This window comes from Balaenoptera borealis, assembly GCF_965194805.1.
Source record: "Balaenoptera borealis genome assembly, chromosome: 10".
Lineage (NCBI taxonomy): Eukaryota > Metazoa > Chordata > Mammalia > Artiodactyla > Balaenopteridae > Balaenoptera > Balaenoptera borealis.
This window is the reverse complement of record NC_138874.1, coordinates 84,181,321-84,309,041: the sequence shown is the minus strand read 5'-3', so window position 1 is coordinate 84,309,041 and position 127,721 is coordinate 84,181,321. Positions and strand designations below refer to the sequence as shown.

Here is a 127,721-nt window from a genome sequence, read left to right as displayed (position 1 = left end):
CTAGATATCCTAGTTTCTTTTTTTTTAATTAATTAATTAATTTTATTTTTGGCTGCGTTGGGTCTTCGTTGCTGCGTGCGGGTTTTCTCTGGTTGCGGCGAGCGGGGGCTACTATTCGTTGTGGTGCGCGGGCTTCTCATTGAAGTGGCTTCTCTTGTTGCGGAGCACGGGTTCTAGGTGCGTGGGCTTGAGTAGTTGTGACGTGCGGACTCAGTAGTTGTGGCGCATGGGCTTAGTTGCTCTGTGGCATGTGGGATCTTCCCAGACCAGGGCTGGAACCCGTGTCCCCTGCATTGGCAGGCGGATTCTTAACCACTGTGCCACCAGGGAAGTCCCAAGATACGTTGTAGTTTCTTAAGTGACAGCCAGGTGGGGTGGAAAGCTCTCAGGCCCCTTTAAGTGTTCCTCTGCTTATTAACCTCCTACATTCCCCCAAGGAAACATCTACATCTACAGCTTAGATGGATGGTCCTCTCCATCCTGCATAGCCAGGTGCCTACTGATATCGCCTCTTAGATGGCTCACCAGCATCTCACAATGGACCTGTCCAAAACAGAACTCTTTACCCCCCTTACCGCCACCCTCATCTTTCTCATTTAGACACGTGGTGCTAACCAGACCTTTGATTCCTTTCTTCTCCCTGTCCAGTGCAGTCCTGTTGCTTTTATCACCTCTGTCCTCCACTCTATTCCAAGTCTCTTTTATCTCTTCCCTGAATAACTGTCCTTAACAACCTCCTTAACAGGTCTCGCCACTTCTGCTCTTTTCCATTCCCACTGCATCCATTCAGCAAAAGGAAGGCTATTTTTAAAAACGAACAGATTATGCCCTTCATGTACTTTATAACCTTACATTAGCTTCTCATTGTATGCCTAGAATAAAATCCAAACTCTTTACCATGTTCTGTAAAGCCCTTGTCAGGAAGGGAAAAATTTCTCCCTTTACCCATGCTGAGTTCTTGTTGCTGGACTAATAATGAAATTGACACAAGACAGATTAACAGGCAGAAAAAACTAATTTTAATTGGAGCACAAGGAGGTCTCATAGAAATGGGACCTAGGAAGTGGCCAAAGCAGGCAGCTTGTAAGTTTTAGACAAAGAAACGATAAATTTATGAAAAATTGACAGGACAGAGAAACTTAGTTTGGGGTGCTCAATTAGTGAATAATCTAAACAGAGTTTAGGCTTGGGGTAGCAAATTAAAGAAGTAACAAGATCTGTTTATATAGGCTTCTTGCCTGAATTCCCTGTCTCTGGCGATAAGGGTGTCCTTTTACCTCTAGATGCAGGTAGTGCACCTTTCACATGAGAGGTTTATTTCCTGCTCGCAGGGAGACAGAAGGGTCAACGTGTCCCTGTGGCAGTGACCCTTTCTTAAGTAACTTTAATTCCAAATCATCCATATGCCACTGAGGTACATTTTTGGGGCAGCCTATCATGGGCCCCAACACCCTCATGGTCTGGCCTTGGCCAATACAAACAACTCCAGCCTCTATCCACACAGCTTACTACCATGCTCCAGAACTTCTAAGCTCTTTCCTGCAGCCAGACCTTTGTATTTGCTGTACCATCTCCCTACAGCTCTCTCGTTTGGCTCCTTGCATGGCTTACCCATTCTCATCCTTCAGATCTCAACTCAACTTTCTCTTTAAAAACGCCTTTCTGGACCATTCTATCTAAAGCATATTCCTCCTTTAATTTTCTGTCTCAAGATGCTGATTATTTCCTAAATAACACTTACTATAATCTATAATTACATTGTCACTGTATTGTCTGTCTACCTTGCTAGAATGAAAGATTCTTCAGGGACTGTGATTGTTTTGCTCAATACTCCCCGACCAGGGATGGAATCTGTGCCCCCTGCAGTGGAATCGCGGAGTCTTAACCGCCAGGGAAGTCCCTCCCAGTGTCTTGAATGGAGCCTTACACAAAGTAGTCACTAAAAAAATATATGAGTACCTGTAGGAAATTACTTAACCTCTCTCAACCTTGGTTTCCCTATCTGTAAAATGGAGATAATAATTATTACTATTATTGTAAGAATTAAAATAATAACATGTGTAAAGTACCTGGCACATAATAGGTCAAAAAATGTTAATTTCTTCTCCTTTTCTTTCTCATTAGTAAATATCTAAACTATATTTAGGGAATTCCCTGGCAGTCTAGTGGTTAGGACTAAGCACTTTCACTGCTGGGGCCCAGGTTAGATCCCTGTCCAGGAACTAAGGTTCCACAAGACGTGTGGCACGGCCAAAAAAATAAAAAAACAAAAAACAATATTTACATTAGCAGTCATTTGGGTTGATGCAAGAAATTCAAGAGTCTCCATTTGTTAATAGTTATAGCTGCCATTTATCTAGGGCTACCATGTGTCAGACTTTATGAAAGACTTTGTGTGCACCATCTTATTTATCTTCAGAACAACTCTTTGAAACAGAAACTAGTATTTCTCACTCTTTTATGAATAAACAGGCCAACTAAGTATATTGTCTGTAGTCTACAGCTAATAAATAACAGAGAAGGAACTCAGAATTCTTTCTGATCCCAAATCCCAGATTGTTGACTGCTAACTCCCTCACCTAATTCACCTAATTTTTTCATGTGGTCAGTGTACCTGCATCCCATTTTCATCATACCCTTATTGAGTTGCTTATTACAAGCCAGGCATTGTAGAAATGGGCTGAATTATAGTTCCTGCCCTCAAGACTAGACTAAATCTAATGGAGATGGCCGGGGTCTTATGGAAATTTGTAAGAGTTTTGTTCCACTAGGCAGGTGGCTGTCATTGATATGTTATTTTACACTGTCTCTGTAGAGCTCAAACTACTCAAGCGAGTCAACACTTCTCTCTTGAAAGTTTGCCCATGTTTAGAAATTATTTTTAATACTCTAGGAATAGTTAACCTAAATTCTACCAGTGCAATATCATTGGCCATGTGTTTGACCTGGCATTCTTTCTTTTAAGAGTATGTATATTTCTTGTATAAATTATTTTTAATTGAATTTTATTTTTCTTAAAACGTAGACATCATTTTGAAAGTTAAATAGTTTCTAAAGGGCTTATAAAAACAACAACAAAAAAGCTATTTCCCTGCTTTATCTCACCCCAATCCCTCCAGACCTCCACTCCAGAAACAACTACTTTCAACTTAGCTACTTTTCTAGCATTTACACATTTTCATTTTTGTAAAGAATTTGTATGTACTGTTACCTTTTGATTAATCAATTTTAGACTTCATTTATTGACTTCCTCTTATGGAAGATGAGGATTTAGTTCTCAAACCTTACTATCCCCTCTGCTTTCCCTCCCCCATACCCACAATATCACAATTTTTGTTAAATCAAAGACCTGTATTTAGGTTATATGCCTACTCATAGCTGAGCATTTCAATCTAGTGAGATTGTTTCCTTTACTTTTTGTCTATTCTAAAGTTAATAACTGCCCAGTTTTGTTTGATTAGTTTTCCTTATTTTCCTAATTCTTCCTATAGCCCGTCAGTAAAACTTTCCACCAATTCAATCACAACAGAAATCTATCAGTTTCAAGTTGTTTGTAATTGAACTGCTTACTCTCTAGGCCTGTACCAGCTGCCATCCTAGGGTTTCCCTTGGCTTGTTTTTGGTTTTTTCCTATTTATTTATTTATTGGCCATGCTGTGTGGCATGCAGGATCTTGGAATTCCCTTTGCCAGTTTCCTGGGTTGGAGATCATGTTTTCTGGATCTCATCTGTGTACTCTTTCTTGCTTTACTCCCTTATTTACTCATGTACCTTCCTGAGAAACAGTGCAGAGGAGATAAATTTCTTGAGAACTTGCTTCTCTGAAAATGTTTTTATTCTACTCTGACTCTTGATTGCTAGGTAGGTTATACATAGAGTTCCAGATTCTAAGTATTTTTACTTCAGATTTTTTTTTTTGAGAGGTTTATCAGTTTCCTATGACTGCTGTAACAAATCACAGCAAACTTGGTGGTTTAGAACAAAAGAAATTTATTCTTTCACGGTTCTGGAGGCTAGAAGTCTGAAATCGATTTCACTGGATCAAAATCAAGGTGTCAGGGACCTCCCTGGTGGTGCAGTGGTTAAGAATCCTCCTGCCAATGCAGGGGACACAGATTCGAGCCCTGGTCTGGGAAGATCCCACATGCCGTGGAGCAACTAAGCCCGTGAGCCACAACTACTGAGCCCGCACGCCACAACTACTGAAGCTCCAGCGTGCCTAGAGCCCGTGCTCTGCAACAAGAGAAACCACCGCAATGAGAAGCCTGTGCACCGCAACGAATAGTAGCCCCCTCTCGCCACAACCAGAGAAAGCCCGTGGGCAGCAACAAAGACCCAACACAGCCAAAAATTAATTAATTAATTAATTAATTAAGAAAAAAAGAACATCCTTAAAAAACAAAAAATCAAGGTGTCAGCAGGGCCAGGCTCCCTCTGGAGGCTCTAGGGGAGAATCGGTTCCATGTGCCTTCCAGCCTTCTGGCGGCTGCTAGCATTCATTTGCTTGTGGCACATCACTCCAGTCTACCTCCATGATTTCACTTCTGTGTCAAATCTCCTTCTGTCTCTCTCTTATAAGGATACATGTGATTACATTTAGGGCCTACCTAGGTCATCCAGAATACTCACCCCCATCTCAAGGTCCTTAATTTAATCACATCTGCAAAGTCCTTTTTTGTTTCATAAGGTAACATTCAAAAGGATTAGGATATAAATATCTTTGGGGGGACTGTTATTCAGCCTACCACAGGAAGGATATCATAAAAATACCTTATTTATTTTGATGCTGTTCTGTTAAATGCCTTAATGCTGATAAGGAACCTGAATTTATACTCTAATGGATTTTTTTTTTTAAGAGCTTTGGTTAGCTGATTAAACAAGCCAATACAAATATCCCAAATAAGATTAAATGTAGCGGACTTCCCTGGTGGCACAGTGGTTAAGAATCCGCCTGCCAATGCAGGGGACATGGGTTCGAGCCCTGGTCCGGGAAGGTCCCACATGCCGTGGATCAACTAAGCCCGTGCGCCACAACTACTGAGCCTGCGTTCTAGAGCCTGCGAGCCACAACTACTGAGCCCGCGCGCTGCAACTACTGAAGTCCTTACGCCTAGAGCCGGTGCTCCTCAACAAGAGAAGCCACCACAATGAGAAGCACACGCACTGCAATGATGAGTAGCCCCCGCTCACCGCAACTAGAGAAAGCCCGCGAGCAGCAAGGAAGACCCAACACAGCCATAAATAAATGTATTAAAAAAAAAATTAAATGTAGCTAGGGACTACCCTGGCAGTCCAGTGATTAAGACTCTGCACTTCCACTTCCACTGGTTTGATCCCTGGTCAGGGAACTAAGATCCCGCGTGCCGTGCTGTGCAGCCAAAAAAAAAATTTTTTTTAATGTAGCTATACTCTGTTCTCTATCAAAAGTAGATTTCTCTTTCTGTGAGCTGTTATACGGGACCCTCTAGCTGTCAGTGGTTTTATTGTATAGCCCGTTTATATCCATCACAAACACAATCACTCAATATGTGTATAATTGTCTGGGTTGTGTAACTTGATATAGATACTTGTGGGAAGTCATAAAACATGGCTAGAGTAGGAGATAGTGATTATTCATTAATTACACTCTCATTAATCACTTCAGAAATAACTGAACTTTGGGCTTTGAAAAACTCACTGATCAAAATAATCAATATTTGTTCTACAATCAGTATTTAGTCTACAATCAGTAATTGTTCCACAAATACTTTTAAAATCTCAGTGTGGAGGTACCACCTCACATACACTAGGATGGCTATATTTTTATAGAAGTGGGTAATAACAAGTGTAAAGATGTGGAGAAATTGGAATCCACACACATTGCTGGTGGGAATGCAAAATGGTGCAGCCTCTTTGCAAAACAGTCTTGCAGTTCCTCAAAAGTTTAAACAGAGAGTTACCACATGACCCAGGAAATCCACTTCTAGGTATACACTCAGTAGAAATGAAAACAAATGTCCACATAAAAACTGTACACAAATATTCAATTGCAGCGTTATTCATAATAGGAAAAAAAGTGGAAACAACCCACATGTCCGTCAACTGATGAATGGATGTTTTAAAAATGTGGTATATCTAAGCAATGGACTACTTACTATCCTACAATAAAAAGGAATAAAGTATTGATACATGCTACAACATGGATAAACCTTGAAAAGATTATGCTAAGTGAAAGAAGCCAGACACAAAAGACCACATATTGTATGATTCCATTTGTATAAAATGTTCAGAGGACTTCCCTGGTGGTCTAGTGGCTAAGACTCCGCGTTCCCAGTGCAGAGGGCTTGGGTTCAATCCTTGGTCAGGGAATTAGACCCCGCATGCGGCAGCTAAGACCTGACATGGCCAAATAAATAAATAATTTTAATAAAAAAAATTTAAATGTTCAGAATAAGAAAATCCATAAAGACAGAAAGTAGATTAGTGGTTACCAGGGTCTGGGGGAGGGGGGCATTGGGGTTGTGGTGATTGCTGATTGTGTTTCTTTTAGGGGTGATTAAAATATTCTGAAATTAGTGGTGATGGTTGCACAACCTTGTTAATATACTAGAAACCACTAAATTGTACACTTTTAAATGGCAAATGTTATGGTAAGTGAATTATATCTCAGTAAAAATATTCTTCAGTGTGATTTTTGGTATTTGAAACAGAAGTACTTCTGCATCTTCTCTCTGCAGTGATTAATTTTTAAACACAGAAAGTGTTTCTGGCAAAAAATATGACTCTAGACACAGACCTTACACCCGTCACAAAAATTAACTCGTAGTGGATCACAGATGTAGATCGATTTTTGTTTGTTTGTTTTTGTTTCATTTTTTGTTTTTTTGGCCACACCATGCTGCTTGTGGAATCCTAGTTCCCCAACCAGGGATCGAACCTGGGCCCCTGGCAGTGAAAGTGGGAGTCTTAACCACTGGACTGCCAGGGAATTCCCTGTCGATCGATTTTTTTTTTAATCTTTTTTTTTAAATTTATTTTTTAAATTTTTGGCTGCGTTGGGTCTTCGTTGCTACGTGCAGGTTTTTCTCTAGTTGCGGTGAGTGGGGGCTATCCTTTGTTGTGGTGCGCAGGCCTCTCATTGCGGTGGCCTCTCTTGTTGCGGAGCACGAGCTCTAGGTGCCCGGGCTTCAGTAGTTGTGGCTCACGAGCTCTAGAGTGCAGTCTCAGTAATTGTGGCGCACAGCTTAGTTGCTCTGCAGCACGTGGGATCTTCCCAGACCAGGGCTTGAACCCGTGTCCCCATCATTGGCAGGCGGATTCTTCACCACTGTGCCACCAGGGAAGCCCTGTAGATCGATTTTTGATCTGTGGTTGGTTGAATCCAAGGATGTGGAACCTGCTAATATGGAGGACCACCTACACTGTACCAAGTTATATAAGGGACTTGAGCATCCGCAGATTTTGGTATCCACGAGAGTCCTGGAACCAATGCCTGTGGGTACTGACGGACCACTGTATATACCCAAAGAGGCTGAAAACTTATGTCCACACAAAAACCTGCCTGTGGATGTTTATAGCAGCTTTATTCATAATTGCCAAAACTTAAAAGCTGCCAAGATATCCTTTTAGTAAGTGATATATCCAAAGAATTGAATATTGTTCAGCCATGAAAAGCAATGAGCTATCAAGCCATGAAAACACATGGAGGAAATTTAAATGTGTATTACTAAAAGAAAGAAGCCAATCTGAAAAAGCTACATACTGAATAATTCCAACTATATGACATTCTGGAAAAGGCAAAACTATGGAGACAGTAAAAAGAGCAGTGGTTGCCAGGAGTTAGAGGGGAAGTAGGGATGAATAGGCAGAGCACAGAGGATTTTTAGGGCAGTGAAAATACTTTGTATTATACTATAATGATGGATACATGTCATTATATATTTGTCCAAACCCGTAGAATGTACAACATCAAGAGTGAACTCTAATGTAAACTATGCACTTTGGGTAGTAGTGATGTTTCAATGTGGGTTCATCAATTGTAGGAAATATACCTCTCTTGTGGAGGATGTTGATAGTAGGGCAGGCCATGCAAGTGCGGGGTCGGGGAGTGTATGGGCTATCTCGGAAACTTTCTCTCGCTTTTCCTGTGAACCTAAAACTGGTCTTAAAAAAAATAGTCTTTAAAACCTTGAAAAAAAAAAGTGCTTCTGTTCATTTCACAGAGCTTTATTTTTACCTTCACAATAAAGAAAAGCATTTTAAATAGGCATCCTACTATCCTAGTGCAGAATTATATTTTATTGAAATATAAATCTGTGTTTTGTTCTCACTGTATTTCCTTCCAAGCAGGAAGCTAGGTCTTTTCGAAGAATAATTTAAGGATGGCAGGCGTTTGCTACTATCTTGGAACTTCTATGTGAAACCTGTTGGAAGTTATTAGTAATCTGGAGAACTTAGTGTTTTATATAAACCACCAACTCACCGACATTTGATTTTCCATAGTAATTAGTTTATACCTATGATTATTACCATAATTTTTATGTCCTTAAATTTTACCCTAATAAGTATTATAGCAGATATGATTTTGCAACCACAATCTTGGGTGGTGTAAGAAATATCACATTACTTTATTTTATTTAAATGATATTAAAGGTGACCCTGAGTTCCTCTTCCACCTGGAAACTTCAACCTTGATTACTATTGTAGATCCCCCCCACAACTCACACTCTGGGATGTGCAAAGGTCCAGGGGTTTCACACAGAGAAAAACACATGGGAAGAGCCCTCCAGGCTTTGATTTATGTGAGTTACTTCTGATATGCCTATTGTGCAACTGCATATAGCTCCTGAAGAGTGGGAACTCTGCTGCTTTTGTGCCACCATTAGGACAAGGGCATTGCTGCCCCAGAACTTTGAAGACAGTGTATTCTAGGTTCTGCTCCTGCTGAGAAGTCCATAGCCATTCTGACTCCCAGTCATTTGTTTGTGGCCTCTTTTTTTTTTTCTCTCTCTCTGGAACCTTAAATAATCTTCTCTCTCCCTTCAACGTGCTGAAACTCTGCAATAATCTGACTTGGTGTGCATCTATTTTCACCCACTGAGCTGACATTTGGTGAATCCTTTCACTCTGGCAACTCATTTCCTTCAGTTCTGGAAAATAATTTTGAAGTATCCATTGAATATTTCTACTGGTTTTCTTTTTTTTTTTCTGTTCTTTCTTTCTTAAACTCCTATATATATATATATAATAGATTGCCACTACCTAGTGATTACTATTAATATTTTGATGTATTTCTTTCCAATGTCTGTATTTATATTTTTAATAATTGAAATCATAGTTAAATATGTAGTTTCACAACCTGAATTTTTATTTAACATAACTTAAACATTCTTCCAAGCACTAAAAAAGTGTTCATGAATATTTTTACTTGTATGACCTTTTAAGGCTCTTGAGCAACATCTATGCAATTCTTTAGTGACTAGTCAAGGAGTAATAGACTTTAGCTATCATTTTCCATAGTTGCCAGAATCATGTTAGGTTTAATTATTGTATGTCTATGGATATGAATGCCAAAGAGAAAAAATAGTAAGCATGTCTGCTTGTGCTTATAAACCGAGGAAAAATCAGTTCATGAACTGTACATAAATGTGTTAAAAAAAAAATCCTGAAATGCTTAAGTATTGAGTTTCCCCAAATGCAAATTTTTGTTACTATTTAGTGTTCTAATAGTAGCATCTCAGTAGCAAAGATTCATTGGGAGAGAAAGGGAAAGAAGAGGTTTCCAGTACTCTGAACTTCTGTCAAGTTCCAGAACATGCCAGACTCTCTCTTGTCCTTAACCTTTGTGATTGATGTTTCTGCTGTCTAGAGTCTTTCCCTCACCTGTTCTTGTAATTGGTTCCCTCTTACCTTTCAAGTCACAACTTAAATGTCACTTCCTCGGAGAGTCCTTCCCCAACTACTCTGTCTAAAGGAGACCCCCAATCTCTCTCATGAAACCCCCTTTTTTTTTTTAATAGCTAGATCCTGCATTCTTTTTTTTTTTTTTTTTTTTTTAATTTATTTATGGCTGTGTTGGGTCTTCGTTTCTGTGCGAGGGCTTTCTCTAGTTGTGGCAAGTGGGGGCCACTCTTCATCGCGGTGCGCGGGCCTCTCACTATCGCGGCCTCTCTTGTTGCGGAGCACAGGCTCCAGATGCGCAGGCTCAGTAACTGTGGCTCACGGGCCCAGCTGCTCCGCGGCATGTGGGATCTTCCCAGACCAGGGCTCGAACCCGTGTCCCCTGCATTGGCAGGCAGATTCTCAACCACTGCGCCACCAGGGAAGCCTGAAACCCCATTTCTTTCTTTCTCCACATAGCAAAAGAAGATGCTGAAATTTTACTCTCTCTGTTTTCCTTTATCTGCCGTACCTCAGGACTTTTTCTCTAGAGACGGAGGGGTCCAGGAGAATTAGTGTTCTTATAGCAGGAATGCAAAGAGAAAAAACAATATTCAATGTGTGTAATTTTCAAACTAGGCTCTTAAGGGAAGGCCCTGAGAAGAACCCTGAGCAAGGCAGTGACAGAGAGAGAAGCAGATGACTGCCCTCCACAACTTTCAAATTCTAGTTGAGAAACTCCTGGGTGGTACCTCAGATGGAGAGAAAGGGATGTAGGAGGAAGAAGCTAATGGAGGTCAGGGGCTGTTAAAACACACACACACACACACACACACATAAATCCCAGGAGAGGAACTGGTGGAGAGTTAGCAAATGAGAAGGGCCATGGAAGCTGGCTCTCCATTGGCAGCTGCCTATGCAGCCCAAACCCTGAACCCTATGCTCTGAACTTTTACTGCGCATCCACCTAAACTGTCCCATGTGCACACTCCTGTTGTCAACAGCCCAGGACATGCATAAGGCCCCTCAGCATAGATGGTGAGATCTTTGCCACCTCCCTCTACCCAGAGGGGCAGTAGAGTTGATGGAGGGGAAGTCCCAGAACTGTTAATTGGGTGACGCTGACAGCAGGAAAATCCACCGCGGTTACTCTTTTTTTTTTTTTTTTTTTTTATTTATTTATTCATTCATTCATTCATTCATTCATTTATTTATTTATTTATTTATGGCTGCGCTGGGTCTTTGTTGCTGTGCGCGGGCTTTCTCTAGCTGCAGCGAGCGGGAGTTACTTTTCGTTTCGGTGTGCGGGTTTCTCACTGTGGCGGCTTCTCTTGTGGAGCATGGGCTCTAGGCGTGTGGGCTTCAGTAGTTGTGGCTCGCGGGCTCTAGAGCGCAGGCTCAGTAGTTGTGGCGCACCGGCTTAGTTGCTCCGCGGCATGTGGGATCTTCCTGGACCAGGGCTCGAATCCGTGTCCCCTGCATTGGCAAGTGGATTCTTTGGATTCTTAACCACTGCGCCACCAGGGAAGTCCCCTCTAACATTATTTTAATCAAAGTATATAATTACTTTATATTCGTATTAATTTATTTGTTACTCTCTCTCACTATAGTATCAACCCCACAAGAATAGAAACCCGTTTGCTCTTTTCTCTGAGGTATCCTCAACATCTAAAGCAAGGCCTGGGCCCATATTTGTTGAATGGATAAATCAAGAGTAGTCTTAACTGTGGAAAATATGAATTATAAATTTTTACATTAATATCTCAAGAACTGCCCATAAAGTAAGTCAAATTCACCATTAAGGACTAGCAAGTAGGAGTCATTTAGGAAAACTTTTAATAAATTTATAATTAATAAATCACTTATCTATAAACATTTGAAAAAATTAAAGTTGCTTTTAGGTATTTTATTACCATAGTACTGTACTTAAAACTAATATACATTATAAAACTTTTTATCATGGAAAATTTCAAACATATACAAAATCAAAGGGAATAGTATTATAAATCCCCCAGACATCCATTATCCAGTTTCAGTAATTATCAGTTCATGACCAATATTCCCCCTCTTACCTCATCTTCCACCGAAGATGGAATTATTCTGAACCAAATCCTAGGCATCATATTATTTCAAAGGACTCTATAAAAAAAAAAAGCTGCTGTGAACAGCCACTAACATAACCCACAAATTGATTATTTAATATCATCAAAATTCTAGTCAGTGTTCTTATTTTTCTAATTGTCTCATAAACATTTCTTTTCCACAATGGGTTTGTTCAAATCAGGATTTAAACAAGAACCAAGCATTTCATTTGGTTAATGTCTCTTTTCTTGCTTTACATTTTTGAAGATGATCTGTTTTTGAAGATTTTATTGAAGTATTGCAAAAAGCAAAGTATATAAATCAAAAGCTCAATTAATTTTCAAAAACTGAACACACCCATGTAAAACAAGCTCCCTGCATTCTCTTTCAGTCACTGCAGACCCCAGAGTACTCATTAACCTGACTTCTAATACTATAGATTAGTTTGGTCTGGTTTCAATAGGGCTTGAAAGAGCATGGACTCATATAGCATATACTCTTTTGGGTCTGGCTTCTTTCATCATGTTTGTGAGATTCATTCATATTGTCCAGTGTAATTTGTGTATGTTCATTTTCATCACTGTATAGTATTCCATTGTGTGACTATTCCCCAGTTTACTTTTCCTGTGCATTTTACTCTTGATGGCATTTGAACTGTTTCCAGTTTGGGACTATTAATAATTATGCTGCTATGAACATTCTAGTACATGTATTTTTGTAGATGTATGTTTACATTTCTGAGTATACAGCTAAAGGTGGAATTGCTGGGTCATAACATACGCATGTGTGCAGCTATAGTAGATACTACTAAATAGTTTTCCATGGCCTATTTGCCCTCATGCCATTAACATATTATCTCAATTACTATAGCTTAATAGTAACTTTTAATATTTGGTGGTGGGAATTTCCTGGCAGTCCAGTGGTTAGGACTCTGTGCTCTCACTGCTGAGGGCACGGGTTCAATCCCTGGTCAGGGAACTAAGATCCCACAAGCCTCGTGGTGTGGCAAAAAAAGAAAGAAGAAAAAAGAAAAAAATTTGGTAGCGTTAAGTGTTTCAGATTCTGCTTCAAGATTGGCTTGGGTCTTCCTGGCCCTTTGCAGTTTCATTCAAATTTTATAACAGCTTGTCATAGCCTGACAATTGTAAGTCCCTTTTAATCCATAGGCTTCTCCTTCCTCTTTTTTATTTTGCAATTTATTTGTCAAAGTAATAGAGTCATTTGTTGTGTAATGTTCCAAACATTCTAAACTTGCCCAAACATTCTAAACTTTGCTGATTGTATCCTTATGGTGTAAGTTAACACATTTGTCCCCTGTATTTCCTATAAATGGTAGTTACTTCTAGAGGCTTAATAAGATTCAGCAAACATGCACTTGACAAGCATTGCCTAAGCATTGTGCTTGCTGCCAGATGATATACAAAAATGATAAAGACATCATTCCTAATCTACTGCTTCTTACCCATATGGAAGGTTAAGAGTCAAATAAATGCCTTTAGAGAGTGGCGGCTCAGATCAGAGAGTGTTACTTCCAATGGGGTATGTGAGGAATGGAATTGAAGGAAAGTTTTGTAAAGGCAATGCCTTTTCAACAGGGCTTGAAAGAGCACTGACAAGTTAGTATTGTTGTAAGCATCAATTAGCTGTGACAGCTGTGTGAATTGGAGTTGGTGGATGGCAGGTGTAGAGGCTAGAAAGGTGGGGTGAGTAAGGGCCCCCCAAAAGATATGTCTACGTCCTAAACCCAGTAGCCTGTGTTACATTATTTGGAAAAAGTGTCTTTGCAGATGTAATTAAGTTAAGGATGAGATGAGATCATCCTGGATTACCTGATTGTGCCCTAAATCCAATGACAAATGTTCTAATAAGAGACAAAAGAAGAAAGACACAGAAGAGAAGGCAATGTAAAGACGGAGGCAGACGTTGGAGTGATATGGCCTCAAGCCACGGAAGCTGAAAGAGGCAAAGAAGGGATTCTCCCCTAAGACCTTCTGCAGGGAGTGCAGCCCTGCCAACATCTTGATTTGGACTTCTGGCATCCAGACTGTGAGAGAATAAATTTCTGTTGTTTTAAGCCACTAAGTTTGTGGTAATTTGTTATGGCAGCCACAGGAAACTAATACAGATGGGCTGGAACTAGAAAGTAACATTGTGAAATTTTACCTTACACTGTACTAGGAATGCTTCCTTCTCTCTGCTATCTCAGTTTTCATCCATAAAAGGTTTGCCTTTAGCAAAAACTGGTAAAAAAGATCCCCGAGTACCTCTTTGATGAAGCAACCAGTTGATTAAGGAATCCTCCTGAATTCCCATTTGAAGTTATAACAGGATTCAGAGCACTGTCTTGGGCTGTAGTCTCCGGTATGCCACATCAAGAACCTAAAAGCACTTAAGCTAGAGAGTTGCTGACCCTAATTTCGCTTTTCTTTAAAGACCCCTGTAAAATAATGTAACGGAAAGTCAGATTCATAACAACTATTAAATTATTTTCGGATGCAAAACAGCAGAAAGCCATCGGGAGGAAAAAAGTCTTGTCTTACAAATAGTGACTGAAGTACACTGACAATAGTAGTAGTACTACATATAAATGTTTTTAAAAAAAATATAGTAGTAGTAGTACAGAGTGGTAGTTTCTATTCTAGATTTGTAAACCCCCGAAAGCCTTGTTTTGCTGTGGCCTGTCCCATCTCCACCTTGCTCTTTGAAGGGTTGCTAGTTTCCCAGGATGGAAACTCCTCCCAGGGTCCCGGCCTCCATCTGGGGGGGCCCTCGAGTCTAACTTCTCCCCGGTCCCCTACCCCGCGGTCCACGTCCCCACCGCGCTCTAGAGGGAGCCCGCGGGCCGCGCGCCCGCCGCCGACTGGTTTTATGCGAGGCCGCCTAGTCCGCGGACCTTGTTCCAACACCTGCACTGCCGGGGCCGACAACCAACGAGGGCGCCTCCGCAAACGTGGTCCCTTGGGTCCTCACAGTATTCGTGAGCCCCCTGACCCCTGCTAACACAGAGCCAGATACACATCGCCGCCCTCACGCGTGCGCCTGGCGTGAGCCGGCCGGGCCCCTCCCCGCTCCGGGAAGCCTGGTGGCTGGGTTCCCACAGCTCCCCGGCCAGACTCCGGCCCGCCCGCTAGCTCCGGCCCTGGCCGCCCTCCGTCCCCGCCCTGTCTGGCTCCAGGCAAAACCCGGGGAGGCGGCCGCTCGGAGGCTCCCGGGAGGCGGCGCGGCGCGGCGCGGCGGACTGAGCATGCGCAGTGAGCAAGGCCGGCTCCGGCGCAAGAAGGAAGCGTTCGCTGTGGTCCCGGCGGCTGCGCTGGGGTATGCAGTACCGGCTAACGTGGCTGCTGCACCCCGCGCTGTCCAGCACCTTCCGCTCGGTCCTCGGCGGCCGCCTGCCCCGCCCGGAGCGCCTCTGTGGGTAAGCCGAGCGGAGCGCCTGGGCCCTTGGGGCCCTTGGGTCACGGTGGTTTGGAGCTCGGGTTGCAAAGTGGTGATTCAGCACTTAAAGCCGCCGCCGCCGCCCCTCACGCCGCCTGTCCCGCCGGCCTGGGGCCCGGACGGCCGCACTGAGGCCGCCCGGGGCCCGGAAGGGCTGCTCGCGGGGCGGGAGCTAGGGCCCTTCCCCGGAGAGGAAGGTGTCCCTCGGGCGGTGAGGGCGGACGGAGGCTGTGACCCGGGGTCAGCGGGCGTGTGTCACAAGTGCGGGGGGCGCGGGGCGCGGGCGCGGACAGTCACCCCGGCCCGCTCCCGGGAGCCGCGCCGGGCCGCGCCACTCTCGGGAGAGTCTTCCTGTGAGGGACTGGGAAGCCGAGGCGGACTGTCCCTTGCCATGGGGTAAAGGATCTGAGCCCAGGGAGACCGCTTCTCACCTTCCTCTCAGCTCCGCTTTTTCCTCTGCGGACTGAGTTTCCACTCCTCTATGGAAACGCCAGCCTTGGGAAGTGTAAAAGTTTGCCGGCCTCCGCCTTAGCGAGTAGCCGAATGTTGGCTTTACTGTGGGAGGGAATTTGGGAGCCGAAAGATACCCTGGGATCCTTCATCGCAGCTCCCTTGTTTTACACCTGGGACAGCCGAGGTCCAGGAGAGATTGTGGCAGAAACCAGGATTGGGACGCAGGTTTTTGCCATCCGGTGGCGTGCTCTCTCCACTTGGCTGCTCTGTGTGTGGTAGAAATTGTCAGCGTTGTAGCGAACGCTGAATACCCTTTACTGTGAATAAAGAGGAATTGGCAAAGATGGGTAGTATTGTCTTGCCCTACTTAGGTACATTATTTGAACTCTTCGTCTGGTTTAACAAGTATCTGGGACCTAATAAGTGCAGGGTACAGTGATGACCCTCTGTGTAATATGGTCTGCCTTCATAATTGCTGGAGCGGATTGAGATGCCACGAGAGCATAGCCAGCTGAGAGGGTCAGAAGCTGGGCAGGATGTGTTTTAGGAGAATGGTGCGGGACAAAGACAGAGGAGGGGGTCTGGGCTGGCCTTTGAAGGAAAGGCAGAAGGTGGGTGTAATCCTACCTAGGTGTGCAGGTTAGCCTGTCTGTGTTGGGAGGACGGTGAGCAGATTAGTCGGAGCCTTAGAGAATTTCCTTGGGGGAATTAGGAGGAAACAAGTCCTGTGTTATAAAAGTAGGATAATGCCAGCTTGACCTTTGGATTTTAGTTGGGCTTTTTCTGGTGAATAATAGGTAGGGAGCCATTAGGAGTTTTTGAGGTGGGAAGTGATCTAATGAAACTGGTTGTTTAGGAAATTAGTTTGGTAGCTGTGTGCAGGATTGTAAGGGAGTGGAGAGGCCTGAGGCAGAGAAACTGGTTGGGCCTTAGTCTTTACTGCCTGAACTAGGATAGTAGTAATGGTACTAAAGGAGGCCTAATGCAAATGAAGAATCTGTGGAACTTGTTTTCCCTCTTGTGATTCTACATCCCAGAATCCACTACAACATGCAAAAAGATCCCTGAGTTTAGAAAGGGAAGTGGAGGTGCTGAGCATAGGTGGGGTACCTTCCTGGGCCTCCTTCATGTCAGAACACTTTTTAAAATTGTTGCTAATAGGCTGTGTTTCGCTCCACCTTATCTCCAGTGTACAGAATTTGTGATTTTACAGAAAGCATCAATTTTAAATTTTATACAACTAAAAGGTTTATATGTTCTACTTGCAATTCACTTTTCTCTATGGTTTTCTGCCACTGTTCTTCACTTTCATTGATGAAGTCCAGGGCATGGGTTGAACAACCAGAGCTTCAAAATATGGTGGTTCTCAGAGAGGGAAATTCGAAATTCAAAGCGTAATAAATGAGATCAACCATTTAGAAAGCTCTACACTAAAAATTAGTGTCTGAAGCTAGTAAGGAAAATGCAGGTCCAATCAAAGGGATCAGGGTGTAGTTTTAGGAAGGAACATACTAACACCGGAAGTTACCATATATTCCGATCTTAAGGAAGGCACTCAATCCTACTCTACATAGTAGGAAGAATGAGTTAACAGAGATGGTTACGTAGCTATTTACTGGAAGAGCTGGGATTTAACCAGTGTCTGTCTGGTGCCAGAGCCTGAGCTCTTAACTGTTATTTTATACTGCCTTTGCCAGTGTTTGGGCGTTCGTTTCCTGTTCTAACCTCTTGAGAAAGAAGTGGTCTTACAGCATTTGTATAAGATCAATTCATTTAAAAAGCAGCCTCATTGTTCTCTGTTCAGCCATATTGGATAAACGGGAGCTCTGCAGAATCATCTGAACCTAGGGGAACCTGGAGGTAATAGCCCAGTTCCTGGCAACCACTTGAAGCACTTGAGCACCAGTCATCTCACTTTGCAGGTAGCTCTACTTTGCCTTTCTCTGTTCTACAGGCTTAAGAAACAGTGGTTTGCCAGGTGGGGCTACCTATTAAGATTCAGGCTTTTAAACCACTTTTAACCAGAACAATGTCTTTTAACAATTTAAAAGGACCGGATGCACTTGAATATCTTTACCATTAGCCGCACACATAAAAAGTTCCATTCTGCCTGTCTGCCTTAAAGGTTAGAGCTGGGCACGGTCTCATTAGAGAGTAATGTGGGGAGCGGAAGTTCAGTATATGTTTCCTTGAGAATGGGTTTCCTTTCCGTTTTCCTGTTGGTATTTTATATCTTCTAAACAGGTACCAGAGGCTCAGCCTACCTTTCAGCCAGGGTGATAAGGCTAAACTCTCTTTCCATAGGGTTAGATCCTCTAAGGTATGTTGGGCTCTGAAGACTTGGGTAGTGTCTTCCTAACTGGCTTGTCTTCAGTCTGCCCTCACTCTTCTGTCTGTTCATTCAGCCTTACTTGAATGTCTGTTCTGTAGTGATCACTCACTGTGCTCAGTGCTGTGGGGGATGCAAAGACAGTCAGTTATAAATTCTGTCCTCAAGGAGTATTCAGTCATGTAGTGACTCGTCCATTCCTTCACCTCTGACCTTTCACTGAACATCTCCATTTTTGTGTTCTGTTCCTTCTTTCAATTTATTTTGAAAAGCAACTCAGTATTATTATCACAGTACTCCTTTTTTTTAAATTAGTAGATCATGTTTTCCTCTTTTTTAAAAAAAAAATTTTATTTATTTATTTATTTGGCTGTGCCAGGTCTTCGTTGAGGCACGCGGGATCTTCAGTTGCGGCACGTGTGTGGGATCTAGTTCCCTGACCAGGGATGGAACCCAGGCCCCCTGCATTGGGACCATGGAGTCTTAGCCACTGGACCACCAGGGAAGTCCCCACAGTACTCTTCTTTTAAAATGGTACTGGGCCTCCCTGGTGGCGCAGTGGTTAAGAATCCGCCTGCTAATGCAGTGGACACGGGTTCGAGCCCTGGTCTGGGAAGATCCCACATGCCACAGAGTAACTAAGCTCATGCACCACAACTACTGAGCCTGCGCTCTAGAGCCCGTGAGCCACAACTACTGAGCCCGCGTGCCACAACTAATGAAGCCCGCACTCCTAGAGCCCGTGCTCCGTGACAAGAGAAGCCACTACAATGAGAAGCCCGCGCACCGCAATGAAGAGTAGTCCCCGCTCGCCGCAATTAGAGAAAGCCCACGCACAGCAATGAAGACCCGACGCAGCCAAAAACAAATAAATAAATAAATTTTAAAATAAATAAATAAAATAAAATGGTACTTATAAAATTCTTATAGAGTTAAAAGCTATAAAAGCTTTTATTCTTCCCAGAGAACTGTATACTTTCTCTTTGCCTATTAAAAGTATGTAACTAAAAAAAAAAGAAAGAAAGAAAAAAGTAGGACTCACAGGCTGTTCCCCGAGGGGAGGATATCACACAGCTTGACATATTTATCCCATGAATGAATTAATGGTCTTCCTTCAACACTGGTTTTCTCTGTTGATTTTCCTAGTTTTGCATATGTTGGTGTTATCATTTTCTCAGTTTAGCTTGAAAATTGGAGTAATCTATGAATCTCTCTTTTCCCTTCACTGCCTATTCCCAAGACCAAACTCTCTTCAATCTTTCATCTTAAAGTTTCTTGGAGTAAACTTGATTATCCATCAGGATCCTAGTTCAGGCCATAATAAATCTTCCCTGACATCTCACATCTTCAGGTTTTATAACTGATTTTTCCAGCCTCCTATTTTCCTATTAGTTGATGCTTATCATTGCTGTTGTCTTGTTTAGACACCACCAGTGGTTATGCACTATTTCAAGATCAAGTCCAAACTTCTTGACCTAGCATTTAAGCATCTCATAAGTTGGTCTTAGCCCAACTTTTCAACCTAACTTCACTCTTCTCCAGTCAGACTCACTAATTTACTGGTTCTTGTACGTGACCTGTTGATTCCCATTCTAGAATGCCCTTCCCTCTTTTCTTTATATGACTCAACCTGTCCTTTTTAGACCTTATACAGGTCACACAGTTATCTTTCCTTTTTCTGAACTTAATGATTTTAAGATATTTTGAAATACCCATTTTACATTTAACCATATACTGCCTCATAATTTTTGACTCTTTTAATTATTTAATATTATACATGCCAGAGTGTATAGGACAAAGAAGAATAACAAAATGAACACCTGTGTACCCACCATCTAGTTTAGGAAATTTCTGGTAACTTTGAAGCCCTTTGTGCTCACCTCCCCTGGAGAGGTGATGTTATCCTGAATTTGGATATTAATTCCCTTGATTTTTCTTTATTGCTTTATCAATCTTAATATATTCCTAAACAGTACATTGTTTAGTTTTGTCTGTTGTTGACCTTTATGGAAAATTTTCTTCTCTGAGTTACTTTTTTTCATTTAACAGTATTTTTGAGATTCATTCACATAGATGTATGTGTTCACTGTTGAAAGACAATCTTATGTGAAAATGTCACTAATTATTTTTTTATTCTGTTGTTGATGGAGATTTGAGTTGTTTCTTTTTTTTTTCTATCACAAATAATCCATGTGGTAGGCTTGCCCCAGTACCCAATCTTCTCTACCTACACTCACCAGGGTTCTCATCCAATCACATATATGTGTTTCGTCCAATTTGTAGCCACTTACCACATGTGCTTATTTAAATGTAAATTAACTAAAATTAACAATTCAGTTCCTCAGTCACCCTGTCCACATTTCAAGTCATATGTGGCTTGTGGCTGCCAAATGGGGCAGTGCAGGTATAGAATATATCCATCATCACAGAAGTTTTATGAAACTGGCTTGATCTGTGTTCGGGCAATTCCCAAATGTGTATTGCTAGCCAGAACCTCTCCCTTGAATTTCAGATTTAGGTAATAAACTTCCTACTCAACATTTTCCTTTGTATGTCTGATATACATCCTTTTTTTTTTTTTTTTTTTTTTTTTCCGCCTGTTTTGGGTCTTTGTTGCTGGGCACGAGCTTTCTTTAGCGGCAAGTGGGGGCTCCCGTTCGTTGCAGAGCACAGGCTCTAGGTGTGCGGGCTTCAATAGTTGTGGCACACGGGCTTCAGTAGTTGTGGCACACGGGCTTAGTTGCTCCGTGGCATGTGGGATCTTCCCGGACCAGGGCTCGAACCCGTGTCCCCTTCATTGGCAGGCGGATTCTCAACCACTGCGCCACCAGGGAAGCCCCTGATATACATTTTAAACTGATCATGTCCAAAACCTGTCACCAAATCTTCTACGTCAAAACCTACTCCTGCCACCAACTTCTCCCTTATCTCAGATAATGACACCTCTGCTCTTCCACTTGTTTAGGCTAACAACTTGGAATCATCCTTAACTCCTTTATTGTTCTCATAGCCCTCATCCAGTCAGCATATACATCCAGATTCAGACTCTTCTCACTGCCACCACCCTGGTTCTAATCACCCTTTTACCCAGATTACTATAATAGCCTCTTAACCAGTTTCCTTGCTTCTGCACTTGCCACTCTAACCATTATAATAAAGAATATTCCTTTGACAGCTCATCTGATGCATATCAATGTTTGTAATCGGTGCTCTTAATAGTTTTAATTTTTTAAATAGCTGTATAGTTGCCTTTAGTATAGTATAGTGTATAGTGCCTTTAGTATAGCTATAGTGTAGTATAGCAACAAAGTCTCACTCAAGATCAGTTTATGAGGAAGATAATACTGCTTATTATGGAGCTTTTTGTCACAAAGGATCCAAGTTCACTTGCAATAGTAACTGGATAAAAAATATCCAACAATTCAATGACTAGCATAATGGGCCCTGCAACTCATTTGTTTTTGTTTTCTTCTGTCTATTAAATACAAAAAAAATGCCTTGTGGGGCAAGCCTAATGCGTAATTGACTTTCTTAAGGAATGAGATTCTGAATTCAGTACTTGCACTGGTGATTTTTTTCCTGAAGAACACATGACCTACTACATATATGCTAAAAATCAAACATTCTGCCTTTTAAGGGAAAACTTAAATGAATCTATTTAATACATGGCTGATGTTAAAAATTAATTTTTATATTTACCAAAGTAATACAGGCAGAGTTTTAAGAGTTAAATAGTGGGCTTCCCTGGTGGCGCAGTGGTTGAGAGTCTGCCTGCCAATGCAGAGCACACGGGTTCAAGCCCCGGTCCGGGAAGATCCCACATGCCGCAGAGCAACTGGGCCCGTGAGCCACAATTGCTGAGCCTGCGCGTCTGGAGCCTGTGCTCCGCAACAAGAGAGGCTGCCATAGTGAGAGGCCCGCGCGCTGTGATGAAGAGTGGCCCCCACTTGCCGCAACTGGAGAAGGCCCTCGCGCAGAAACGAAGACCCAACACAGCCATAAATAAATTAAATAAATAAATAAATAATTAAAAAAAAAAAAAAAGAGTTAAATAGTACTAAAAGGTTTACAGCAAAAACAGCAGTTCCCTGCTCCCAGAGGCAACCACATTCAACTTTTGTTTCTTTTGGGCTGCACTGCGCTGTACGCAGGGATCTTAGTTCCCCAACCAGGGATGGAACCTGCGTCCCCTTCAGTGGAAGGGCAGAGTCTTAACCACTGGACTGCCAGGGCAGTCCCCACATTCAACTTTTTAAGCTATTTATTTTGAAATTTATTTTAATATTTCCAAATAATATGCTAATACTGTTATTCCTTGATTTCTTAATTTTAGGAATTATCTGTTGATTTGTTTTTACGGTAGGTAAAGATTTAATTCTCTTCCCTTATCCTTCCTTCTTGCTCCATCTTACCAAACTAGTTATATCACAGATTTTGGATATAGCAGTCTTCAGTATTTATATTATTATGCCTTTGCAAATATTATTCACTGCCAGGCTAAGTAGTGTAATCTGATTACATTCTTTTTCTTGTTCATATTTTTGTTTTTGCCTTTTGTCATTTTCTGTTTACTTATTTCTGCTTCTTCCCAGTTGCTTCCACAGCCGCTTAGTACAATTTCTCACATGACCAAACTTATTAAATGATGTACTGATTCCATATTTTTTCCTTGGAGACTTTCCCTCCAGACACTTTCCCCTGAGCTGCAGTCTGGACTAGTTTTGCTCCAGGCCTGCTGTGAAGTGGTTGCCTGGAATTTCCCGTTGTTTCTCTCTAATAATGAATTTCCTGAATCTCATATTTTGTTCTATCTTGGTTTGCTCCTTCATTCAAAAGATACGTGGTATATTTGAAACATGTATTCCAGTAACTTCTTGAGAAAGAGAGCACATGGGAGATAACTTTTTAAAGATCTTCTAATGATTTCCTAAACAGAAAAGTGTAGATTTGGGTTTTCATATGAATCTACATATTTGTAGAATAAATCTACAAAATTGAGAAAGATGATCTGAATGGCCTCCACTCTTCCATCCAGCTCTATAGTTGTAGGATTCTAAATACTTGAGAATTAAATGATTTTACAGATTATTTAGCAAATGGTTAAAGCAACAAACTTTTTTTTTTTTTTTTTTTTTTTTTTATTGATTGATTGATTGATTGATTGATTGATTGGCTGCGTTGGGTCTTCGGTTCGTGCGAGGGCTTTCTCTAGTTGCGGCAAGCGGGGGCCACTCTTCATCGCGGTGCGGGGACCGCTCTTCATCGCGGTGCGCAGGCCTTTCACTATCGCGGCCCCTCCCGTTGCGGGGCACAGGCTCCAGACGCGCAGGCTCAGCAGTTGTGGCTCACGGGCCCAGCCGCTCCGTGGCATGTGGGATCTTCCCAGACCAGGGCCCGAACCCACGTCCCCTGCATTAGCAGGCAGATTCTCAACCACTGCGCCACCAGGGAAGCCCGCAACAAACTTTTGAAGAGGCCCTTTGCAGAACTTTGACAAAAAAAAGACATATAACTTTTCTTTTGCTCCCCTTTCTTTTGATTGTTCTTTGCGTATTTCCATTTTATTTATTCTTTTCTTGCAGTTTTATTGAGATCTAATTGGCATACAGCATGGTGTAAGTCTTAGGTGTACAACATAATGATTTGACTTACATACATCCTGAAATGATTACTACAGTAAGTTTACTGAACATCCATCATCTATATAGATACAAAATTAAAGAAATAGAAAAAAATATTTTTGCTCATGATGTGAACTCTTGGATTTACTATCTTAACAACTTTCATATATAGCATAGAACGGTGTTAATTATATTTATCATGTTGTACATTACATTCCCGGTACTTATTTATCTCAAAACTGGAAGTTTGTACCTTTTGACTGCCTTCATCCAGTTCCCCCTTCCCCTATCCCTCCACCTCTGGCAACCACAAATCTAACCTCTTTTTCTAGGAGTTTTTTTTTTTTTTTTTTTTTAATATTTTATTTACTTATTTGGCTGTGCCGGGTCTTTAGTTGCAGCATGCGGGATCTTCGTTGCCGCGTGCGGGATCTTTAGTTGCAGTATGTGGAATCTTTGGTTGTGGCATGCAGGATCTAGTTCCCTAACCAGGGATCGAACCTGGGCCCCCTGTGTTGGGAGTGCGGAGTCTTAACCACTGGACCACCAGGGAAGTCCCTGTTTGTTCTTGAAGTATAATTGACCTACAATACTATGTTAGTTCTTGTTACACAATATAGCAATTTGATATTTCTGTACATTTCAAAATGATCACCATGATAAGTTTAGTTACCATTTCTCATCATACAAAGATATTATGTAATTATTGAATATAATAATTCAATAATTGGGGACAATAATTCAGTAAGTGGGGACACACTATACATTTTATACCCATCACTCATTTATTTTGTAACTGGAAGTTTGTACTTCTTAATCTCCCTCACCTATTTCTCTCCTCCCCTAGCCCCCTCCCCTCTGGCAACCACCTGTTTGTTCTCTGTATCTGTGATTCTGTTTGTTTGTTCATTTGTTCTGTTTTTTAGATTCCACATACAAGTGAAATCATACAGTATTTGTCTCTCTGACTTATTTCACTTAACATAATACCCTCTAGGTCCATCCATGTTGTTGCAAATGACAAGATTCCATTCTTTTTTATGGTTGAGTAATATTCCATTGTTTGAGATATATATACATATATACACACAGACACACACACACACACACATACACACACATATACACACATGTATCGCTCCCATCTTTATTCATCTATTGATGTGCACTTGGATTATTTTATAATTTGGCTATTGTAAGTCATGCTACAATGAAATGATATATCCAATAAGGGGTTAATAACCAAAATATTCAAAGAACTCATACAACTCAACATCAAAATAAACAACCCAATCAAAAAATGGGCAGAGAGGGACTTCCCTGGTAGTCCAGTGGTTAAGACTTCGCTGTCCAGTGCAGGGGGTGTAGGTTCAATCCCTGGTCGGGGAGCTAAGATCCCACATGCCTCGGGGCCAAAAAACCAAAACATAAAAGAGAAGCAATATTGTAACAAATTCAATAAAGAGTTTAAAAATGGTCCACATCAAAAAAAAAAAATCTAAAAGAAAAAAAATGGGCAGAGAATCTAATAGATATTTTTCCAAAGAAGACATAAAGATGGCCAACAGGCACATGAAAAGATGCTCATCACTAATCATCAGGGAAATAAATCAAAACCACAAAGAGATCTCACCTCACATCTGTCAGGATGGCTATTATCAAAAAGACAACAAGAAGTGTTAGTGAGGATGTGGAGAAAAGAGAACCCTTGTGCACTGCTGGTGGGAATGTAAATTGGTGCAGCCACTGTGGAAAACAGTATGGAGGTTCCTCAAAATATTGAAAATAGAACTACCATATGATCCAGCAATTCCACTCCTGGGTATGTATCTGAAGAAAATGAAAACATTAATTCAAAAAGATATATGGAGTCCTGTGATCATTGCAGCATTATTTACAATAGCCAAGATGTGGAAGTAATCTAAGTACCCATCAGTAGATGAGTGGATAAAGATGATGTGGTGTACACACACACACACACACACACACACACACACACACACACAATGTAGTATTACTCAGCCATAAAAAAGAATGAAATCCTTTGTTTTTAATTGAACTTAAAAGATTTGTTTTTATGGAGCAAGTGCATTTCAGATTTTGCTTTTCAAACAAGAAGAAATGAAAACAAACATTAGCTTTCTTTTTTCCTTCTTTATTTGGTTGGTGAAAGTTTTCCCACCTTCCCTTCTTCCCTAGGGCTACTCAGTGGTTTTTGTGTGCTCTGCTGATGGCTAATACAAGTCACCATGTACACATCATTAGCCGCTATCTGAAGGGGCTAGGTATTGGGCACCATTTAATTTAGGGTAAAATATTCTTGAGCTCAGAGTCTGTTCCAAGAAGATATCAGTGAACTGGACTCCTGGTTCTGAGTTTGTACTCCAAACTGCCATCCCGTAACAAAATGTCTTATTCTTTCTAAAAGTCTCTTCCCTTGGGAGCCAGTGTGATACAGTGGAAAAGTCACTGTCTAGTAGTCAGACCTGAGTTAAAGCCCTCTTTGGCGTGGGTTGGTTTTGTTATCTTGAACGGGTTACTTTGCATGGGCCTTTTTTTTTTTTTTTTTTCACTAGGCATTGGACTAAGTAGCTTCAAAATCCCTGAGTCCAATAAGTTTTGATTTCTGAACAGCATTGGCTTCTACTGATGTATAGTCTCTTTTGTTTTCTTGTGCTAAAATGTTGCTGTCTCCTCACTTTGTGTTGTTTTTATTTTAGAGAGATTCTGGCCAACTATAAAGTATGTGGCTGTGGACCAGTAGGCTGGGATGTGGCATGCAAATATGTTTTGCGGTTGTTATTTTTTATTTTATTATTTATTTATTTGAATTTATTTTAGGCTGCGTTGGGTCTCCATTGTGGTGCATGGGCTTCTCATTGCAGTGGCTTCTCTTGTTGAGGAACGTGGGCTCTAGGCGTGTGGGCTTCAGTAGTTGTGGCACACAGGCTAAGTAGTTGTCGCTCGTGGGCTCTAGAGCGCAGTCTCAGTAGTTGTGGCACACAGGCTTAGCTGCTCTGCGGCATGTGGGATCTTCCCGGACCAGGGCTCGAACCTGTGTCCCCTGCATTGACAGGCGGATTCTCAACCACTGTGCCACCAGGGAAGTCTCTGCAGTTGTTATTTTTTAAATGTGTATAAACACTTAAAAATCCCAAGAGTTCAGTCCCTTTAGGGAAAGTGGCATGATGTGTGATACTGGGCCCACATTACTCTCTGGCAGCAGTTGGCCTGAGCTGAGATTTACTTCCCTTTCATGTGGGACATGTATTCCTTCTCACCACAATTTGCTCATTTATGTTACCTGTTTGGCCTTGTAAGCATGTAGATTCATGAGCCTTGCTATGAAGTGATTAGAAGAAATCAGTCTTATTAGTTTTTAGTCATAGTTTTTGGTAATAGTAAAAATGAAGCAAAATACACATATAAATTGCTCTGAAACTACAGAAATGATTGTGTAATCAGGACTACCCCCTGCTTTGTTTATGGTTTACAAAGAATTATCACATCATGTTATTTGATCCTTATGGCAACTGAATGTAGTTGACAGAGAAATAAAAGAATCCTACATCTCTTAAGAAGTTGAATTCAATTCAGGTAGCTCTGCTGCCTCTGAATTCACCTTATAGTCTAGAACCTGGGCAAGGCTGAAGGAGTGAGAGTGGGTGGGTGTAGAAGAGCATTAAGCTTGTTTCTAGGAAAGTAGGTAGAGCCGTCAACCTGGGCTAGATGGGCAAACATAAAAGGAGTAGCAAGTCTCTTCCAATCTGTGAGGCATCTCCAGAGATGCCCAACAAGAAGAGAGCGGGAAAAGTGAAAAAATTAGTGTACAGCATGTCAAGAAGATGATAAGTATAATGTAACAGAGTGGGGAAGGCCAAGAGAAACAAGATGACTACATTAGGGTCTCTGGTAGATCAGGTCAGATAAATAAGGCAGATGTGCACACTGACACTGGGAAGATACCATTCCTAGAAGCTGAGTAGACAAGGCTGTCTGGTCAGTTGGATACATGGTTAAAACAATAGACTTTTTGGGCTTCCCTGGTGGCGCAGTGGTTGAGAATCTGCCTGCCAGTGCAGGGGACACGGGTTCGAGCCCTGGTCTGGGAAGATCCCACATGCCGCGGAGCAACTAGGCCCATGAGCCACAACTACTGAGCCTGCGCGTCTGGAGCCTGTGCCCCGCAACAAGAGAGGCTGCGACAGTGAAAGGCCCGCGCACTGCGATGAAGAGTGGCCCCCGCTTGCCACAACTAGAGAAAGCCCTTGCATAGAAATGAAGACCCAACAAAGCCCAAAAAATTAAATAAATAAATAAGTCAGGAGCTCTTCAAAAAAAAAAAAAAATGGACTTTTTTTCCCCTAAGGTAAAATGGGTATTTGTTTGTACTTAAACTTATAAATCGACCAGCCAAACTGGTACTAATGTTATCATGACTCAGCAAAATACAAAGCATCTTTCCACAAATAGTAGAGTAATGGACAAATTAGGGGTTGTAATAATATAAATGCTGTATATATTTATAATAGCTTTATTGATACCATCCATTTCACTCATTTAAAGTATGCCATTAAGTGGCTTTTAGTATATTCACAGAGTTTTGCAGCCATGACCACAGGCAATTTTAAACATCTTTACCCACTCAAAAAGAAATCCCTTACCCTTTAGCATGGACTTCTCATTTCCCTCTTCCTCTAGCCCCTGGCAACAATTAATTTGCTTTCTTTCTCTAAGGATTTGCCTATTCTGAATATTTCATATAAATGGAATCATGCAATATGTGATCTTTTGTGTTTGGCTTCTTTCACTTAGCATAATGTTTTCAAAGTTTATCCATGTTGTAGCATGTGTCAGTGCTTCATGCCTTTTTATTGCTGATTAATATTCCATTATATGGATATGCCACATTTTATCCATTAATCAGTTGATGGACATCTGGGTTGTTTACAGTCTTGAAATATTATGAATAAGACAGCTATGAACATTCAGGTACAAGTTCTGTGTGGATATATGTTCTCATTTCTCTTGGTGTGTACCTAGGAATGGAAATGCTAGGTCATATGGAAACTGTGTTTAACCTTTTCAGGGACTGCCAGACTTTTTTAAAGCAGTTGTACCACTTTACATTCTTACCAACACTGTACGAGAGTTCCAATTTCTTCACATCCTTGCTGACACTTGTTATTATATATGTGTTTTGTTATAGCCGTCCTGCTGTGTGTGATGGTATTTCATTGCAGTTTTGATTTGCATTTCCCTGCTGGCTAATGATTTTGAGTATCTTTTCATGTGCTTATTATCCATTATTATATATCTTCTTTGGAGAAATGTGTATTCAGATCCTTTGCCTGTTTTTTTCAACTGGGGTGTCTTGTTATTGAGTTGTAAGTGTTCTTTATATATTCTAGATATGTCTCTTATCAGATATATGATCTGCAAGTATTTTGTCCTATTCTGTAGGTTGTCTTAATGGTGTTCTTTGAAGCACAAAGTTTGTGGGGTTTTTTTGGCTTAAACAACAGAAATTTATTTTCTCACAGTGGAGAAATGGAGGCTGGAAAACTGAGATTGAGGTGTTGGCAGTTTGCTTTCTCCTGAGGCCTCTCTCCTTGGTTTGCAGGTGGCTGCCTTTTCTGTGTCCTCACATGGCTTTTCCTCTGTGCCCATGCATCCCTGGTGTCTCTGTATGTCCTAATCTCTTCTTATAAGGACACTAGTCAGATTTGATTACGACCCACCCTAAAGGCATTTTAACTTAATTACCTCTTTAAAGGCCCTATCTCCAAATACAGTTACATTCTGAAGTAGTGGGATGTTAAAAAGCAAGACAACAGGCCCAAAATGGAGTTGCTTATACAACTTGGAGTTGCTTATAAGCCCCATGTCATCAAACTGAGACTTAATTACAGTTTTGGCTCTCCCAGAAATGGAATCTTATACCAGTCAATCAGGAATTGTCTGATCTGCACTAGTTAGATAATCTGCCCGAGAGACCTCTGTCATCCCCTAAAGGAAAGTGACCTTACAATAACCAACCCGCTTTTTTGCCTTGTATAATTGGAGCTCCTTTCTATCTGCTGCATTGGCTGCTGCCCAGTTCTAATTGATTTTTGCTCAAATAAACTCTTAAAATCTTTAATATGCCTTAGTTTATCTTTTAGTCATATGAACTTATGAATTGGGGGGGGAGGAGCACAATTCAGTCCATAACAGCAACATTAAGGATTTCATATTTGCTCTTAAGAGCAATGGAAAACCATCGAAAGATTAGAAGCAAGGGCTATGTTAAAGGGGATGTAGCCGATGCTTCTAGACATCATTTCTTTTTACTAACAAAACCCTGTTTTTTGGTCAAGGCTTCAGTGTGTTCAGTCAAAAATGCAAATTGGTTCCCTTGGCACAAGGAACCTCTTGGGAGGCCATGTGACAGTATAAGTGGCTAATGAGATATAATTGGGAGGTCTACTGAGTGGACTTAAATAGTCTCAGGGGAGGCTGTTGTTTTACTGAAAAAAGGTATGTTCCTTTATCCTACACTCTTTCTTCTTCCTATCTGGGAAAAGGATACAATGCTTGGAAGTACAGCAGTCATCTTGAAACCATGAGGATGAAGGTTTCATGCTAAGAATATAGAGCAGGCAGATAGGAAGAGATTGGTTTTCAGATCATACCCTTGAGCTGCTATATAAGCTCTGGTCAGTCTACATCCAGACTTTTTGTTACATGTGAATAATAAATCCCTACTTATTTAAACCACTGAGGTAGGGATTCCTGTTACAGCTGAACACACTACTTCCTGGTACAGAGGGCTAGAGGAGAAGGAATACCAGTTTAGAGGCCTTTGTCAGAGTCCAGACCAGAGATAACAGGGACCTGCATTAGAATGGCAGCAATGGCCTTGGAGCAAAGTGGACGGATCCCAGATACAAGATACATTGCCTGAGCAGCCTCCACATTTGATCCCATGAATTTCCCCTCGCTTGTTAGGGCCTTTGAGTTTGCTTTATTTGCCTTCCCTTAAAGTCCTATAGCATGCACAGCCAATAAACATTTTTGGAGCACCTACTCAGTGGTGGGTCCTGTATTTCTGGGGTATTTTTCCCTGGCTACTCATAAGTACATTGATCACTCTTTCCTGTGAAGTCAGTTGTTTTCAACTTTATGTCTGTAATCCACAGTAATAAACATATTTTATATCATGACTGAAACACATGCAGCTTGATATATAACTGAAAAAGAAAAGTTTCACAAAGCAGTATTTGAAATATGTGCCATAAGCTTCATTATTTTTCATTCTATTCTACTGTTTAAAAAAAAGATGCTGATCACATCCACCACTCACTAAGTTTGCTTTCATGATCCACCAATGAGTCAAGGACCATGGATTGAAAACTCAATCTCTATCATTCTTTTGGCCGCCATTATTCACTGCCTAGTGATATCTCTTGAATTGATATTTATGTTACCATCTGGACCATGAGCCCCCTCCCTGCCTTACTGTATCTATCCATAGTGCCTGGCACTGTGCCTGGCACATAGTGGATTGTACGCTCCTTGAGATCAAGAGCCGCACAGGGTGACCCTTTGAGTCCCCTCAGCACTATGAACATGAGAAATCCATCCTTCCAATTTGTCTGGGGTCGAGTAGGGGGAGGTCTTTTTTTTTTTTTTTTTAATTTTATTTATTTATTTTTTATATAGCAGGTTCTTATTAGTCATCCATTTTATACACATCAGTGTATACATGTCAATCCCAATCTCCCAGTTCATCCCACCACCACCCCACCACCCACCGCTTTCCCCCCTTGGTGTTCATACGTTTGTTCTCTGCATCTGTGTCTCTATTTCTGCCTTGCAAACTGGTTCATCTGTACCATTTTTCTAGATTCCACATATATGCGTTAATATGCGATATTTGTTTTTCTCTTTCTGACTTACTTCACTCTGTATGACAGTCTCTAGGTCCATCCACGTCTCTACAAATGACTCAATTTAGTTCCTTTTTATGGCTGAGTAATATTCCATTGTATATATGTACCACATCTTCTTTGTCCATTCTGTCTGTCGATGGGCATTTAGGTAGCTTCCATGTCCTGGCTATTGTAAAGTGCTGCAGTGAACATTGGGGTGCATGTGTCTTTTTGAATTATGGTTTTCTCTGGGTATATGCCCAGTAGTGGGATTGCTGGGTCATATGGTAATTCTATTTTTAGTTTTTTAAGGAACCTACATACTGTTCTCCATAGAGGCTGTATCAATTTACATTCTCACTGACAGTGCAAGAGGGTTCCCTTTTCTCCACACCCTCTCCAGCATTTGTTGTTTGTAGATCTTCTGATGATGCCCATTCTAACCGGTGTGAGGTGATACCTCATTGTACTTTTGATTTGCATTTCTCTAATAATTAGTGATGTTGAGCAGCTTTTCATGTGCCTCTTGGCTGTCTTATGTCTACTTTGGAGAAATGTCTATTTAGGTCTTCTGACCATTTTTTGATTGGGTTTTTTTTTTTTTTAATATTGAGCTGCATGAGCTGTTTATATACTTTGGAGATTAATCCTTTCTCTGTCGATTCATTTGCAAATATTTTCTCCCATTCTGAGGGTTGTCTTTTCGTCTTGTTTATAGTTTCCTTTGCTGTGCAAACGCTTTAAGTTTCATTAGGTCCCATTTGTTTATTTTTGTTCTTATTTCCATTACTCTAGGAGGTGGGTCAAAAAAGATCTTGCTGTGATTTATGTCAAAGGGTGCTCTTTCTATGTTTTCCTCTAAGAGTTTTATAGTGTTTGGTCTTGCATTTAGGTCTTTAATCCATTTGGAGTTTATTTTTGTGTATGGTGTTAGGAAGTGTTCTAATTTCATTCTTTTACATGTAGCTGTCCAGTTTTCCCAGCACCACTTATTGAAGAGACTGTCTTTTCTCCACAGTATATCCTTGCCTCCTTTGTCATAGATTAGTTGACCATAGGTGCGTGGGTTTATCTCTGGGCTTTCTATCCTGTTCCATTGATCTATATTTCTGTTTTTAAGCCAGTACCATATTGTCTTGATTACTGTAGCTTTGTAGTATAGTCTGAAGTCAGGGAGTCTGATTCCTCCAGCTCCATTTTTTTCCCTCAAGATTGCTTTGGCTATTCGGGGTCTTTTGTGTCTCCATACAAATTTTAAGATTTTTGGTTCTAGTTCTATAAAAAATGCCATTGGTAATTTGATAGGGATTGCATTGCATCTGTAAATGGCTTTGGGTAGTATAGTCATTTTCACAATATTGATTCTACCAGTCCAAGGACATGGTATATCTCTCCATCTGTTTGTGTCATCTTTGATTTCTTTCATCAGTGTCTTACAGTTTTCTGAGTACAGGTCTTTTACCTCCTTGGGTAGGTTTTATTCCTAGGTATTTTATTCTTTTTGTTGCAGTGGTGAATGTTTCCTTAATTTCTCTTTCTGATCTTTCATTTTTATAGGAATGCCAGAGATTTCTGTTCATTAATTTTGTATCCTGCAACTTTACCAAATTGATTGATTAGCTCTAGTAGTTTCCTGCTGGCATCTTTAGAATTCTCTATGTATAGTATCATGTCATCTGCAAACAGTGACAGTGTTACTTCTTCTTTTCCAATTTGGATTTCTTTTATTTCTTTTTCTTCTCTGATTGCCGTGGCTAGGACTTCCAAAACTATGTTGAATAATAATGGTGAGAGTGGATATCCTTGTCTTGTTCCTGATCTTAGAGGAAATGCTTTCAGTTTTTCACCATTGAGAATGATGTTTGCTGTGGGTTTGTTGTATATGGCCTTTATTATGTTGAGGTAGGTTCCCTCTATGCCCACTTTCTGGAGAGTTTTATCATAAATGGGTGTTGAATTTTGTCAAAAGCTTTTTCTGCATCTATTGAGATGATCACATGGTTTTTTATTCTTCAGTTTGTTAATATGATGTATCACACATTGATTGATTTGCATATACTGAAGAATCAAAGTTTTACTTATATATTTTTTAGTTTTGGCTGCGTCGGGTCTTAGTTGTGGCATGCAGGATCTTTGATGCGGCACGCAGACTTCTCTCTAGTTGTGGTGTGCGGGTTTTCTCTCTCTAGTTGTGGCGTGCGGTCTCCAGAGCACGTGGGCTCTATAGTTTGCAGCACATGGGCTCTCTAGTTGAGGTGCGCAGGCTCAGTAGATGTGGTACGCGGGCTTCGTTGCCCCATGGCATGGGGGATCTTAGTGCCCTGACCAGGGATCGAACCCTCGTCCCCTGCATTGGAATGCAGATTCTTTAACACTGGACCACCAGGGAAGTCCGTGAAACACAAAGTTTTAAATTTGGATCAAGTTTAATTTATCATTTTTTAAACTGCTTACGCTTTTGAGGTCATACCTAAGAAACCACTGCCTAATCCAAGGTCATAAAGATTTACCCTTATGTTTCCTTCTAAGAGTTTTATTGTTTTAGTTTTTACATTTAGGTCTTTGATCTGTTTTGAGTTAATTTTTGTAAATGGTGTAAGGTAGGAGTCCAGCTTCATCTTTTTGCATGTGGATGTCTGATTGTCCCAGCACCATTTGTTGGAAAGACTGTTCTTTCCCCCATTGAATTGTTTTGGTATCCGTGTCAGAAATCAGTTGATTGTAAGGGTGAGGGTTTCAATCTATTCTATTAATATGTAAGTCTGTCCTTATCCAGACCACACTACTTTGATTACTATAGCTTTATTGTAAGTTTTGAAGTCAGGAAGTGTGAGTCCTCCATCTTCGTTCTTATTTTTCAAGATTGTTTTGACTATCCTGGGTCCCTTGCATTTCCATACAAATTTTAGGATGAGCTTGTCAATATCTGCAAAGAAGCAACCAGATGGGATTTTGATCTATGTGGGGAGTATTGCTATCTTAAAGATATTAAATCTTCTAATCCATGAATATGGAGTTCTTTCCATTTATTTAGATCTTCTTTAATTACTTACAATAGAGTTTTGCAGTTTTCACTGTATACGTTTTCTACTTCCTTGTTAAATTTATTTCTGTTTCATTTTTTGATGCTATTGTAAATGGACTTGTTTTCTTATTTCAATTTTAGTTTGTTCATTGCTATTATAGAGAAGTACTGTTGATTTTTTGTTTTCTATATACAAGATTATGTCTTCTGTGAAAAGAGCTAGCTTTACTTCTTCCTTTCCAATTTGGATTCCTTTTATTTCATTTTCTTGCCAAATTGGCCTGGCTAGAACCTTCAAGTACAGTGTTGAATAGAAATGGCAAGAGTGGACATCCTTGTCTTGTTCTTGATCTTAGGGTGAAAACAGTCTTTCACCTTTAATTATGTTGCCAGCTGTGGCTCTTTCATAGACACCCTTTATCAGGTTGAGGAAGTTCCCTTCTGTTCCTAGTTTTTTGACTTCATTATGAATAGGTATGAACAGATGTATTTCGGGCTTCCCTGGTGGCACAGTGGTTAAGAATCCGCCTGCCAATGCAGGGGACACTGGTCTGGGAAGATCCCACATGCCGTGGAGCAGCTAAGCCCATGAGCCACAACTACTGAGCCTGCGCTCTAGAGCCCACATGCCACAGCTACTGAAGCCCGCGCACCTAGAGCACGTGCGCTGCAACAAGAGAAGCCACTGCAATGAGAAGCCCACGCGCCACAAGGAAGAGTAGCCCCCGCTCACCACAACTAGAGAGAAAGCCCGCTCACAGCAACGAAGACCCAATGCAGCTAAAAATAAATAAATTAATTTAAAAAAAAGATGTATTTTAAAAACAGCCTCATACTTGGCATTGAAAATATTGCAAATATATTAAACAAAGTTTTTTCCTGAACCATTTGACAGTAAGCTGCCAATTTGATGCCCTGTCACCACCTAATTCTTTACTGTGATTTCCTGTAAACAAGGACATTCTCCTATATAACCGCAATATGATCGTTAAAATCAGAAAATTAACATCGATTCATTACTGCCATTTAAATCTCAGATCCCATTCAGATGTCACCAGTTGTCCAGTTTTATCCTTTACTGAAGGATACCTTAATGAAAGGATTCATCTCAGAATTAGCGTCGTCTTTAGTTGTCGTGTCTCTTTAGTCTCTTCAGAAGGGAAGTTCCACAGCCAAAGCATTTCATGACCTTGACTGTTTTAGAATTTACAGACCGGTTACTTTTAGAATGTCCCTAATTTGGGTTTCTCTGATTATTCCTCATGATCGAATTCAGGTTACCCAGCTTTGGCAGAAATATCACAAAATTGATGCAGTGTATGTTTTCAACGCATCCTATGATTTGGCACTCAGTTTTGTCCTTTATTGGCTATATTTACTTTGATCACTTTAAGATAGTTCCTCCCAGGCTTCTCCACTGTAAAATTACTCTTTTCCCTTTGCTATAAATATCTTCAGGGGAGATACTTTAAAACTATGTAACTATAATGTTCCTTATCAAACTTTCAACTTATTCATTTTATTTATTTATATCAGTATAGACTTGTGTTGTCCTGTTTTACTTAAAGAGTTTTACTCTGCTTCTGTTCTGATTTAATCTGATGCTCAGATTGTCCCACACATGGGCAGTGGGGACCCTTTCAAGCTGGCTTCTGTATCCATTTAACATCCATCTTTCTTTTGGTATTTTTGTATTTTTTGGCACAATGAGATATACCAGGCTCATTGTCTCATTTCCCTGTCCCAGTCCTGGAATCAACCATTTCTCCAAGGAACCCTGGTTCCTTTTAGTGGAGAATAAAATTTAGAAACCAAGTTCTAGGTGCTAAATGTACTCATCTGCTGTTTGGGGAGGAAGAGGAGGAAGATAGCTACTTCCAGGCCCTCTTATTAGACAGAGCCAGAGATACATGTATATACATAAATAGGTATTTGATATAGATACAGATACATAGATATAGACAGATATTCTGTACACAGACCCATGTTAACATCTGTATTTATTTCCTGTCTGTCTATATGTGTATATTGAAAACCATGAGCCATACAGATAACCTCCAATTCCAATCAAAGACTACAAGTTCATTTTAGCTTTTTTCCTTTCCGTGTTTGTAATTCTTTGCCCTGATAGAGAGGACCCTGGTTCTTATTATTCTTATTAAATACACTTATTTAATCCATCCCGCTAGATGTAACCAACATCTCATCATTGCCGCTGCCCCCTTCCCTTTGAGGTGCTTCCTGGGCACTGTCGCCCTGTGTTGGGCTGCCCCAGGAGTGGTTGCCCTTTTTATTCTGTGAGAGCTTTGACACCCCGCTTGAGGCTGTTTTCTCAAAAGTATGCATGCCTCCTTAACCCTGCTTGGGCCTCAACTACCATGCTGGGCCACCAAGAGCAATTCTTCTCTCCTCACCCCACTCAGGAATGGGGATATTTTGAAATTTGCATTAGCCTTTATTTTAAATACCCTGAAGTTTGTAAATAGAGCCGAGTACAAGGCCTAACTTTGTATGTTGTCTATAAAATTCAGGGAATAGAAAGTGATGGAAAAGGGTTTGGGTAACCACGTACTCAAAAACAACACTGTCTTGTCTTTTTTCCTAGGGGTTTTCTGGTTGGTGGCTGTAAAACAGGTGGTGTTTGAATAGGAAGTCGTAGGTGCAGAGTGGGTTGTTGGACTTAAATTTGTAACCATTTATATGGGAAAAGTATATAAGCACATTTTCTAGAAGGAGACACATTAAAAATGTGTTTATCTTTAGATGGTGGAATCTAGGTAATTTGTATTTCCTCATACTTAAAAAAAACTATATACAAGTAGCATGGATAACTTTGTTTCTTTTATTATATGAGTAATTATAAAATAAAAGAAATAAAAATAAAACAAGTGCTTTAAATGCCCAGTACTGAGAACTTTTGCTTGATGGTCCTGGGATACGGGAGAAGAAAAACGAAAAACGTATGTGCCCATATTCTTAGGAAAGCCTTTGATAAACATTTAGTTTAATTTAGTTTTTTTTTTTTCTACCTTTGGCCTTCTAGTAGCATAGAATCCTGGCTCTTAACATCTTCCGTAATGTAGTGTAGACATCCCAATGCATTAACTTTTTTTTTTGTTTGTTTCAATTTATTTTTTGGCTGTGTTGGGTTTTCGTTTCTGTGCGAGGGCTTTCTCCAGTTGCGGCGAGCGGGGGCCACTCTTCATCACGGTGCGCGGGCCTCTCTTGTTGCGGAGCACAAGCTCCAGATGCGCAGGCTCAGTAGTTGTGGCTCACGGGCCTAATTGCTCCACGGCATGTGGGATCTTCCCAGACCAGGGCTCGAACCCGTGTCCCCTGCATTGGCAGGCAGACTCTCAACCACTGTGCCACCAGGGAAGCCCAACTTTTTGTTGTTGTTGTTGGGGACAGAGGGTCTGGATACAGATGTATTTTTAATTTTTTAAAAAGCTTTTTATTTTGAACTAATTTTAGACTTACAGAAAAGTTGCAGAAATAATACACTTCCCCTATACTTAATCATTGTATAATTATCAAGAACAAGAAATTAATATCTTTACCTTTGTAGTTGATAGATATCTTGTAGGAGATACTTTGCGACTGTGCAAATCCTTTTTTACCTTACTTTTTAGCATCCACCAGTAGATCTCTGCAACAGTTAGTACTGCACTAAATGATGATTATCTCCCTCTTTATTTATTAATTGAAATTCTGTGAGGGAGAACTGTTTTTCTCCCTCATTTGTTTACTTATTTACTTATTTCTTTCCGTATGGATTCACAGATATTTATTTTACTCTACGGGTTAAAATTCATTGCTATCATTATTTATGTGTTGAACAAATTGTTCTAGCTTTGGCCATTAGGAATGCATTTGGGTTGGCTCCTGTGTACTTTCAATAAGCCCCCATCTTTTTTAGAGAACTTCTTTACTTCTGACACTGTAAGGTGTTTCAGACTCATTTCGTATTTTCTTTGCCCTAGCCCTGAAATCAACTGCTTGGTTCTTTTTATTGGAAAATGATGTTTAGGGATCACAGTCTGGACACTAGATGTACTTACTGTCACTGAGGTGTCATTGCGTTTAGTGGATAGTCTAGCTACCCCCACACATAAACATATTTATGTTTCTAAATCTGGATAGATATATTCCAAATCATGAGTTTATATTGATATCTCTGATTCCAATTTAGTATTACAAAGCTTATTTTAATCTTTTCTTTTTCCCTATTTATAGTTTCTTCCTCTAACAACAACTACACTGGATTTCATTATCTACAGTTTATTTACTTATTTGATCAGTTCTGGTATACATATAAAGTGCTTTCATAATTGCTAGCCCACACCTCTGTAAGAAACACTTTTGATAACTATATCATAACATTTATGTACAGTTCTTTCTGTCTTTATTGTATCCAGTCAAAATACTATTTTCCAGTTAAAGTTAGTTCATTTCTGTCTTTTTTTTAAATTACTTTATTTATTTTTGGCTGCAGTGGGTCTTCGTTGCTGCATGTGGGCTTTCTCTAGCTGCAGCGAGCGTGGGCTAATCTTCATTGCGGTGCGCGGGCTTCTCATTGTGGTGGCTTCTCTTGTTGTGGAGCACAGGCTCTAGGCGTGCGGGCCTCATAGTTGCATCACGCGGGCTCAGTAGTTATGGCCCGCGAGCTCTAGAGCGCAGGCTCAGTAGTTGTGGCGCACGGGCTGTTGCTCCGCGGCATGTGGGATCTTCCCGGACTAGGGCTCGAATCCGTGTCCCCTGCATTGGCAGTTGGATTCTTAACCACTGCGCCACCAGGGAAGTCTCAAGTTAGTTCATTTCTTTCCCACCCTTTTCAGTATGATTATGTTCATTTCTAATACAGTTCGTTTCTTTTGTTAGTATTTTTATTTTATTTTGCACACTAACATCCTGACTGATTTTAATGGTTTTTTATTGTTTTTAATTGTGAAATATACATAAGGTTTACCATTTTAGCCATTTTTAAGTGTACAGTTCAGTGGCACTAACTGTATCACATCAGTGTGATTACATTGTTGTGCAACCATCACCACCATCCATCTCCAGAACTTTTTCATTTTCCCAAACTGAAACTCTGTATCCGGCAAACAGTAACTTCCTATTCCCCGTTCCCCTCAGCCCCTGGCAACTACCATTCTACTTTCTGTCTCTGAATTTGACTACTCTAGATATCACATATAAGTGGAATCAAACAGTCTTTGTCCTTTTGTGACTAGTTTACTTCACTTAACATAACGTCTTCAAGATTCATCCATGTTGGGATTCTGTATTAACTTTTGAACTGTACTGTCAGAGTCTTGGGAATGCTTGACAGTATCACTGCCCCTGAGGGGCCCTGAGATGGTGAGGTGGGGACTCTGACTTCCTCTGCTCCTCTTGAACCAGAGTAGTTGAGGTTTATGATTTGCACTTCTATAAGATTTCAGTAGAGGGAAGCATATTTTCTTTTTAAAAAAAATAGTTTGGGAATCACACTATGAATAGTATTCAAGCCTCTACTTTAATACTAGGTGGTCAGGTGCTTCTGACACGACCTAGTCAGTGAAGACTATTCTAACTGTTCATCGGTTACATAAGCATCAGTAGCTCTCCTTCCACCTTCCACCATTAAACTTAGTTTTGCCTGCTGAGGCAACACAAAGTGGGTTTGCTCTTTTACCTAATAGTCTTGGATATTTGAACGTTGCTTTTATGGATTGGTCATAGTATTGTGGAAGAGTCCATCCTGATACAGATCCTTTTGGGACTAGACGAGAATGTAGATAATTATTCTTTGGCTCGCATTGCTATTGGGATCCTGGAGCCACAACACCTGGACTCTGCTATTCACCTCATGTGGCCTGGTAATCGTTACTGCCCTGTTCAAGCCTTTTCCCTCATCAGCAAAATGGGGACAATAATAGTATCTACCTTACAAGTTTGTGGTGAGAATGAAATGAGGAAATGCATGTAATGTGTATGTCTCCATCATATAGTTAAGTGTTCAATAAATGTGGACTAATAACAGTAACAATGCCACCATTGCTATGAAGAGGAGAAGAAAGTGTTATGTATTTTATTTTTGGATGCAACAACAGGGGTGTAATTTCAAAGTTGTAGGCAGCCACCTAGATGGGGCTTGAGGGGTAAGTTTTTTTAAAGTCTATCTAAATAGAATAGCATCTGCAATTAAAAAAAAAAAAGTCGTCAGAATCTAGGCTCTTACCTACAAAACTACTTAAAATTCTTATCCTATTTGTAGAAAGTAACAAAATGAATCCTAAAATTGACAGCAACATTGGGCCAAACCACATTAGGTCAGCAATTGAGAAAGTAGGTTCCGGAGTTAGGCTGTGGGTTCTGTTCCATTGTCTGCTTAAAGCTTTTACCTCACATCACAAACGGTTCAAAAAAATTTGTTTGGAAATTGCCCAAGTTGTGAGCCAACAAACTAGTTTCTTAAGGGAACCAAGTTGTCAGCAGCAACAGTGAATGGAAATGGAGCTCAGGTTTTTTCTTTATTAATCAGCTTGATGTATTGTGATGTTGCTGATGCAAGTTAACAACAGTAACAAAAAGTTCACTTTGGGCTTATAAATTTACTAAGCAGAGACTAGTATGTTCAAGTTCAAGTCCATTAACTTTTATCTTTTAAAAGATTCTTTCTGTACTGACCTGAAAAGTACAAAGAATAAAGACCACCTAATAGTTTACTATCCATAGATAACCATACTGAACATTTCTGCGAGTATCCTTCCAGGGATTTAGTCTCTGTACATAAGATAAGCTTTTTAACTTGATGGAGTGATTAAGAAGAGCATGGTGCTTTGGTGTCTAAAGACTTGGGTTTAAATCTTAGTCCTTTTATTTAATGCTTGTGTGGCCCTAGCCAAATAACTTTATGAGGTTTAATTTCCCCATCCTGGAAAAACAGGAATAATAGGATCTACCTAAGGGGTTTGTTGAAGGTATAATCCCTACGAAGAGTTTATGCTGTGTAAAATACTGACTGACCATTCAGTAAGAGTCTGTCCCAGTACCCTGGCTGTGCTCCTTCTAAGGCAGATCCCTTTACTTGTGTACTAGATTGCTTACTCAAGGACAAGGTTTCTACAAACCTCTCTCTTTCTCCTTCATTATCAGTTTTCCCCCTCTCTTCATTTAAGCCTTTTCTGGTTCAGATTTTTAAAAATAAATAGGTAGGACTTCCCTGGTGGCACAGCGGTTAAGAATCCGCCTGCCAATGCAGGGGACACGGGTTCGAGCCCTGGTCCAGGAAGATCCCACATGCCGCGGAGCAGCTAAGCCCGTGCGCCACAACTACTGAGCCTGCGCTCCAGAGCCCGTGAGCCACAGCTACTGAGCCCTCATGCCACAACTACTGAGGCCCGTGCCTAGAGCCCATGCTCTGCAACAAGAGAAGCCACCAAATGAGAAGCACGCGCACCGCAAGGAAGAGTAGCCCCCGCTCGCCACAACTAGAGAAAGCCCGCGCACAGCAACAAAGACACAATGCAGCCAAAAATAAATAAATTTAAAAAAATAAAAATAAATAGGTGGGCGTTTAATAGGTAACAGCTTTCTGTGTTTTGATGAGTCTATCTCCTGGTTTTATTTTAAGTGGGTTAAATTGGTTGCAGTTATCCATTATTTTTGGATGATGAAGTCAGAACTATAAACTAGGGTCTTTCAGCCTGAGCACTGTTGACATTTCGGGCCGGATAATTTTGTCATGAACGTTATCCTGTGCATTGTAGGATGCTTAGCAGCATCCCTGGCTTCTACTCGCTAGTTGCCAGTTGTACCTTTCAGTTGTGACAATTCATTTGTGACACATTGCCAGATGTCCCCTTGGGAAGCGAGTGGTTCTCTTGAGAACCACTGACTATAAACAGTGGCTTGCCTATAGCGATTATAAAGGGATAATTATTTGCCTGTTTTTCTGATAGTGTTATAAAGTACCGTCCTATTACCAGGCTGTCCTGGAGATGACAATATACAACTGGAATTTGAATGAGTATATGTTGAGAATGCCAGTAATAACATGGTGGCTGTTGAGGTGGTCTATTTGCTTCTCACCACCCTAGGAACATAATAATGGTGATGATTATAAGGTTACCATTAGTGGGTGCCTACTATGTACCAGACACTGCCTGGGTGAAGTTTATTTATACCTTTTGTACAGGAGAAAAGCTGTAAAGGCTGTCCAAGTCTGATGCAACTTTAGGTACCTCTGTCAGTTTAGTGCGCCCATATGAATACTTCATGTGACTCTTGATTGGCAGTACCAGATGAGGCCCCAAAGCCGTTTGACCAAGAGTTCAATAGGATCCAGGATCTGAGCAACATAGGGGTCATTTGGTAAAGGTGAAGGTATATAATTACTGAACATTGTCTGGAAGTGGTCATTGAGTCAGTACTGGCATGGAGAATCATACTGAGGGAGAGTACAGGTCAAGCTTTCTGAACCAGCGTTATCTGAAGAGGGCAGGATTCTCTTTCTGTCAGAACCAGGGTGTACATGTCAGTGGAACTGAGCCTTCACATGGAGATTCACCACTCGGTACAGAATATAATTGTTTGCGGTTTGCTTTCCTTGGAGGGCTGTCTTGAGAGAATTATTTACAGATTGGTAACTCTTCCTAGACTGTGATTTGAATTAATCTGTAGAGACCATGATAGGGATCTTTGAGCTGTCCTTGCTCTTCTGAGGTCATGGAGAATCTATGAGGAAGATGACCCATGTGTAAAATTAATTCTGAGTTTGAAGAAATGTTCACTTTATATAGTATTCTTTTTTTGTTTTAAAAAAAGAAAAGAACCTGTCTAATTCAAATCCTGGGTTAGTGGTGGGAATGTAAATTGATACAGCCACTATGGAGAACAGTATGGAGGTTCCTTAAAAAACTAAAAATAGAACTACCATACAACCCAGCAATCCCACTACTGGACATATACCCTGAGAAAACCGTAATTCAAAAAGAATCATGTACCACAATGTTCATTGCAGCACTATTTACAATAGCCAGGACATGGAAGCAACCTAAGTGTCCATTGACTGATGAATGGATAAAGAAGATGTGGCTCATATATACAATGGAATATTACTCAGCTATAAAAAGAAACAAAATTGAGTTATTTGTAGTGAGGTGGATGGACCTAGAGTCTGTCATACAGAGTGAAGTAAGTCAAAAAGAGAAAAACAAATACCATATGCTAACACATATATATGGAATCTAAAAAAAAAAAGGTTCTGAAGAACCTAGGGGCAGGACAGGAATAAAGACACACGTAGAGAATGGACTTGAGGACACGGGGAGGGGGAAGGGTAAGCTGGGACGAAGTGAGAGAGTGGCATGGACATATATATACTACCAAATGTAAAATAGATAGCTAGTGGGAAGCAGCTGCATAGCACAGGGAGATCAACTCGGTGCTTTGTGACCACCTAGAGGGGTGGGATAGGGAGGGTGGGAGGGAGACACAAGAGGGAGGGGATATGGGGATATATGTATACATATAGCTGATTCACTTTCTTATACAGCAGAAACTAACACACCATTGTAAAGCAATTATACTCCAATAAAGATGTTAAAAAAAAAAAATCCTGGGTTAGAAGTTGTTGTTTAATGTAAATGTTGAAAATTGATGGGAGAATTTATTTATTTTAAGTTTAATTATTTTGCTTTTATTTGGATCACATTTATTGCTTGTCACTCTTAACTGGTTGCTGGGAGTGTCAAGTTTTATCTTTATATCTTAACTGGGGTCTAAAGTAATTACTAAAAGCTAGCCTTCAAATCATACATAATGAGTAAAGACTTGTTAAATGATTTAACATATTATTGACTCAGTTGACTCATGCTGTGCTTATTACATGGGTCTCCTTATTGTTGTGGCCAAGAGGACATCAACAGAAATAATTGTCTCAGGACACACCTGAGAAGGTTTAGATAATTATTATGTTAATTGGACTATTATTTCTTCTGAGCCTTCTTAGTTTAGCACCTGTTTGATATGGATAGCTACTTCTCAACATCTAAGTGGTACTATTTCCAGGATGACTTTTTTTTAAAAGTAAATTATTTATTTTATTTATTTATTTTTGGCTGTGTTGGGTCTTCATTGCTGCGTGTGGCCTTTTCTTTAGTTGAGGCGAATGGGCTACTCTTCCTTGCGGTGCTCGGGCTTCTCATTGCGGTGGCTTCTTTTGTTGCGGAGCATGGGCTCTAGGCGCGCAGGCTCAGTAGTTGTGGCTCGCAGGCTCTAGAGAGCAGGCTCAGTAGTCGTGGAGCACGGGCTTAGTTGCTCCCGCAGCATGTGGGATCTTCCCGGACCAGGGCTCGAACCCGTGTCCCCTGCATTGGCAGGTGGATTCTTTTTTTTTTTTTTCCAAGAAGTATTTTAATTAATTAATTAATTAATTTTATTTTTGGCTGTGTTGGGTCTTCGTTTCTGTGCGAGGGCTTTCTCTAGTTGTGGCAAGTGGGGGCCACTCTTCATCGCGGTGCGCGGGCCTCTCACTATCGCGGCTTCTCTTGTTGCGGAGCACAGGCTCCAGACACGCAGGCTCAGTAGTTGTGGCTCACGGGCCTAGTTGCTCCGCGGCATGTGGGATCTTCCCAGACCAGGGCTCGAACCCGTGTCCCCTGCATTGGCAGGCAGATTCTCAACCACTGCACCACCAGGGAAGCCCGACAGGTGGATTCTTAACCACTGCGCCACCAGGGAAGTCCCTCCAGGATGACCTTTGATGGATGATCTTTACAGCCTTGAGTAATTCATTTATCTCCCTCCTCTTTTATTTTACTATGTTTTATATTTTCAAAAACTCTATTTTAAAAAAACTTTTAATCGAAATATATCATAAGTGTTCAGCTTGATGAATTTTCACAAACTGACCATATCTCTGTGAACATACCTGTATAACCAGCACATGGTCAGCATCTCAGAAGCCCCCCTCATGTTTTCTTCTGTTCACTACCCACTACCCCCAAGGGTAACCACCATCCTGACATAAAGCATAGCTTGATTTTACTTATTCTTGCACTTTATTTAAATGGGAGAAAAAAACATTTACTCTTTAGCATCTAACTTCTTTCGCTCAACCTTACATTAGTGAGATTCATCCTTATTTTTGTTCTTTGTTCTAGATTATTCATTTTCATTGCTGTATACTATTCCATTGTGTGAATATATCGCAGTGTATTTACCTTTTCATTGCTGATGGACATTTGATCTTTTCTAGTTTTGGCTATTATGAATAGTATTGCTATGAACATATAAATGCATTTATTTGGGGTATATAGCTAATACATGAACTGTTAGGTCATATTGTCAGCTTTAGTATATACTGCCAGTTTTTGAAAATAGTTGTGGCAGTTCGCATCCCCATCGGCAGTGTATGAGAGTTTGGGTTGCCCTCTGACTTCTCTATCACTGGTGTTTTTTATTCTTTTCATTTTAGCCATTCTGGTTGGTATGTAGTGGTATCTCAGAAAACCTCCTGTGGCAGAAATCAGCTGTGAATTTGGGGCATCTTAGAGCTTTAATCTGTCAAACCAAGCTCATGCACCCACCAGAGCCTCATTTGTTTCTCTTGCCTTAGTAGAGTCCTACTTCTTGGGTCAAGTATGATCTTTAGTCTGCACCCAGAATTGGCAGATACCTCCAGAGAAGAGAATAGGTGATGATCATCCACTCACCTCAGAGGGCTCTCCCCTCTGGAATTCCAGTTTATCCAATCCTCATTGCTTCCACAACTCTCCAACATCTATGAAAATGTGATTTTTAAATTTTTTGTGGCTTTTTCTAGTTATTGAAGCTGAATCAGGTTGCCACGACCTATTATATCCTATGCAAAAGTGGAAGTTATCAGTAGATTCTTGGGATTTTCTGTGTGCCCAGCGATGTCACCTGTGAGTAATGTTAGTTTTTTTCCCCCTTCCTTTCTCATCTTTTTTTTTTTTCTTGCATTATCAGACTGGTCATAATTACCAGTACAGTGTTTAGTAGAAGAGGTGATAGTGGCATCTTTTTTGTAGGGATGGAGAATGAATGCATTATTTTATCATTGTGTATGACAATTGCTGTGGTTTTTGTAGTTTGTTTTCGATGAAGGAATTCTCTTCTATTTCTAGTTTGCTGACATTTTTTTAAAGACATGAATGGTTATTGAATTTAAATACTTTTTCTGCACGTACCAAGATGATTATATGACTTTCTGTTTTTTTCCCCTATTCCTATGGCTTAATGTATGCTTCTGAAAAATCACGTATAATCTTACCATGTCTGCTGTAATAGTATTTTCATATTCCCTTTCATCCATGAGACAATTCTGTACAGAGAGACAATTCTCTCTTTAAACCTGCTGTACATTTAAACCTACCATACATTTTCCTTTTTATTTTTTATCAGCAAAGTAGATAATATAGTTCTCAGCCCAGAGACTACTTTGGCAGATTGGAAACATTCTTCCAGGCTCCTACCACTACCTCTCTCTATTTTATATAGGGAGGAATGCGTGAAAAACTGAAAAATCTCCTTAGAGCATGATTTTGACCTATTTTAATTTTTATTTCCTTGTTTTTGTTATTTGGGATTGTAAGGGAGGAGAATGGGGTCAGGGAAGGGCTGAGGGGGTGATGACGGGGATCTGGGGAAGAAAGCCGTATGTGATTTCCTTAAGCCTCACCTTCTGCTCCTCCCCTTCCCACGCTTCCTCTTTATAGTTCCAGCTTTGCCACAAATCAATTGTGTAAATGACCTTGGACAAGTCACTTAATCACTGAGCTTTTGTTTCCTCATCTGAGATTGAGGAGAATGGCCATGAACAGCTGCTGTGACCTGCCACTTACAGAAAATGGAAAGATTCAACGAGCAGTTTATAAAGCATATGACGCTTCTAAAATGTGAACGATTTTTTAAAAAATATCTTTATTGGAATATAATTGCTTTACAATGTTGTGTTAGTTTCTGCTGTACACACATATCCCCATATCCCCTCCACGAGTGGTTGTTAGGATTAGTTTTCTACAGTGGCATCTATCTCACATTTTCTAACAGCCTGAAAGTTACCTGTGGAAGAAGGATGCTTGTGAAACACCCTCGGCCCGCAAACTACGACTGTAAGAAACCTGTAGTTAACTGTGGCAAGAGGTATAAAATGGAGGTTTTGTTAATTTGTTTAAACCTTCGTAAAGTCTCTATAAATTGTTCATAGCTAAGCTTGTCACTTTTGGAATGAACAACCATTGATATGTATGTACCAAAGCTAAAACAAAATTTGCAAAAGCTCTTTTTTCTAAAATGATACTGCTGTAGGATTTCTTTAAATTAAAATAACCCTTGTTCACTTAAGGGTTTGTTTTTTCATTGTAAACTCCTTTCCAGAGGGCACAGAGTTCGAACAGTTGACATGCTGCCTGGCACAAAGGCAGAGCATCACATCATGGGAAAGTAAGACTTAATTGACAGGATTTTAGTTTATACCCACCTTTATGATCTATCTGGCGCGTGAAGTGAGATACACTGGTCCTGTAACTGAAGAGCCATAGGGTAGATCAGGGGACTGGTACCAGTCCGAGGCCTGTTAGGACCTGGGCCGCACAGCAGGAGGTGAGCAGCGGGCCAGCAAGCGAAGCTTCATCTGCCACTCCCCATCACTCTGCATCGCTCCCCATCGCTCCCCATCTCTCCCCATCGCTCCGCATTGCTCCCCAGTGCTCCCCAGCGCTCCCCATCGCTCGAATTACCGCCTGAACCATTCCCACCCCCACAACCCCCACCCCCATCTGTAGAAAATTGTCTTCCACGAAACTGTTCCCTGGTGCCAAAAAGGTTGGGGACTGCTGGGGTAGATGGTTCCCTGAGACATGTCATTTTTTAGGTCAAGTAACATGGATAGTATTGGGGAATATGTGGTCTTATAGTGAGACATCCGAGGGCTCGTATCACCACTGCCTTGATATTCTGTTTTACTAACCTCTGCCTTGTACAGGGAAGAAAGGGTGTTTGTGGAGTGGTTCTGATTCAAGGCATTTTCTCTCTGGGTACCTCCTCCACATTCAAGAGTGCCATAGGTAAGCTTCACTTCCGCCTGTGGTTTTGGGAGTGGATGGATGGATTCCACAGAAGGGAGGTTTTGATTTATAATTTGACTATTAGCCCAGTCATTTATGTGTTCAGGTTTATAGGTCATCCATTTAGAAATTAGAAATGGATCAGGTCTAACTTTAAATATGTCTCAGGCTATGGGGTGGGCAAACGGCAGAGTAAACTTGCTCAATCTTCTATTAAATCAGCTGTGAAACACTTAGAGACATGAGAAAAAAGACTGTAAAGGGTCATCTGAATAAAAGATTATTTGTGTAAAAGTTTTCCTCTTGGTACAGGAAGTTATAATTGATCTGTTTGGGAATTTGTTTTTGCAGACCTGCAATTTAGGCCTAGCCTAGATAAAAGTCCATGATCTTTCAGTGGAAGTTCTGGTTGTAGTTCTGTTAACATCAAGCTCTTGGTTTTCCGCTGAATGCCTCACATTTTTTTCTTCACCACCGTTCATTTGCTCAGGTCTCCCCTTCCTGTTATTTGGCATGCTTCTACTCACCTGCTCTCTTTCCTGTCTCCCCTCCTGGACTGAGTTAGATGCCCCTTTTATTACTCCCATAGTTCCCTGGGGATAACTTTGTCACCACACTTAAAAAATAATGTCTTGTTTTCATCTCTGTCATAAGTCTGGGTTCCTTCAGAGCAAGGGCTCTGGTGTATTCATCTTTGTAGCCAGTGTGTATGGTGTGGTGTCTGGACCTTAACTGTTTGGCTATCAGGGTGCTGAGGTAGACAAGGACTGGGAGTTAAGAGCTAAGTCCTAATTGTAACTTTTTGCTGTATCATCTTGGACAAGTGATCTTCAGTTTTCTTAAAAGTAAGATGAGGGGACTGGCTCACCTGGGGATCTTGTTAAAAATGCAGATTCTGGCTTAGTAGGTCTCTCGTGGTTTCTGATATTTTGCATTTTTAACAAGCTTACAAGAAGAGCTAGTGCTGCCGGTTCAAGAACTACAAAGGACTAGATAACATTTAATGGCTTTTCCAGCTTTTACCCTCTGTGATTTTAGTCACTGTTTTAAATGCTGAACAAAATTACAAGATATGCTGTAATTGCTAAACATCTCTCCAGTTTATCAGAATGTGAAACACTGACAATTCTGTGCCTTATTATGAAGTTGTATGATAATGTCCCTGTATTACTTCCAAGATTTTGACTTCGACAGGTTAAAAATATCAAATAGATGTCCGGAAAAGCATTTGAGTTAGCACTAGCTTGTCATCTAAAAGTCAGTACTTGCTTGCTTGCTCTTTGGTGCATGTTAGAGAACATTTGCAATAAATAAAGTGCTAATGAGGGAGTTGAGTTGGGTGGACATGTGATCTCATCAGTATAAATACAAACAGGCAAGCTGTTGAGAAATTCATCATCCTCAGAGGAGTTCCTGATCATTTCTTTCAGTTCTCCAGAAGGTGGGAATCAAATTGTCATATGACATATTGATAGATACGCTGTAGGTAAAGGCAGACTGTACCTATTGAATATGGATTGCTGGGGATGGGTCTTGTTTGAAAACGTCGCTACTGTTTCTTTTAGCTTTTACTTCCTCAAGAAGTCACGATATTTGATTTGGGAGCATTGCCAGCTTAGAAATTTATAGTTGTCCTTGATCTGGTGTACAGATGTCTAAAAGTAGTTGGGTTAATTTTTATGTTTGATTCATAGAAAAAAAAAATCCATCTCTTTACTCTTAACCACACCAGGAATATTAAACGGACACAGCTTCAATGTCCAAATGAGTTATATACATGCCTGTGATGAACTCTGATCATTTTTTTTTCCTCTAAGAAAATGAAAATCTGGACAAGGGAAATTAAACCATGAAAAAAGTACAGAATGTAGCATATAGTTGAGGGTGGTTATCTTAATTATAATGAAATTTTCACCTCCCACAGAATAAGACAGTTTGTCCTACCAAAGTGAGCTGTATTTCATGTCCTGACTATGGTTGTGGATTGAACAAAAGTTTTAGAGCTTGCTTCATCATCATGATCATCATCATTGCATTTTAATCATTTGTAACCCTTGGTTCCCCTAGCTCAAACTAGCTGGGACAAACACAGTAGAGGGAGTTGGGTATAAGCAATGGCAATGGAACCAAAATAAATAGCCTTTGGTTTTTGCTCCCACTTAGTGGAATCCATCGCTAGAATTCCAACCTTCTCCCTCCCTCCTGGTAGAGCCTTACAGGAGGGAGCTTAGGCATCCTCTGTGGTGCACATGGAGCTTTTTTTTTACTGTTGCCTTTTTTTTTTTTTTTTAATAAATTTATTTATTTATTTTTGGCTGTGTTGGGTCTTCGTTGCTGCGTGCGGGCTTTCTCTAGTTGCAGCGAGCAGGAGTTACTCTTTGTTGTGGTGCATGGGCTTCTCATTGCGGTGGCTTCTCGTTGCAGAGCACGGGCTCTAGACACGCGGGTTTCAGTAGCTGTAGCACGTGGGCTTAGCAGTTGTGGCTTGCGGGCTCTAGAGCACAGGCTTAGTAGTTGTGGCGCGTGGGCTTAGTTGCTCCAAGGCATGTGGGGTCTTCCTGGACTAGGGCTCAAACCCGTGTCCCCTGTATTGGGAGGCAGATTGTTAACCACTGTGCCACCAGGGAAGTCCCTAATGTTGCCTTTTAATGCTGTCCTTCTTGCTGGGGGGTCTTAATGGAGGCTACCTAGTGGCTTATTTAATCTTAATCTTGCTGCTAGGTTGGAACTCATTTTTAAAATAGTAATGTATGTTGAACCCAAATTAAAGTTTTTGAAGCCAGCTGTGTATCAAAGGCATTTGCTGCAGTCCAAACAGGTTGTCTTTTGGGAAATACCTTAACCAGGATTATTATTGTTGTGACCCTCTTTGGAGGCTTAGATAGACCATTTTTTATTACCCTGAGAATTTTTTTTTAACAACAGAACACTATTTGAAGACTTTCCACTTAGACATTTTAATTTGTCTTCGATATTGAACTTAAGTAGCTTATAGCTAATGAAATAGAAAGGAGTTCTTAATAATAATAATGCCTTTTCACTTTCAAATTGCTTTTGAATTGTCCATGGTGGCCTTATAGCTCCAAAATGTTAGTATTATATTTTATGCTTTATTTTTAAAGAAATTAGTTTTTACTATAAAGAGGGCAAGATTATTAATACTATAAAGTACTATGTGTTTTTTTAAAAAATCAGTATTACACATTTAGTATGACCTATAGTGTTGATCTCCAGAATTCCAAATACTCTCCTCAAGAGAAGATCTAGGGGACATTTTTATTTTTATAATTTTTATTTTATATTGGAGTATAGTTGATTTACAATGTTGTGTTAGTTTCAGGTATACAGCAAAGTGATTCAGTTATACATATACATATATCTATTCTTTTTCAGATTCTTTTCCCATATAGGTTATTACAAAACACTGAGTATAGGTCCCTGTGCTATACAGTAGGTTAGGGGACATTCTTTTTTTTTTTTTTTTTTTTAGGGGACATTCTTAATAAGAGTGAACCTCTTTATTTAATCAGTTGTTCAGTTGTTACCCAGAAGACTAGTTACAGATGATTTCATAGAGAAAGATATTCTGATAGAAGCAAACTGGATTTTTCCCTCTCTTAATCTCCAGAGACTTTTTTTTTAAAACATAGGCACATTCCAGTACCAATTTTTAAAATTAATTAATTAATTAATTTTTGGCTGCGTTGGGTCTTCGTTGCTGTGCGCGGACTTTCTTTAGTTGCAGCGAGCCGGGGCTACTCTTCGTTGCGGTGTGCAGGCTTCTCATTGCGGTGTCTTCTCTTGTTGTGGAGCGCGGGCTCTAGGCGTGTAGGCTCAGTAGTTGTGGCTTGCGGGCTCTAGGGTGCAGGCTCAGTAGTTGTGGCGCATGGGCTTAGTTGCTCCTTGGCATGTGGGATCTTCCCGGACCAGAGCGCGAACTCGTGTCCCCTGCTTTGGCAGGCCGATTCTTAACCACTGCGCCACCAGGGAAGTCCCAATCTCCAGTGATTTTAACACAGAAAAAAATTTTATCCAAAATTAATTGCGTGCCTATTTATGTCACCTCTGATTTACCATTAAATCTGGATGTCTGTCAGTCTTTAAAGAGCAGTTAGATCCACTTCTTTTGTGTTCCAGGTAAAAAGCATATGTGTTAGCACAGGATCATTTTTTTTCTCTGTAGTTTCGGATAAGTTTTTGGCTTTACCTGATTAGTATATTGACCAGGTTCAGCTTTTGTCTCTTAAGCAGTCCCCAACATAGACAAAAATAGCATTCACTCTTAGTCTCAAAGACATACATGCTGCAGATCTGGAAAATCTCTTCACTGCACTCATACCAACTTACGGGCGCAGTGAAGGGATAGGTCCCTTCCCATCAGTGTAACTCCAGCCTTCCTAGAGAAGAAAGGAGAGGATTGTCAGAGGAAGTGAAGTCCTTTGTAAGAGAAATCAAACATCTCTGTTAAGATCATTGGACTGTTCCTACTCTGACATTCAAGTCTTCACCAGATTACAAAAGTTTCTTGGGGTCCTTCCAACTTTTTGTATGTTTGTTTTTATGTGTTTGCTTTTGCTGCCTTCATAGGACAACCCAGGTCTCTTATTTTTATTAGGACTTCACAGGATTTTTCCTCAATGGTGTTGTTTCCTAGGTTTTGAGCATGTGAATATCAAACCCATCAGTTCCAGATCTGCCCTATCTCTGAATATCATAAGTTTGAGCAGTGTTTTGGTTAACCCAATAATAATACTTTCACAACTTCTCACCTCACTTACTCTAGTAGATACCTCTGAAATATGTGGGAAAGCAGTTATTGGTAATTGAAAACTCTTCTAGGTCAGCACACTGACCAACTCATGGCACAACCAGTCCTGTTGCAGATCCCCATCGATGTGTCCTCCTAGGTACAAATATGGCTCCTCAGAAACAATATTGTTATCATTCTGTGAAAGAATGATGGTTAAGAGGGAGGAGAGGAATGATTATACCCTATAGATAGGCTATAAAAAGTTTCCTCTAGAATCTGGATCAAAATGGTGGATTAGGAAGATCCTGAGCTCACCTCCTCCCCTGGACACACCAAATCTACAACTACATATAGACAGCTATCTCTGAGAATGACCTGAGGACTAGCAAAACAGATTTTCAGATTTGTTATATATGAACCTCATGGTAACCACAAACAAAAACCTATAACAGATACACAAAAAATAAAGAGAAAGGAATACAAACATAACACTAAAGAAAGTCATCAGAGCACAGGGGAAGGAACAAGAGAATAAGAAAGAAACAGAAGAATTGTAAAAACAACCATAAAACAATTAACAAAATAGCAATAAGTATATCCCTGTAAGTAATTAAATGTAAATGAACTAAGTGCTCCAATCAAAAGACATAGGGTGGCTGAATGGATTAAAAAAAGACCCATTTATATGCTGCCTGTAAGAGACTCACTTCAGATTTAAAGATGCACACAGACTGAAAGTGAAGGAAAAAGTGAAGTGAAAGTGAAGGAAAGTGATGGAAAAAGATATTTTATGCAATAGAAATGAAAGGAAAGCTGGATTAGCAATATTTACATCAGACAAAATAGACTTTGAAACAAAGACTGTCAGGAAGACAAAAAAAAGGCATTACATAATGATAAAGGTATCAATCCAACAAGAAGATATAACACTTGTAAATGTGCATCCAACTCAGGAGCACCTAAATACATAAACCAAATATTAATAGATGTAAAGTGAGATATTGACAGTAATAAAATAATAGTAGGGGACTTTAAAGCCTCACTTACATCAATGGATAGATCACTCAGAGAGAAAATCAATAAGGAAACATTGACCTTAAATGACACATTATATCAAATGGACTCAATAGATATCTACAGAACATTTCACCCAAAACTAGCAGAATATACCTTCTTTTCGAGTGCACATGGAACATTCTCCCAGATAGATCACATCTGGGCCACAAAACAAGTCTCAGAAAATTTAAGAACACTGAAATTATATTAAATAAGCGTCTTTTTGGACCACAATGGTATGAAAATAGAAATCAGTTACAAGAAAAATGGAAAAAACACAAACACATGGAGGCTAAACAACATGATGCTAAGCAACCAGTGGGCCAGTGAAGAAAGCAAAGAGGAAATCACAAAATACCTTGAGACAAATGAAAATGGAAATACAATGTTCCAAAATCAGTGAAACAGAACAAAAGCAGTTTTAAGAAAGAAGTTTATAGCAATCCAGGCCTACCTCAGGAAACAAAAAACTCAAATAAATAATCTAACCTTACACCTAAAGGAACTAGAAAAAGAAGAACAAACAGAGCCTAAAGTTAGTAGAAGGAAGGAAATAAAAAATATCAGAGCAGGGCTTCCCTGGTGGCGCAGTAGTTGAGAATCTGCCTGCCAATGCAGGGGACACGGGTTCGAGCCCTGGTCTGGGAAGATCCCACATGCCGCGGAGCAACTAGGCCCGTGAGCCACAATTACTGAGCCTGCGCGTCTGGAGCCTGTGCTCGGCCACAAGAGGGGCCGTGATAGAGGCCCGCGCACTGCGATGAAGAGTGGCCCCCGCTTGCCGCAACTAGAGAAAGCCCTCGCAGAGAAACGAAGACCCAACACAGTCATAAATAAAAATAAGTAAATAAATAAAAATTTAAAAAAAATCAGAGCAGAAATAAATGAAATAGAGACTAAAAAAACAATAGAAAATACGATGAGACTAAAAGCTGATTCTTTGAAGAGATAAACAAAATTGATAAACCTTTAGCCAGACTCATAAAGAGAGGACCCAAATAAATAAAAACAAATGAAAGAGAAGTTATAACTGATACCACAGAAATGCAAAGGACCATAAGAGTCTGTGATGAACAATTACTTGCCAACAAATTGGACAACCTAGAAGAAATGGATAAATTCCTAGAAACATACAATCTTCTGAGACTGAATCACGAAGAACTAGAAAATCTGAACAGATAGATCACTAGAAATGAAGTTGAATCAGTAATCAAAAAGTTCCAAACAAAAGTCCAGAACCACACAGCTTCACAGGTGAACTCTACCAAACATTTAAAAAAGACTTAATATCAATCTGTCTTTCTCAAACTATTCTAAAAAAGAGGAAAAGGAACGTTTCAAAAATCATTCTACAAGGGCAGTGTTACCCTGATACCAAAACCAGGTAAAGACACTATAAAAAAAAGAAAATCACATGACAGTGTTCCTGATGAACAAAGATGCAAAAATCCTCAGCAAAATATTAGGAAACCAAATTCAACAATACATTAAAAGGGTCATATACCACAATGAAGTGGGATTTGTTCCAGCAATTCAAGGATGGTTCCACATCTGCAAATCAGTCAACATGAAACATCATATTAACAAAACGAAGAATAAAAATCATATGATCATCCCAACAGATGCAGAAATAACATTTGACAAAATTCAACATCCATTTATGAGAAAAACTGTCAACAAAGTGAGTATAGAGGGAATACAACCTCAACATAATAAAGGCCATATATGACAGACCCACAACTAACATAATACTCAATGGTGAAAAGCTGAACACTATTCCTCTAAGATCAGGAACAGGACAGGAATGCCCACTCTCACCACTTTTATTCAACATAGTAATGGATTACTATTTTCAGATGACATGCTACTGTATATAGAAAACCTTAAAGACTCCACCAAAATGACTGTTAGAACTAATAAATGAATTCAGTGAATCTGCGGGATTCAAAATCAGTATACAGAAATCTGTTGTGTTTCTGTATAGTAATAACAAACTTTCAGAAGGAGAAATGAAGGAAATAATCCCATTTACATTTGCATCAAAGAGAATAAAATACCTAGGAATAAATTTAATCAAGGAGGTGGAAGACCTGAACTCTGAAAACTATAAGACGTTGATGAAAGAAATTGAAGATGACACAAATAAATGGAAAGATTATATTATGCTCATGGATAGGAGAATTAATATTGGTAAAATGTACACATTACCCAAAACAATCTACAGATTCAGTGCAATCCCTATGAAAATACTAACGACATTTTTCAGAGAACGGGACAGATAATCCTAAAATTCATATGGAACTGCAAAAGGCCCTTAATAACCAAAGTAGTCTTAAGAAAGAAAAACAAAGTTGGAGCTATCATGCTTCCTGATTTCAAACTATGCTAGAAAGCTATAATAATCAAAACTATATGGCACAAAAACAGATGCATAGATCAATTGGACAGAATAGAGAGCCTAGAAATAAACCCACTCACATGTGGGTCAGTTAATTTACAACACAGGAGCCAAGACCATACATTGGGGAAAAGACATTCTCATCAGCAAGTGATGCTGGGAAAACTGAATCACTTTCCTATCCCATATACAAAAATAAACTCAAAATGGATTAAAGACTTAAATGTAAGGCCTGAAACCATAAAACTCCTGGAAGAAAACATAGGCAGTATGCTCTTTGACATCGTTCTTAGCAATATTTTTTTGGATGTATCTCCTCAGGCAAAAATAAACAAATGGGACTACATCGAACTAAAAAGCTGTTGCACAGCTAAGGAAACCATCAACAAAATGAAAAGACAATCTACTGAATGGTAGAAGATATTTGCAAATGACATATTTGATAAAGGGTTAATATCCAAAATATATAGAGAACTCACACAACTCAATATCAAAAATATCTGATTTAAAAAATGGGCATTTAAAAACTGAATATACATTTATCCATGGAAGACATACACGTGGCCAGCAGACACATGAACAGATGCTCAACATCACTACATCAGGGAAATGCAAATCAAAACCACCTCACACCTGTCAGAATGGCTGTCATCAAAAAGACAACAATTAAGAACCATTGTTACTTTAAATTAAAAAAAAAAAACAACTTGAACATGATTTTTTCTGTATTGAAAGCTTGAATTATTCGTTTTATATTTGGATCCTTCTGAATCTTTTCTTAGTGTAACTTTTGGAATATGAATTTATAATTGAATATTGAGATGTGAAGCCGTGAAATCAGAAATATTAACAAATCAATGTAAGCAAGAAGTGCCAATTGCCAATCATCACAAGACAGGTACAAAGAAATGTGAAGAAAAAAAAAAAAGACAACAAATTAAGTGTTGGCAAGGACATGGAGAAAAGGGAACCCTTGCGCACTATTGGTGGACTTCATGCAATGCCCCAATTGTATGAAGTTTTCTCAAAAAATTAAAAATAGAACTACCATACAATCCAGCAATTCCACTTCTGGGTGTTTATCCAGAAAGTATGAGAACACTAATTTGAAAAATATAGGCAGACCTATGTTCATTGCAGCATTACTTATAGTAGCCAAGATATGGATAAATGGCAAATAGCAAAATTTCATTATTTCTCATGGCTGAGTAATATTCCAGTGTGTGTGTGTTTGTGTGTGTGTCTGTGTACCATACCTCACACACACACACACACACACACACATATACACACACAAGAATATTACTCAGCCATGAAAATAATGAAATCTTGCCATTTGCAACAGCACGGATGGACCTAGAGGGGTATTATGCTAAGTGAAATAAGTCAGGCAGAGAAAGACAAATACCGTATGATTTCACTTATATGTGGAATCTAAAAAACAAAATAAGTGAACAAACAAAACAGAAACAGACTCATAGATACAGAGGAAAAATTCTTGGTTGCTAGAGGGGAGGATGGAGGGGGGTTTGGGCAAAATAGGTGAAGGTGATTAAGAGGTATAAATTTCCAGTTATAAAATAAATAAGTCAATGGGGATGTAGGGAATATAGTCAATAATATTTTAAGAACTTTGTATGGTGACAGATGGTTACTAGACTTATTGTGGTGATCAGTTTGTGATGAATCACTATGTTGCACACCTGAAACTAATATTGTATGTTAGTTGTACTTCATTGTACACATTTTTTAATCTGATGATATATTATATGGGTTTGCTTGTTACTCTTTGTTCATTAAAAGAAAAAAGCACAATCCAACAATTAATAATTTTTTTCTTTTCAGTTTCCAAAAAAAGACTTACAGCAAAATGAATAATCCAGCTATCAAGAGAATAGGAAATCATATCATCAAATCTCCTGAAGACAAGCGAGAATACCGTGGACTAGAGCTGGCCAATGGGATCAAAGTACTTCTCATCAGTGATCCCACAACAGATAAATCATCAGCAGCACTTGATGTACACATAGGTACAGTTTAAAATTATGAATTAAGCTTTGTTCAGTTTCATTGACCTAATGTTGACAATTATTAGAACTCTCCATATTTGTGCGAATGGAGACCTGGTAGTTACCAGTTCGATGTACCTTACTTTGTATAGTAGCCCTGTACAGCTATAGGTAATCTACAGTTGTCTAAGTTAAATCACCTTACATTTACCAAAAGTATCTTGTTAGGTTCCCAGCTAAGGTGACCTAGAAACAAGGAAATTCATTCCCATCCTTTAAGACAGTAACAGTTCTAATGCCTTTACTTTTATAAACTTTTGATATACCAGGGAATACCATATTTCCTAAATTCTTGTGTGCACATTTCTTCCACTTTTAATGCTGCTTTAATCAAGTTATTTCTTATTTATATGTACATTTAGTTTCTTTTTTTCCTCTCTGAAAAGCTTTTATTTAACTCAATGGCATTTTAGAATTGGGAAAATAAGATAATAACCATCATAAGTTGAACAAATAATTATTGCCAAGCACAGCTCAGTGTGCTTTGCAAATTATCATCTAATTTGTATTGCACAACTCTCTAAGTAAAGTATGTATACAAAAAGTGACTGAGGGCTTCCCTGTTGGTGCAGTGGTTAAGAATATGCCTGCCAATGCAGAGGACATGGGTTTAAGACCTGGTCCGGGAAGATCCCACATGACGCGGAGCAGCAAAGCCCTTGCGCCACAGCTACTGAGCCTGCACTGTAGAGCCCACGAGCCACAACTACTGAGCCCGTGTGCCACAACTACTGAAGCCCGGGTGCCTAGAGCCCGTGCTCTGCAACAAGAGAAGCCACCGCAATGAGAAGCCCATGCACCACAACAAAGAGTAGCCCCCACTCACCGCAACTAGAGAAAGCCTGGGCGCAGCAACGAAGACCCAGTGCAGCCAAAAATAAATAAATAAATAAAATGTTTAAAAAAAAAGTGACTGAAGCAAAATATTTTGCTCAAAGTTTTACAGCTAGTAGAGCTGCTAACCCCCAAACTTATGCTCTTAGCACTATGCTATATTGTCTCCTGCAATAAAATATAAGAGCTAGAAAGTTTCTAGCTCTTATAAAACAGTGAATTCAACTCTTCCTCTTAGTGTGATATGTGAGGAAACTAATGTCCAGAGGAGATAAGTATCTGCCCAAGGCCACCAACTAACTGATGTCAAAAGCTGGGGCTTGAATCTAAACTGCACCATTTAGAGTAGCCTATGCTTAACTTTCTCTGACTGTGGTTGGAGTTATCATGCTAACAGAAGTTCCAAATCATCTGTGATTCATCTGTACTCCACAGCTTTCAACATTTAAAAAAATGATTTATTATATATGTATATTTTCTCTTCTCTTTCAGGTTCCTTGTCAGATCCTGCAAATATTGCTGGCTTAAGTCATTTTTGTGAACATATGCTATTTTTAGGAACAAAGAAATACCCTAAAGAAAATGAATACAGCCAGTTTCTCAGTGAGCATGCAGGAAGTTCAAATGCCTTTACTAGTGGAGAGCATACCAATTACTATTTTGATGTTTCTCATGAACACCTAGAAGGTGCCCTAGACAGGTAATGCTGAAAATACCCTATGAATTTATCCACCTTTGTTCACTTATCATGTTAATAATAATAATTAATATTTTTACAAATATGTCTTCACAGCTTTATAGCTTAACAAAAGATATTTTAACCAGTATTTTCCCCCTCTGGATTTTATAAAAAAGAAAATAATGAATGATGTCATATATTTACTTTGTGGTAGAGGAAAAATAATGGCATGACTTTAAACCAGCCTTTAAGCCTACAGAATATTTTATTGACTTATAAAATTCTCACCAGGCCTTCCCATTGTAACTGGTATTACATATGAAGCATGTGATGAAGAATAAACTGTAATAGTGTCATGGATCTCCTTTCAACCATACTCCTGTTCCAGAATGCTAGAACTTAAATAGTCTGTTCTCCTTTAGTTCCTCAATCCTCAAGGATACTTAGTGAATACAGAATGTTTTGACCTGCTGTTTCAACCCTGGGGACATTTTGTGAAAGTATTTTCTGGAGCAAACTCCATTAGGCTATTTTAATTTCTTGGTCAATTTTCTATACAGCTAACAATATATAATTTTTTATCATATCAGTGATTTGATTCATTGTTCAAAGTGTAATTTTTCCCGTGGTGAATTTTTACAGTTTTCTGTGTTACCAAGAAGGTGTAATTCTGCAGCCTTTTGATGGGTCTATAATGAAGTTTGATTTCACAGTTTTAGTAATTCTCAGCTTTAATTGCTTACTTATATTAATAGTCATTTTTTTTTCAAACCTAATAGTTTGAATTTATTCTGTAGCACAAAGAACATTAACAGAACAAGGCCATGGGTTCAGGATACAGGACTGGGTCGGAGTAGCCTGTTTCTTATTTATTCTAGCTTATGTTTTAGTCTTCAGGCAGCAGCTTGGAGGTGTAATCATCTTTTATATGTATTCCCGGAAGACTTCCATTAATGAGTTCCCTGGGATCATACACTGAATTTAATTTCCTGCTTTACAAATGCCTCAGCAGATGTTCATATAATAGATCTCTGTTTGATGGCGGATGTCTGTTACTTGGATCAGAGTAAAAAAACCACTTATACAGAGCATCTTTCAAAAATATTGATTATACTGTGTCAGAATCATGACCCTTTATGTGAACTTGTCCAGCTATGGTATGTAGCTATTAGGCACTTTTCCCAGCCTGAATTGAGGTAGATAAAAGTGGTTATATGTCTAGAATTATGTTTCCATATATCTTTGAATATAGGCTCCAGATAGATGGAGTTTCCCTTTGGATTGGTACGCGTAAAGTACTTAGCACAGGATTGTATTCACTATGTGCTTAAAATAATATCAAGTAATGATAACAGTCTTTTGACAGCTGGACTGAGGTGCAGTTGCTGAGATGTTTATAAACCCAGGAGTCTCTTAGGCCCACTGAATAGTAGTCGCATTCAGACAGAGCCTCTTCTCTTGGCTTCATCTGAATTCTGGACATTGTTTTTTATAAGATGGGGTCTAAAGTTTCTTAAGAAGACTTATTACTATATGAAATCATGATTTAAATTGCAACCTGATATAGGAGAGTTAATTTATTAACTAAAGGAATCTTAGTTCAGCTTTGGTACTACTATTAAAGAATAGCCTCAAGAAAAGCATATTGGTTACTTATATTAAAGTTACATGCCATGTTATTTGTTGAACCACTGCTTATTAAATTTTTAAAATTCTCTTAATACTTCATAAAAGCCCATAATTATGTCTTAGTCAAACTACTGTGTCATAGGTTTTTCACTCCATTATTTTTTCCACTAATTAAAGTTTGTTTCCTTTTCTTTATAAGAAGGAAAAATATTCAGATAGAGCCTTTTAAAAACAGGTCACTTAGTTTGTCCTAAACTGCCTGAGTCTTAGTGAAATTGCACTTAAAACTGTAAATGTAAGATTTATTGCCTAAGAACCATCACCTGCCTTTTCCTTTCTTGGAGAATTAGCCATATGCAACAGGGATTTTCATAGACATGCCGAATTGTAAATCTTAAGTACATTGCTGCTGTCTCATAAGTCTGCCCTGACTTTTTGTTGTTGTTGTATTGTGGTTTATAATAAGAAATATATATTTGGTCTTTGTCCCTGGTCCTGGCCCATAGCTCCTAAAACCCTTGGAATTTCCTAAGTGATGAGAGCCAAAGGTTGCTTTTTGTTATTTTAATGCAGTGACGTTGGGGACGTCCCTTGATAATCTGAGTTTGGGGGCTGGTTGCCTGGGGAGCCAGCCCTGTGATTAAGGGTTGGAACTTTCAGTCCAGGGGCTGGAGATTGACTTCAGTCACCAGTGGTCAGTGATTCACCCAATCCTGACGAAGTTTGGAGAACTTACAGGTTGGTGAACACATGGAGATTTGGGGAGGGTGGCCTGCCTAGAGGCATGGAAGCTCCATACCCTTCCCACATACCTTGCCTTATGCATCTCTTTCATCTGGCTGCTCCTGAATCATATCCTTATCCATACCCTATAATATAAATATATAATATTTAGATAAATATATAAATCATATCCATAGCCTATAATAAATCCAATAATTTAGTAAGTAAAACATTTCTCTGAGTCCTGTAAGCTGATCTAGGAAATTAATCGAACCCGAGGAGGAGGTCGTGGGAACCTCTGATCTACAGCCAGTTGGTCAGAAGCCCAGGTGACAACCTGGACTTGCAATTGGTGTTTGAAGTTGGGGGCAGTCTTGTAGGACCTGTGAGATCTGATGATATCAGTATTGAGTTGAACTTTAGGCCACCCAGCTGGTGTCGGAGAATTGATTGGTGGTGTGGTAACAACACATGGGAATGGTCAGAATCAGAGTTGTTAATCTTTTTATATTTTCACTAATTATTTAACATATCTGGGGCAGAGTTCTCTGAATTTACATATGTATGATATTATATTTTTCTTCTGTTACTTAGAACTTATATTCCTTTTTTCTTAGTAGCAATGGTAGTTTTTTCTTATTCTGTAGAATTCATATTTCCTATCTAAGTTTCAAACATATTTTTTTAAACATATTTTTAAAAGGCCACTTAAAATAACAGCTTTCAAATTGTTAATTATGTTTCATACCCTTAGGTTTGCACAGTTTTTCCTGTGCCCCTTGTTTGATGAGAGTTGCAAAGACAGAGAGGTAAATGCAGTTGATTCAGAACATGAGAAGAATGTGATGAATGATGCTTGGAGACTCTTTCAGTTGGAAAAAGCTACAGGGAATCCCAAACACCCCTTCAGCAAATTTGGAACAGGTTTGTCAGCTGCGGCTCTAATGCATCTGTTCTCCTTGACCTCATTTAAACCATGGCCCCTTTGCCCAGTATTGTATTTTACAGTTCAGGATAGAAGATTGCAGAACTCCTTGTTCCTACCTACCCTGTTGTTCATAAACTCAGAGTCTGGAGCTGATAAATGGTTGTTATATCATTGTTACTCCTTGGTATTTCTTAAACCATGCCCCTACACATATGTTATCTGGCAGGTCCCTATGTAGACACCTATATTTGTGATTCGTGACCTAAAAAGAGGTTAAAGCTTAGGTATGTGAGCTTCATGGAGAAGGTGATAGCTTATTGAGAAGAAGAGTGACCAAATATGAAGCAAGTTTGTTGGATAACAAGGTGATAGAATTGAATTTAGATTTTAGAAATAGTAAGAATAAAGTGGCAATAATCCCTTTAACAGATGAGTAACATTTTGGCTAGTAGTTCAAAAAGAAGGATGTCAACAGGAGTTGGGCCCTTGGCATTGGATATTTTTTTTAATTGAGGTGTAGTTGATGAACAATATTGTGTAATTTTCAGGTGTACAACAGAGTGATTCTGGCATTGGACTTTGTACATAATACGTGGAATGATATTCTCAAAATTGTAGTAACAGTGACCTAAGCAGTTATTTAGCCCTCTAGAGGTTACTCTGGCCATCCCATACAAATAGGGGTCTGACTGTTTAAGGAACAGAGCAGTTAGAGTTGTGAATAAATATTTTTTAAAAATATTTATTTATTTATTTGGCTGCATCGGGTCTTAGTTGTAGCACGTGGGATCTTTTAGTTGTGGCATGTGGGATCTTTAGTTGTGGCATGCAGGATCTTTTAGTTGCGGCATGCAGGATCTTTTATTTGCAGCATGCAAACTCTTAGTTGCGGCATGTGGGATCTAGTTCACTGACCAGGGATTGAACCTGGACCCCCTGCATTGGGAGCTTGGAGTCTTAGCCACTGGACCACCAGGGAAGTCCCTGTGAGTAGATATTAATCAGCATTTCAAAGGGAGGAGATAATAGATCTCTTTATTCTGAATAAATAGAATGCTCACTTCAAGGCTTGTTGAACCCCCCTGCTCCCATCACCTCCACCTCTACTATCTACAGGTAGATGCATAGCATCTGCTCCGGGCATGACTATAGAAGACACACAAGGTCCCTGCTCTCAAAGTGCTACAACATGCTGGTAGGAGATTAGAGGTGGGGATAACAGGGAGTAGAATAAAATAAATGTAGAGATTCTTGATTTTACGATTGTACCCTTTTTCTTTATTCAGTTTTTCATTAAAAAGTACATTTAATTTAAATATTTAAATGATACAAAAGTATTTTTTTTAAAAAGCAAAAACAAAAAGTTGCCCTTTTCTTCATCTACTCTTGCCATTACCACTTCACCAGATGTAATCATTGTTAAAGGTTGCTGTGATTTTAAAATACTGCTTTGGGGATTATGAAATAGCATAAAAATAATAGATTGTTTAGTGTACTTAAAGTTTATGCTTATTACATAAGTTAATTTGGGGGACTTTAAAAAAAGACTATAAAGACAGCTTTCTTTCAGTTTGGATACCATTCTAATATATCTAGCAGCAGCCAGGGAATTAGTATAGCTTTATAGAAATAGGAATTTTTAAAAATTGTAATTAGAAGCAATGATACTGTATTCTTTAGACTTATAATATTTGGCACCCTGTGACAGCATCATTGCTAAGGTGAATATTGTGGTCTCTAAAATGTCTATGTAATGATTATCTGAAAAGTGGCTTTCGTAGAGAACATCAGCATACATGGTATATCAAGAGGGACTGAGTTTTAAAAACCAAATTTCAAAATCACTACATCCAAATGAGTGTTGTCCTTTAAATAGTCCCTTTGGCAGGTTAGATACCTCCACCAACAATGCTGCTATTGTGCAGAACATGTTAGAGCTCCTCTTTGGGAGTTGCCTTCTTTTAAATAGTCTCACTGGTGATAAATCACAATCAGCATAATCAGGAAGCAGCCACAGATCTTCCAGAAATAAATCCAGTGAGTAAGGTGAGCAGTATTACCTCTGGTCACAAACAAGAAACAATCTTAAAATGTCCTAGAAGAAGGTTTCAGGAGTTATGGGCAAAGAAAAACATTGAATGGTCAGTTACGTGGAGGTGGAGTTTAAGAGCATATTTGTTTTTTAACCACTGACAAGGCTGGGCAGTTAGCAAAATATGAGGTAATATAAACAGCTAAGAGGTGAGTTAGCCAGACTCAGTACAAAAGTACAGAAAATGTGATATAAGTAATGCAAATACCAAGTTACCTACTGATTTTAGAAATATAAACTAACATTGAACTTTTTGGAGTAGAGGTTCTGTCGATTGTTAAGGTCACAGACAAGTTTGAAAGTATGATGAAAGCTGTTTACCCTTACCTGAGAAATTACACACGTATAAAATTTTGCAAAAGTTATTCTTGCAGAAGAATCCTTGTCAGAAATTCATACTTAATTTACTTCTGTTATTTTTTAGTAACTTCAGATGTTTCTGTGAGTGTGGGCCATTTTGTCCATCAAGGGATTATGATTTATTGTTTTAACATTAATATTTAAAATATTAAAATATTATTTTAATAATATTATTATTATTTAATATCAGGAAAAGCTGGGTATTTTTAAATGAACAAAAACCAAGCATTGTGTTCTATATTTTTAAGAAAACCTTACAATAAAATGTTTGTCCTTAACGGTACTTTTTCTTTATACAACCCACAGTAAGAAGCATATTTTACTCAGAGCACATGTATGCGTGTTTGTGTGAGCAACTGAAACAAAAGTTTTACCAAACAATATCTTTCTTATATTTTCAGATGTAGTCTGGTACCCTCTGTTATATTCTGTTTCTTTTAAAAAAAATTCTGGTCTGCCAATACATTAAATTTATTTCATCACAATCGAGTGGGTCCCAACCTACAGTTTAAGTAATTCAGAGTGAAAGGCAGTCATTTCAGTAGACCCAGGAAAAGCATTTGATAAAACTCCTTCATGAACAAAACAACAAAAAAGCACTCATTCATGAACAAAACAACAAAAAACTCTTGAGTTGATAACAACCTATGCCAGACATCATGATTAATTCTGAAGTTCCAAAGGGATTTCTGTTGAAAGGCAAAAACAAAACAAGAATACCCTCTAATCACTTTTTTGTTCAGTTGTGCCGTAGGTACTAGTCATTGCAGGAAGTTAAGGGAAAAAAACGTCATAAGTAAGAGGTTGAAAGGAAGCAAAAGAAAACTTTCCTTATTTCTATATGATATGATTACATAAAAAATTCAAGAACTCTTCAGATCAGTCATTAAAAATAAGATTATTCACCAGCGTTGCCAAAAGAAGAGAAACACTAACATTGCATTTTTGTATCAATAGTAATCAATTAGAAAAATGCTACAGGAAAAATTACTTCATTTACAATATAAAAATAGCTATAAGGTATTTAGAAGTAGCTCTAGCAGAAGAGTAAAAAATATATAATGGATATAAAAGAATGCCTGAGTAGGGCTTCCCTGGTGGTGCAGTGGTTAAGAATCCGCCTGCCAATGCAGGAGACACAGGTTTGAGCCCTCGTCCAGGAGCATCCCACATGCCGTGGAGCAACTAAGCCCGTGAGCCACAGCTACTGAGCCCACGTGCCACAACAACTGAAGCCTGCGTGCCTAGAGCCTGTGCTCCACAACAAGAGAAGCCACTGCAATGAGAAGCCCGCACACCACAACGAAGAGTTACCCCCACTCACCACAAATAGAGAAAAGCCCACACACAACAACGAAGACCCAATGCAGCCAAAAATAAATAAATAAAATAAATTTTAAAAGAAGAGGTTGTGCATGTGAAGTGGTTAGCCATAAAGGTGCTCAGTAAATGATAGTAGCCTCCATAATAACAATGTAATAGAGGATCAGTAGCTGTGAAAGACAGCAAAACTTTGAAAAGGTCTTTGCCATGAAGTCGTGAGGGGCAGCCAGGGCTGCTTGAAGAGTCAGTGGGTTTGATGAACTGACTGTTGGGCAGTGTTATTAGAGAAGTGTTGTTCTCCTGTTCTCTTTTTAGGCTGAACCAGTGGTTGGTGACCACATTCCCTTTGCCCCTTCATTTATCACTCACATATGCCTTTAGTTTTAGTTGCATAGTTCCTGATAAATTATATGTCTTTTCTCTGCCCTGTTGCCTTTAAAATTTTTTTTCTCTGCGTCTCCATGGAATAAAAGCAGAAGCACTTGAATTTTTAAAAGTAGTTTGGAACAGGAAAGGGAAAACTTAGTTCTGGTTATTCTTTAGTGATCTGTTTCTCTAATCATAACCCCACAGACACTGTGGGAGCAACTGGGTTTAGTCAGCTGAGAAGGAAATAAAAGAAGGAAGTCAGGATGTGGGTGAGGGAAACAAAACAGGCACTCCTTGATAGAATGAAAGGCAAAGTGGGAGAGTGCCTGGAAATAGAGGGTGGAGCTGTATTCAGATATGGGTGATGTTTTTCTTAATTGTTATGCGGCAATTATGTTTTGTAGCACGTACCACAGGATCATAAGAATCTGAATAGGGTGTTATAAGTGTGCTCAGATTATCTCTCTCTCTCTCTCAGTTGACAAGTAATTTTTTAAAGGTCCTCTACATGTAAAGTGCATTAGAAAATGCAAAGAAGTATAATCAGTGTCTTTGCACTCAAGATGTTTCTGGTTTAGTTGGAGAGCAAGTCAAACCCAGGATTTCACTGGAGTATAATCTCAGATTTGATTTCCCAGGAACATAATCTCTTCTCTCTTTTTTCCTCCTTGCTAATTTTTACTGAGTGCTGTACTAAGCACTTTGCCTGGATTATTTAACTCAGTTCTCACAATATCCCCAGTAGGTACGTGCTCTTATTATTTCTGTCTTATAGATGAGTGAACTAAGACTTCAGAGAAGGTAATTAAATTGCTTAGGGTCACTCAGCTTTTTGAATGCTGGAGCCAGGTCTGGTGCTTTTAACTACTATTCTACCTGCTTTAGGTTTGCCTAGAATTAAATTCTCCAGGATCTCAGAGGAGACGCAAATTGAATTTTCCTGAAGGTTGGGTAGGATTTTCTTAAGTAGAGGAAGAGCCACTCAAGAAGAAAAGGAACAATATTTATTGTATGAGTATTAAGTGCCACACACTGGGTAGGTGTTTTACCTAATATGATTTCACTTAACTTTAACCACAATACTGAAATTTTCATCATCCCATTTGACAGATGCCAAAACTAATACTGACAGAATAATTAGACCAAAGTTTCATAGCCTTGTGGGGAATACAAGGAGGAGGGAGAAAGGGAGGGTGGTAGCAGAAGTGTCTGTGTAGGTTATGGGATTCAGTATCAGATCAGTCTGAACTCTTAAGCCTGTGTTCTTTGTGATAATGTTAGGTTGACCCCCAAAACCATGACAAGAAGCAAAGACCAAGGAGTGAGCCCTTGGCTGTTATTGGCCATAATAAAGGATGCTTTTGTAGGAAGGAGTAGGAAAATGGATTAGGACCAAAAAAAATATTGTGAAATATGAACCAGAAGGTAGTTGAACATCTCTTGACCCTGGGATGATGATAATGACACAAAAAATTAGACCCCAATAAAAGTTAATCATTTACTTTTTTCTCCCTTTCCTCCTTCCATCCCTTCCTCTTCTTAACTGAAGAATTTAAAATGTATGAAAGTAGACAAAATACTGTAACGAACCCTGTGTATACATCACTTTGCCCCTGGCCAGTCCTGTCTGATCTGCATTCCCAGTCAGCCCCTTGTATTATTTTGAAAAGATCCCAGACATCATATCATTTCACTCACGTATATTTCAATATATGTCTCTAAAGATAATGACTTTTAAAAAACAAGGTAAAAGTACCATTATCATTAATATCATCAACTATGCAGGTAGTGTTCAAATTTCTAGTTGTCTCATAAAAGTCATAATTTTTAAAGGTTTATCTGAATAAAGATCTACTTGTGTCAATTGTTAGTGATTAATGTGTCTTTTAAATTTTTAGTCTATAGGTTCATTCTTCATCTCTCTCCTCTGCTCCCTCCCTTTGACCCCCTGGAATTTATTTATTGAAGAATCAGGATATTTATTTTGTAGAACTTTTCATAGCCTAGCTTTTGCTGATTGCATTCCCAACAGTGTAGTTTAACATATTCCTCTGTCTTCTGTATTTCCACAAATTGGCAGTTGGATATAGAGGCTTGGTCAGATTCATTTTTGTCTTTTTTGTGGGAGGGCTTCATAGGTGGTGATGTGTTCTTTCATCAGGGGCGTATAATGTCTAGTTTTCTGTTTATGATGTTGTAGCCATCCTCAATGCGTCATCTCTCTAATTCTAATTCTGTTATTTTTTTCTCGTATTGATTTGCTTGAATACTACTATAAACAGAAGATCTCTTTTTCTACTTTTGCCTACCCAGTGGTACAATTATTATAGGAAAGGCAAGACAAATGTTTGATTCATTCCCTTTATTTACCAGTTTTCAAAATATTGAGTTGGTTCCCTAGCATCCTTGAATGATGACTAATTTGTTTTTGTTAGTATCATGATAAACTCATAGATATAAAAATATTTGATATGTTTCAGCCCGCTTAGTCATGTATTATTCTCCAAATTTTCCCCTGGCTTTTGTTAGTATCTTTTTTTTTTTTTTCCTTGCTAGGAAATGTGTCTATGGAAAACTAGAAATTGACTGAAAACTGAAAACAAGTGTACAGGTGCTTTATTATGGCATTTAAGAGGCTTTCACTTCAAGTCCCCTTTTCTTTTGTAACTCACATCTTGTACTTACATGTACTTAACCCAGCTGCAGGAGAATTGTCCTTCTTAATTTTTCAGGAAAATTTATATATCTCCAAAGGCTTTGGTCTCTTCCAGGATTTTTAGAAGATTGCTATAGCAAGAAGAAAGAGCTTAAAAAGAAAAAAGAGGTTATAATAATTCCAAGTAACTAACTGTAGATATATTAACCTAACCTTCAGAATCTCGGATTTTCAGAGAACAATTAAGAGTTTCATGGTTATAACTATCAAATGACTTTTCCCTGAGAACCTTATGAGACATACAGTTGGAGCCAGCTTTGATTTCTAAAACACATTTCTAAAACTTCAAACTCAGTCCTTCCCACAGAGTATAAGAAATATTTGGCTGGCTTTAGAATTTTCCAGGAAAATACATTCTATTTACTTGAAAATCAGCACTCATATACATTAGTACTGAGTTTGTAAGCTTTTTTTAAAATAGAATTTATAGTTCTTATAATGAAAATATAAAATAAAATTTACTGAGCTTACAATTTACAAAACCGTCTTCATATCCGTTATCACTTCCCGTAAACTTCACAGCAATCCAAGTTCCTATTAAGTAATTATTGTCTGACATATGCTATGCTGAGCCTTAACACAGATTATTCATTTAATCCTCATGGCAATCCTGTGAGGCTGGTTCTCTTATTATTCGTATTTACCAATAAGGAAACTGGGGCTTAGAGAAGTTAAGAAACTTGTCTCACAGCTAGTAAATGAAGGGATCAGGGATTGACCCTTGCTTTTAACAATTGGGCATGTACCCATATTACCCCCATTTTACAGATAAAATAAATGACCCCTTGGAGGTATTTGTAGACTTTTCCAAGGTTGCTTAATTAGTCAAGGATGGAGTCAGGATGGGAAACCCTGAATCTCCCAACTGCCAAGCCAGTGCTGTCTCCTGGCAGGCCCAGAGCGGAAGGTCCCAGTGGGTCAGCAATCCTGACATCCTCAAGCCTCTGCTGGAGCTCACTCTTACGGTGAGGGAGCCAGAAAGGTAGGATTCAAGATTTTTGTAGCAGCATTTTAATTTGATATAAATGACCCAGCTGAATTAGTGTTAAATTAGGATAGTATATGTCTAGAGACTGAACTGGTATTTGTTATCCCAGCCATATTCACATTGTTCTCCACATATGGATTCTTAGGTAGAGGAAAGTCATCTGGACCATTTACTGAGCTTTCTTCCCTGCTTTGGTGGAACGGTTTCTGTGCTGTACTCAGAAGCCAGGAATCCCTCCTACAATTCAAATCGTAACAGAAGTAGATACTGTTTATTGCCTATTTTCTGCTGTACTTCAAGTATTATATTAAATTCTGTAACATTTTTACAGATTTATTATTTGTCATAAAAGAGATCAGTATAAAAGCATTTGCCAGATCATTCTTTACACACTACTTAAACAGAACCTTACTAATACAGTTTGAGCATCTGTTGTACACTTCTCCAATTGCATTTTTCTCCCTGCTTCCGAGAGATAACCACTATCTTAAGTTTAGTGATTGTCACTCCCATGCTTTTTTTTTAATAAAACATTGCTGTCATGCATTTATTCCTAAGCAATATGTTGTATAGTTTTTTTAGTTGTATAAAAATGGTATTTTATTGTGAGTAATCTCTACCACTTGTATTTTTTCATTCAGTGGTATATTTGTAAGGATTATCCATATTAGAGAGTGTGCCTCTGATAAGTTTTTTAAATATATTAATTAATTAATTAATTAATTAATTAATGGCTGCGTTGGGTCTTCGTTGCTGCACGCAGGCTTTCTTTAGTTGTGTCGAGTGGAGGCTACTCTTCGTTGTGGTGTGTAGGCTTCTCATTGCGGTGTCTTCTCGTTGCGGAGCACAGGCTCCAGGCATGTGGGCTTCAGTAGTTGTGGCATGCGGGCTCAGTAGTTGTGGCACGCAGGCTCTAGCGCAGGCTCAGTAGTGGTGGCTCACGGGCTTAGTTGCTCCGTGGCATGTGGGATCTTCCCGGACCAGGGCTCGAACCCGTGTCCCCTGCATTGGCAGGTGGATTCTTAACCACTGCGCCACCAGGGGAGCCCCCTCTGATAAGTTTTTTATTTTTATTTTTTGCTGCTATCTGAAAAATTTATAAAATGCATATACTATTCTTTATCCATTTTCCTGTTGATGAAACATTGCTGCTATAAGCATTCTTATACATGTTTCCTTGTACACAGTTCTCTAGGGTTCTGGGAGTGGAATTCTGGGAGTGGGATTACTGTATATTAGGATATGTACATCTTTTAGATTAAACAGATATTGCCAAGTTGTTTCCTATAGTGGTTGATCCAGTTTGCACTCCCTCATGCAGCGTCTGAGTTCTCATTTCACCATCACCACAACACTTGGTGTCATCAGACTTTCTATTCTATTTATTGGTTGTTACATATTAGTCTTATGCTTTTTTACATCTTTTTTCTTTTTTTAATTTGGTGTTATATAAATCTATCAATGTCAAGACAGCAGATTGAGCTTAAGAGAAGTAGGGTGACTTGTTCAAGGTCATGCAGCCAGAAGACATTTGACCCTGGATTTGATGATATCTCTGCCAACACCAAAGCCAGTGCTTGTTCCTCTGCACCTCCCTACCTGGGGATGATGGCACTGATAGTAGCAGAGTCTACTCAGTAATTTAAGGACTAATTATGGAATTCTGTGCATTATGTCCTGCTTTTCCTGCCATTTCCTCAACTAACTTTCTTGAGAACTTCCACTATAGCTAGCCTTCTTGTTTTTAAAAAACTTTTTTAAAAAAATTGTTATAAAAGGGCTAATAAACTTAATAACAAGCCTGACTCTTTGGCCCATTTTTACCTAATATTCATGTTTTTCTGTCAGTGTATTAAGAGCTGACTATCCTGACCCCAAGAGAGTAATAGTGGAGAACTTTTTCCTCTTTCTGATTCAGGAGCTTCTAAGGATACAGCACTGCCATTCTGGGCTGTGTTCCCAAACAGACCACAGTTTCCTTGTGTCATCATATATTAGAAAGCCTAAAAGCATCTAGGTAGCAAATAAATGAATATGTAGATTCACAGAATGGCATCTATTTGTGGCTAAAAGCCACTTTTCAGAACAAACGTGATTGGACCTCTGTTTAGAAGTTTGGCCAGAGATACAGAATCACTAGATTTTTGTACCTTAGGTAGGTCAGGTTGCTGTTGACAGAGTGGCTCCTTTGGCTCGTTTTACTTTTAACTTTTTGTTGAAATATAATAAATGTACTGAAAAGTGTGTGTCTCTGATAAATTGTTGTTGTTGTTTTTACTCTGCTGCTATTTGAAGAATCAGATGAATGAATATACTGCTATTATTTATGTACAACTCACTGAATTTTCAAAACCTCAGTACACCATGGACCCAGCACCCAGTCAAGAAGCAGATTACCAGCAGGATAACCTCTGTTCTGACTTTTCATGACTCAGATTAGTTTAGCCTGTTTTTATGCTTTATATAAATGAAATGATGCAGTGTATACTCTTCTGTGTCTGTCTGGCTTCTCTTGTTCAACCTTAAAGTTGTGAAATTCCTCCATGCTGTTGCATATGAACAGTGGATTCTTCGTTTTTTTTGTGGTATACTATTCTGTTGTGGTCCTCTGGATCTTTTCACTCTAGCATTGTCAATATTTTGCCAGTGATACATGTCTTAGTGTATTTGGGGTATGTTCTTGCTTTATCTCTGTGTTTTTAAATGAACCTAAAGATAAAGGGTAAGGATTAGAATGGTAAGATATTCAGGTACATTAAAATCAAAGCAGAATGAGCTAGAACTAGTCAAACTGAAAGAATTTTAAGTCCTAGATGGAGGCCATGATCTTGGTTTTTGTATACTCTGATTTGAGATTTTTTTTAACCAGAACATTGACCAGATTGTGAATAGGCATATCACACTTAGACTGAAAATCTGATTTCTATCTAACACTATCACATTTATAGTCTGTTGAAATAAAACGTAATTTCTCTAAACTTGGGTGTCCCAGTGTGTGGATCTTGATGCATATATTGTGGGACTCTGAGCTTGGCAGTATAAATGAGTAAGGAAGCTCTAAGGACTAGTCTCTCTGGAACTGAGGCTTTTATAACCTTCATTTAGTAGAAAAGGGAGGTACCATCAATACTCAAGCTTTACCTTAATATGAGAGAACTTCAAACCATTACCCAACAAAAAGCTTTTTTTTTTTCTTTTCCTTTTTTTTTTTCTGACGAGTTAGGACCCTGGGTACTTTTTAGATCACCTGGATTCCTCAGGTAGAATGAGGGGGTATTTTAGGACCCCTAGCAGAGCAGATCTGGAGTTGAACTGGATCTTTAGTGAAACTGAGAAGACTGATAAAGAACCTGGAGACTTGATTAGCAGGCTATGCTAGTGAATATGAGTACATTTGATTGCTTTCTGACTAGAGAAAGGTTAACGAGTACTTGCTGGGCTGTTTCTTGCACACTCCACTAGATCTGTTGATTGAAGCATTCTGGGGCATGAATCTTGGCTCAGAATCTTCAGTTCTACGTGGCTAAAGACTGGGTCTGAGAACGCCATCTGATGGCTCTCTCTAGATACCCAGTTTAGTGAAGGGCACTCTCCCAATGCCAGTTCATCAGCCATTATAATAACCCAAGGGGAAAAAACACATCAAGAATATGTTCTGCCATAGTTTCATCTATGCAGGTGAAAAAGAGTAGCCCATTTAATAGTATAAGCAGGAACAATAATAAAAGTTATTATACTAGATCTTAGGGTATTTCTAGTCAAGATGCCATTTTTAGAAAGATACCAATCATTGAAATTCCACCTCCCAGCCTTTAAATGGCAAGATTTTTATTAGAAATGTACTACTTAGAGAGTTTGACTATTTGCTTTTGACATGCATATTTTATCCTAATTGAATTAGTTATTACATTTCATAAGAGATCTCATAGTGGTACGCTGTGTACATCGCTTGAGACTTACAAAAATAGCATTGCATCCTATTTTTACCAGTGTAGGTCAAATTCATGAGAATTCACATCACAAATTTAATGCTTCAGCCAAGAATAGTACATTTCTTTCCACAAGTAACTTGGCAAGTTCCAAAAAGATCCCTCAGTGACTATGTTCAATTAATTACGGAGCACCTAGGGAATTGGAAGTTAAAGTAAGTGTGAATGGAGGCCATGTGGATCTCATTTTGTCTTATAAGTGCTCATAATACCTACTATCTCTTAGGAATTTTAAGAAGTATAATTTTTATAAGGTACTTTAAGGTCTTGAGGGAAGACTCTCTATAGATTAAAATGTTACTAGTTTGTACTATACTATCCTGTTTATCCAGGTTATGGTCAAACATATTTGACTAATCATTATATGTGTTTGTTTGGACTCTATTTTTTAAGTTTACCTTATAACAATGTCAGTAATAATTATATGGCTTTAAAATTTGCATATTTTGCTTTTTCTTAGAAATGTTTTTCCTTCCTTTCAGGTAACAAATATACTCTAGAGACTAGACCAAACCAAGAAGGCATTGATGTAAGACAAGAGCTACTGAAATTCCATTCTACTTATTATTCATCCAACTTAATGGCTATTTGTGTTTTAGGTCGAGGTAAGAATCGTTAAAATTTCTTCATGGTGTTGGATAATCTTAGTTTTCCACTTTGGCTTTTTCAAAGTATTGGAAGAAGGATATAAGACACTTCCTTTTATCTGTTCAGAGGCTTTTGAAAATGATCTTGTTGGAGAATATGTGGAGGGGAATTTTGTTTTTAACTCACTGTGTTCTAAAAAGAAGCTTAGGTGATTTTAAATGGAGACCTGAAGAAAATATAAATTAATAGCAAGGAAAGGAAGTATAAAGGACAAGATTGAGAGATTTGACCTTATAAAATTCAAAAAAAATAAAAAAATTAAAAGACAGATGATTATAAACTAGGAAAACTATTAGAAAGCAACAAAGTTTGGTATTGTTTCCCCTATTAAATTACCATAATTTTGATTTGGGTTTTGTTTTAACTAATACCCATTATGAGGAGAGGTGCTCTTTTGTATTTGTGGTGTATACAATTTATGCAATTCCTCCACACTTTCTGGAGGACAGTTTAACAAGATGCATCACCCTATAAAGTACATTTTTACTTCTAGAAGTGCAGTCTAAGGAAATAATCAGAGTTGTTCAAACAGGTGATGTACGAGGATGTTTCAGTATAGTATTTATTAGTGAAAAGTTAGATACAAGCTAAATGTTCATTAACAGAAGATTGGTTAAATAGTGATAATAGAGCATCTTATAGAAAATAGCATCCCTTCTCCCACTTCCTCTCCTCTCACCTGCTTTATTTTTCTTTAAAACATTTATCACCACCTGAAATATTAAATATTCTTTATTGTTGTCTGCTGTACCAGAATGTAAGTTACTTGAGAATAGAAACTGTTCACTGCTTTGTCTGGGTTAGTGCTTGACACATCATAAGTACTCAGTAAGTAAATATTGCATGAATAAATAGTTTCATGACAGTGTTTTCATAACTTGGGAAAATATTCTTATTGTATTAAATAGAAAACAAAAGCACTCTTTGAAAGCACTGTGTGCTATCTGATCCCATTTGGGGATTTCTAAAAAATTCTAATAGACATAAATGGGAGACATAAGACAAAGTAGAAAAACATACCAGAAATTTAATAATGTGGTATAGTAGTTAAGAACTCATGCTCTAGAGTCTGAGAGCTTGGGTTTGCATTCCTAATACACCACCTACTCAGTATGTAGTGGCTATGAGCTAACAAAGTTACTTCAGTTCTCTGCACTTCAGTTTTTGCATGTGTAAAATGGAGGTGGCACCTCATACCTGTTGTGAGGTTTAATAGAGATAATGCAGAAAAAGTGCACAGTGCCTGGCGACACAGCAAAATGCTCCATAAATGGTAGGTAGCTACTTTCAGCGTTCCGTAATCATGAGCTTATGGGCGACTTTTGTTTTCTTCTTTTGTTTTTGGTCTTGGTTTTTTGCTTTTGTTTTTCAAAGTATTCTGCTATTGGCAAATGTTACTTTTGTGGGTAGTAAATAAACAACTATATATATTTTAACTTGGTAATAGGAACAAGGATATAAAATGGATCCAAGGAGTAAGGCTAATAAAAAAATGTATATTATAATCCTGTGTGCTCTCTAAAGGTAGGTAGATCTACAGAGTGTTAAAAAATATCACTTGGTATTTAGAGCCTAGTCCTGGGAGTAGGTTTCTAAGCTGTATTTTTGTCCACGTCATCTTGAGATAAAACACATGATTTCATTACGCACTTATTAGGCAAGTAATAATGACAACAGATGACGCATACATAAGCCCTGCCCTCAGTGTTCTTGGTTTAGTGGAAATGACAGAATAAGCATCTGAAAGAGACAAAGAGTTTCTTTGTTCCAGTTCCCTCTCCCAGTGTGACTGACCTCCTGTGCTCAGCTCAGTGGATTTGATGACATGTCTGGGAGAAGTGTCCTTACAGTACAGTGGTGTGTGGAGGAAACAGGATCTCTTAAAGGATTAATAGATAATCCGCTCCTTCTTCTAGGAGGAGGGGAGAGGAAGAGTAACCATGTGGAAGGATCTCTGTCACAAAGGGACAAAAAAGTTTTTCTCTCTTCTCCCACGGGGTCCTCCCTCTAGTTGTGGCAGCACCAATTACCTGGACACTTGACAGATAGGTAACAGTCAAGTAGAGACCCTAGGATTGCCAAGTCCTGGTAATGTAAAGATGAATGGGACTCAGTTCCCTGATCTCTGGTAGCTCACAGTGAAGACAGATGGTGCATTATTGTACAGCTGCCTTACCTTTAAAAAGCTACATGGTGAATTTGTGCTTCTAAAAGGAAAGGCATTCCCTAGTAGAACCTTGCTCTAAAGGGCCTCGCTGTCGTCAGCACTTCAGGGTGACAAATCATTGTTGACTGCCCATCTTGTTTCCAGTTACGTGTCCCATCTGTGTGTCTCTTTATGTCTTTATGTCAGGTGTCTCTGACATCTCTTGCTCCAAATACACCCGATTCATTCCCGAGTTCACTTGTCATATAACAAACAGCCACGGGTTGGCCTTTTATTTGGCTCTGGACATTTTAGGGTCCTTCATACATGTCAAAAGAATCAAAGTAAAAATACATATGTTTTATAAATAAAGTGCACATGCCCACATTCATAGGCCTAAAAGAGAACTTCATACTATCTATAGGCAATTCTCATATAGTGAGTAAGTGCTTTTTAGAGAGTTCATGGAAAAGTTCAAAATGGGTCCTAGAATATCAAGGGAAATTTCTTATTCGATTCAAATGCTTCCTGACAGTGACAAGTAATGAATGTTTATACCATTTATAAATAACCTGTTTTTGAGGAGGCAGAATCAAGGTGAGTGGTTATCTTCTTTATAAAAAGATAACCTTTTCCACTTTTTTCTTTTTGGAGTAATAGTAATATGTGTGCACAGAAAAAAATTTATCCCATACAGAAAGATATAAAATGGAAATCACGTTCTTCTTCCTTATCCCACCTTATGACCACTATGCCCTCTCCTCAAAGATAGTCACTTTATATCATTTTTTGTTATACTTGCAAAAGTAGAATTTTGTTAATATACTTGGATTTATGTGTGTCTGTTAAGAAATTAAATGAGATTATACTACATGGCACTGAAGTCTGTGGTTTTCACTTAATAGAGCTTTGAGATATTTTCATATCAGCACATACAGACCTCTCCCTCATTAATGGCTACATAATATTCCAATATACAGACTTTTTGTAACATGCACACGTTGATAGATGTTTAGGTCATTTCCAGTTTTTATTGTTATAAATGGTGTTGCAGTGAACATCTCATACTTTTGCAAATACAACTCTCTATTAAAAATATAGATAGATGATAACATAGAAGAACTTCACATAAGTGGCTATATAATCTTATCAACAATTACAAATCTTTGCATGAGTTTGACACAGTATGGTACAGAATCACATAGTGTTAGACCTTGAAGAGACTTGTGATCATCCTACCCAGCTTTCATGTTTTATAGAACCTGGAGTGGTTAAACAGTTTGTCCAAATAGTCTCTTGACATAATTGGTTGGTGAAGTTGGGGTTAGAATTGAAGACCCAGGATTCTTCTCACCATTTTATACTATTCCCCCACAAAATCAATTACTTACAAACTCTAATATTTGACTTTTAGCAATGGGTTTAGACTGTGTCTATTTATAAAGTTAATGTTAAAATCTGTCAGTGGTTTCGTATGTGCCTTTTGGGAATCGTAGATAAAATAGTTTCCAAATGCCACTCATTATTCTATTATTGTTTCCAATATTTGTTTGAAATTTATTACAAGATAATATTTGTAAAACAGTTTTTTAAACTATAAAGAGACAGATATGTGTGAGGTATAATCAATATCAATACTGCATAGCTTCAGAAGTTATATAGGCACTGGTGGGATTTTACTGAACGCTTCAACTTTATCAGATGGAGTTTTTAAAAAATTCCTAGGTTTTCCTTTTAATAGTCCTGAGATTTTTCAGGCAATCGTAAGGTGTTTTCTTCCCCCCCCCCAGCTTTACTGAGATATAATTAAAATATAACATCGTATAAATTTAAGGTATACAGGGACTTCCCTGGTGGCGCAGTGGTTAAGAATCCGCCTGCCAATGCAGGGGACACGGGTTCGATCCCTGCTCCAGGAAGATCCCACATGCCGCGGAGCAGCTAAGCCCATGCACCACAACTACTGAGCCTGCGCTCTAGAGCCTGCAAGCCACAACTACTGAGCCCGTGTGCCACAACTGCTGAAGCCCGAACACCTAGAGCCCATGCTCCGCAACAAAGAGAAGCCACCGCAATGAAGAGTAGCCCCCGCTCACCTCAAGTAGAGAAAGCCCGTGCGCAGTAATGAAGACCCAGCGCAGCCAAAAATAAATAAATTTATTTAAAAAAAAAACTTAAGGTGTACAAAATAGTGATTTTATATATGTGTATATAATCCTAAGATTTTTAAATACTACCCATCATGTGTTATGATTAGTTTAAGTTCTGTTTCCATTGTCTGTTTTCTTGTAGAATCTTTAGATGACTTGACTGATCTGGTGGTGAAGTTATTTTCTGAAGTGGAGAACAAAAATGTCCCATTGCCAGAATTTCCTGAACATCCTTTCCAAGAAGAACATCTTAAAGTAAGTGCATGTATTTCTAGTATTTTTTTCTTTTTTAAATTTATGGACATAATATATGCCTGGTTTACCAAAGAGTACATGAACATTTTTGGAGGTTCCATTATTTATATAGTTTTTAATATTTGTCTGGTTTATATTAAAATCAAATCAAATCAATTTCACATTTATTAGGGACGTGTATCACCAAAAAGATAACAATATGTTCTGATCTTTGCATGTTAAAAGTAGTTTTGGTAGCTATAACCTTGGCAGACTGTAGAAGCTGTTATCCAGTGCCAGAAGGCAAGTATCCAAAAGTATTGAGCTGCATGGTCAAGGGGACCAAACATGGACTGCATACCAACTGTAATGAAATCCCACTAAGAAAGAGCCCAGGTCGTTTATTTCAGTGTGGTCAGTATGGTTTTCTCTGGCAGTTGATTCTCTCCTGAATTTGGGATTTTTCCATGAAAATCGGTATTCTTTTTTTTTTTTGAAAATCACTATTCTTCATAGTTTGTAAGTATTTTATTCAGTAGGAGTTGTACATAGCTAACCTTTTGTGATTTGTTTGTTTTATTTTTTCCCCAGCAACTTTACAAAATAGTACCCATTAAGGACATTAGGAATCTTTACGTGACATTTCCCATACCTGACCTTCAGAAATACTACAAATCAAATCCTGGTCATTATCTTGGTCATCTCATTGGGCATGAAGGTCCTGGGAGTCTGTTATCAGAACTTAAATCAAAGGGTGAGTCTCTTGGACACCAGCTTCTGAGGGTAGTACCCCACCTCCACCGTATTTTTTTACTCTGACTCTCATTTCTCCTAAATATTTTCCTGTGAAGGAACATTTTCAGATGATACCGTTTAGGGTTGATGAGAGTGAGGTGTTGGTTGTTGTACACTTGTTTTTTGCTTTGGGGTTTTTGTTTTTGTCTTTTTCCATAATTTGTTTTATCCTTCAGTATTGAGCTGTGAAGTTTACATATTTCAAAAGGTATTGTAGTGCATGTTTTAAATAAGATAGAGGTTAAAAAAAGTAAAAGCTCACATTGGGTATTCTTTACCATCTCTATGAAATGTGCTGAAATATTTATTTGCCTGCTCTTATCCATCAAACCAAAGGGTATACTAGGATCAGTCAATAGATTTCCAAGGTTCCTCTCCACTCAGACTCATTTTATATAACACTTAAGCACAGTCATCTACTCTTGATTTCTTGATTTGGGAAATGATTTGAAGCGTCCCAAGGAAAGCTCCCAAACTAAAAAAATCATTTGAATCTTTTGCAGTGTCTGAACTGCTTTTCAGTGCTTTTCTGAACTGATTTTTTTTCCCAATCTTTTCTGCAAGAGGGCCATTCTATGTGTTCCATTGGGAACATACAGAATGAATTTTTTAAAAAAATTCCTTGTCTTAAAAGAAGACACACATGCAATCATGTTGATTTCCTTTGAATGTTACAGGCTGGGTAAATACTCTTGTTGGTGGGCAAAAGGAAGGAGCCCGAGGTTTTATGTTTTTTATCATTAATGTGGACTTGACTGAGGAAGGATTATGTAAGTATTGACCTTTTTGTTTTTGAATGAAAATTGATTTCTTATGATTTACTTTTATTAACTTATGCTGTGGATCTGTTTTTTGCTGTAAAGCTATAAACACTTTAATTCATACCATTTTATCCATTGTATTTATCATGTGTAACTTCATTTCATGGATGATTTTCCCTCCTTAACAACTGATCATTATGTTGTACTTGTAAAATGTGTACTTGACTTTTTATTTGCTCATTTACTACCCCAAAGCCCCTTCAGTCACATATACCAAATCCTGGAGGGCCATGTATGTGGGACCCTAAAACCAGTCTCAGGGAGGTGAGAACTCCCATCTCTAAGAGGGACCGTCTTCTACTTACCTGACTTTACCTTAGGAGTGAGCTCATTGCTTTGAAGGATTCGAGGACTGAATGGTTTTTAAGTGTGCCCCTTTTTTCCAGTACATGTTGAAGATATAATTTTGCACATGTTTCAATACATTCAGAAGTTACGTGCGGAAGGACCTCAAGAATGGGTTTTCCAAGAGTGCAAGGTACTTTTGTTTCACCAAAATTTTTCTTAAGGAAATTTTTCAAGAAACAAATATATGTGAATTAATTTAAATATAAGGAAGAGGAAAGAAATCAGATTGCTTTTCTATCCCTCAGAAGAAAGTCAGCAGTTTCTTGAGGTTTTATCTATTGGGGCTTACTCTATTCTCTGCCGGCCTGAAGTTGCATGAGCTGTGTCATTTTCAGATCTTGTGATAAAAATTTGTAGCATACTCTCAAAGAAACAGTGAATTGTTATGTATATGATTGTGTTCTTAAAAGTGATTTTATTGTTGTTTGTATGGAAAAGCCTGGCCTTTTTTTTGTTTTGCATAAAACAGAAGGTATTTGTCTTTTAAATGTTTAAAGCCTTCTTTTAAGAGTTTTTTAAAATATCTACTATATAATTAAGGACTATCAAGACTCTGAAATGTATTTTAGGATAAGAGATAACCTCTTTACATAGATAAAAGTTTAAAGGTATAATCTCTGCTTGTGAAACTTATGACAATAACTTCTAATCAGGTTGCAGTTCTCTGAAAGGGTCAGCAAAATCATCATGTATGCAACTGTTGGATCTCACAAGCTTCCTCCAAAGTTTTCCTAATTCTTTGACTAATAGTTTCAACAGAATCATATTCTGTGTTTGTTATTTTCATTCATGTTCTGTACATTCCTAAATCAAGCATAGCCTTTTTTTCAGAAAGTGTGATAGTTAAATATGGAGTAGAAAGTCTATAGTGCAAACCAATCCCCCCCCAAAAAAAGTATTTCTAAATAATAGGTGACTTATGTCTAATTGATTTAATTTTTCATTTAGGACTTGAATGCTGTTGCTTTTAGGTTTAAAGATAAAGAGAGGCCACGGGGTTATACTTCTAAGATTGCAGGAATATTGCATGTAAGTTTATTGTTATTTTACTCTATACATTGGCATGTAGAGTATTTCAGTGATCTTGTATAAATAATGTTACTTTCATTACTATACAAATGATAAAAATTGAAGGTATAGTCTAAAACTTTAGACTTTGTAGCAACCAGGTAAAATTTGATGTGAAGACATTCTTTAAATCTTAATTTTCATCATCCTAAAAATCATCATCTAATATTTTCATTTCATAGACATTTTGCTTGTTGGCTTTAAATATTTTTCAATTCTACAATGTGTCAGGTGCTACTTACGTGAAAGCTATAAATCATCCACTTTTCTCCATTTCCATTGCTACCACCCTCATATGAGCTACCAGCATTTCTTGCCTGGACTACCATCATAGTCTCTTACCTGGGTTCCCTGTTTGCCTTCTTCTGCCCCACCTTAGTTTATTTTTCCAGCCTCAGTGATCTTTTGAAGACCCAAATCAGATTGTTCCACTCCTCTGTGTCAAGTAAGTTTCCCATCAGAGTTGGAACAGATCTAAATTTTTACCTTGACCTACATGGCCATCTGGTCCCAGCCTTTCTCTGACTGAATTCCATACCACTCGCATTCCACTCCAGCTACACTGGCTATGTGCCTAATCTTCAAGCATTAAGTTTACTCCTCCCTCTCAGGGCCCTGACATTTGCTGTTTTCTCTGCCTGGAACACTTCTGGTTTTTCCATGACTAGGTTCTTCTTATCATTTGGGTCTCCACTCAGATGTCTCTCCCTCAGAGAGACCTTCCCTGACCTCCCCATCGTGACCCTGCCCCTTTTAAAATTTTCTTCATAGCACCTATCACTGTAATGACAGTATTTGTTTGTTTGTTGTCAGCCTCCCTCCCAATTAGAATATAAGCTCCTTAGAGAGCAGGGATATCATCTGTCTTATCGACCATTGTATCCACAGCAGCACCTAGAACAGTGCCTGGCACAGAGTAGGTGTTCATTACATACTTGTTGAGTGAATGAATCAGTCTATCTCAGTAAGTTGCTCGTACTAAAAAGCATCTTCTACATTATTTTTCTTTACTAACTGAAAATATAAGCCATTTTTCCTACACAACAACTTTCTAAATGCTTGTCTGATTTCATTCATAGAAATTTGAGTAGAAATTCTGTTTATTAAAATGTATGTACTTTATATTAAGAATCCTACAGGTGTCAGCATTTAATCATCAAATTTTCTTTATTAACAAGTACTCAGTTTTAGCTAGAGGTATTACTCACATTTTTCCCTGAAAAAATGTGATTTTGTTCTCTATAATGTAAATGTGTTTAGGGATTAACTGCAGAATCATTCCACAATATTAAATTGCTTAAAGTGTGGTAGGAAAGAGAAAAGATTCAGAAATTTTTCCAGTGGAGTAAAATTTAATTGAAGGGAAGAGGGGGGTGTAAAATAGAGGATTTAACATGTTAGAGATCTGTTTGCTTTAATAAGTTAGGCTCTATTGTAGCCTTGCAAATTTTATTTATTTATTTTCCTTTTAAAAAGTATTATCCCCTAGAAGAAGTGCTCACAGCTGAATATTTACTGGAAGAATTTAGACCCGATTTAATAGAGATGGTTCTCGATAAACTCAGACCAGAAAATGTCCGGTGAGTTGCTCTACAGATTTTACTGTTACATACTAAATTTTCAATAATGATTGGAATCTGAAAATTTGAAATTGTGAATAAAGTGCTTTTAAAGTTTTTATCAAGCATGATTACAAAAGTAGAGAGAATAAGTAGAATGAAACAGTACCAAACTTCAACAGTCAATACACGGCCGGTCTTTTTTATCTTTACCCACACTTGTTCACTCATCCTCCCTCCACTCTGTGTATTTCAATTAATTAATTAATTTATTTATTTTTGGCTGCGTTGGGTCTTTGTTACTGCGCCCGGGCTTTCTCTAGTTGCGGTGAATGGGGGCTACTCTTCGTTGTGGTGTGCGGGCTTCTCATTGCAATGGCTTCTTTTGTTGTGGAGCAGAGGCTCTAGGTGCACGGGCTTCAGTAGTTGTGGCACGTGGGCTCAGTAGTTGTTGCTTGCAGGCTCTAGCACAGGCTCGGTAGTTGTGGCACCCAGGCTTAGTTGCTTCGTGGCATGTGGGATCTTCCTGGACCAGGGATCAAACCCGTGTCCCCTGCGTTGGCAGGCGGATTCTTAACCACTGTGCCACCAGGGAAGACCCCTCCCTCCACTCTAGATTATTTTAAATCAGTATCTCGAACACATGAAGATTCTTTTTTTTTTTTAACATAATCATAATTTCATTATGAATAAAATATAGTAATAGATCGTCTTAACCAGCCTTCATCCTTACTCAGATACCGGAAGTGTCAGCTCACTTATCTGGTTTAAAAAGCAAGTGAGGACACCCTCTTTTTTTTTAAGTAGAAGTAAGGATTACAATCTCAGAATGCTTCTGACTGACCAGTGGTTAACCAGGAGATCAAAAGTTGGAGAAGCTCTTACAGTAACAGAAGTATTCCTGTTAGAGGAGGGTCAGCCCTAAAGAGCTTATGAACTACCACATGATATTTCTGCCTTAAAATTTAATTTCATCTATATTTTCTGAAGTCAAGAATAAAAGGAATACACTTGGCTGGCACATACTTTGCATTTTTTCTTTTTCTCCTCTTTTGAGCACATATTTCCAAAATTCTCCTGGGAACTTAGTGATTGAGTAAATATGTTTTTTGGAATAGTCATTTTATGAATAAAATCAACAATCTGGTAGAACTTTTTGAAGAAAAAATCCTCTGACAGACTGTTCTATCAAAGTCGTTTTCCTAGTTACCGTTGTTTGAACTTTTTCAGATATACCCTAGCAACAAATGGTAGGAAAATTAAGTTAAAAGGAATATTATTGCTGGTTACACAAATCTGTATATGTGATAAAATGACATAGAACTATACACACACCTTGTACCGGCACCAATTTTGTTTGTACACATTGTACCAACATTGTACCAACACCAACACCAATTTATAATCCAACTTATAATACTTTTGATATTGTACTGTATTATAATTATGTAAAATGTAACCATTGAGGGAAGCTAGGTGAAGAGTACACAGGACCGCCCTGTACTATTTTTTTTTTCCATAGTGTACACATTATTTTTTATTTATTTTTTTATACATCAGGTTCTTATTAGTTATCTATTTTATACATATTAGTGTATATATGTCAATCCCAATCTCCCAGTTCATCCCACCACCACCACCCCCTGCCACTTTCCCTCCTTGGTGTTCATACATTTGTTCTATCCATCTGTGTCTCTATTTCTGCCTTGCAAACCGGTTCATCTGTACCATTTTTCTAGATTCCACATATATGTGTTAATATACGATATTCGTTTTTCTCTTTCTGACTGACTTATGACAGTCTCTAAGTCCATCCATGTCTCTACAAATGACCCAATTTCATTCCTTTTTATGGCTGAGTAATATTTCATTGTATATATGTACCACATCTTCTTTATCCATTCATCTGTCGATGGGCATTTAGGTTGCTTCCATGACCTGGCTATTGTAAATAGTGCTGCAATGAACATTGGAGTGCATGTGTCTTTTTGAATTATGGTTTTCTCTGGGTATATGCCCAGTAGTGGGATTGCTGGGTCATATGGTAATTCTATTTTTAGTTTTTTAAGGAACCTCCATACTGTTCTCCATAGTAGCTGTATCAATTTACATTCCCACCAACAATGCAAGAGGGTTCCCTTTTCTCCACACCCTTTCCAGCATTTGTTGTTTGTAGATTTTCTGATGATGCCCATTCTAACCAGTGTGAGGTGATACCTCACTGTACTTTTGATTTGCATTTCTCTAATAATTAGTGATGTTGAGCAGCTTTTCATGTGACTCTTGGCCATCTGTATGTCTTCTTTGGAGAGTGTACACATTTTTGTTATTTTTATTTTGACTTGGTTTTTGTGTGTGTGTGTGTGCTTTAATTTCGTCTCGTCTAGATTATCTATTTCCATGTGTTAAGGGAAGCTTCATTTAGAACCTTGGGACCAATAGTATAACTCCTGCTTGAAACAATGGTGGCAAAAGTAAAAACTGCTCTACAATAAAGGAACATTATAGCTGTCTATTTTACATTTCTTAATCTAATACAGAACCAGCCACATGACAACATACATATGTTTTCTCTTCACTATGCTCCTAGTTTATATGCTTACATATGACATTTTTACCAATGTAAAGTCTATTCATGATGTGGAGAAAACAAGCAATGCCACTTTAGTCAGGATGATGGATGAAGACAACAGCATCCTCATCCTTGCAGACAAAGATGGGAAAAATGTTAAAACTCCTCCAAAGAGGAGGTAGGAGAAGAAGAACTCTCAGTATATTCAACTATTTGTAAATTTTGGAAGAGCAGACTGATTTTTCCTATGTCTCCCAGGATGATTACTCCTAAACCCAGCCATTTGGTGTGAATTTGTAGGTATCAGAGGTAGAGGTGGGGGTGGAGCTGAATTATTGAAGAGATTGCAAAATCTTGCACTGGGAAGGGAAGGGGATTCCTTTCTTATCCAGAACTCTACTTTGGAGTTGGAAGTGGAGACAGCCACACCCTAGTTCCAAGGACTCCAGCCAAACATCACAGCAACAATGAAATTTCCAAAACTTCTGCAAGCCAGTGCAATCTTTATTTTATTACAATTGCCTCAGGACCGATAGTGCCCTGGCCATCAAAAAACATCATGATCACATGATGATCTTGATTATATGCTGAGTTGTTGAATAAACTAAACTTTCCGCCCTGTACTATTTTTGCAACTTCCTAACTGTAGGAATTTATTATTATATCAAAACAAAAACTTTTTAAGTTAAAAAAATTATTTACAATAGCAACAAAAACAAAATATTTAGGAATGAATTTAACCAAAGATAAACAAGACCTCTACACAAAAAACTACAAAACAGTGCCCAGAGATATTAAAGACCTTGTTTGTAGATTAGGAGACTTGATTTTATTAAAATGTCCATTCTCTCACATTTGATTCACAGACTCAGTATAATCACAATCAAAATCCTAGTAGGCTTTTTTTCTTTTAGAAATTGGTAAGCTGATTCCAAAATTCATGAGGATCTACAAAAGACCTTGATTACCCATAACACTCTTGCACAAAAAAACAAAAGTTGGAGGACTAAAACTGCCAGATTTGAAATCTTACTATAAAGCTACAGTACTTAAGACATTGTAGTATAGGCATAAAGATAGGCAAAGAAATCATTAGTACGGAACAGAGTCTAGAAATAAGCCCACACATATATGATCAATTGATTTCTTTTTTATCGTGGTAAAAAAAAACCCACATAACATAAAATTTATCATCTTAACCTTTTTTTGGCCACGCCACGCAGCATGTGGGATCTTACTTCCCAGACCAGAGACTGAATCCGTGCCCCCTGCAGTGTAAGCCCGGAGTCTTAACCACTGGACCGCCAGGGAGGTCCCCATCTTAACTATTTTTAAGTGTACAATTCAGTAGTGTTAAGTATATTTGTATTGTTGTGAAACATCTCCAGAACTTTTTTAGCTTGCAAAACTCAATCTATACCCATTAAACAACAACTCCTCTTACCCCTTCCCGACCCCACCATCTCCTGTTCACAACCGTTCTACTTTCTCTTTGTGTGAATTTGACTACTTAGATACCTAATATAGATGGACTCGTGAAACATGTCTTTATTTCACTTAGCATAACATCCTTAAGGTTCATCTATGTTGTAGCATGTGACAGGATTTCCTTCCTTTTTAATGCTAAATAGTATTCCATAGTATGTATACACCACATTTTCTTTATCCAATCATCATTGGTCAGTTGATTTTTTTGACAAAAGCACTGACATAATTAAAACGGGAAAGGAAAGTCTTTTTAACAAATGGTGCTCTTCCACATGCTGCATAGCCACATGGAAAAAAGGTTAAATGTGACCTTTACCTCACAACATTCATAAAAATTAATTTGAGATAGATCATAGACCTCAGTATGAAAGCTGAAACTAGAAAACTTCTAGGAGAAAGTACAGTTTGAAAATATCTTTAAAACCTTGCGATAAGCAAAGATTTTTTAGAACATAAAAAACAGTAACCATTAAAGAAAAGACATTGATAAATCGGACTTCATCAAGATTAAGAACTTCTGTTCTTAAGGTGATTTATGCATTTGCTTAGATGATTAAAATACAAGGAAGAAAAATACTCAGAACACACGCTAAATCATTTTAAGTAAGTAAAACAGTTTACCTATTTCTATTTTCCTCAAAGTAGCTTATACATTCTGAAAAAAAAAAAACCTAAATTCTGTTGAATTTTATTATATACCTTCTAAAAACAAAACCTCCTATCAGGGTGAGATGTGACAGGGTGAGAGAGTGTCATGGACATATATACACTACCAAATGTAAAATAGATAGCTAGTGGGAAGCAGCCGCATAGCACAGGGAGATCAGCTCGGTGATTTGTGACCACCTAGAGGGGTGGTGGGATAGGGAGGGTGGGAGGGAGGGAGATGCAAGAGGGAAGAGATATGGGAACATATGTATATGTATAACTGATTCACTTTGTTATAAAGCAGAAACTAACACACCATTGTAAAGCAATTATACTTCAATAAAGATGTTTAAAAAAAAAAACCTCCTATCAAAATGAGCAGAAAGAGCTTTAAACTTAATCATAAAACTCAATAAACACTTTTTAAGGTTTCTTCACCTACTAGTCATGCTATCTTGGAGAGATCACTTTTTTCCTTCAACCAGTGTTTATTGAGTAACTAATGTGAAACCTCAGAGTTCATTATTCTGCAAAGGGGACATGTGAAAAGTTATATAATGTCATGAACACTTACTCTCATTTAATTTCCTGGAAAATTGCCCACCTGAAAAATGAAGTAGTGCTTTATCTTTCTATGTGATGCAAAATGATTTAGCAAAGTTGAAAACTTGTACAAATACGAGGTAATCCTATTTAAGATTATATCATATAACAAAGATGTGCATTTTTTGGCAAGAAAAATCATGATCTAATTATGTTCGTATAATTTTTGCAGCCCTAGATCCAGTTATTTGACCCTGCAACACTTTCTTTCTCTCTTTTTTTTTTTTTGGCCTCACTGCGCAGCTTGTGGGATCTTAGTTCCCTGACCAGGGATGGAACCTGTACCCTCGGCAATGAAAGTGTGGAGTCTTACCCACTGGACTGCCAGGGAATTCCCAGACCCCAAAACATTTTACAGGAGTGAATTTGCCAGAGCATACATTTTACTTCTGTTAAATTGCCTGTTTCTAAATTCCATATCTTATACAGTTACAGTTGAGAACCTCTTTTTCTCTCTACCTTCACCTTTAATGAGAAAGCACTTTTTCTCTATAGGATTGATCTCTGTGGCTGTTATAATTATAACTGCAGTCAGTGACATAGTGCAGAACAGCCTGGGATAATAATGCCAACTGCCAAGCCAGATTGGGGTTGCTGGAGGGTAAGATTATTTTGTTTAATACCCACTGAGACAAGTTTAACATTGCAACCAGGTAGGAAAATTAATAGGAAAATCCTTCAGAATGAAAGGAACCTTAAAGGTCATTTAATCCAACCTCTGTCAAGTATATATCTCTTCTGCAATATCTCTAACAAGTAGTTACCAGCCTCAGCTTAAATTCCTTCAAGGATGGGGAACTCATTAAATACCAAGGTAGCCAGTTCCATTTTTGCCAGTTCTAATTGTTAGAGAGTTCTTTTCAATGTTGAGACTTGATTTACCTTTTCAAAGATGTTTACCTGTTACTATTTAATCATCATCATCACCCACCTTCTTTGATCCTATCATTTGGTGCCCATTTTACCATTTTAAACCTACAAATACAGCTATAGAGTTTTTGCCACATGCCTTGCTTAGGTCATAAATAAATCCATTCGTTTGGGAGGAGTTATTCTTGGTAAATCCATGTAGGTCCCAGTGATAACTGTCTTCTTGTCCAGATGTTTGACAGTCTGACAGTTGACTGTAGAATTTTGTCGGGAGGTCAGTGCCTAATCCACTGGTTTATGGTTTTTAGGCCACACTCCTTTTCCTTTCTGAAAATCAGAGCATTTGCCCATCTTCAGTCTTCTGCCTCTTCTCCTGTCATCCATTAATGATAAAAGGTGATAGGCAGTGATCCTGCTGGGATTTGTTAGTTGCCTAAGCATCAGAGAATGTGACTCATCTGTGTTGCAGGTGTGAGTTCATTTGAGTCACCCGGCTGGCTCACTCACCTGTCCTGAGCTTCAACTCTTTTTTTCTGTTGTTTGGTCCACCTTTGCACTTTAAAGATCCATGAAGTCCTGTATCTGCTAACATGGGATCAGCATATCACATTTTTTTAAATTAATAAATTAATTTTTCGGCTGCGTTGGGTCTTCGTTGCTGCGCGCAGGCTTTCTCTAGTTGTGGCGAGCGGGGGCGACTCTTTGTTGCGGTGCACAGGCTTCTCATTGCGGTGGCTTCTCTTGTGGCAGAGCACTGGCTCTAAGCGCACGGCTTCAGTAGTTGTGGCACATGGGCTTAGTTGCTCTGAGGCATGTGGGATCTTCCTGGACGTGGGATCAATCCTGTGTCCCCTGCATTGGCAGGCGGGTTCTTAACCACTGCACCACCAGGGAAGTCCCAGCATACCACATTTTGCTTTAGGTCATGTGTCTTATTGGATTATGAGTTCCTGCCAGGTAGGAACTATGTTTTAAAACATCTTGCCCAGAATTCAAGCTGATTGAATTCTCTAAACTTTTAGCCTAACCTTTCTTGATTCCTTCTTACTTTAAGGAACCCTTTTTAAAAAAAATTTTTGAGCACTTTTCATGAACTTCAATTTCTTAGCACTTTAGCCTTCCTGTCACTGTTTTTTAAGTTTGATTTAGAGTCTGTCATTAGTAGATTTTTTTTGTGCCTTCTTTCTTCCTCTGTTGTGTATCTTTTAAAAATATGATTTGGGCTTCCCTGGTGGCGCAGTGGTTGAGAATCTGCCTGCCAATGCAGGGGACACGGGTTCGAGCCCTGGTCTGGGAAGATCCCACATGCCGCAGAGCGACTAGGCCCGTGAGCCACAACTACTGAGCCTGTGCGTCTGGAGCCTGTCCTCCGCAACAAGAAAAAGGCTGCGATAGTGAGAGGCCCACGCACCGCGATGAAGAGTGGCCCCCGCTCGCCACAACTAGAGAAAGCCCTCACACAGAAACGAAGACCCAACACAGCCAAAAATAAATAAATAAATAAATAAATAAAAATTAAAAAAAAAAATATGATTTGATATCATGATATTGTGGAAATCTACTAGTAGAAGGACAGAGTTCATCTAGTTTGAATCCCTGTTTAAAAAGTAATGAAACTGAAGCCCAGAGACTTGCTTAATTTAGATCTTAACTGTGATTTTGGCAAGATCTCAAAGAAAGTGAGTCACGGTATCAACCAGAATCCAAGTTTCTCATGGCCAGGTCTGTTCACTTTCTACTAATTCTTTTTTAATTTATCACAGTTACCTGTGAAGCCTCTTCTCATTCTTGGCTGTCTTCCCTCTTTTCTCTCTCCGGGATTATTTGCAAAGGTCTCATGAGAATTCATTCCTGGGGAACCATATTGCCTTTTAATGTCTGTAGTCAGGATTATTTCTGAATGGATTCCATCAGCAGCAACAGCTATTCATTCCCACTGAACACTTCTAAATGGCTGACTTGAAGTCAACAGTCAGCATTCATTCTAGCCCACTGTTTCCTTTTCTTACTGTTGTAAGCTTCAGTATGAAAATAAGAGGCCATTTCTTCTCACATTTCTAAGGACCATGTCAGTAGCCAATTCTTTGTGGGTGGAATTGAAGAGTAGCATTCCCCCCTCACCCCACAACACACACACATATTTAAGAAAAAAACTCATGGAGACTATTTTTTAGTATAATTAGGTTTCCAGCAGGTAGTCTAAGATGCTGCAGTGTCTGTGCCAGTTTTTCTCAATTGTCTGCAGTTAAATATACTGCACCTCTCTGTGGTGTACCTCAATTATTGTGACTCTTTTCTCCTTTTCTCCTAATTCAGGTGCTCTCGCGGTTCCACACTCTGGTTCATAGATTTCTGTATACATTTGACATGTGTCTACTCTGTCTCTTCTGTTATTCGCCCTTCGTAATTTATTTGAAAATACATACTCTTCCATTGTATTTCAGTTTTGAATTCCTCGATGGTACACTAACTCTTGGTCTGCAAAGGTATCTCTTTCTGTTAGGCCAATATTTGGTATTTCCCTAGTTTGAGGAGCTACACTTATCTACTTCATATTTACTTCTTATGGTAACATGTCAACTGTTACCCCATAGACTTTACTTTGGTATCTAACTATCTAGATCCCTTAGGATTGTAACTAATAAATCTCCCCTCTCCTCCTTTTTTAACCTGAGCATTACTGGACAGCCTCCAGGGTCTGCTTCCTTCTGTGTCATATAGTCATCCTCCAGAGCAGTTGATGGCTTTTGCCGAGTTTTTTCACTTTCTCTCTCAGAACTGAGTTTAAAGTTTTCTTATTCCAGAGGGCAAGTCCACTGCCAAATGAATGCTCCAGTCTTCACAAGTTGTAATCAATCCCTTGTTCATTATTCTGATTCATGGGCTGTCATTCAGGGAAACCAGAGCCATCTATGTAATAAACTTCCAAAATCAAGCATCTCATGGAAGAGAAGATGGAATACCACCTCTCTACCCCGGAATTCTACTTCCTAACGTGTTTTTCAGAGGTCTCCCTGAGAATCAATCCATTCATTCTTTGAAAAATCAACAGGAATAGAAGCAATTTCTATGACTGACTCTTAGCTGGCTCTGTCATGTATTGAATGAATGCCCTTAAGAAACATCCCATACCCTTCATGTGGCCATGTGCGTTCTGTATACACTGCACATACCCCTCATAAGGGATTTTCAAATAGCCAACATGTATCACTTCTTCTAGATACAATAACAGAACTCTTTCATCTGTTAAACCCTATGATTCTTCTGTATGTTTCTGTCGAACATATTCTTATTTAGCTTGTTTTCTAGAACTGCTAGTGGTCAGTGGCAGCTAGGCCAGATCAGGAACACCTTAAACTGGAAGATTAGTCAGTCATTCTAACAGATAGGTGAGTCAGATTGCTTATGATATCTACCCTGAAGCAAGTGAGAAAGCCAAGTCTAGCTAGCCAGGTAGAGTATTTTATCTAGAATGAATAAGGAATAGATGGTGGTTCAGACAGTCAGGCATTGAAATGGAGGAGGTCCAACGATGGGCAGGTGTTTGGAACACAGAGATGAGGATTCTGAAAATTAATGGGTGTTCAGCAGAGGGGAGTTTTGACTGCAAGTAGTGGGCTTTCAGCCGTGAGACCGACATTCAGAGGCTAGAACCTAACCTCTGGGAGGACAAGTGAGAACAAGCAGGAACAGACATGAACCTAGTTATTTGAATTGGGACATAAAGAAGAAGTGAAACCAATGACAGGACTGTCTGCATGGCAGGCCTTCCAAGCTCTTGGCCCAGCACTCTGTCTGCAGGATTCAGAGTAGGATTGGCCCCAGCCTGGGGTTGAGGCTGCCAGTGAGAGTGAAATGATTCCAACTTCGACAGTTAAAAGGCAGCAGAGGCAGACCTGTCCGTGACGATCCGCACAGGGACAGAAGCTCCGCTGGTACAGAGCTCCTTTCGCTCCTCTACTTGTAATCTTTTGACATTATTTTACCTCTACCTTCTTCCCTCCCTGAACTTTTTTTCCTTCTGACTTCTCTTCCGTGCTCTTTCTACTACCCCAGCAGAGAAAGATAGAGATGTTTTCTTGGTCTTGTTCCTGTCTCCCCTAGCAGCAGGAAGGCCAGTGTCCATGTAGTACATACAGTTGATGGTGGTGTCTGGCAGGAAAAAAAAAATAACAGAGTACAAACTTAGCAAGTTATAATGAAAGTGTGTTTTTAATTTTTTTTGGATCTCTGAATGAGCCAACAAATTTTCTTATCCATTCTTGTAACCCTGGGGCCTGAGCTGTTCCCGGGAAGGAGTACTTTGTTGTGCTTTTTTAAGGACAGTTTTTCAACTGACCTGGTTCCACTTTTTTTCCTAGCTACTCTTCTTTTACGATTTTAGTCAATAGCATTCACAACAAGAATCTTTCTTGCAAGCAGCTTTTCATACCAAAAATGATGGACTATAACCAAAGGATAAAAGAGAGTATGATCAAAGACTTCTATACATACATTGCCATTTCAGCTAGGCCTCATAGGACTTACAGGGTTGTAGAGGCCCAACACATTCTTGGATATTATTTATATTTTCATGAGTCAGATTCTATAAATTTATGTATACAACATGAGTTTATAGGTTTTTTTTCCATCTGTCTCTAGGGTTGCAATAGTTTCCAAATCTTTTGAAGGAAAAACTGATCGCACAGAAGAGTGGTACGGAACCCAGTACAAACAAGAAGCTGTACCAGATGAAGTCATTAAGGTAGGGTTAACCCATCTGTGAATAAGCTGATGTGTGAGGGACACACGAGAATATGAGCTCCCTAGATCAACCAATTCACGGCCCAAAGTGTGGAGAGTGATGGCCCAGCACTGCCTGTACCATCCCAAGAGGAGTGAACAGGGAGGTGGAGAGCTGGAGCTTAGGTTTTGCGTGAAGAAATGGTACTGTAGCCACCTTCTCGTCTGTCTGTCAGACCAGCAGGGCTGTAAAGCAGACTCCAAGTCTCATGCTGTCAAAGATCAGTGAAGTCCAAAGTACACAGGGTTGCAAAGGCACCAAGACAGGCAGGAAGAGATGGAAATAGAGAACCTGAAAGACAGATGCAAGGGCTGAGAGCTCATGATCTTGCTGTGAACACAGGTGGGGAGCAATTTCTGGGATTCATACCATCTTCACTTTAGGAGGGGCTATATTTTATGCCTCATATTGTATCGTTGCTCTTATTGTCAACATAGGGTCATTACGATTTGTTTCAAAACAGGTATGTATAGATAGTATGTTACCCCATTCATCAGGAGTCAGGATTTTGTTTGTGAGTCTTATCTACTTGTCTGGTACTTTTTCTTTTTTGGTTCTCATTGGCTGTGTAGCTTTGAGACTGTGTCCTTTATTCATGGGGAGACACCAGAAAGCCTTGCTCTGACTAAATTCTAGTTAAACTTGGGTAATGGATATTTCTTAAATGTACCAGGGTAATGACGATACAGAAAAAAGTAGTTTAAGAAAGAAAAATTATTACTGGTACTTTTCTGACATACTCACAGCACATAAGGAGATGACTGAAGCCCTTTAGTATGTGAAAATGTCCATCTTACTAAACTGTGAGGAAAGCTGATCTCCCATGAATTAGTGCTGGGTGTGAACTAACCCTCAAACAAGAGAAAACCCCTGTTCACCAAATTCTGACCATGACAAACCTGCCCCAAATGGGAATTTAAACAAATTGATCTGGAAGCTCAGCAGTGAAATTACTTGCTGAGTGTTTACCAGTCCCTACAAGTCAGCCATACTGGGGACTTAAGTTGCTACATATAAATAATATGGCCAACATCCCCACCATCCCAGTGCCAAAAGACACAAATGCAGGGACCAAAATAGAACTACAAGAGCTGCAAGGCTGTGCCACATGAGCTGGAGACCAAATTACTGAACCCAGAATCATTGGCAGTTGGTTGCTTTTTTTTTTAAATAATGAAAAGTCTTATAAATCAGAGTTCATCAATCGTGGTCTGATCTGCCTCACTTAGCTTTTGGAAGTAGCCCATGGAACAGATCCAACCTGCAGGTTGTGTCAATCCTGTTCCACAATCCAGATTTAAATCTCAACTTTGTCCTTAACCTTATGCTTGAGATATTGGTCCACTTGAAAATGCATGTGGTCGTCTGGGAGAGAAGTAGACCAGGCCTTTAGAAGTGCTGAAGTCAAAGAAGCCCCCTTTAACCTCGTTTTCAAGCCATACATGCAAGTAATTTAGTGTAGCTGAAAGTTTAACTCTTTTAAATGACCTGTTGTCTAGCAGTTGTGGGTATTTATCTCTGTGCAGATTATTCTCCATTCTTTAAAGAGCTGGAGCAAACATGATCTTCATATGGACCAGTTAGCCTGAGTTCCACAGTCTCAGGTTGTTCCTTCACCTCAACTGGTCATTTTAGACATGTGTAAAGAGGAAAGATAGATAAGTGTAAAACCTTGATTAGTTCCAGAGACTCCAATTCAAGTTTCATGAAAAGTCATTGATAGATCTTGGGAGTAGCCTTTTTATATATGATGGAAGAGAATGCTGTGTGACATTTATTCTCTTATTATTTGCCTAGATATTAAGCAATGTGACTGTTTTAAACTCTTAAATCAGATTCTAATTGCTTTTGTGTGTGTGTGTGTGTGTGTGTGTTTTCACTGTTCATCCAGAAATGGCAAAATGCTGATCTGAATGGGAAATTTAAACTTCCAACGAAGAATGAATTTATTCCTACAGATTTTGAGATTTTATCATTAGAAAAAGAAGCAACACCATACCCTTCTCTTATTAAGGTAATATGTTAATCACTGATATTAAATTTAAGGGACAGACCTATTACATAGAAGGGACTAGAGAGATGGTTTCTTGCATTTGGTACTATGTTGATTTGCGGGGCTCACACCCTATAGATAACAGAAAAGTTGCAGAGAGAATAACTACAAGAAATATTAAAAGGCTAGACATTTTAAAACAAACAAAACTACTCTACAGCATAGAATCTAGGGAATTGTTTTCTTTGCAGACAATAAAATAGTAAGTCTGGAATGTAACTACAAGTCTATTGAAAGTGGACTTTTCTCCATGTTCACTGAAGGCCCAGTAAGGAAGTAGATTTATGCTGCATCATGAAAGTTAGAGATAAGAAAGAATCTCTAAAGCCTGGAAGAGAGCATATCCAGGGGAAGCTGTTGGATTTCCTGCCCTTAAAAACAATTCTTTCTCATTTTGACAGAGCGCTATATGAAGTTAATGGAGTTATAAGCCAGTGGGAAGAATGACTGAGAAGGGGGTTTTCTTTTTCAGAACGTTCTTTTCATGTCATTATTTCACACCTTGGGTAGATTGTGTAGAAAAATGGATCAAATTATTATAGCACATCCTTTTTTCTAAACTTTAAAACTAACTCTTTCTAAACTTACCACCATAGACAGACATCTTTCTTTCCCTTTTCTTCAAATGACCTAACATTCAGATTAACTCAATGAGATGAGAATTAGTGTTTAGGACTATGAAATTTAATTTATCTCAAGGAACTAGATTATAAATGAGACAATCATTTTTCTTTAAAAATGACATTTTAATGAGTTATAGGTTAGGTTATTCAAAGAGAAAGCTTATTTACTTCTCCTATTTTTATTTTTTGTTTGTTTTAAATAGGCCATCTTAGCATAAACTAAGGAGAACATTAAACCATTTATATCTCTTGTCAGAGTTTCAAGGTAGTTTCAAGTGAACTTTAAGACTTTTTTTTTTTAATTCATTTGGCTGCGTCAGGTCTTAGTTGTGGTATGTGGGATCTTCTTCGCGGCATGCGGGATCTTTCGTTGCGGTGTGTGGGCTCTTTGTTGCAGCGCGTGGGCTTCTCTCTAGTTGTGGCATGAGGTCTCCAGAGTGCATGGACTCTGTAGTTGCGGCACACGGGCTCTCTAGTTGTGACGCGCAGGCTCAGTAGTTGCGGCACACAGGCTTAATTGCCCCACGGCATGTGGGGTCTTAGTTCCCCAACCAGGGATCGAACCCGCATGCCCTGCATTGGAAGGCGAATTCTTAACCACTGGACCACCAGGGAAGTCCCTAAGACTTTTTAAAATATAGTATGAATGAGTGAGTGGAGAGGCAAAGGAGTGGCTTATTTGTTCATCCTTGGCTGTGTTAGTTATCCGTTGCGGTATAACAAATTACTCTAAAATTCAGCAGTTTAAAACCACAAACACTTATTTTATCTCATGCAGTTTCCAAGGGACAGGAATGTGGAAGTAGCTTAGTTGGGTAGTTCTGGCTCAGGGTCTCTCAGGTTATGGTCAAGCTGTGGGCTAGGACTTTGATCATCTGAAGGCTCAACTAAGGCTGGAGGATTCTATTCCAAGTTCAGTTATGTGGCTTTGGGCAGACCTTAGTTCTTCGGTACATGGGCCTCTCCATAGAGTAGCGTGACATGGCAGCTGGCTTACCCCAAAGTGAGTGATCCAAGAGGGAAAATGAGTGATCAAGGTGGAAGTCACAGTGTCTTTTATAATCTAATCTCAGAAGTGTCGTATCATCACGTCTGCCATAATCTGTTGGTCAGACAGAGACCAACACTGGTCCAGTGCAGCAGAGAGGACCACACAAGGGTGTGAATTCCAGCAGGCAGGGATCCATGTGGCCCACTTTGGTGGCTGGCTGCCACACACCCACCCCCCAAGGACTCCTGCATCCAGAAAGACAGGGACAGGACAGTTGGTATTGGCTTCACCTGTCTGTCTCTTCCTCCACTGTCTCCCCGTCTCTTTGACCCAGGGTGCTGTTAAGAGGGTGATTTCTCTCTACTACTGGAATCACCAGTCACCTCTCCAGCTTCCCACCAGCTGACCCTCTGAGTATGCTTCAAGGCCGTGGGTCAGCAGTCTCTCCAGAACAAAGCTCAGCTATTGCCTCTGTCCTCCTCCTCTTGAAGAGTGATTTGATTGAAGATTTTTGCCGAATGTGCCTGTATTTCCCTAAACATACTGTTTCTCCATCACAGGATACAGCTATGAGCAAACTCTGGTTCAAACAAGATGATAAGTTTTTCTTGCCCAAGGCCTGTCTCAACTTTGAATTTTTCAGGTACGTAAAATGAATCTAGCTACAAAGCTTCCTATGAAAATCAACAATTACATTTCTGAAAGTTTTCTTTGCTTCCTTAAGGACCTATGTCTGGAAATAAAAGGAATTAGAGTTTTTTAGCCTAGACAAAGGAAGGCTGCTCCTTCCTGTTAAGGGAAGGCTGTAGACTCACCAGAAGTTTCACTGAAGAAAGATTAAATAATTTGGGGTGTTTTTTTTTTGTTGTGGTTTTGGTTTTGTATTCCTGGAACTTGCCCAGAAGAAGAGGTAGTAGTTAATAAATGATCTTGAATCCCTTCCAGCCCTTTAATTGTCTGGAGCCCTCAGATATTGCTTTCTCTATTCCTGGCTTGGTAGAAGATGTTTAATAAAATTTATGAATAATGCTACTGTTGCAGTGATTTCTCAGTATAAATCTTTAGTTTATCTCTGTCTCATTTTATTTGTGTGATAATGTTATCACTCAATTCAAATTTTACTTTGTGAGTTTGCACTCTATAATTTTATATTTCTAAAATTCAGTGGTCTGTGTTTATAAAATAAACCTATCATTTTTTAACAATGTTCAATATAATGATCAACTTTTTCATTAATTTTTATTTGATTTGCTTGGCATGAAATTAAAGCTGGATGTGTTTTAAATGTTTTAGAAAAGAGAAAAAGAATCTCTTAAGTAGGAAGTTAATAGTTCACGAACAAGTATGTTGAGATTGTAGAGATGTAAACATTATTTACAACATGAGATTCATAAATTATCTAGAGCTGCACTGAGATTGTTGGTGTTGTTTTTTGCTTGTTTGTTTGTTTACATCAAACATGGGCTTTCTGATTATGGCTTACCGTTGGTAGAGAGCATTACAAAGCTGGTTTTATTTTTTGATAGTTCAGGGTGATATTTTTAACACTCTAAGCAGCTTGTCACACTTTCCCATCTGGCTTCTATGATTTGGCTTCAGAACACCTTTTGAGAGACCACTTGACACGTTTGTGTTCTCTAAACTGCCTAGCATAGCTCTCAGAACTTAAAATGTCTGCTTCCCACCAATCCCTCTCCGTGTTCTGGTCTCTCTAGAGGCAAACACTATTAGGTTTCTTGTACGTTCTTAAATAAATTTTCTGTTTGTGTATATCCTTTTAATCTTTTCAGAAATAGGATAATATTATGCATATGTACAGTTTTTAAAACTCTGTGATCCATATTTAAGCATATAACATCTGGTTGCAAAATAATATGTTTTAAATTAACAAGTGAACCAGGATTTAATAAGCATTCCACTTGAATCATGTTCTCTTTTAAAAGTTGGTTTAGGACCCTCTCCAATTCACCAGCATAGCTGCTGTGGATGCAGCATTTTAGGACACTTCTTGGAATTGCGTTCTGAGCTTGATCCATATGACTTTGAACTCCCACATTTGTTTTTTTCTAGCTTTTCACTTCCACCTAAGGGTGCCTGTGGGGATGAGCCCTTTTAAGGACTCTCTTTTGTTTTGCTGCTTTTGTGAGTTGTGCTAGTGAGTTTCTGAACTGCTTCCTTCTATTTGACTAAAGAAGGAAGTCTTCATCATGTATAATACTTAAAAAATTAAATGACAGAGTGTTATTTAGATTTGCCAGGTGGAGAATGTGTAGCTTTAGAATTTTCTCTTTGATTTTAATTCTCTGTAGCTAAGCATTTTACCCCTATTTTTACTTAATTATCAGTTTTTGATAAAATTTCTGGCTCTGATGTCAGTGCATTAGTTATATTTACTGTGCTATAGATAGAGTGAAACTTTTAATTTGCTGCCAAACAAACCAAGCCACGAGGCTACCTCACGTCCTTTGTACTGGCTGTTTCCTCAGCCTGGAAAGTTCTCCACCCAGATATCCCCAGGGCTTGCTCCTTTGCTTCCTTCAGGTCTGGACCCAGATGTCACCTTTCAGAGTGGCCTTGATTAATAATTAGTAAGAATTTTAATAATAACAGTTTAATTTATTAATAACAATTTTATGTAAATTAGCAGTCTTCCTGTCCCACCACCACTACCCATCACTCCTATTCCTCTTACCCTGCATAATTTTTCTCCATAACACTATCACCACCTGATGTATCATATTTAAATTTATTATTTGTCTCTTCCAACTAGGCTCTAAACTCTGTGAAGTCAGGGACTCTGCCTGATTTGTTCCTTCTTTATTCCCAGTACCTAGAGAAGTGCCTAGCACTGTAGTGAGAATGTAGTACATATTTGTTGAATGAAGGAATCTTTTACTTCTCATAAAGGTAAACAGTGTCACATAGTCAGATGAATAGGTCATTTGACTTAAATCTGAATTCTAACTCTGCTGCTACTAGCCCAGGTGACATGAGGAAAATGATGCTTCTTATTTGGGAAATGAAGATTTAAGTTAGGTCATCTCTGTGGTCCTCTTTAGCTCTTGCACTCTGTAATTATTTCCTCTCTTTTGTTGCTCTTTCTCACTTAAAAATTTTCCTGTTTTAATATTTTTTCCTAGTTCTGGCTGTAGTTGTATGATGGATATTATCAATTACTTTACTGACGGTGTTCCAGTCTCTTGGCTTGGGAGGAAACTCAGAGATAAGCTAACATTTTCACAGGTCTTAGTTTTTCTCTTTCAAGTCTCAGTTTTTCCCTTTTAAGTTTATATAATCATAGCACACAAACTTCTCAATCTCATCCTCCTGTCCCCCAAGGGTATGGCTTGCTTAGAGGGGGAAAGAGGACATGCACGTGCTGTATCAGCTCTATCAGCCATGCCTTGTCCTATTAGCCTAAATGTAGGCATGCGTTTTGGCCTGTTCCTCCTCCTTACCTACCCAGTGTTTCCAACTTGTCAGTTCTACCACGCCATCTGGGGTAAGCAATTCCTTCTCCCCCTTCACCACTACCAGCACACATGGCATATTTCAAGCTTCTTTTTTAAACATCTTGTTTTTTTTCCTCATGAGAAGAGTCAGATTCAGGAATTAAAAGTGTATCTTCAGGAAGTTATTTTAACCCCTGTTCAGTTCCTTGATCCATCTCGAAAGGCCATATCACATTGGGAAGTAATAAATCAGCTATTTTACTGTCAACATTTTCTTCCAGCCCATTTGCTTATGTGGACCCCTTGCACTGTAACATGGCCTATTTGTACCTTGAGCTCCTCAAAGACTCACTCAACGAGTATGCATATGCAGCAGAGCTAGCAGGCTTGAGCTATGACCTCCAAAATACCATCTATGGGATGTATGTAAGTACCCACGTCTTAGAGCCTTCCACTCATCAACATTTTTTATATTGATTTGCTGGAAGCATTTTTGATTGAGGGTGTGAGTTTAATTTCTTTTTTTTGTGACTAATCATATTTTCGCATCATTTAATTTTTAAGTTAGCTCTTACTCTTAAGTATTCAGCAATATACCATTCATATTATGCAAATTTTCCTTGATTTCTTTTTTTTTTAAAACATCTTTCATCAGACTGTCATATTTTTCTCCTCAAAACAAAATTGGACCCTGATTTAGGTTTAGATCTCTCCCATTCTGTATCTGAAGTCTTGGTCTTTGACAACAGAGAATGAAGTCTTCCTGCCATTGTAAAACAGAAGGTTGGCCTATACTATTTCCCTAGAAATTCAGATCATGAGGCTGCATATTCATACTCTTCGGTCATGTTTCTTCATTACCATGCCACTGCTTGAGGTATCAAAGCATTTCTTTTGTTTTTCTTTTTGTTAGTCGCTACATTTATGCTGATCCTCTCCATTGCAACATGACATACCTGTTTATCAGGTTATTGAAGGATGATTTAAAAGAGTATACATATGCAGCACGCCTCTCAGGTTTGAGCTATGGCATTGCATCAGGAATGAATGCAATACTTGTAAGTAAAATGAACACGAAAGAAAAGGCGTCACACCGTTTAAGCATTATGTTGAGCTTGGGAAAACTATTAACTTCTGCATTTTAAAACAAGAAGATTGATGGTTTTTTCCTTGCACCTTTTTAATGATTGAAGAACTCAAGTTAGTATTAGTTTCACTAACAAATGATTTAGTAGAGTTTAGTGCATCTTGTGAACATGTATTTGTGCTACATTTATTTGCATGTTCATTTGCATGAAATGTTTAACATATTAATCCTGAAAGCATATTGTTCTTTCCATGTATTTGAATATATTAACATCTGTAAGTGAAAGATACCCATAGTTACTGTTGTGGTGCTGAATTTTACTTATGAGCTTCTTTATTTCTGCTGACAGTAGTAGAAAGTTCTTGTGTTCAAACACGTCTGACATTTTCATTTAATTTATTTTGTAGCATGTATCATTAACTACTTTTAAGTGTGTTTTAAGATAAACATTATTAAATGCATCCCAAGAAATAACTAGATCCTTTCTCTTGAAACCGTTTCTGTTATGTTTCCAAACTTATATCTCATTTCCAAATTAACACCCCTCTTCTGGCACAATTCATCTTCACTTTTCTTAAAAATATATTGTATGTTTTCATAACAACTAAAATGAGAGCATGCACTGTGTACTCTTTCTATACAAAAGGTTTTAGGGTTTTTAAATTTTATTGATTTTGCAGTGACTTTTTTTCTTCATACAAGTAACTTTTCTGGTAGTTTTTGTTTCACGTATAAGAATGTATATAACCTAACCATTCTCAGAGTCCAGGGAAATTTGAAGCTCAGAGATCAAAATAAAATCCAAATAGAAAAGTAATAATCTATGGTTTATTTTTTGCTGTTGAGTTTTAGTAGCATATCACCATTAAAATAAATAATTTTTAATTTGTGACAAAATGGGCTTTCTGCTAGTTGTCAGTCTAGTTCCCACAGTACATGATGTGCTTTCCATGGGCAGTGACCTTCACTCCTGCTGAGATTCTTGCCTATCAATTTTCACAAGGTAGAGGCGTCCAGAGATATTCTAGTTGCAGTGTATCCTCTACTTCTGTGGGTGCCACCATGTGGCAATATAATAGTAGGAAATGTGATAATAGGCTTCCCCTGCTTTTCAAAATGTTATGCTTTCAGAAACTATTAAAGTCAATTGTCCTAAGGCAAAATCCAGACAGTACATAGAGTGTATCCTTACTTCACATCTGTTTTGCCACTGGCTTTTGGTACATCAGCAGAACTCATCAAACAAGCAAGTAGTGAGACCTATGGACCATTATTGGGCAACATTGAACAAGAAAAGTGGCAAAATGCCATATAATACAAAATTGGGGCTTCCTGATTTCTTAAAAGATGATTTTTTTAAATATTTAAATATAAACAATTTGGGGACGTATCCAGTAGTTGGCTAGGTAACCCTCCCCTCTGATTTTTACCTTCTTAACACAACTATAAAAATCTTAAGCCTGCCATTCTTTAGAAATTCTTTTTGAAGGTTAAATTTAGAACACATTCTATAATTAATTTTGATTTAATGAGAACTTGAATTTTGATGATATATAGTGTGTACTGCCATAGTTTGGCACCAGGTAGGTTTTTCTGCTATTGTTTTTGTTTAGGAAAAGCATATGCTTTAGGATATTAGTAAATAAAGATGGTCAATGTTATCTTCCTAAGTGTTGAACTATATTTATGAGAAATGAAATTCATTTAATTTCTTGTTTTATTTTTATTTTGATACACCTGGTTTGGGGATTTTCTACATGTTTTAAAGTCAAATTGAAGGTGTTTCATGTTAATTTTAGACTTTTAATATCCTGAACTCTTTCCGTAGCTCTCGGTGAAAGGTTATAATGACAAGCAGCCAATTTTGCTAAAGAAGATCATTGAGAAAATGGCTACCTTTGAGATTGATGAAAAAAGATTTGAAATTATCAAGGAGGCAGTAAGTTTTCTCAACTTATTTTTATAATTTATTTTTTTATTCATAAGGTGATATTGCCACATTATGAACATTTTTGAAAAAGAGGCGAGGAGGAAAAGAAGCATTCATAACCCTGTGGCAGTCATTTTATCCTATCTTTGCTAAATCCTATACTCTGTCCAGAAGGAAAGCCTGGGAGACTCTGGTGGACACCTGGCCCCCTTCTCTGTAGGCCCTAAGAGCTAGGATAGCACTGACTTTCAGAGAGGAGCCTGAGGTAGACCTAGCGGCTTTCAGGGACTCCTTGAAGGTTTCATCCAGTCTCCATTTAAGAAGAACACTCCAGGGCTTCCCTGGTGGCTCAGTGGTTAAGAATCGCCTGCCAGTGCAGGGGACACAGGTTCGAGCCCTGGTCTGGGAAGATCCCACATGCCGCAGAGCGACTAAGCCCATGCGCCACAACTACTGAGCCTGCACTCTAGAGCCCGTGAGCCACAACTACTGAAGCCCACGTGCCTAGCTCCTGTGCTCTGCAACAAGAGAAGCCACCGCAGTGAGAAGCCTGTGAACTGCGATGAAGAGTAGCCCTCGCTCGCTGCAACTAAAGAATAAAGAAAGCCCACGTGCAGCAACGAAGACCCAACACAGCCATAAACTAACTAATTAATTAATTAATTAATTTTTAAAAGGGGGGGAAGAAAAGAACACTCTATTCTGCAGGCAGGGACCTCAGCCTTCCATGACAGCCTTGGTCACATTAGGGCAGACTATTTAGGCTTGATGTATCTTCCACTTAAATTCAACTCATGGTTGGCCCAATAATGGAAATATGGGATGGATACCTACTTTAAAAGCCAAACTATGACCTTCATTGTACACCCAAAGAAATTATCATCAGTTTTCAAATTAAGATTCAGTATTTTATATATATACATATCCATGTTGCTTGCTTAGAGAGACTTTTGGGATGACCTTATGGTGAAGAATTAAAGGATGCCAAGAGTTGGAGGCCTTGAAAACTGGGGATAACTTTCTGAGGGATAAAAGAGATCCCGTAGTGAAGGTACTTAGAGTATATGTCAGATGCTGGGGGTAAAGCAGCAGCCTGGACAAAGAAAAAGTATGCTCAGGACTTCTCTGGTGGTCCAGTGGTTAAGACTCCAAGCTTCCACTGCAGAGGGCACAGGTTTGATCCCTGGTCGGGGAAGTAAGATCCTTCATGCCATGCAGTATGGCAAAAAAAAAAAAAACCTTTTGAAAATACAACATGCAATCGTTTTTTTTTAAATTTATTTATTTTTGGCTGCATTGGGTCTTCGTTGTTGCACGCGGACTTTTCTCTAGTTGCGGTGAACGGGAGCTATTCTTCGTTGCGGTGTGTGGGCTTCTCATTGTGGTGGCTTCTCTTGTTGCAGAGCATGGGCTCTAGGCCCGTCTAGGCACGTGGGCTTCAGTAGTTGTGGCACACGGGTGTAGTTGCTCCGCAGCATGTGGGATCTTCCCGGACCAGGACTTGAACCCGTGTCCCCTGCATTGGCAGGCGGATTCTTAACCACTGCGCCACCAGGGAAGTCCGCAATCATTTTTAAGACTCAGTGTACACACCTCACTCCTGATACTATTTCTGGTGTTATAAGGAACATATATGTTAATTGAATTTAATTGAAGTTCTGTTCTCAGAATTTTACATTTTACATTTCTTTAACTTTACATTTCTTAATTATGGGGCCAAAAAACAAAAAAATTACTTTAAAAAAAAATAAGACTTCAAAAGAAAAGAAAGAAAAAAGAAAAAGCATGCTCTTTAGTTTAAGTATCAGAAGGAAGAGAAGAGTAAGTCCCATTCTAAATTACATAACTTCGAAAAGGAGGATGAAGCAGATATCCCTGCGTCCCATTTAACACATCATTTATGCAAAATGAAGTTTGATTATAGCTGACCTTTTGAAATGATTTTAAAAAGATCGATAAAATTAACAAACCCACGTCTCCCTTCACTAGTACATGCGATCTCTTAACAATTTCCGAGCTGAACAGCCACACCAGCACGCCATGTACTACCTCCGCTTGCTGATGACTGAAGTGGCCTGGACTAAAGATGAATTGAAAGAAGCCCTGGATGGTGAGACTCTTTCTACTGATAGCCTAATGCTTTCTTCATTTTTTTCTAAAATCATTTTGGTTTATCCTATTACCTAGTGTTTATGCTTTCTAATAACTTGTAGTTCCATTAAAGCTAGCTGTGCACACTGTTTTTTGGTTTTTTGTTTGTTTGTTTTTGTTTTTGTTTTACAAAAGCAGTGGTGGCCTTTGAAGTGGCTTTTGTATTCAGGCAGTTTAACCACATTTGCTGTTTTCATCCTGGACCCACAACAGTCACTTATTACTGTTCATAGATTTTTGCAGATGACAGTGTTTTGACCCAAGCACTTACCTTGTTAATATTGAAGTTTTCAGAAAAGGAAAAAAGGGCTGAGCTTGAAAGTCTTATCACACAGAAAGAATGCTTAGGCATTTTTAGATATATTCAGTTTGGTTAAAAAATGGAAAATATGTAAAGCCTGAAGAGTCATCTTTTGTTGCTTTTTTCCTAAAATCTTAAATCTAGTTTTCAGAGCTTTTGCTTTAAAGTCCTAAATTCCTCAAGGGCAGTGAATTATGCCTTCCTTTTATCCTCTTTATTTAGTATCTAGTATATTATGCCCTCAGTGTGTGTCTAATGAATGTCTATTCAATGGAATGAAATTACTTTCAGGGTTGTTTCGTTGGAAAGAATATAGACCAATATTACCCTTTATTATTGTTTTATCTTTCCACTTCTCAGCATTACTTTACCAATTAATCTTTCTTCCTACATGCTCAGCAATAAGAAAAAAGAAGTGTTGAATTTTTAATGATCTTTTATGACAAGTCCTTACTTATTATGTATCACTACGCCTTTGATGACTTTAGTGACAAATCAAGAGTGAGGTATTGAAGGTCATTATTTTATTGGTTGAGTAGGCGTATAGATTATAAAATTCATTAACTAGAACAGATACGTTTTTAATCTGGACAGTTAATACACCTTTCTTTGCAAAATGATTATGAGTCACATCTGGTTGTAACAGCAGGAATTTTACCTTCTTAAAAAAATACCACAAATTGATTTTAAATACATTTTCAAGAAACCGAACCTGCATTCAGCATGATCCAAGAGCAGAGATTTGGGGATTCCCACCCCCTTTGTTAGATTCTGGGTCAGATGGTATATGAATTGTAAGCAGAATTAGTTCTAAAGTTTCACATAAGCATGTGATGCCTTCCTAAAATGTGTTTTATAAAGAGAAAGTTAGCACTTTTTCGGTTGAAATTTTCTGCTCTAATAATCATTCTGTTTTGATATATATATTCATCAATAATCCGGTAATGCCAACATGGCTTAATCTGGACACAACTCAGTATGAGAGGCTGGCTCCCCCGTGACTCTACGTCTGTCAGCTATCCAGGTGCCAGGGTAGCAAGAACCTCAGAATTCAGTGTGGTCCAACAGCATTTACTGACTGCCTGCTATGCACCAGGCGCCAGACTGCAGGTGCTTGAGATGAAAAAATGATCAATTAGGTGGGGTTTCTTGGATCAAGGAGCTCCAGTCTAGTGGCAAAGCATAAATGTAAAACAGATTGTTTTTTGTAGAGGCAAAGAGACTGAGTATTGTTACAGAAGTCTGCAGAGAGAGCTGAGGGGGTCTAGTGAAGGGGACTTCTAGGGCAGTGCAGTGGAGTGGGATGAGTATGCATTTTGGAATTAGACTCAGATTCAAATGCAGCTCTGCCACTTACTAGCTTGATGACTTTGGACAAGAAACTTACATTTTCTTAACTTCAGTTTTCTCACCTTTAAAATGGGGATAATAGCACATAATTTATAGTTTATAAGATAACATCTATAAAATGCCTGATGCATAGTAAGCACTTGTTAATTCCCTTCCTATGTCTCTCTTTAAATTTTATTCACTAATTTTAGCATCCATTGTAGCATTTATTAGTATGGTGTCCTAATGGAGAAGGGACAACTCTTCTTTACTGAAGAATTAAATCAGTACATGTAAAAGTAATGAGAGGAATGGAAAATTCACTATTAGGATTCCATAATAATAATTGATACAGGCAGTATCCACCGCTGGATGCTAAATTAGTGGGTAAAAGTTAAGTAAGGACAAGATATTTGTGTAGTCTCAAAGTATTTCCTCCAAAGTAAATATTTAAAAATTATAATGGGAAAAGAAGGCATTGGTGGAGTGGCTTTTCCTAATTGCTTGTAGAGCATACATGAGTTACTTAATTATAACCAAAAGATTAAAACAGTCCCTTGGCAGACAGCACTATAACCACGTGGTCAGTGTTTACATCACCAGTATTACAGCGTAACAGCATCATGTGCCCCCGATTTGATGCCCTGAGAAAGACATATTACCTCTGGGGTATTCTTTCTAAGAATACAGAAGCTCAATTTAAGCATGAGAAAACACTAGACAAGCCCAAATAAAGGGCATTCTATAAAATAACTGAGCAGTACTGCTTAAAAATCTTAAGGTCATAGAAAGGCAAGGAAAGACCAAGGAACTGTTACAGATTGGAGGAAACTAAGGACACATGACAACTAAATGCAAGGTGGGATTGTGGATTAGATCCTGGAACAGAAAAGGGATATTAGTGGAAAACCTGAAATCCAAATAAAGTCTGTATTTTAGTTAATAGTATTGTCCCAGTGTTAACTTCTTAGTTTTGATCATCATCCTGTGGTTGTTAAAGATGTTAACGTAAGAGAAAACTGGGTGAAGGGTATATAGGAACTCCCTGTAATATTTTTGCAACTCTTCTGTAAGTCTCAAATTATCTCAGAGTTTTTTTTAAAAAAACCTTATAGGTAGAGCTTACTATTTCTTACACTTGTTTACAGATGTTACCCTTCCTCGCCTTAAGGCCTTCATACCTCAGCTCCTGTCACGGCTGCACATTGAAGCCCTTCTCCATGGAAACATAACAAAGCAGGTGGGGGATTGAGGTTTTAGCAATAATCTTTTATGCATCATTGCAAGAGAAAATTTTACCCTAGTTGGTCTAAGATTACTAACTAACCACCACAGTGTGGCTGTATAAGCACATTAGTGTTGATTCAGGCTTCTCTGCCCTATGCAGGAAGGTAGGGGAGGGTATAGGGGGAGCAGAATGATCATGGTTAACTGTGGACCTACTTTCACAGCTGTCTCCTCTGTTTTTGCCTGCTTCGTGCAATCATTGAAGGAAATGGGAATAATTATCCCTACTCTGTAGGACAGCAGGACTGTGTAGTGGATAAGAGCACATGGTGTAGAATCAGCCTGGATTCAAATCTTGACTCTTCCGCTTACAAGTTATGTAATCTTCTGAAAACGTCTTAATCTCTCTATGCTCAGTTTCCTTATCGGTAAAATTACTTATAAGGATTAAATTAAATAGTACATTCCAAGTGTTTAGCATGTGGAAAGCATTCCAGATTCCCTTGGTAGTCTGTCTTAAGAGCCCACACTCTCTACCACTCTGTTATATTGCCTCCAAAACAATATGCCAAGGTCAGGTGCTAATAAGTGGCTGAGACAGTATTCTTCCCCAGGTCAGTTTTATTCAGAATAAAGCCTCATGCTTACCTCCTTTGCTTTGCTATAACCCCAGGTGTCTGTGGTGTGGGTCATTGACTTAGGACCACCTTTCCATCAGCAATAACCTCTCCAGCTTTGGCAGTGCCTTTTCCCCAGAATCGAGATCAGTGCTGATGATTGTCTGGGTCTCTGTTTCTCTTCACTACTACCATACTGACTCTATTGCAAATTGATGAGTTCAGTTTTTATCCATTTGAACAGGATCAAATGTATTTAAGATTTAAAAATCCACTTTTATGATAAACTAGGTTAGTTTGTTTCACAAGCATGTTGTTTCATATTGCATGGACTACTGTCTAATCAAGATACATTTGTGATTTGTAATGTGCTATGACCTATCTTCTTCCACAGGCTGCATTAGGAGTTATGCAGATGGTCGAAGACACCCTTATTGAACATGCTCATACAAAACCTCTCCTTCCAAGTCAGCTGGTTCGGTATAGAGAAGTTCAGCTCCCTGACAGTAAGTGGAAATGTTATATCTTTGGTAATGGACTACTTTGACATAATATTGTGTGTGATTACAGATGGGTTGAAGTCACTTGGATGATAATATATAGTTTTATGGTAAAGATCTACTGGGATCCTCTACTATTTATAGCTAAAGGTAGATAATTCTGCAGGAAAATTATCTGTAGGAGTGCCAGAGAGGTAAAATTGGAGGTAGGCAATTATTTTGAAGAGAATGATACTGGAATTGACTGGTAATTGAGTGTAGAGGAGTTAGGAAAAAAATCACAAAACTAAAGAAATGTTGACTGTGAAGCATGAAATAAAATTTATTTATAAAAAATGTAAATCAGAATTAGGAGTGCATAGGAGTCTTTGGCAGAAGACTCACAGGTGCAGATAACACCATGTATTCATTGCATGCATATTTGATAAGGAATTAATATAAAGAATTGATAATAATATATTAGAGTTTGCAATGTTGGGTTACTTTTTTTTTTTTCGGAGGGAATTTATTTATTTATATTTTTTGGCTGTGTTGGTTCTTCGCTTCTGTGCGAGGGCCTTCTCCAGCCGCGGCAAGCGGGAACCACTCTTCATCGCGGTGCGCGGGCCTCTCACTATCGCGGCCTCTCTTGTTGCGGAGCACAGGCTCCAGACGCGCAGGCTCAGCAGTTGGGGCTCACGGGCCCAGCTGCTCCGCGGCATGTGGGATCCTCCCAGACCAGGGCTCGAACCCGTGTCCCCTGCATTGGCAGGCAGACTCTCAACCACTGCGCCACCAGGGAAGCCCAATGTTGGGTTACTTTTACATTAACAGTGGTTTCCTTTGATATAGAACTCATTAAGCATTATTTTCAATATTGTTCAGAATTGTATGGTGGGAAGTATGTTAGACCAGGGATGAGAAGCATTGATTTTTTTCTTTAACCTTTTTCTAAAAGTAATCACTTCCTCTTCTGACCCCCCAGCACAGGTTTTCTGAACCTTTCCTTGTTTAACCTACTCAGCACTTCTTCTGTTGTATTGGGATTGAAGTGCATCTCCATCTCCCCTGTTAGGCTATACATTTCTTAAGGCTGGGGTCTGTGTCTGGCTCACTTGAGTAGCTACTAAAGCATTACCTCAGGATCTCTTTGTTGAATGCTCAAAGACACTTTGAGCACAGCATTGCTATTCTGCATGGCCAGTCATTACAGACCTGGTAATGGTTACTTTCAAACTTCACTTAGTTTGTTCCTCAGTCACCGCAGCATGGCAGAGAGGGAGAATCAGGAACTGCCATTCAAGGGAATTCCCTGGTGGTCCAGTGGTTAGAACTCTGCACTTTCACTGCCTAGGGCCCTGGTTTGATTCCTGGTTGGGAAACTAATATCCCACAAGCTGCTCGGTACAGCTGAAAGAACAAGTGATTGAATGAATGAACAAACTGCCATTCAAAAACCATAGCACATGGTCATCAGGCAATGACTAAACACTGTGTATTTGCTTAGTCACATTTACTGCTCATGAAATAGTTCTCAGATCATAAAGCATGGCCATCTGTTTATAACTTTGATGAATACTTGATCAGCATATCTGAGTTTTTGTCTTAGCTCTCCACCATCCAACTTTGTGTCCTTGGACAAGTCACCCCACTTCTCAGGGTCTTAGTTTCCTCATCTCTAAAGTAAGGTGTTAGGCTAAGTCATCTCTAAGCATTGTGCACATTTGTGTAAATTTGTGAATTGACCTTCAGTGTGGGTGTTGGTAAACAATATTAGGAATAGAATGCTAAATAGATAATGGCACAACTAGTAATTTAAAAATTGTATGGTTATTAAAACATAGGTAATATTTCTGTTGAAGTTCTTATAGATATTAGCTAGTTCTAATCTAGTATGTACACTACATTGTAGATTTCATTAACTATGGATCTCATTTAGCATTAATACTTAGTCATAAAAAGGGTTTTTTATAAGTGTTTTGCCCTTTAAAGTCAGTGAGTGTTTATCGAGGGCCTACCAAGTACAGATCACTGTATTAGGATTCCCTTGGGTAAGTTGAGTTTCACATTCGTAATGAATTAATTGTAATAGTTTGGAACTGCCAAAAGACACCAACCAAACTGAACAACTTCATAACAGCCAAACAAAACAGTAACTTTATTAAACCCTAAATAAATTTTTGAACGTGTTGCTGTCTTCTTGAAACTTCCTAGGAGGATGGTTTGTCTATCAGCAGAGGAATGAAGTTCACAATAACTGTGGCATCGAGATATACTACCAAACAGACATGCAGAGCACCTCGGAGAACATGTTTCTGGAGCTCTTCTGTCAGATCATCTCCGAGCCGTGCTTCAACACCCTGCGCACCAAGGAACAGCTGGGTGAGGGGGAAGCAGGGGATGGCAGGATACCTCAGTCCTTGAGGAACAGCCATTGTCCTCGAGAGCATTCTCCACATGTACAGTCCCCTAGCATGATGCTTCAGGCATGCTCTACTCAGAAAGACTGTGAAAGCCTTGTTTGTGGGGAATCCGCTTCTAGAAGATAAGCAGTTAACATCTCATGGACATTAGAGCAGTTCTTTTTTTTTTTTTTTTTTTTTTTTTTTTTTTAAATTGTGGCTCACGGGCCCAGCTGCTCCGTGGCATGTGGGATCTTCCCAGACCAGGGCTCGAACCCATGTCCCCTGCATTGGCAGGCGGATTCTCAACCACTGCACCATGAGGGAAGCCCTAGAGCAGTTCTTAAGGAGATGATACTGTGTTTACATTACATACGAGTCTATAAAAAGGTCATTTTGGGTGGGATGCTAAGGGAAGTCTGTTATGGGTGACAAGGTGGGAAGCAAGCCATCCACAGAAGCTTAGATTTACTGAATTTTGGGTTCATTGAGGGGGCAGGTATTTTCTTTTGTTCATCTTTGTTTCCCAAGCCTGGGGCACATAGAAGGTACTCAGTAAGTGTCTGTTGAGGAATTGTTTCGGCAGAGTTCTAGGCACTGTTAAAAGCCTTGGAGATCCTGACAGGTTTGATCAATTAAGGAAAGAAACAAGCCCCAGTAATGTACTTTGAATAACCAATGAAAAAGGATTTGGGTGAGTGTCCCCAAGTAACAATCTTTTTTTAAATAACCACAGTGGTAGATGCTGGACAGCAAAAATGGATAAGTTATGGATGGTCTTTCCCTTCATGGAGCTCACAATCTAGTCAGGAATGCAGACCTGTAAGGAATAATTTTAGTACAGTTTGGCAAATGCTACTAAGAGTGTTCAAACTCTAAAGGCTATGCTGAAGGTAGGGAGGTGTGCTTTGAGGCAGAGCAGCTGGAGAAGGCAAGCCACGAACGCTGTTTAGGAAAGATGTAGACGGTAGGTAGTGTATGAGCTCACAAGGTGACAATGGAAGTATGACCTTCAGTTACTTGGTCTAAAGGTTTGCAGTCTGAATGGAGTTGGTCCAGGAATGGGTTATCTAGCAAGAAACACAATAGTGGCGGCAAGTTCACATAAGGAGCTTGGATGTGAAAGGAAGCCGAGCTAGGACAACGGTTAGGGGATGAAAATGAGTCCAGCATTTCATAGGGATGAGAATAACTTTAACATGGATTGAAGGGGATTAACTAGCAGACAGGGAGGAGCTTGGGAATGTTGAGTTTGAAAGATGAACAAGGGTTTTCTCTCCAAATTGCTAACTATTCTTCAGAGAGCTCTTCTGCCCTGTGCTTAGGAACTGAAGATATTTTAATAGCTCATTTCTTCAGAGGTGAATAATATGAAGCCCTAAAGTAGATTTTATTTGCTCTGACAGGATAATTTTTGAAAGATTAAAAGTGACCCATGTCAAATGCCAAGATCCTCACTGGCTGGTGTTTGCGTTTCAGGCTATATTGTCTTCAGCGGGCCACGCCGAGCCAATGGCATACAGGGCTTACGGTTCATCATCCAGTCGGAAAAGCCACCTCACTACCTAGAAAGCCGAGTGGAAGCTTTCTTAATTACCATGGAAAAGTCCATAGAGGACATGACAGAAGAGGCCTTCCAAAAACACATCCAAGCGTTAGCGATTCGTCGACTAGACAAACCAAAGAAACTGTCTGCAGAGTGTGCTAAATACTGGGGGGAAATCATCTCCCAGCAATACAATTTTGACAGAGGTAAGGCAAAATTAGGGCCCCAACATTCATGGCATGTAATTAAAACATTTGAGGACATTGATGCCATTCTACAAAATGGTATTTGTTTTGTAAGTGATGTTCCAGTACGATTTGGGATGGGGGTGGAGGCATACCACTTCTAAAGAACCTTTATTTAATGTAACAACGATTTCCTAGTAGAAACTTTATCTTTTTTTTTTTTCCTTCTCTGAACTAGAGCTAGGTCTATCTGTATCTCATAATAATGCACTAATAGTAAATCTGATTTCACTTTTTGTGTTCATTCAGTACGCCCCTGAGGCTCTGAGCACAGATATGTAGGTATTTCTCATAACTCTAAATGGAAGATGTGCAAATTGAACTCTCTTGAGACAGGCGCTGCCCTGGAGGCACAGGGGTTCAAATGTTTTCCTTTAGGGATCTCCCAAAATTTGTCAGTGCTTTTAGATTTGGGAGAGCTGTGCTCCCCAAAGGGTCCTGCTTACCAGCTTCCTTTTGCCTTTCTTAGAACAGAGCTTAACAGTGGAGTGCGCTCAGCTACACTAGAAGTCAGAAAGAGTTGGGTTGTGTTCTCATTGTAACACCAGCAAGCCAAAGATCTCGGCCAAGTCACATTTTTTGGGCCTCTGTTTCCTTACCTGTAATTTTTCTAGCAGTTGGATTCACCGTTAATAGTACTGGGTTGGCCAAGAAGTTCGTTCGGGTTTTTCCATTAAGATGTTACGGAAAAACCTGTGCGAACTTCTTGGCCAACCCAGTACCTACCACTTATTGAGCATTTGCCCTGTGCCCCTGGTATTGTGTTATTGTCAGTTAAGTAGTTGTTATCCCCAATTTCTAGATGAGGAAACTGAGGCTCAGAAAAGTTGAAGTGACTAGCCCAAGACCCAACAGCTCATGACTAGAGAGACATGATATCCTCTTACTTTTTACTTGAAATTTATTCCCTTACTACTTGCAGGAGCAGATGATCACTCAAAAAGATGGATTCTTAAGAGTGTTGGAGTGAAGTATATTGTCATTTAGTGTAGTATTCTGGGATACTTAAAATGAAAATATTGTAAATTCTTGTTTGATTACTTTTTCAGATAATATAGAAGTTGCCTATTTAAAAACACTTACCAAGGAAGATATTATCAAATTCTATAAGGTAAGTTCAATTTGCATGTTTAGATTTTGACTGATAAGGAAATATTGTATGCACTGTGTTGTGTGTTGCTGCTTTGAACCCATTCAGGCAGGATTTATGAAGGCATTTTTATGGACCTAAGTATTTTTGACACATATTACTGTTAGGAAGAAGAGATAGTCCCTGTTGAACCCAGTACTGTTTTTCTCTCCCTCTGGACCGAGGACCATGGTGGCCCTTCCTGGCTTCCAGATCCACCTCTTTAGGTTACCCTTTTGTTTCTTCTCTCTGTTCCTCGCCCCAGCCCACAAAGAACATCGCTGAGCTTTTGGTGGGAAGAAAGAGCAAAGAAAACAAATAGAACTTGGGAATCAGATTATTTTCCAGTCTCTGACAACTATAAATCATCTTCACTAATTTAGGTGCCACTATGGCTCCTTTTAAAAATAAATGATTACTCACCTTTGAACTGTGTTCAGAGATCGTCTGAGTTTTTTTTTTTGTAAATTGTGTTCATTGAAGTATAGTTGATTTACGATGTTGTGTTAGTTTCAGGTGTACAGCAAAGTGATTCAGTTTTTTATATATATATATTCTTTTTCATATTCTTTTCCATTATAGGTTATTATAAGATATTGAATGTAGTTCCCTGTGCTATACAGTAGGATCTTATTGTTTGTCTATTTTATATATAGTAGTTTATATCTGCTAATCCCAAACTAGAGATTTGTGAGTTTTATTTTTATTTTTTTAAAGTAGAATGAAAGACTTCTTTTTTTTTAATTTTTATACTAATTATTATTTTTATTTATTTATTTATTTTTGGCTGTGTTGGGTCTTCGTTGCTGTGCGCAGGCTTTCTCCAGTTGCGGCGAGCGGGGGCCACTCTTCATCGCTGTGCGCGGGCCTCTCACTGTCGCGGCCTCTCTCGTTGCGGAGCACAGGCCCCAGATGCGCAGGCTCAGTTGTTGTGGCTCACGGGCCTAGTCGCTCCGTGGCATGTGGGATCTTCCCAGACCAGGGCTCGAACCCGTGTCCCCTGCATTGGCAGGCAGATTCTCAACCACTGCGCCACCAGGGAAGCCCAGCAGGCGGATTCTTAACCACTGCGCCACCAGGGAAGTCCCAGGTTTGTGAGCTTTAAATGCCTGAGCTCACTGAGAAAGTTCATCAAGAGAAAAGAGAGGCACCACCACTAAAGTTTTCCCAGTACAGCTTGAAGAGGTTTACACCATCTAAATTTTCCCCACCTGTAACAGAATTCATAGAAGGGTAGCAAAAATTTTAAGTGGGCATATAATGTGTAGTAACCATGCTAAGTGCAGAAATTAAAAATTTATGCTGCAATGGAGTTGTACCTAAAGTGTTATATATATTCTTTGTAATGTATTGGGACCTCTAATTTGTGTAAAATACTTTTATGTCTGTTTTTTAGGACAAGGAACAAAATTCTACTCCATAATTACCATAGTACCTTAGAATTATACTCTATCTAGTATCGTTAGCCACTTCCCCTGGTTCATATCTGATTTATAAGACACCAGGTTTTTCGTTGGGAGCTCAGGTCCTGCCTCATGCTAACATCTCTGGGAGGGATGTCATCTGCTTTTCAAGGTCATTTTTCAGGGATCTGTTGTAACTGCCGTAACAGGAGTGGTGCTTGCAGTTCTCATTGGAATGATTTTGTGAAATTAGTTGTACAGTGAAGGCTAATCAGATCTAATTCACCACGGTTGGTGCTGTGTGGGAGAGTGAGGAAAAGGAAATAGCCCTGAGTTGGAGGTGCTGATAGTTTCATAGAAGAAAAGGGTGATTTAGCACTGTCTGCCAGTTACTTACACTTCCCCCCAGATCCTCTGCAGGACGACAAGGTTTCTGGTCTCTGTATGTGCAAACATGTATTCATATAGCCAGTAACACTTTAGCAATAAGAAAAGAGAGACAGTAGCAATTTTAGGTTCAAAATTTGACAGTAAAAGACAGTATTTTGAATGTTCCTTTCTCAGCAATGGGATTTGAACCATTTTGGCTATGGACATGGCTGGCTGGGCAATTTACCGTTTTCTTTACCTCATGGCTCCCTTGCATTGTGTAGAGGAATTGTGCTTTTTTGCAGTGATAGTCTTTTAAAAAATATATATTTTCACAAGGGGGAGGCTAGGCCTGTGAAGGGGCAGGGGGTATATGGAAGATCTGTGCACCTTCCACTCAATTTTGCTGTGAACCCAAACTGCTTTAAAAAATAAAATCTATTTTAAAAAAATGTGTGTATGTATGTAACGAAAACACATACTTTTTTTTTTTTTTTAATTAAAAAATTTTTTTCTTTTATTTTTTGGCCGCACCATGCAGCATGTGGGATCTTAACTCCCCGACCAGGGATCGAGCCCATATCCCCTGCAGTGGAAGCACAGAGTCCTAACCACTGGACCACCAGGGAACTCCCAACACATACATATTTTTTAAATAAAACAATATATAAAATAAGATTCTGTTCTGAAATATAACCCCAGGTAGTCTTTGTGTCTGTGGAGAGAGAGCTGCAGTAGGACCGTGGTGGGCAGAGTTGGGTGTGAGAGCAGGGCTCCAGGACACGTGTCCGCTGCCAGGCCGTTCAGCCGTCCAGAGCCCTGCTCAGAGCTGCTGGCCTCCCTCAGTGGTCTGTGGGGCAGCAGCAGGAGCACATGTGGCCCCTGAGCACAGACTCGGGGCTGAGCCGTATCACCAACTAGCTAGCTCTGTGACCTTGGCCAAATTACTTAAGCTTCCTTATTTACAAAATAGAGATTATGGGGTATTCATTGAAATGAGGTATGTAAAGTGATTGGCACTTAGTAGCATTTATTAAACAGTCTCTATTGTTATCTCTTTATTAGTAATACTCAATCTTAGGATTTTTAAATATTTTAATCAGAATGTTTTAGATCGGAATATGTTTTCCTCCTTGGTGTTATAAAGTGGGTTTTAGTTGTGTTGATTTACTGCTTAAGACTGTTACACTTCGTGAGGTTAGTTACTTGTTCTCAACTGCCTACAAAAGAGGGGGCTCGTGTTCAGCTCTTTTTGGTTCCTAAGACATTTATTTTAAGACGTTATTAGTTATGTGTGTTCAAAAAGAATGATGACTTAATATGACTTACTGTGATGTTTCCAGAAGAAATGAAGATTTCTCTTTCCTTCCACAAATTCTGTTATTTATTTGAAGTTACAGGTGGTACCTGATTATTGAATTTGTGAAAATAGCAGTTATAAGACTGACTTTCTTGTCTTAAAAAATGAGAGTATTTATTACCAAGCTTACGCTAAATCTAGAACAGGCTTTCCCTAGCTATATTCCATGGTACAAGATACTAATACGGGGTACCTAGAAAAAAGGGTTTCGTGACCATGTACGTTTGGGAATGACTACCCTTTATTCTCATTCTTGGAGAATCACAGAGCATGTTAGCTTTTGAAAAGTTCTAAGAACCCCATAGTTAAGATTTCTTTAGCCCAGCATTTGTTTAGTTTTGATTAACAAAATACTTCCTAAGCTGCTGTCACTATGGACACTTTTTTTTTTTTTTTTTTTTGCACAGAATACTTATATAAATATCTCTTAGGACTCTGGTGTTCCTTAGAATAGAGTTAGCAAGAAAATGCAATTGGTTGTTTTTTAGAAAAATGGGGATTATCCAAAGTTGGTCAGGAAATTGAACAGGATGTTCTGCTGTAACCGATACAGGTTAAGAGGGCAATGAAGGTTTGGGTGAAAAGGGATCAAGAATAGATCTTTGGAAGCAAACGTTTTACTCCAGTAAGTAAGATGCTCTCAGATGAGGCACTGCATGTTACTGGAGGCCGACCTGGGCTGAGCTCCTGAAAGAGGCTGTTCTGGCAGCTGGCAGAGCCGTGGGCAAGCTTGCTGTGCAACCTCAGCCGGGCTTCCATTGCAGCTGCACAGGGCCAGGCTTGCAATAACTGTTACGTAAATAACCGTGAGTCAGTCTGGCTTTGCTGATGATCTCTTCCTCTGAGGTTACAAAACATTGCTGCTGGCTGAGGCATCAGGGGAAACTTCGTCGCAACTCGTGTTTTCCCTTCGCAAAAGACAGATGCAGGTCCAGCATCAAGGAAAATGTGAGGAGACACTTCCCCACAGGATCCTTCTGCCAACATACCACTCCTGGCTTTCTTGGTAGTAACTAAGGGGAGTCCCTCAAAGCAACGTGGTGGAATGGAGAGAACAAGCACACCTCACTTCTGGCACCATCCCTTCCAAGCTGTGTGACTCCAGCCGTGTGACTCTTTGTTTTAGAGTCAGAGTCTCTAAAATAGGAATCATCATGATGTTTAGCTTACAGAGAATCAAGTGAGCTGACATAGGAGGGAGGCTGATACAAGATGACACTCAAGAGATGTTAGTTTTCTTCTTTTCTTAGGGGGGCAAGCATTGTGGTCATCCCTTAACTAAGCTCAGGCCATTGTCACTGCAGATCACTAGGTGCAGCCCTGCGTCACACCCCAGTGAGAACTAAGCTAAGGTTTTAATCCCAGCCCAGGTACTTACTAGCCGTAGGAGCTTGAGCACTTAATCTCCTTGGACTCAGTTTTCTCATCGTAAGATGGGGTTAAGAATAATTCTTGCCGGGCTTCCCTAGTGGCGCAGTGGTTAAGAATCCGCCTGCCAATGCAGTGGATGTGGGTTCGAGCCCTGGTCCGGGAAGATCCCACATGCCGTGGAGCAACTGGGCCCGTTCGCCACAACTGCTGAGCCTGTGCTCTAGAGCCCACGAGCCACAACTACTGAGCCCGCATGCCACAACTAATGAAGCCCGCGCGCCTAGAGCCCATGCTGCGCAACAAGAAGCCACCACAATGAGAAGCCAGCGCACCGCAATGAAGAGTAGCCCCCGCTCGCAGCAACCATAGAGGGCCCGCGCACAGCAATGAAGACCCAACGCAGCCAAAAATAAATAAATAAATTAATTAAAAAAAAAAAAAAGAATAATTCTTGCCTACCCTCCTAATCTTTGTGGAGTTCAAATGAAATGCTGTAGGTAAGGGGAAAGAAAGGGAGGCGTCTTTACTGTTTCTGACTGCGTGAGAGCTGATTGTTCATGGTCGTAAGAGATGTTCATGGTCGTAAGAGAGCACCTCATTTTAAGTTCCTTAGTGGGGCAAAAGGGTGACCTTGCTATTCTTTCCACCCAGGAAATGTTGGCGGTAGATGCCCCGAGAAGACATAAGGTATCCGTCCATGTTCTTGCCAGAGAAATGGATTCTTGTAAGTACTGAGTATTGACTTTTTCAAAAGTGTGTTTTGAGGCACACGATAGCTGTAACATGCCATAGCCACATCCTTTATAGAGCACCAGGAAGTAAAGGGGCACAGAAGGGGAACTAACTGGAGACAAGGTCTGCTCTGTCAATGCAAAAATAAGGGGAAAAAGGAAATGAGGCAGTGAAGGAGGGAGCCAACAGCAGATGACACAGTGCCGAGCTGGCCACAGCTCCATAAGAAAACAAGGCCAGGTGCTGGTAGGACATCTCCAAAGAATCTGTATGGAACAACTGCATGTGGCGGGGGAAGGGTGAGCAGTTTATCTGTCCTTCCCATCGCCTGTCTCTGACTGGCCAGGGTTTGCCCCATGACCATTTACTCCCCCAGCCTTCCAGGTTGTTTTACTGGGTCCTTCCGGGTGGCCAGAGCCTCAGGATCCAGTGAGGTCAGAGCTGGGCACTAAAGCAGCTGCGGCCAAGGCTATTTAAGCACAGTAACATCATGAACCATCATTAGGGACACTCTGGATAGGAGGTAGGACAAGCGAACAAAGCCTTGGGAGCACACACCCTAAAAGGATCTGAAAGGTACATGAACGGGGCCTGGTGCAGATTTTTAGTGAGCTGAGTCTGGTTTGTGTTTGTTTGTTTGTTTGCTCTTGTGTACAAGCATCAATAAGTGCAAAGCATTAAACCTTTTGTTTTTTATAGGTCCTGTGGTTGGAGAGTTCCCATGTCAAAATGATATAAATTTGTCACAAGCACCAGCCTTGCCACAAGTAAGAAATATAGATTTCTTGTTAGCTTGCCCTGTTAGAGGACTTTCTACTTAGAAGGAGCTTGTTCACCAGGACACATAAGACCTAGAGATTTCAGGTTACGAGGTATTCGGGCATCTACTTTAGGTCTCCCGTGAAGACCAGGTTGCCATTCTTTCCTTTTTCAGCTGCAGAGACTCAGCCTTTGCCCTTGTCCGCCTTGTCCTCTAGCTTGAACAGTTGTGTTACTCTGCAATGAGTCATCTCCAGCCACATTTGTCCCAGCCTTTTCCATGGTGCTTGTGCATTTTAATCATCTGGAAAGGTTGGGATTTACTTGCAAGAAGAGGAAGCTGGCAGTGTAAGCAGGCTCTTGCCGGGTGGGCACACTGGCCTCTACCACTCCGCCAAAGCGGTGGTCCTGAGCCCTCAGTGGACCTGCCCTTGAGTGCCCGGAGGAAAGCCAAGATTCTTCCCTCTGGCCCAGAGTCCCACTGGGGACATTCACCATAGGTTTGCATAGACCCTCTGAGCTTACTGATCCAGGAAGAGAGGTCAGTAGATATAATATGTAATATATAGTGTAGAAACTAGTATGTATATGTAAAAATAAAGTTTATGTCCTGTTCAGTCTGCTTTTTAGGCTAAATACACTAAAACTTTTTTCTTTGCAGCCTGAAGTGATTCAGAACATGACTGAGTTCAAGCGTGGTTTGCCACTGTTTCCCCTTGTGAAACCACATATTAACTTCATGGCTGCAAAACTCTGAAGATTCCTCACGGGCGGGAAAGTGCAAGTGGATGCATTCCTGAGTCTTCCAAGGGCTAGGAAAACAATCTTGGCCACTTTAATATTTTCTGGTTCACTATTAGAGAGACAAACAGAAAAAAAAAAGTTGTCAAATGTCATTATGTAGAAATATTAAAAATCCAAAGTAATTAAATTACAAAATCTTATAGATGTAGAATATTTTTAAAATACATGCCTCTTAATATTTTAAAAGTTTTCTTTTCATTACTAAGAGAAATGTCCCTTATATAACAATACTTAAAATGATGGATGATACTCCTATAGAAACTTTCTTCCTTATTCTGTAAAATAGTCACTTGTCAGAAGAAAAATATGTTAGCTTTTTTCTAAAAGCCTCCTAGGTTGACAGAAAAGACTTCAAAACATATAGAAAGATAATACCTTTTTAAAAATGGATCCTCAATTTTGCTTTCTACTTAATGGTTTCATGTAAATAATGGAGAACATTACATTTGGCAGATAATGAACAAAGCAATGTAGTTTTCTTTTATTAGTGAAATTGATTATATAAGGCATGGTTTTAATCTTTTTATAGAATTTGAACATGTTTTTTATTCAAACTAGTAAAATGCTGGAAAACTCTAGAACACCCTACTTATTTACAGTGCTAGAAATACAGACTTACCTTACATCAATTTTGTCCCAAACTGAATTTCTCAGGATTACTGTGATTTGTTTTTTTCTGATTGAATTATATTGACGTTCTTGTTGTTCATAGTTGGTTTGCAGTGTTCCATCAGTGTCACTTTTTCCCATCAACACGTTGCTGTATTTATTTAACAAAAACAAACAGGGTCAACTTCAGATCCCACTGAGTGTGTGACATGCTTTTCCAACATCATCTATTCTAAACACCTGTAACTTTTTACTACCATGAAATTGCAGTCAGTATACGAACCAAAATATTTGCCCCATTATGAATATAAAAGGCAACACGTGCAAAGACACCTTTTTGGAGGTATAAAAAGGAAAGCCTTGGATTCTTAAATAGCGTGCCCTCCATAGAGACTCTAAATCCTGTTTTGCTACCAGTCTAATACTGCCTTAAGTGTAAAGTTATTTTTTGAATATATAAATTCAAACATACAAACACACAGATGATGACTGGAGTGAACTTTTAAAAAATATTTTTTTCATGAGATACAATTTTGGATGAAATTGTTACTGTAGATTTAACAGCTGTTTTGAAATATTTACTAAAACTTAAAGAGAAATTGGAAACCTACAGGCACTAGTAACAGTAAGTGGCCCTGTAGTTCACTAACTCAGGCAAAGTAAAGAATGGCATTTTGAAATGACATTTTACCTCCATATGACTTGATTTGCCAGGACTTCTTTCTGTAGAGTCATGTCGTTTCACATCTTAAGTTTTCACATTTGCTATTTTTCTGAATAATCTGAATTTGGGGCAAGAATGATAATTACAACTGTGGAGGCTGCTTTCGAAAGCAGGGCTCCCTTTCTACTGTCAGATATATGTGGTGCTGTAACCGTCTTTTTATCCCTACCTTCAAGAGCTTCCTTGTATGAAGCCTGTCTTTGTCCATCAGAAGGTACGTGAGTCATCATCACTTCCTTCTGGTTTTATGCATTTGTAGACTATGCAGCTTTTCATCAAACTGCAAATATATACGAGAGGGATCAAAAACTAGTCCTGAGTGCATAAATCCACCACTGGAAAAGTAAATAATCCACTTATATCTTTTCTGTGGAAAATTATGTGCTACTGGGTAACTTTTAGCTCTTTAAAAAAAAGGGAGGGGGTGAAATTTAACAGTGTCATTTTTATGAGAAAGTCACGTGAAGAAATCTGAAAGGCATCTCATGTAGTCTTACAGGAATCTGTGGTTGCTCCTGAGCGTGCTCTAGCATTGTCTGGTTTCCGCTTTGGATCCAGAGCTACTGTGGGGTCACTCAGGCATACTTATGGATTCAGCTACATGGGTCCAAACTGCAGTCCCTGAGCAATAACAGACAACCTGGATACTGCTCTTCACTCAGCGCTTAGTAAATGAGATTTGTGAAACACCCTAAGGTGTTAGTTACCCGTGACTTTTTGAAAAGTCTTCTTTTTCACTACTTGATGTGGAAGAGAGAGCATGTGACACAGCCAGTATGTGGTAGAGTGCTAGGGTAATCCTGTTTACAATAAATTGCCTGAATTTCACCTCTGGAGTTTGCATTTGTATTATTTTTACAGTTTCAGTGGCCAGTCCTCAACCTACCTCTCCACATCCCGATTTGACGATCTTTCTTGCTTTCATTGTTCCTAATGTAGAAAGCAGTGGATTTTTTTTTTTTAAGTGAATCTGGGTAACAGTGATTTAGTCAAATAAATGGGTCAATTTCACGTCTTAAGAGTAGATCACTTTTGTAAAACAGGAATCTCAGTGTGAGAGGCTGAACTCCTTGCTGACCCCAAACCCAGAAAGGTTTGTCCTGTGAGTTACAGGGAGGAGAATTCAGAAGGTAGAAAAAATATTTCTCTCCTCATCTTCCTCTCATGTCTCCAGCAGCAGGTTAGGCAGATATCTTGTCCTATCCCTGGCTTCTTACTCCCTGTCAAAATAATCTTTCTACTCATGAGGTTACCAGCTGGTTTGACCAAGCATTTCAAGAGGGAATCTGGTTGTTCTTCAGCTTCCAACCTAGGACAGTAGTGCAGGGCACATGGTCAGCTCTGTGCTCAAGGAGGACACAGCTGCCCCATCCGGAGGCCTGGAGCCACCCCAGGTTTTAGGGCTTGGTGCAGTTTTCCCCTCTCTCATGGTGTGTGAGGGGAATCATCTGGTCCCCTTCTCTTATTCGCAGCATGTTTATGGTGAAAACCAAGGATTCTCACATACTCATCTCCCTTTGTAAGGATGGTTCCTGCCCTCCTAATCCTTCCCTGGAAGGGCCTCTGACCAGTAGGCTTCTAGATCCCTAGTATTC

At 39.1% G+C, this 127,721-nt stretch overlaps 1 protein-coding gene and 1 long non-coding RNA gene across 4 annotated transcripts; one reads left to right on the top strand and one right to left on the bottom strand.

Annotated features, from left to right (window-relative positions):
• Positions 1-8,991: 8,991 nt before the first annotated feature.
• On the bottom strand, positions 8,992-14,958 carry LOC309604709. Its single transcript, XR_014231001.1, has 4 exons — positions 14,834-14,958; positions 14,205-14,377; positions 11,931-11,997; positions 8,992-11,334 (listed from the first exon to the last, which is right to left on the bottom strand). It is a non-coding gene; the product is annotated as an uncharacterized lncRNA (long non-coding RNA).
• Positions 14,959-15,222: 264 nt separating this feature from the next.
• On the top strand, positions 15,223-126,954 carry IDE (insulin degrading enzyme). 3 transcript variants are annotated; one of them, XM_082339418.1, is made up of 26 exons: positions 15,255-15,351; positions 46,532-46,634; positions 58,847-59,031; positions 60,397-60,604; positions 63,690-63,859; positions 76,183-76,305; positions 80,787-80,899; positions 81,470-81,632; positions 82,351-82,443; positions 82,881-82,972; positions 83,791-83,871; positions 85,387-85,490; positions 96,292-96,394; positions 98,325-98,447; positions 100,661-100,743; positions 103,834-103,978; positions 106,468-106,578; positions 108,559-108,679; positions 111,499-111,590; positions 112,589-112,700; positions 114,888-115,055; positions 116,555-116,827; positions 117,916-117,977; positions 123,150-123,222; positions 123,930-123,997; positions 124,651-126,954. In XM_082339418.1, exons 1-26 carry the CDS (start codon positions 15,258-15,260, stop codon positions 124,744-124,746), a joined length of 3,159 nt encoding a protein of 1,052 aa, XP_082195544.1. In that variant the 5' UTR covers positions 15,255-15,257; the 3' UTR covers positions 124,747-126,954. The 3 variants fall into 3 exon arrangements, with proteins under 3 accessions (XP_082195543.1, XP_082195542.1, XP_082195544.1); XM_082339417.1 differs by lacking the exons at positions 46,532-46,634; positions 103,834-103,978 and adding an exon at positions 104,466-104,610 and having other exon boundaries at positions 15,223-15,355; XM_082339416.1 differs by lacking the exon at positions 46,532-46,634 and having other exon boundaries at positions 15,223-15,355.
• Positions 126,955-127,721: the final 767 nt, after the last annotated feature.

Bases quoted from the DNA above. Each gene is read 5' to 3' on its own strand.
- IDE (XM_082339418.1), top strand. From the start codon at position 15,258: ATGCAGTACCGGCTAACGTGGCTGCTGCACCCCGCGCTGTCCAGCACC. The intron at 96,395-98,324 runs GTAGGGTTAACC...CTGTTCATCCAG, and splicing joins TACCAGATGAAGTCATTAAG to AAATGGCAAAATGCTGATCT. The intron at 115,056-116,554 runs GTGAGGGGGAAG...TTTGCGTTTCAG, and splicing joins GCGCACCAAGGAACAGCTGG to GCTATATTGTCTTCAGCGGG.